This window comes from Carassius carassius, chromosome 20, assembly GCF_963082965.1.
Source record: "Carassius carassius chromosome 20, fCarCar2.1, whole genome shotgun sequence".
In the NCBI taxonomy this organism is placed as follows: domain Eukaryota; kingdom Metazoa; phylum Chordata; class Actinopteri; order Cypriniformes; family Cyprinidae; genus Carassius; species Carassius carassius.
The window spans coordinates 13,425,937-13,570,115 of record NC_081774.1 but is presented as its reverse complement, the minus strand read 5'-3'; the positions used below and the strand labels follow the sequence as shown (position 1 = coordinate 13,570,115).

At 36.7% G+C, this 144,179-nt stretch overlaps 9 protein-coding genes across 11 annotated transcripts in view; 6 read left to right on the top strand and 3 right to left on the bottom strand.

Moving 5' to 3' along the window:
* LOC132096400 (reticulophagy regulator 1-like) overlaps nt 1–7,188 on the bottom strand; it is a 13,003-nt gene extending 5,815 nt beyond the window's left edge. The window contains exons 1-5 of the mRNA XM_059501723.1: nt 6,888–7,188; nt 6,013–6,119; nt 5,871–5,901; nt 502–628; nt 1–66 (exon numbers count right to left, since the gene is read on the bottom strand). The exon at nt 1–66 is cut by the window's left edge and continues 19 nt beyond it. Coding sequence (XP_059357706.1) covers nt 1–66; nt 502–628; nt 5,871–5,901; nt 6,013–6,119; nt 6,888–7,129 — 573 coding nt within the window. The 5' untranslated portion in view covers nt 7,130–7,188. The remainder of the gene's footprint in view (nt 67–501; nt 629–5,870; nt 5,902–6,012; nt 6,120–6,887) is intronic.
* Nucleotides 7,189–9,319: 2,131 nt separating this feature from the next.
* LOC132095788 (E3 ubiquitin-protein ligase RNF182-like) lies at nt 9,320–11,251 on the top strand. The gene has a single exon (XM_059500879.1). The coding sequence runs from the start codon at nt 9,661–9,663 to the stop codon at nt 10,405–10,407; it is 747 nt and encodes a 248-aa protein (XP_059356862.1). The 5' UTR covers nt 9,320–9,660; the 3' UTR covers nt 10,408–11,251.
* A 396-nt stretch (nt 11,252–11,647) lies between these two features.
* Nucleotides 11,648–28,395, top strand: LOC132096399 (ran-binding protein 9-like). Its single transcript, XM_059501722.1, has 14 exons — nt 11,648–12,309; nt 14,821–14,932; nt 15,681–15,733; nt 15,984–16,151; nt 16,376–16,398; nt 19,246–19,430; nt 19,549–19,661; nt 19,888–19,996; nt 20,089–20,243; nt 20,785–20,923; nt 24,255–24,376; nt 24,572–24,723; nt 25,934–26,045; nt 27,189–28,395. Exons 1-14 carry the CDS (start codon nt 12,093–12,095, stop codon nt 27,317–27,319), a joined length of 1,791 nt encoding a protein of 596 aa, XP_059357705.1. The 5' UTR covers nt 11,648–12,092; the 3' UTR covers nt 27,320–28,395.
* Nucleotides 28,396–31,404: 3,009 nt separating this feature from the next.
* epdr1 (ependymin related 1) lies at nt 31,405–33,430 on the top strand. The gene is made up of 3 exons (XM_059500878.1): nt 31,405–31,792; nt 32,502–32,710; nt 32,794–33,430. The coding sequence occupies exons 1-3, from the start codon at nt 31,551–31,553 to the stop codon at nt 32,982–32,984; spliced, it is 642 nt and encodes a 213-aa protein (XP_059356861.1). The 5' UTR covers nt 31,405–31,550; the 3' UTR covers nt 32,985–33,430.
* Nucleotides 33,431–34,390: 960 nt separating this feature from the next.
* Nucleotides 34,391–44,545, top strand: LOC132095785 (STARD3 N-terminal-like protein). 2 transcript variants are annotated; one of them, XM_059500877.1, is made up of 9 exons: nt 34,391–34,518; nt 36,401–36,676; nt 36,841–36,918; nt 38,363–38,440; nt 38,662–38,715; nt 38,800–38,917; nt 39,085–39,183; nt 44,208–44,263; nt 44,364–44,545. In XM_059500877.1, the coding sequence occupies exons 2-8, from the start codon at nt 36,473–36,475 to the stop codon at nt 44,258–44,260; spliced, it is 684 nt and encodes a 227-aa protein (XP_059356860.1). In that variant the 5' UTR covers nt 34,391–34,518; nt 36,401–36,472; the 3' UTR covers nt 44,261–44,263; nt 44,364–44,545. The 2 variants fall into 2 exon arrangements, with proteins under 2 accessions (XP_059356860.1, XP_059356859.1); XM_059500876.1 differs by having other exon boundaries at nt 38,800–38,941.
* Nucleotides 44,546–46,224: 1,679 nt separating this feature from the next.
* Nucleotides 46,225–61,781, bottom strand: LOC132097005 (immunoglobulin lambda-1 light chain-like). Its single transcript, XM_059502669.1, has 6 exons — nt 61,715–61,781; nt 61,032–61,351; nt 48,406–48,442; nt 47,489–47,800; nt 47,144–47,248; nt 46,225–46,391 (listed from the first exon to the last, which is right to left on the bottom strand). The coding sequence occupies exons 1-6, from the start codon at nt 61,761–61,763 to the stop codon at nt 46,225–46,227; spliced, it is 990 nt and encodes a 329-aa protein (XP_059358652.1). The 5' UTR covers nt 61,764–61,781.
* An 8,674-nt stretch (nt 61,782–70,455) lies between these two features.
* Nucleotides 70,456–108,326, bottom strand: LOC132096397 (amphiphysin-like). Its single transcript, XM_059501721.1, has 25 exons — nt 108,188–108,326; nt 102,610–102,690; nt 97,657–97,711; nt 97,479–97,573; nt 96,132–96,227; nt 95,848–95,955; nt 95,624–95,709; nt 92,345–92,420; nt 91,155–91,237; nt 84,367–84,505; nt 84,084–84,206; nt 83,888–83,989; nt 83,700–83,723; nt 83,409–83,435; nt 82,892–83,068; nt 80,431–80,472; nt 79,890–80,048; nt 79,415–79,468; nt 78,793–78,840; nt 78,502–78,552; nt 78,158–78,199; nt 76,007–76,270; nt 75,476–75,649; nt 71,793–71,894; nt 70,456–71,706 (listed from the first exon to the last, which is right to left on the bottom strand). Exons 1-25 carry the CDS (start codon nt 108,254–108,256, stop codon nt 71,602–71,604), a joined length of 2,382 nt encoding a protein of 793 aa, XP_059357704.1. The 5' UTR covers nt 108,257–108,326; the 3' UTR covers nt 70,456–71,601.
* A 2,608-nt stretch (nt 108,327–110,934) lies between these two features.
* On the top strand, nt 110,935–115,934 carry LOC132096396 (ubiquitin thioesterase otulin-like). 2 transcript variants are annotated; one of them, XM_059501720.1, is made up of 10 exons: nt 110,935–111,110; nt 111,706–111,782; nt 112,027–112,185; nt 112,313–112,519; nt 113,754–113,824; nt 113,929–114,035; nt 114,118–114,258; nt 114,414–114,530; nt 114,853–115,122; nt 115,306–115,934. In XM_059501720.1, exons 3-10 carry the CDS (start codon nt 112,064–112,066, stop codon nt 115,561–115,563), a joined length of 1,293 nt encoding a protein of 430 aa, XP_059357703.1. In that variant the 5' UTR covers nt 110,935–111,110; nt 111,706–111,782; nt 112,027–112,063; the 3' UTR covers nt 115,564–115,934. The 2 variants fall into 2 exon arrangements, with proteins under 2 accessions (XP_059357703.1, XP_059357702.1); XM_059501719.1 differs by lacking the exon at nt 110,935–111,110 and having other exon boundaries at nt 111,651–111,782.
* Nucleotides 115,935–117,499: 1,565 nt separating this feature from the next.
* LOC132096395 (progressive ankylosis protein homolog B) lies at nt 117,500–131,260 on the top strand. Its single transcript, XM_059501718.1, has 12 exons — nt 117,500–118,168; nt 120,456–120,672; nt 122,576–122,694; nt 123,604–123,687; nt 123,976–124,146; nt 124,358–124,492; nt 125,459–125,551; nt 126,589–126,684; nt 128,124–128,253; nt 129,093–129,216; nt 129,351–129,450; nt 130,729–131,260. Exons 1-12 carry the CDS (start codon nt 118,073–118,075, stop codon nt 130,867–130,869), a joined length of 1,506 nt encoding a protein of 501 aa, XP_059357701.1. The 5' UTR covers nt 117,500–118,072; the 3' UTR covers nt 130,870–131,260.
* Nucleotides 131,261–144,179: the final 12,919 nt, after the last annotated feature.

Here is a 144,179-nt window from a genome sequence, read left to right as displayed (position 1 = left end):
AACCCCTGGAATGTAACGTCCAAGTATTGCCAGAAAAGAACACATACTGCACACCAGCAGACAGAACTGCAATGAGACAGTCATTTAAAATAGAACAGTTGACATAAAATACTTTTGAAGAGTCAATAAACTGCAGGTTGGCATGGTATACTCTAAATCTAGTTTAAATATAATTTTGTTAATTATTTTATAATTATTATACATGCAGCTTTTATGAGCTATATGTATATATACACTGTATATTTTTTATACATAATAAAACACAAAAAAATGAAAATATTACAAATATGCTTTTAACATGCATCACTATTTGATGCACCTGGAAACATCATCAGTGGTGATATAAATTAATATTAAGACCATGAAAAATTAACAAGAGAAGGCAAAATGGTGGTTTAAATGGGGAAAATGTAGAAGTAATTAAGACTTGATATGATCAAAATACAAATTTTTACCTAGCACAACCTACACAGTAATGAAAAAAACTAAATCTGTCCATACCTTGCCTGGATTCTGCTGCTTAAAAGAGGAAGTCTCCTCAATGAAGAGCTTGAGGCTCGTCCAGAAGTCTGTGAAAGGAGATCCTGATCCAGACTTGCCCTCCTGGACAGAATCAATGACCTCCCAGCTACAATTAAAAGACCAGTAAAATAAATGATCATTAAAGTTGAACCAGAAGTAAAGACCCTTTCTGCAAAAGCACATATTAATTCATTCATTCAATTAAACAATGTAAACTTTATTTAGCATTGCATATCTTTTGAACATATATGCTGCTATATATTTGTAGTCTCAACCTCTGGAACTGTGATATGACACAACATGCCTATAAACTATACAGGACATGTAAATTCATGTTATGGAGGATGGAAAGAATTAAACAGAAATATAGACCTTAGTCCATTATAATAAACGGATGTCAGTGTCTATAACATTAGACAGTGTGTATGCCTTTGAAGGCAGATTCTAGCACTATCAGAGCAGACACTGCATTTGTGAAATACTTCACAGTCTGAGTGATGACTGCAGAAATGAACAAGAGGATTCTTATAATATCTAAAATGGGTTCATGAGATAACTGAAAAGGAGGCACCCTGAGAATACCTGGTTTATAAATGAGGGAATCACTGCCCATTGAAAAATTTGGCTTCACTTATTTGAAGGTTTACTCAGGATTGTTTTAAAATATGATTACATATCAATCTTTTTAGATCCTTGACTGACAGCGTACATCGTAAAACATATTTTTAATTACATGAATCACTATTCCTTGAGCCTGCTGGGACTCTTTGCTGAGTTTAAATCACATTTGATGTTATGTGGAAAGTTCACTTTCATTGAAAGTATAATGTAAGATAGCTTTAATATTAATATTGGGCAGCTAATAATAACATCAGGTAAAAAGTCAAGTAAATATTTCTTTGGTCAAACATTTGGCTGTGAATGAATTAGCATGACTTTCAGAACGGGGGAATTTCTTGGCATCTATTAACAGGCGGCTTGTTAATGCCCTTTATCTGTGGTAATGCGCCCTACTCCCATCCCCTCACAGCTGTCGCCCAATGTTTCCCATCTCCAAAACAAACTGAACAATGCCACCTATAAGTCGAAAACGTTTCAAACACAAAATCCTTCAAACAAACAAGCTACACATAACCCATGCAATTAGGAACTCTCCTACAGATCCGTTTCCTCCAAAAGGTCGTAAACCACCTCCAACTTTACAGAGAAATGTTTCCCCGGAGGTTTCCTATTAAACAGAGCGCATGGGGGGCATGTGACTATGAGGCAACAGAGCTCACATTAGCATTTCACCATCTAAGCGAAAGTGCCAGAGAAAGTGAGGGCAGGCTCGCCCAACCCAGACCAGAGCTGATGACTGGAGATCAATGAGGTGTAATGCTCACAACACAAGTGTTAAGAGATTTCATCAGATGAGATCTTTTGTTACATCTTTTGGGAAATCTGCGTGTTGACTAACACTACTTGTTGTTTGATAGTTAACGCTATTTGAAATCATACCACATCACATGCTTGCTACTGCTTAATGCTTTTCACATTATCATGTGAAAACCAAATAAAGTTTGCTGCCTCAAGAAAGTCCAAAATCTTTTTAAACCAAAGAACATGTGTAGAAAAGCCTCTAATGTCTCCGCAAATGCCAACAACAGGTGACTCTGGATTCTTAGAACCAAACCACTCGACTAACTTTAGCTGACTTCCAAGCTAAAACAACAAAGAAAGCTACTTATCTGACACTCAAACAGACCCAGTGACAGAGCACTAAAATAGCTCAAAACAAACAGCTGGGGAATGCCACTGAAAATCAATAGTGTCTCTTAATATTTTAAAATAAATGTAAAAGGACCTTTGGCTTTGGCAAACGCAGACTTTTACAATGTTTTTAGCATTGGGACCGTTCAAGTACACTTTGTCATACATGACTGACAGGTTCCATGGCTGTGTGGTATACATGCATGTATCAATACTTATAAAGTACTTTTGACAATCGACATGATCTTCCTCCTAGCAAATGTTCCAAAACAAGGGTCACTATGGAGACAGCCCCAGATGCATGATGACTGATATTTGTAATAATTTGGAACGAGCTCTTATATGAAACCTGACAAACCTAACTAATGCAAGTAAGATAAATTGCTTGATTCAAATAACGTTTTCCAAAAAATTTTTAAAAAATAAGGAAATAAGACACAAAATAAATATCCAAGTCATATAAACAAAACTAGACACTTAAGTCACGGTATAACTCACATACCACTGATTCCTAGTAAGTTAACAACCACTCTTTGTACCAATTTTTTTCAAGTGTTTATATATATATATATATATATATATTTTTTTTTTTTTTACCTCAGTGCTGATCCATGGTCTTCAGCAGTCATCTCAAAATCTCTGGGTTTCAACATGAAAGGCGTTCAGGTAAGTCAGAAGGTGAGTGTGTGAGTGTGATAAGTTCCAGAGTTCAGACAAGAGTCACAAATGAAGTGTTGCATGAAGCCACACTAGCTAGTGTTTATGTTGACCAAGGCCTGAGCTTCACTATTTCAACCGGTCAGGTCTAAAAATACCAGAGTCACATAGCATTCCTCAAGCAGGCATCAGACAGACAGTGTTGGGGCATGAACACACACACGTACAAACACTCCACATAATACCCCCTTAATACCCCTCTTTACAGAATGAGACCCTCTCAGAAGAGTATTTAATTACACAATTTTTTCTCAGTGCAAGTACGTGTGTAACAAAGAATCTCCCTGACATCACAATAATTTTCCACCATTTCATCTCTCTGTTTAATCTCACAAATTTATAATAAATTACTGTTTCATTGTGAATTTTAAAATCTCATTATATTTCAAGATATTTTACATTTATTTATATGTTAAATTATATTTTAAATATAGAACCTCTTTTGCGCAACATATTAATATTATAGTTAATATTAATATTAAGTTAATATTATACAATATAAATAACACCAAGCAACTGAATAATAAAACTACACTAGCAAACATTCAGACAAGAGTCAGCTATAACATGAAAGCAGAATTTATTAATATTCTCAGGACAGGTTGTCACGTTTTTATTGTTTTATTATTATTTTCATGCATTTAAAATATGTATAAATTAAAAATTTTCATTTGAGACATTTTCGTTTTATTTTATACAATTACACAATTTATTTTATTTTTATTTCAAAAACATCCATTTGGGGCAGATTGGCACTTTTTATTATTATTATTATTATTATTGTTATTTAGCTGTGCTTAACAATTAAATATTTAATTTTCACAAATGGTATGAAATAATTTTCATATTTATTTATGTTTTAAATGGTCAAATAGGTCAATAAATTTGGTCAATAGTTTGCTATTTTTTTATATTTGATATTTTTGCTGTTTTATGTTTTCATGATTGTTTTATTGTTCACATATTGCTTACCCCAGAATTGTTTGCTTAAACATCTAGCATGTAACAACATAAACTAAACCATTTTACCTAGTTAATAACTTTCAAAAACTGTTTTCTATGCAAGAATTCAGAGTATATATACATAAACTGACTTTCAAAAAATGACATTCCCAGAAAATGAGAGTAAAAAGTGTAAAAACTTGCCTAGTCTCCCCTGTATAAACAGATAACTGTTGTCTTTATTATTTATATGACCTCTTTATTTGTATCATTCTAGCTGTTATGATGATTTGGTCACTTGACTGTGATGAAAGGACCATGACTTGTCAATTGGTCAGCGAACAAATAATACCAGTCATCTAAACCTCACTCATCCTTCCTCCAATGGGCCACTGAGTGTCCAGACACACCCTTTGTTAGTTAATATCCTGTGATGTGATTGGCTTCTCTGTTGGCACCCTCCAAAATCCTCCCAATAAGAATGGTGAGGAAATGCACAAATGGCTGTGTCATTTTACTCGCCATGGCACCCAGTCTGAAACATAAACTCAAGTTTCACAACACGACATGCTTCCACAAGACAAAGACAACCCACTCCAGTGCATATGTCACAATCTACAAATAAACATCACTACAGATTAAACATATTAGTACATTTGTACTGCAAATATATTGTGAAACATTTGTAGAAAAGAAATAGTAACTAAATTTGTATTACCATATAACTTCTGTTTCATAAAAACACAAAAGCTCTTAATGTGAAACTTTCATCATCATCACACTTTAAATCTAAATTAACTTCTATGAAATAAACAAAACACAAAAAGTAGGGCACAACTGAAAGCTATGGGAGGGACAGGGGGCAAAGGTGTCAGAGTGAAGATCCGGGTGAAGACAACTGGTGGAACAAGACTCACATCAACAGCAGCCGGCAGAAATTAACAAACTGAGGCAATCCTGCAGCTGTTGGTCAAGTCCCCAAGGTTTTAATGAGACCCGTCTCAAATGAACACCACACTGAAGATTACTACATTGGCATCTCACCCACTGGAGCACAATGGTGCCATTGCTTTTGTTTTTACCATAAGCATGTAAACAATGACAGGGAAACTTCGGTCAGAGTACAGCACGTCGCAAGCCAGATTAAAATAATGGAAAGCCGAAGGCCATTGATAAGCAGTATTGGATAAATTCATCAAGCCTCCCACTAATCCAATACTTTAATAAACTTAGGCCGACTTTTGAATGTTCTCATAACCAAGGATTTGTTGATTATATAATCTTGGTTCACTTGGACACACTGTTCAAACTGCTGCATTAGAAAGGTTACCAGTGTTGTACATTTCTAAGTTTCAAGAAGGTCAGGAGTGCTTTGTTAGATTTCTCAGTTAGTCTTGTTCTCACAACAGCTCATTCACAGAAGCACTGGATTTCACTGACATTTCTAAACTCACATGACAGGCTTTATGCTGTTTGTCATCACTAATGCCAATCAGAGGTATAGGACGCTCTCTAGTGGCTACAGACTGGACTGAAGCTTATGATTGGAAAAAGTACATTTATAAATACATTCAAATGTGTGCCCTAATCACATTTTTGAGTCAAGTACATTTTGAGTGCAACTATCAAAAGGTATACCTATTTGTATATTTGTTGAAGGTAGATTTGCTTTAAATTAAAATTCTGTCATGTTGTTTCAAACTCATATGAATCCAAAATGAATTATTAATGAAAATAAAAGCAGCTTTTTCTCAAAATGAAAAAAAGTTATATATATATATATATATATATATATATAATTCAGCATTTCCATCACAGAAAAAAAACTACATTTTATAATATATTAAAATAGAATTTTTTTTTACTTTGAACAATATTTTAAAATTTTTGAACAAGTAAACATAGCCTTTGAACAGGTGTGCGAGCTCTAAATTTACCTGCTTGTCATACTCCTCCATAGAGCAGCTCCTGTAAGTAGAAAATAAACATCCATGGGATCTACACTGGTGGTGGGCAAATGTGTTTCTATTCTTACAGTAACAACAGTCACACATGTTAGGGTATGAAACAAACCCACACCTCTGGATCTGGAAAGAGCCACATCTCCCATCAACTGTATCATCACTAAGAGAGCCACACATATGGAGAGGAGGCTGAACACCCGACAGGGACTAAGAGACACAAACCTGCATGAAAAAAAAAACAACAACAACATTCAGGTTTCCCATCTTTTATCACGTGCACAGTTACAGTAAACAGACATCTATCTCTCGATCACTTTCATATGTATAGTGCTTGTTTTTTGTTGTTTTTTTTGTTTGTTTTTTAAGATAAAAGCTGTAAAATGATCTAAGATATGTCATAATGCTTTTAAAAACAATAAAACTAAATGCTCAAGTGTGGTTATTATTATTTCTATTTATTACAAGTTATGTAAAATCATGTGGTTTGAGGGTGAAACTAATTCCTAATCGCACTCCAAATAATGCCATGTTAACCCAAATACAGTATCTGTCCACATGCCACAACAAGATTTATTTAAAACAAACAAATATCATAAACATATTGACAGCTTGTGTGCCTGCAGGGAAATGCATATGCAATTTTAAAGTTTGTCTTCAAAAATGTATCATGCAATGCAAAAGAAACGATTGTCACTAGCACAAAAGGTCCTCCACAGTACAAACAACTGTAAAGTCCAATGGAACCACAGATAGCCTACAGAGAAAATGGTCAAAGGAAAATGCCTTAGGGGCCAGACTACAAAAAAAAAACAGTTAGGCCTGCTGATTTAATTAGGCAGAGAAATGTAGAGCATTGGAATGCGATAAAGACTGACCCATTGACGCAATATTTTATTTATACTCCAACATCACTATGTCTTAAAAGAAAATGTGATATCTGCATTCATGCATAATGCATGTAATAAAAATATGCTGCGTCATGTGTCTCACCAAAACGCTATATTTGTAGTTGCGAAGAAAGAGGAAGTCCATAAGGGTTTTTTCCAGTTAATCAGCTTTGATATACGGCACAGAGGATCAGTGTCTGCAGGGTGTCGGACTCTCGAAGGCTGCTCTTCCTCTTTCTCCGCCATCTCTCCTCCTCCACCTGAGCTGAGTGATCTGGAGGAAGTCTTTCCCACCGGCTCCACCTCTGAAGCATCCAGACTGTCGCATCCACCCTGATAAGCCATTGCAAGCCCCGCTCCTCACGCGCGCTACCAGCTGATGTTAATTTTGTTGTTGTTTAGTAGCTGACGTCACTCAGAGGCAGCCCCGGGTTGCTGTTGGGAACTCTTACGTCATCGTTCAGTCAGCTGTGCTCTGGGTGATTTAGGATACCTCTGCATGCAGTTTAAATGCTCAAGATTAGAGCCAAATCAACGTTTTGTTTGAATTCATTCATACTGCAAGAAAAGGATGCGTTTTTTTCTATTCGTCTTTTACTTCTTCTTTTAGTTCATCATTAGACATCATTTTGGCTTTGAAAATATTTCTTCTTTAGCCTATACATTCCTCTTTTACAGTCATATGTAGACAATCTGATACTTTATTTATTTTGAAGACAAAATCTGAAATTAACTTGATACGCTCTTTAACCACTAGGGAGCAGTCTACATTACTGTAAAGTGCTTGTAAACAGCCACTTGCAGTGGGAAAATAAATAAATAAATAGAATAATATAAAAGTATAAAATCTCTATGTAAAATATTATTGAAGTATAATTATTTTTTACATATCGTTGCCCTACGTTCTTCTGCTGTTTAATGTCGTGAAGTTGTGACATATGTATCACAAAGTATGTGACCCTGGACCACAAAACCAGTCATAAGTAGCACGGGTGTATTTGTAGCAATAGCATTGTATGGGTCAAAATTATCGATTTTTATTTTATGCCAATAATAATTAGGATATTAGGTTTAAGAATATGTTCCATGAAGGTATTTTGTAAATTTCCTAGCATAAATGTATCAAAACTTTTTTTTTTTATTAGTAATAGTTTATGCATTGCTAAGAATTCCGTTTGGACAACTTTAAAGCCGATTTCTCAATATTTAGATTTTTTTTGTACTCTCAGATTGCAGATTTTCAAATAGTTGTATCTCAGCCAAATATTGTCCCATCCTAACAAACCATACATCAATGGAAAGCTTGTTCAGCTTTCAGGTGATGTATAAAATTTCAGTTTCAAAAAATTGACCCTTATGACTGGTTTAGTGGTCCTGTGGTCACATATAACTAATCCTTAGATCATTGGCTAAAAAAACATGATTGAAGTTTAATCTTGGCTGTAAGGTCAGAGCCAGTAGTGACACTATTAAATGTTTGACTGAAGGGTCTTGTTATGAACACGTTATAAACATTACTGCACTACAAATAAATTAAGCAGATGATGACTGTTCTTGACATGTCAGCAGATCAATATATCTTAGTAAAAATGATTTTTAACACATATAATTTCAGACAACCTACTACCATATTAAGGCAAACAAACTACATTAATATGTAATAAAACATTTATACTGTATTTAATTATATTATTTAATCATTAAGTTAATATAATTATGGTATCAAGTGTTACAATTGCCCTCATCTCTTTTAATGCCAATGTTGTGGAACTCCAAAGCAATACCCTTTTTTCATTTGAAAAATAAAAAAGAGCTTGCTGAGACATACAAACATATACAAAGTTTTGTATATATTACACTTAGTTGATTGATTACATTAAAAAACGAAAACATTTGAATGTTTATGCAAATGTGACATGTAACATTATTTAATTAAATATGCACTAGTTTGCATAATTTTCTAAATCAGAAACCTGAATATTTGATAATGTCAGTTTCAAAATTCTTGTTTCATTTTGCTGACATATTGCAGTCAAAGGTTTTTACAGAGGGGATTCTGGATATTTATTTTTATCACTCTAAACAGCCAGAAAAAAAAACAAAAAAAACATTTTTACAGATTTTGGGGTAAAATTTTATATGAACTCAGATAATGTATAAACAAATCTTTCCAAATATAGATTGTTTGAAATAAAATGGTAAAGTCTGGTGCATTTAAATGCAAATTAAGTTATTAAGTTATTAATTATGTTTGGAAATAAATACCAATTCTCATTTTACATGGTAAGATCTCAGTCATACCTGCCTTTGAGTGACAGGCTCAGTGAACAGCATTGACCTAATTTTTGATGTTACATTGTGAACTGGCTGGTTTTCAAAATTACTGCTTCAAACAAGTTTTAAATAAATGTAAAATATTTCCTATTATTGTAAAATTCCGAACTTAACATGATTTCAGACAAACGTCTATTTCTGTTTGGAATAATCTTGCATTAAGTAAGCAAAAGCAGCACTGTGTACCAGAAAGAAGTGTGAACCACTAATTGGACTGAAATTCAGTGGCAACAAAAGCCTTGGCTAGAAAATTCCAGCCCTGGTTTTACAGGGTCTGCTTTGTTGCAGCAGTGTTTGTTCTCTACTGCTGTGTTAACAGTTATCTTTTCGGTGGTGGCCTCTCCCCACCCTTCCACACAGTGCATGAAATGTTCCTCAGCACAAACCCGTCCAGAGACACTGTGGCACAGTACAGGTGATGCTCCGTTCTGCACAGGACACCATCCAGACACCAGGAGTGGCCCACCAGCTGCCTCGCAACCATGTTCCCACACAGCTTTGACTACAACCAGCCGATGAGAAAGCGTTGAGAAGAAGGAGACATGATGGGACAGTTCCCGGAGGATGTGGTGGGTGGCTTCACCACAGAGGAACTGGAATGCAAGATCTGCTACTGTGCTTACAGCCTGTCAAGTCAACGGCCCAAGGTCCTCGAGTGCTGCCATTGTCTTTGTGCCAAGTGCCTTGCAAAAATCCTTGATTTAGGTGAATCCTCTCCAAACGCAGTGGTCTGTCCGTTCTGCCGCTACATCACAGAACTTCCTGGAGAAGATGTGGACAGTCTACCAGATGAGTATAACTTGGTGCTGGCACTGCTGTCCATCCAGACACAGAAGCATCAGAACCTTAGTGACAACCAAGGTGAGATTCTCCTCAGTCCCAGACGCCTCAACTCTCTGGTGGGACACTCTGCCTCAGCTTCTCCCACTTCGAATCGTTCCAATTACGTGGTAATCACCATTATGGAGCCTCGGCAGGAGTCTGTTATTCCAGCTCGGGATAGGGATTACCGGTCTTCCAGCCAGGACTCCATAGCCTCGGTTACTCAGAGATGGACAGTGTGGAACTGTCCAGCCCTGCTGTGCCAGACTTCAGCTCGTGTCCTGGTCTGGCTGCTGGGGCTGCTGTACTTCAGCTCACTGCCTCTAGGGGTCTATCTGCTCATCATGCAGAATACCACGATGGGAGTGTTGATGGTCAGTCTGGTACCTGTCAGTCTTCTCATCGTCATGGTGTACGGCCTTTGCCAATGCCTGTGCCGTGAGTTTTGGGACTGTGTACTACCATAATGACCAAAGCAAAAAGTGTTACTGTTATGTGTGGATATACGATGATTGGATGGTCCTGCCAGTTTGTGGAAACTCATGATTTTTTTGGTTTATTGGGTAAACAATGTACACTTAATTGAAAAACAAACAATAAACTTGCACAGATTTAATTTAGTAGGCTATCATACAAATCAATGTCGTGTTAGAATACCCAAAAATAGTATCCACCTCATCAAAATTATCCACTATATATATCTTTTTATAACCGTCTGATTGTTGAATGTGTCTTTTCCTGGAGTGGCTCTAATGGACAGATCAATAATCATGTCCTCTCTAGGATTGCTGATGTACTTTTCTCTGTCTGAATGATTAACATACAATAACTTTTACAATAAGGTCCCATTAATTAAAGTTGGTTAATGCATTTACTAACATCAACTAACAATGAACATTATATACAGTATGTTACATATAGTGTTTACTAATCCTTGTTAATGCTAGTTGATAAAAATACAACTGTTAGCTCATGTTCATGTGCATTAAATAATATTAACAGACACACTTTTGATTCATTGAGTAAATGTGGTATTTAATCAGATTAATTAAGTAATATTAATTAACTACGATTGCATAACAAAGATTAATAACGAATGCGGTTAACAACAAATGGAACCTCATTGTAAAGTGTTACAGATGAAGGCCCTTAACCTACAACATCTAATACCGAATCATGGGTAGGACACATATTTTAATATTTTAATCATGTTTATTAGTTCGACTTTTCCATGTTTTTCTTGCAACACAAATACAGTACATGTGAAGAATGAACATGTCTGAACATGTTTTAAAGAAACTAATCTACATATGTTTTTACACTTTTTGTGTAAACAAACACAAGTTTTGTACGGAAAACACCACTATTTACATTTTTATATAAAGAAATTGTATATATTGCGTTTCATAAAACTTTTGATGCTATTAAAACGAGATTAAATGCACTGACACTGGCTCTTCAAGTTTTAGGCATAGAAAACTCTCAAAGGAGTTCACTGAAAAGACCCCAAGTGTAAAGGGACCCTAATCTGCACCCTAACTGTACAGTCCCATAATATATCAAAATTATGAAATAAATTAACGAAACATTATCATATTTAAGTGTGCATATATTCTCACTGTCACAGCCATCTCAACCAGATAACAACCCAAGTGAGAAGGAGGACATGTTATTGGTAGTCTGTGTGTCTAGTCATGTACCAAGTGCTCGAGGAAGTGTGACTGGACCTTCAGAGAGCCAATCAGATCGCTGGATCTCAGACTAACAACAAACAAAAGATCGGGGTTCCCTCTGCTGCTGTCTTTCTGCTCATTTTACGCTATTTAGTCTGTCCGATCAGTTGGATGTCGTCTTAAATAACAAGGATCAACTTTCTGGATGTCTGTTATGTTTTTATACGCTGCCGTTTCTCTGTGTTGTGATTAATTCTCTTTAGCGTCTTGCTAACTCTATCAGACAGACTGTTTGCGAGCTAATCGCAGTTAGCTGGCTGGCTAGCCGTCCGCTTCGAATAAAACAAGCCCGAAATCTCAGCAGCTCTTCTCCTGTGGTGTCTGACAGTGGTCGCTTTAGCCACTGGACACTGATAGAAAGCTGTCCAGCTAAAGATAGCTGGCAAGCCGTTGATATCGGCGGCAGGAATCGGATCGCGATGTCAGGACCGTCATCGGGCTGTGGGTTTCTGATGTCGGTTGTCGTTCACGGAGACTTGGCTCTCAACGAGCAGGAAAAAGAGCTCAACCAGCGGCTTAGACGCCTTTACCCGGCCGTAAACGAGCAGGAGACCCCGCTCCCCAGATCCTGGAGCCCCAAAGACAAATTCAGCTACATCGGCCTGTCTCAAAACAACCTCCGGGTGCATTATAAAGGTAACCGAGGCTAGCCGCAGCAGATGAACACAAACACCAAGTTGTTTACCAGCTAACGTTAAATGTTGAAGGCATAGGCCAGGTTAGCTCGTGTCAAATTGCCACTCTGATTAATGATATAAAAATACACTTCTGTTAGCTTCTGCGTACTCGTATTGTCTGAATCGAACCTATTTTTAGTCACACAAACTGCTAAAATCGTTACGAAACGAATGATTGAGTGTGATAATCGAGCACATTAGCCGATATAGTAAACGAAATGTTAACTAGAAACTTTAATTACTAATAACTCACTGCTTAGACGACGTTTGAATAAAAATAGCCCCCCTTTAGCATTATTTAGCACCATTCCTAGCAGTCAGCACTGTCTAGATTATGTTCTGTACTGCTTTAATATGTTTTATTCAGAACGGTGTTTGTGTGTGTGCGTGTATTACATGTAGTCTTTGAGAATAAATGATAAAGGTATTAAGTTTGAAAGTATAAAGTTCGTGTACTGTAGCAGCGAGCTATAAAGATGCTTCTTCAGTCATTTCCGGAAGCACCTACTGTATGGAGTTTCACAGTTGAAATGCACTCATTGTCAGCTCTCATTCTCAACGATCTGTGTGCAAAGGCTATGTTTTAATACACACATGCTGTTGTAGGTGGAGATCGAGCCTGACGCAGAAGCTCTAGGAAAGGCCTGTGTGGGTTTATCTGCACAGGCAGGTTTTCTGCCATTGCGTGTATGTAAGACTGTTACTAGGAATTCAGCAGATAAAGAACAGCTGTAATATATCTATAATTTGATTAAAATATTTAGTTATTAAACAAGCCTCTGTAATCCAGTGAGGTGTCTGCCATTTCCCTCAGCTGAGTCATAAAGGTAGGCCACAGAGGTAATTAGGGCAGTCAGTGCTGACGACAGGTAGGTTTCAGGTAGACTGCCTTAAATTACCAGTAGGCCATTATATCCTAATTAATGTACGAGCTACATTTAAGCTTATGAATTTACTTCAGATATAAGGTTCACAATTAAAATGTTACAAAAATTGACAAAGATGCATCACATATTTCACTCTGTATAGCCTCTGTATATATGTTTTTAATTAAATTGTTAATTGGATATATTTTAAATAGTCTCTATATGTTTTATGTTTTGTTGTATATTTGAGACATTAGGCATTTTGACTTATATAGTATGAAAAAGTGAGACTATGGAGCTTCAACACAAGGGAAACAACACCTTAGTTTTATGTAGAGGCCCAAACTGAGCAAAAATTAGTCGTTTGGTGGAGCAGTTGTTGTTATTTAGCTATATGATCAAAAAGTGTGATTGTAAATTATTCTATTGTAAATCAGTGAGATCTTTTAAACAGTATAGCAGAATAGCATAAATATCACTTATCACTATGAGTCCCAGTAATACGTCTTTGTAAGATGATATTTAAATGCTTACTTTTGTGATAATTGCTATGTAGTTATAATTTTTGGGGGAAACACATAATGCAATGCAGTGCAGTACAATGATGTTTGAGAGATGTACAAATAAACATTCCAAAAAATTGTTACTGAATTATTTACAAAATATTATTACAAAAAATTATATTACTGAAGTTGCTTCAGTCCAGTCTTGTGATATTAGTAATGATATAAAAGTTATTATTATTTTTACTTTATGAAATCATTATATCAAGATTATATATCAAGATTTCACAAACAAAAAGTATTTTTAGAATTTTATTGAGAACCTTTTTTGTAAAAAAAAGAAAAAAAAAAAAAAAAAATGGAACATTCTGAGGGCAGAAAGCATAAAGAGTATTGAGTAAAACAGGATTTGATTATGTTTGTCAGGTAGAGGGCATAGAAATTTATGAGTCGAATATGATGCAATAGGCTTAATAATGTGTGGGGAAAATTCTGTTGATGTTACGTTTTTTAGTTTTCTATTTCATGCCTGTCTAGTTATGTGTTAATGAGTAAATAATGGGTTTAATGCCTCTACAGACACTATAGTGACCTATAGCTTTAGATATACTGTATGCATTTACGGTCTCGGAGGTGACATATTTGTTCAGAAAATTAGATTTTTTTTTTTTAAAGTAATAATAGTTTTAACTTGTAGTATTTGACTTAAATGAGGTGGCATGCCTTTTAATAAATAAATAAATAAAACGTTGGCTGTTAATAATAATAAATAATATTTTAATCAAATTTCTGACATTGTTTTGTTGCTTATTGCTAATTAAAATGACAATAAATAGGAATCCCCAAATTTAGAGCATATTCGCATGAAACAAACTGCCATTTTTAAATATCAAGGCGGATGTGCAGTGTCTTCGCTGTTGCCAGGCAAAATATCATCAGCCTAAAGTGTACAGCTCTCACAGCAAAAACATTGATTATTTTGCTAAGTGTTTTTTGCCATGGCGACGTCTGGCGATGTTATAACATTACAAATGTTCTGGTGCTCCTTGTGAGTGACACAAGCCATTAGCAGTTGTAAATGATTGTGTTTATGTCATCCAGGTCATGGAAAGACCCCAAAAGATGCGGCATCTGTCCGTGCAACACACCCTATTCCAGCTGCCTGTGGGGTCTATTACTTTGAGGTGAAAATTATCAGTAAAGGACGAGATGGGTATGTGAAGGATTCAGTATTTTCTTAAATGATTTTAAGAAAGTGAGCATTCCCTTTTAAGGGAACATTTAAAGGTGCACTCATTTATTGTTAGTTTATGTGGCTGTGTATAACAGTTATCTTGAACTTCACCTAGTGGCTTGGATGTAGCATTATGCAAAACTCTTCAATTACTAATGTCTTTGTAGAAATTCTCTATTAGAAGTTGGCCATAATTAATTTATTCTTAGAGTAAAAATGTTTGATAATAACAGGTTTACAGAAATTATTAGCATAGGTCATGTGATCTCAACATGGCTGCTCCCATGAGGTGACCTGTTCCATGAAAAATGAACAATTCAGTCCAGAGTTAACATAGTAAACTAAAACTATATAACTCATAAAATAAATGTTAAATGAAATGAAACAAAATATTTTATCTGGTTACTAACATCTAATTTTCATATAGTTAAACAGGATGTACTAAACTAAAACTAAATATAAAAAATTTACAAAATGTTTGAATAAAATTTATATGTAAATGTAAAATATACAAATATAAAATGAGTTATTAGTGATACTAAAATGACTCAGTCTCATGTAGGTATACGTGATTTAAAAAAAAAAAATCAGTTATTAATTTCTATAGGGATAACCTTTTCATAATCAGGAAAAAGTTACTGTGTGTACCTTTAATATTTAGGCTGAGCAGTTTTAACCTCCTCTGCTCCAGAACATTTGATCAAATAAACGCTGTTTTTGTGAGCAGGTACATGGGGATTGGCCTGTCAGCTCAAGGTGTCAACATGAACAGACTTCCAGGTAAAACGTCATGTTTTCATGTTGTTTATCTAAAATGTCTATGATCACTATAGATGTATGTTAACAGAGTCTATATAACTATTTTGTAGTTTAGATGCAGCTAGTGGGCATGTTAAGTTGATGTGTTCCTCTGTGAGACTGCAGCTTGTCAGGGAGATAAAAGTTTAGAGAGCTTAGTGTTTCCTTTTGTGTTTTTGTGGTTTATTGTTTCCAAAAAATCAGCAGAATGTGTACAATGTTCTGCCCTTAGGTTGGGACAAACACTCATATGGATATCATGGAGATGACGGCCACTCCTTCTGCTCATCTGGCACTGGGCAACCCTATGGTCCCACATTCACAACAGGCGATGTGATCGGCTGCTGTGTGAACCTCATCAACAATACCTGTTTCTACACAAAAAATGGTCACAGTCTAGGTAATAAACATTTGAATTGCACATCAAGATCAAATGCTTAACTGTGGATATTTGTTCTTTATTACTGGTCATCAATTCAGAGAGCACTTTAGTGTTATGTACACGTCAAGAATATTTTTCATTTAAGATGATTTAGTAATTTAGCTATTAACACATTTTCTATTCCCACCATTTCTTGATTTAAATCTTGAATATACTTTAATAATAGTCAATTTTTTTTTCAGGGATAGCTTTTACAGATTTACCGGTAAGTCTTTATCTTTCTTAAACACCTCTAAGCTTGAAATTAATTTTTTGCTGCATTATTATTTTATACACTACCATTCAAATGTCTGGGGTCGATTTGATAATTAATTTGATCAAAATATAGCAAAAGCAGAAATATTTTGCATTTTACAGTTGCATTTTAAAACAAGCTGTCTATATATTTCCAATGCAATTTATTCCTATGATGGTAAAACTGAATTTTCAGCCACCAGTCTTCAGTGTCACATGATCTTTTGGAACCATTTGGAAACCATTGTGTTGTTCAACATTTTTGTGGAAACGGTGACACTTTATCAGGATTCCTTAATGAATAGAAAGTTCAAAAGAACAGCACTTATTTGAAAATATACATTTTTATAACCTTTTAAATTTCTTTACCATAATTCTTTATCAATTCAGTGGATCCTTACTGCATAAAAGAAATTAAGAATTTAAAAAATATATTTTTTCTTTTCGAACGGTGGTGTATATTAAGTCATTAAAGATTTGTTGTGGTTTGTAGTATGTAGTCTATCTTCCAATAGTTAACTCAGATAAATCTAAGGCTGTTTACATTCTGATTACATGCACATGTGTTTTGTGAAAAAGTTACATTTTGTATTGTTGTTGTCTAAATATTGAACTTGTAGTGACACATCATTTGTAGCTTTATAGATATGTTTTTGTGTTTCACTGCCTGGAGGTCATGGGGTGATTGATCATTTGTATATTTTTCATTCTATTGTAATATTTTTCGATATTGCTGAGGAAGCTGTTTGCTATTGTTATGTCTTTCCTTTTTTCTTCATCATTCAAGATGTTGGACTGACAGCCCCTAAGCATTGCTCTTGTTAGATGAACAGAGGGCCTGTTTGGGGCTAAAACAATAATCCATTCAGCTCAAAACTGTTGGCTGGGGACCAGCATTCATGCTACTCTGAGTACTTCTGTGAAGTATGTCAGTTTAGCAGTTCTGAGCTTTCTTTCTAGTGGACTGTGAGCACAAACCCTCCCAGAATTATTCTACAGAAAGCATCAGAAAATGACTAATATGGGTCTGCCCCTGACCTGACCGATAATTATGTAATCTTGGTTTGAAATCTGATTAAAATCTGCTGTTTTTCTGAACGCCCATGCTAGACATAAACAAGGCTGGACTGGTGGTAATGGGGCATACCGATCATTTTCCTGGTGTAGAACGCACTTAAGGGGCCGACAGAATTCTTATTTATTTTGCCAAGGACTATCACGCACAGACAGCCAACAGCCAGTGGCCCATTGGTTTGTCTCCTGTACTGACAGCGTAAACCATCCAATCCCAATGCGCTATTAGCGGAGCAATGAAGTATTTTGCTTAGAGATTTTGCACCAGAGATTAGAAGATTGCTTCACCCCAGTTTAAATTATTATAATTATTATAGTTATCAATAATTAAAACAGTTCAGTGCATTTTTCTTTCAGGATTCTTTGATGAATAGAAAGATCCAAAGATCAAATTTATCTGAAATAAAAAGCTTTCATAACATTATACCATTTAAAAGCTTCAAGTAAGTAGTTTTTTTTTGTGGTTGTGGGGGATGAAGAAATTATAGAAATTAACACTTTTAGCGAGAATGCTTTAAATTGATAAAAATGATTATATAGACATTTATAATGTTATACATGTTAAAAATATATATTTATATTTCATATAAATGCTGTTCTTCTAAACTTTCTATCCAACAAAGAAACCTGAAAAAATTCTACTCAGCTGTTTTCAACATAATAATAGTAGTAATAATAATAATAATAAATGTTTTTTGAGCAGCAAATCAGCATATTAGAATGATTTCTGAAGGATCACATGACACTGAAGACTGGAGTAATGATGCTAAAATTTCAGCTTTGAAATCACAGAATTTAATTAGATTTAAAAATATATTCAAATAGAAACCAGTTCTTTTAAATAGTAAAATATTTCACAGTATTTCTGCTTTTGCTATATTTTGAATTAAATAAATGTGGGTTTGGTGAGCAGAAGAAACTTCTTTAAAAAACATTACAGATCTTAATATGAAGAAACAGAACAAACTGAGACAGACTCAATCCAGAAGAACTTTTGGCAATATCTCCAAGACCCTTTAAGAAACCTACCTGCAAAGCTACCTGAAAAACAATGCGCAAGTGCACCTTGGACAAAAGCTTTTTTTTTTTTACGCATAGTGTGGTCACACCAAATGTTGATTGCATTTAGTTACGTTAATAGAAGTTAATTCATAAAATCTATTTATGGCATTATTTTTGACGGCATCCTCACTTTTCAGCATTTTTACACAAATGCCTAAACTTTGCACAGTACTGTAGCTTTGCATGTTTCTTGAAGAGTTTTGGAGACATTGCCACAGTTCTTCTGGACTGAGTCTGTCTCAGTTTGTTCTGTTTCTTCACGTTATTCCAGACAGGCTGATGATGGTGAGATCAGATCTCCGTGTGGAGCACTGGTTGCTGTCAAACTCCAAAAATCTCACTGGATTATTATATTTAATGGCAAAAATAATGTTTGGAAATGTAAACTGATATTTCCTACTGACACACTACAACATAATATAGAAATAACTGACTTAAAACCATTTTTGTTGGTGAAAATACTAGTGGCCTAAGACTTTTGCACAATACTGTGATGGTGGGCCGCCTGGACCAAAAAATGCCAGGGCCCATTTTTTTTGTCCCGGTCCAGTCCTGGACATAAACCAAGGCAGATTTTGCATCATCTTTTTAAAGCTCTCATCATTTAATAATAAATAAAACTGGTAAATTAGCTAGTAACTATAGTCTACATTTATTAAAATGTGCTTATTTTGGGTTTTAGCCCAACCTGTATCCCACAGTGGGTCTACAGACCCCAGGGGAGGTTGTGGACGCCAATTTTGGGCAGCATCCGTTTGTCTTTGATATTGAGGACTACATGCGTGAATGGAGAACCAAAATCCAAGCCCAGATTGACCGTTTCCCCATTGGGGAGAGAGAAGGAGAATGGCAGGCCATGATTCAGAAGTGAGTACTTTTGATTTGGAATATTTTTATAAGGTTTATATTTTCAAAACCTTTCCAGAGGTAATGAATGGATATGCTGTTTTGTCTTTTTTTTTACCTGTTCGCTCTCTCTCATTAGAATGGTGGCCTCGTATCTGGTTCACCACAGCTACTGTGCCACCGCTGAGGCCTTTGCCAAATCAACTGACCAGGCTGTTCATGAGGAACTTGCTTCAATCAAAAATAGACAGAGTGAGTCTTCACAGGCAAAACAAATATAGTATCCTTCAGACGTATATGGGTCTTATTTTGGTTTTGTATGATTGTTAAATTCAACATGAAATCAAATTGGCATAGTTTCTGGTCCAATGATTGAATTCAATCAATCTGAATGATTTATCACTGCATGTCAGCATGCTTTCTGAGTTGAACATTCCCAACTCAGTGCCGAGTAATGATTTCACATTTGTGACTGCAGAGATCCAGAAGCTGGTCCTATCTGGCAGAATGGGAGAGGCTATAGAGACCACTCAACAACTTTACCCAAGCCTGTTAGAGAGAAACCAAGACCTCCTGTTTATGTTGAAGTAAGTGTAATGTATGCCATATTTTAGGAATTAGCTAACATCTTCAGTAAAGAAACCAAATGCATAATGTATCTATATCTCTCTTTTTCCAGAGTGAGGCAGTTTATTGAGATGGTGAATGGCACTGACAGTGAGGTCAGGTGTCTCGGTGGGAGGAGCCCTAAGTCACAGGATTGTTACTCAGGCTCCCCCCGTCTCTTCAACAGCCCTGTTAACAAAGCCAGCAGCTCCCAGACCTACCAGACAGGTACGTATTATATCCACTAATTTTATTTCTGACAGCATGGGTGAAAAAAAATATCTTACCAAAATGATCTTTCAATTATAGGAGCTTTTCACCAGAGAAACATTTTAAGTTCCTATAAGTACCCTCATTTTGACGTTTCCGCACCACAGGAACTGGGAATGGTTTTAATTGAAGGAATGCTTTTTGGGGGGACTAAATTGGCTCCTACTTCAGAGTAGGGACTAACTCAGCACAATGGGAACTACCAGAGGCATAAGTGTATGTTGATTGACCAATGCATGCCATACAAACTATAATTTAAATTGTTTAAATTGAGTTATATTTGCATAATTAAAAAAATGCTGACAAACACCTAAAATAAAGATGTACATCATTAAACTGACAGCATAACAGATGTACCAGAGGTATGTTGGCTTAGATAGGTGGACAGAAAGGGGCTTCAGAGTCAAAAAGGTTGAGAACTGCTAATTAGGTCATCTTTAAATCAAAGCTAGTCCCAAGCCAGAATTCACTGATCATTTGCACTTCCCTCTTTCTCCAGGTTTTGATAGTAATTACTGTAATGGAGTTTCAAGTAAAGGCCACACCTCTGCCCATAGTCACAAGTCATGTCACCCTACCATGCCAAGCCCTGAGCTCGGCGTCCTGAACGGCAGTCGGGGTCAGCAGACCAGCGTTAGGTACGTCTTTGCTCCATAGCACATTATAATATCCTTAAAGTTTACATGAAATGAAAATTCACCTTGTGTTTTGAATATGCATATTGAAATTAGACATGTGCCGGTGTTCTGTAATGCGTTATATCACGGTAGTGAATATGCACTGTATTGTTATCGTGGGCACTTCTAAATACCGTGACTGATTATATATTACAAATTATTCCGAATTTGGAATGCATTTTAAGAATAGTATTCCTATCAGCTGGTCAAAATGCACAATGCTGCTTGAAAGACCCATGTGCGCTCTGATGTAAACAAGCACTGCATGAGAAGCACATAGGGGAACACGTGAGAGACGCGCTGAATGTAAGCACATTCACTCTCTGAAAACAGATGGCGCTAAACTGCAGAAAATGCAGCCGCTACCCTGGAAACCCCATAAATAAACCAGCCGCACCACTTTCTAAAACTTGCTTAAATAATTTTTAATAGCCATTTAGATTTGTGGATTCACTATGAAGTTCATCAGAGTGCCAAATACTTAAGCATTCCAACTTATTAGGCTATTTATTTAAAAACATTTTTTTTTTCATTTTAATCTGGACTACAACATGCCCTAGATATTGCTTGAAAGTGTTTTGATTCTTTATTTTTTTATTCAAAATTTACATTAGGGCTTCATTAGTTAACATTAGTCAATTCATTAGTAAACATAAACTGCCAATGAAAAATTCTTCTGAACATTCATTAATCAATAAAGTTTCATTGTAAAGTGATACCTATTGGTCTTTATAGTTCTTTTGCACTTTAATCTATGCAAACGTTATATATTTTTCAGTATTGCTTTGTTTTTAAATGTTCAGTTATTTTTGTTATAAGAAAAAAGTTATTTAACATGTTATACTGTATAAGTTATTTTAAACTAAATTTCAATACCGTGATAATAGCATGAGCAATTAATCGCAACAGGAAAATTTGATACCGGCATATCCCTAGTTGAATGAACAGTTCGTATGGGTATACATTATGTGTACTTTTTTTTTATTTTTTATTTTATTTTTATTAATAATGTATATTTAAATATTTAAATTTTCCCCTCCACAAGCTCACATTAATTTATGAGTGTAGCACCCACATCTCAAAATCCATAGAGCCCTGATTTTTTCCCCAATAATCTGTTTAGCGATGTGCAACAATGATCGTGTACTCTGCTGTGACCGTGACGATTGATCATGAAAACGATGATCACGAAAAAAAAAAATAATAATAATTCTGATTTAACAATGCTGCCACAGCATTCAGTCCAAATAATAGATGTGAGAAGAGAGACACATGGCCACATACATATCTGATTTATCTAATATAAGATGCCTCGGGATATTAACATTTATTAACTTGCTAAATGTGCTGTATATTACCTGTGTTTAGTTTCATGCTTACATGCAATGCCCGATATTGAGTTAATTGAGATGGTCTTGTTGCTTTTAGATGTTTATTTTTTAAATACTGATGTTATAATAATGCAGCATTGCTTTTTTAAAATCTTTCAATCATATTTATGCCTAACAGTAGGCATACTTCAATTAAAACTTCATACACGTAGGTGATTTCAAGCATCACTTGATAATATAGATGAAAATATAGCACAAATCTGCCATAAACATGACTTTATAATGAGAACTTTATCGAATGTGAAATTTGTAGTAAATTCTGTCTGCTTTCCTTGTCCGTGTTTCAGCGCGCTGTTAATACTGCGGGAGCTCTCTGTCTCTCTACAGCGCATAAATTCAAAAATTCACTGGCATTTGCAATCCTTTTGTGCAGATACAAGTTGTAATGTTATGTCTATGTTATGTATCTAAGTTAACTGATAAATATCATAGGATGTGTCAGTTTATTGTCATAAACTCCTCAAAAGTTATTGTCATTTCACCTCAGGTAGCTATTCCTTTTTAGATGCTTCTTTTTTTGAACATTGCTACATCATAATCATAATAACAGTGTTCTAATCATGTTCAATTCAATTCAAGTTTATTTGTATAGCGCTTTTTACAATACAAATCGCTACAAAGCAACTTTACAGAAAATTATGTTTCTACAATATTTAGTAGTAGCTAGTAATTTGTGCACGTTTGACAGGATTTTAGAAAAATAAATAAATAAATAATAATAATACAAGACGTAGTCAGCTAGACGATGAACTATCAATATTATTAATTAATAGTAATTATATGATGCAGTCACACATGTAGCAATAATTGTTAGTTCTGTTTGTTGATTCAAGGTTAGCATCATCTGGGGTCCTCTGAGGGTCAGCATCATCTCTTCTCAGGTGTTCTGGATCCAGACTGGAGCTTGTGTAAATCCTAGTTACCACGGGATGTAAATCCCGTGGCAAAACATAGAAACAAAATAGAGACATCATTAGCATAGCTGCTGATCCAACAAAGTAAAATTAGTTTAACCCAAGCTAAAGAATAAAAATGCACATTTGATCAGATGCAACTACACTCACAATTTAAAAGATACATTATTCGTATGCTTGGCGAAAGAGATGTGTTTTTAATCTAGATTTAAACAGAGAGAGTGTGTCTGAACCCCGAACATTATCAGGAAGGCTATTCCAGAGTTTGGGAGCCAAATGTGAGAAAGCTCTACCTCCTTTAGTGGACTTTGCTATCCTAGGAACTACCAAAAGTCCAGCGTTTTGTGACCTTAGGGTGCGTGATGGGTTGTAGCGTGGTAGAAGGCTAGTTAGGTACGCAGGAGCTAAACCATTTAGGGCCTTATAGGTAAGTAATGATAATTTGTAACTGATACGGAACTTAATAGGTAGCCAGTGCAGAGACTGTAAAATTGGGGTAATATGATCATATTTTCTTGACCTCGTAAGGACTCTAGCTGCTGCATTTTGGACTACCTGTAGCTTGTTTATTGACGAAGCAGGACAACCACCTAGAAGTGCATTGCAATAGTCCAGTCTAGAGGTAATCATGTTTTCTTAGACATGTTTTCATGTCAAATGTTTATTGTTAACATTCATTTTCATAACAGTCTTCAGTTATTTTCATCATCTCCATTATGGCCATGCCCCACCCACTTCACATGCTCCACCCCCCGAGTACTCAATTAGTCGTTTTTGTAACCTATTGATGATCGAAATGAGAAATTGCCCAAAATGCCCATGCCTAAATCTGTTCACTCAGATGCATGTACATCATAATACAGAAGAAACGTTGTCGTTACCTCAGTTTCATTGCAACTTTAATTCTGACGGGCAAATTATATAGGAACAAAGTAACTGTACAGCACAAAACAAACCTGTTGAGTAAATGTTGACTCTTCCTCGCAGTGCTGAGGTGGAGATGGAGGTTGATCACTTCTCAAACGGATTGTCTGAATCCTCTTCAAATGGATTTCTGAATGGCAGCTCTACTCACGGGATAGACTTGGAGGAATGTGATGGAGATATGGGTGAGAACATTAATTGGGCTCAGTCTTCTGATGATTTCCTGTGTGTCTGCAATGAAGTTTTTTTTGTGAGTCAAAGGGTTTTTCCTATGTGATCTGTTTATTATATCTGATGTTGTGCCTGTGACTTTAGTCAGTTATGTTTCGCAAATGAATCTTGTGTTCCATTTTTAAAAGGATTAAATGTTCTTTACACAGAAGTGGATAGTGCTCAGTCTAAGAGGCAGTTGTGCGGAGGGAGCCAGGCAGCCATTGAGAGGATGATTCAGTTCGGCCGAGAGCTACAGAGCATGAGTGAACACTTGCGCCGTGAAAGGGGAAAAAACTCAGCCAATAAGAAGATGCTCAAGGTACTGCCTTTAATATACACAAGTGGCGAGCTGTGACTTTTTTAACCGGGTATGCTGCTTGATAAGATTAAGACAATAAGAAGATAAAAGAAACACAGTGGCAGGTGTCGATTTAAAAGTATGCACATTTCCTACCTTATTTGTAAATGAAATTCATCTTTAAATCCTTCTTCTACCGTTTCAGGTTTATCCATAGTTATTCGAATGCTAGAAAAAAAATAGCTGGTTTTCCAAGTAAAAACCACCAAATAATGTTTACATGTAGTTACATAATGATACGTAATATTCAGAGGGTGGGGAAAGGTCTATGTGTCTCTGCATCTACTGAATGATTTTTTTATTCCCAGTGAATAGGAGCCAAACTCCCACAGAGGTGACACTAGGCTACTCTAATATGCAAATTACCCAAATTAATATTACCAAGTTGCAACGTTGCAAACAACAATAAAATCAGAGAAGGACTTTAGCTGCAAGCGACATGAGCATACAGAAAACAAAGGGAACAATAACATCTTAAAGTTCAGAAAAATGTTCAGAAAATTTTTCAAAAATATGTTTTCAGTGGACTTTTAAAATTTACTTTGCTTGAGAAAACAAAAATATAGTTACATTGTTTTTTTCCTTTGATTCTGGTGAGTTGGTTTTGCATCAAACACAATGTGATTTTCGGCAATTGAGATCTGACAGCAACAGCTAATTTTTCCATTTGGGCGAGCGCTTCGCGGACAGCTTACCTCACACAAGAAATCAGCCACAGGTTAGCAAACCAATGAGAACACACTACAGTCCTGACGAGTCATAGTGACAGAGCGGAGGCGACAAGTCATCTGGAAGCTTCCGTAACTGACGTAGATTCACATAAAAATACTGCCGCTTGGAAAATAAATCATATTACTTACTCCTAACTCTTTAAGCTTTAAGTTACATTTTAAATGACAAGGGATCAACTTATAATCATGTTTATATTAATAACCCCATTAACTTATTCTCTCAAATGGCCTGGGTATGTGGAGCATTCGCAGCTTATATATACACTTGTTTTGAAAGTTGGATGTATGGGTGTTTGTACTTATAATCACATATATGATTTAAAATGGTCTTTAGGAAAACATAGTATAAAGTGTATTTTGGTTATGATGGTAATGGTCAGTAAGCATAGAGATGTATATATGTTTTATTCTAAAACCTCTTACTGTCTCCGTTCTTGAAGGATGCATTCAGTTTGCTGGCATATTCAGATCCATGGAGCAGCCCTGTGGGCTACCAGTTAGACTCCATCCAGAGAGAGCCTGTCTGCTCAACACTCAACAGTGCAATATTAGGTAGGCACCACTAGTTTTTTTATATTGGAACATTTGTTCTCAATCTTTACAGGCCAAGTACCACCTTTGATCAAATCAGAACAACTTAGTCACCACAGTGATCCCTTTGTTGCTTTCAGAATTAAGAAAAGTGAGCAAAAAAGCCTAAGTGAGCAACATTATGCTGTATTTTGATTAAAAAAAAAACATTAATGTTTAGATAAATCAGGTGCTGCTGATCCCTCACCAGCCCTTTTGTATTGTAGGTCTATTGAAAGGATTCTGTCACATAATACATGCACAGACTGTTTTAATATTTTGCAAATATTACAACGTAATTGCACATTCATATTCAGAATTTACAATCCAAACACATTATTATAAATAATTTTTATAAATAAATTGTTTGAATTTTCTCTTCTCATTTGTTTTTTCTCATCTCTCCCTGTCAAGTCTTCATTTAATGTTGACAACATGCTCAAAACTGCATCCAGTGTATTTGAGCCAAAAAATGCCTCTTTTCCTGAAACTAAGCTAGGTGCTTATTGTAGAGAACAATAGGATAATATCTTTTTGTGGTTGTTGTTCGATCACTCATGTTTTTTACTGGTCGATGCAGCTTACGAACAGTATACACTGTCCACACTATGATGTCATTTGTGTATTAGATTATGTTTATATGGCATTAACCCTAGCATTCAAAACGGTAATATTGTGAAAATAACCATTTCATATTGCAGTATATTTCAAAATGTAATTTATTCCTATGGAAAGCTGAATTTTCAGCATCATTACTCCAGTTTTCATTGTCACATGATGCTTCAGGAATCATTCTAACATGCTGATTTGGTTTTCAAGAAACATTGCTTATATTTATCAATGTTGAAAACAGTTGTGGTGGTTTATATCTTTGAGTACTTTTTTGCAGGATACTTTAATGAATAGAAAGTTCAAGTGAACTGTGTATTTAAAATAGGATGGTTTTGTAACATTATGAAAGTCTTAACTGTACCTTTTAATCAATTTAATGTGTCTTTGGTAAATAAAAGCATACATTTATTTAAAAATATACTTGAATGGTGGTGTGTATTGCAGCTTATTCTTGAATCTTAACAATTCAACATTGGCATTTAGCATTTAATGTAACTTTTTTCTCTCATGCAGAGACTCATAACCTGCCAAAGCAGCCTCCGTTGGCGCTCTCTGTCGGCCAGGCAGCTCAGTGTCTGTCCCTCATGGCTCGCACAGGCAGCGGATCCTGCGCCTTCGCATCAGTGGATGATTACCTGCACTAACCCCTGGAGAATTATCCCTTTAAATGACCACGTGAAAGAGGCCCACGTCATCCCAGTCCATCCCAGACTACCCCCCAAAAGCTGGGGCCAGCTTTGAAACCATGGCCTGATGAACTGAGCCTCCATATGGCCAGACCCATCCTGGCTCTCTGACGAGACTGGATCCTCTTCACCCGGACCTAAACTGGCCTAAAGACACATTAGGAAGAGGGGTTCTTAAAAGTCAGATAAAATCCCCTGATCATTATGGTCTTTATTTTTTTTTTCCTTTTGTCTTTTTTTATTTTGGGGGAGGGGAGGAAGTTTTGGGTGGGGGTGGGGGGAGGGCAGCAGGCTCTGATTGTTGTTTCCTAATTTACAAGGCATGAGGAAAGTTATTATGACATAATTATTGTTATTATCAGTAAACTTGCATATAAGATATATTTGTTCTAGGTTGAAAGCTGGCAGAGTGAGCGAGACCGAATAACTACGCTCCCACCTCGGCAACACCCTGCTATTTTCAGGTCTCAGCTTGTGTACTTTACCATTTATAAAAGAAAAAAAAAAAGAAAAAATATTGCAATTATATTAACATGAGGAGTGGAACATTTAGTTATCTTAACGTAAAAAAAATCCAACCCAGAAAACCTAACACTGCTGGAGTCCTCCTTAGTGGTGGTATTTAGTGTAGAGCGTTAGTGTGAGCTGTCTTGAGTTATGCCCTTTTTTGTGCAAGCGCACCTTCCCTCTGCCAACTGCACAGCAGGATTGATGCAATGTTCAGACACTTTGATTTGTAATTGTATTGATGTCTATGGTCTTTTCATCCACCCAATCTCTTACTCCATCTTTTAAAAGTCCATATTCAGGCATTCTGTCATCATCGTTGCCTGAACTGTGTTTTTGTGCAGTTTGGATGTGCGCCGGGAACACAGTGAAACTAAGGTCATATGCCTGCTCGATTGTTTTTTCTCCTCTTGTTTACCGGTCAATCCCTCAGATCATCAGTACTTTTAAAACAAGGAGAATGGTACAGTATTGTCATCAACACTGTCTTATCATTTTCAGTAATAAAAGGTAAATACCCAGTTGAACGAGATATACCCGTCTGTTTTGACACATTTCAGCGAGTGTTTTAACGTTACACAAGAGCATTAAAAAAGCCAAGTTTGATTGTCTCGTCACACATTTAAAGAAAAAGTTCACCCAAAAGTGAAAATGGTGTAAATTCTCATTTACTAAAACTTGTGAGACTTTGGTCACTCTTTCATCACATTAATGAAGATATTTTTGTTGAAGCCTGAGAGGTTTGATCTCTCCACTTCCAGTTAACCAACACTTTAGAGATCCAAAAACGTGAGAAGCACATTGTGAAACGATTCATATGAATTAAACAGTTAATGATAGTTTTGTGAAGAGATGGAATAATTTTATAGGATAACCAGATTTAATTTAGGCTTTTATTTACATATAAATGATTCAAACACATATAGCGAATCACATATGGTAAACATGAAAGCTTGTTTGTCTGTATATTTGTGAATTAAAGCCTGAATTAAATATATCTCTTTACAAGACTTGATTTGTATTAAATCGTTTTATGATGCCTTAATAATCTTTCTGAATCTTATAAGTTGTGGTTACCTAGAATTTAAATGGAGGGACAGAAACCTCTCCGGTTTTATTTAAAATATCTTAATGTGTGTTTTGAAGATTAAGCAAAGCTATATGGGTTGTAAACCCAACACGAGTAAATGACAGAATTTTTATTTTTGGGTAAACTTTCCTTTTAGCTTCCTTGTAAAATGCTATAACCAAAACTTGGCCATTTAGTCATTTAGTTTAATAAAATTAATATTATGTACAAAGTAACCGACAAATGAACTGTTAATCTTTAGATCAGGTTTACATTTATTGAAGTGTAGAGTAAATTTGCACACTTCAATTTACATTCGGCTTCTTCCACTATTAAAAATGTTCCGGTTTCAGTTTAATTTGTACACTAGATATAAGGGGAGTCATTTCTTTTTAAATGACTTTATCTTATTAAATAATAAGGTTTATAAAGGTTTTTTTTAACTATATGAGGTTTAAAGAAAAATGCTTGAAATAATTAAAGGCGTCCTTTCGAAAAAATATGATCCACATGGTCAAAAACAGCAGGATGACTGAAGCCACCTTTTCATGCGGTGAACTCATAATTCAGCAGTTCTTTCTTCTGTTTTTGTCTCATAAAGGAATCCGTTTCTGTTGGCGTATAAACCGTTTGTTGGACCTTGCAATCCTGGCTTTTTGGGAAGCACCTATAAATGAATAAAGACAGCTCAGCCTTTTGCTTTACAAAACATGTTGAGGACACAGTGTACTAGCTAAACATGAAAATATCACTACTCACCCAAGAATGGAGCAGCTGTGGCCTAATGGTTAGAGAGCCGGACTAGTTACCAGAAGGTCGCCGGTTTGAGTCTCGGTGCTGGCAGGAGTTGTAGGTGGGAGGGAGTGAATGAACAGCAATCTCTTCCACCCAGTTGCTCCCCGGAGGCTGGATCTAGAGCTGCCCACTGGTCCGGGTGTGTGTTTGACGGTGTGTTCACTGCTGTGTGTGTGTGTGCACTTGGATGGGTTAAATGCAGAGCACCAATTCCGACTATGGGTAACCATACTTGGCAAATGTCACGACTTCACTTTCACGTTATTTGTTCTTAAACCCCACAGCTGCACCTTGGCTCGTTTCTTTTTGAGGGACAGAAGCTCTGCACAAATTAAGAAATGACAATCTATGAAGTTTTCAAAATGATTAAAGGAATCAAATGGTTTCCATTTAGCTGGAGATCTTACTTTTGGGGTTCTTTATCAAATTCCTCCAAGAGCCCTTGAGGAAGACGTTTTTTCTTCTCTAAAACAACAGACATAACGTTTCGTGATATTTTGACGTTAAATACACAATTTACTGTGAACTACGTTAAGAGTGTATAAGCTTTTCTTGGAAATAATAATGTAGTAGACATCCTGAGGACCTTTTGTTCTTGAAATAGCTGTTTTCGCTTCTCCTTCAGTAGGATCTTTCCTCTGAAAACAAAGTGAGAAAACGAGCATGTTTACCCTGAGGACGCTCATGTGCTTTGTCTGGAGCCAGTGGACTCACTCACGGACCTTTCGGCTGCTTCCAGTTCATCTTTAACTCTCTTCAGAGCAGCACTCTTTTGACGCATCAAATGCTACCTCCTCTGGGAGATCATCACCACTGGGTTCAATCTGTGAGTCTCTGACTATCAGACATTCTGTCAGTCTCTTTAACCAGATTTTAGTACACACAAGACGGGACTCGCCATATTAAAACGACAACAACACTAAACCATAGACAGTAAAAGAAACACTAAACACACATTAAAGACAGGCAGACTAAAGTCAAAAGGAATCGGCACCAAAAGATGCTGCCACCTGGTGGTCTGGATGTGTCAGTAATATCGGCTCGTAAACAAACTGGTGCAAATGGCGGCGTTTATAATAACCTATGATAATAACAGAACATACTCCTGATACTGACTATGTGGTCAGATTTGTAGGTAACACATTATTTCAATGTACAGAGATAAATTGTTATTGTTCGTAATTTTCTAGATTAAGAACAAAAAAGTAAACACTAAATAACATATGTTGTTGTTGGTGCTGTAGTTACCACCATATGAACTGTTATTTATACTAACCGTTCAAATTGTGTGGCATTATAATGATAAAATCTTATGGTTCGAACAACAAAAATGTAAATAACGCATGAAATTTGCAAATACTAATACTATACATTAATAATAGCATATTAATAATACATTTATCATTATAAGGATTATTTAAAAAGCTCAGTATTATTATGGTGAAAATATTTTTTTCTTCAGAAACAATTACATTTTAAAATAATACGTTTTAATATTTTAATTATTAATAAATTATACAATAATATTATTAATAAAAAGTAATAATATTACTTATATAGTTGAATATATTATTATATATAATTTTTTCAGGCTAGTGAAAAATAATGAAATAGGTTTGTCATGCGACTGGATATATCTGACCAATCAGTGTTTCCGACGTGTTTGTGACATGGATGCTGGTGCGGTGAGTTATTTTGGATTAGGCACCGGCGCACTGGCGTAGACACTTTCTGGAAAACCCTCTCCTTCACTCACAGGCCTTGAATATTTATGGGAACATTTAAATCTTTTGTAATTATATCTTCACAGCGAAAGACATGTCAGGCTTTGTAGTTTTTGCGCTAGTACTCTCATTATCCTCGATGGTGCCTTGTGCGATCTTTCCTCGGTCAGCAGCGGCGGCGCCGCAGCCCTGTCTCGCGCCGTTACAGTGGGAGGGTCGCACCGTCGAGTATGATCACGGGACGGGACGAAACACACGGGCAGCGGTCTCCTATGATGCACAGAATCAGCGAATTAGGGTCCTGGAGCAGAAGACAGGACACACACCATGCAAGAAGTACGAATTCATCAAATGCTATGAAATAGATTTTAATATGCGTTCTCATCACTTCAGCAATGTTTTTGTCTTGTTTTCTATCTAAAACGTCGATACAAATGTATCTGATAAGTAAAACAACAATGTAGAACGTCTTATTGCAGAAAAATATATCAAGATTAACTATTATCATCATAATCATTAAAACAAAAATTATTTATAATTGTAATATTGGTCATTCAGCAACACCACCAAATCTAGGTAATAATTTAGGTTAAAAATATCAAGGTAATAATTTTGGAGTATACTATATATATATATATATATATATATATATATATATATATATATATATATATATATATATATATATACTGTACACACATTTAAGAAAACGGACGTAAGGTATATAAAGTCTTGTTTTCTCAAAAGATTGATTGACAAAAAAATATATTTTGTCTTGTTTTTAAGCATAAAATCATTCAGATTTAATTCTGAAAACAAGACAAGTTAGTAATTTATTATTATTTATTATTATTAGTAGTAGTAGTAGTAGTAAATTCTATTTTGGTCCGTGCAAAATAAGATTGCTTCAACTGTTGTTTACCATTATGTTATTGTCAAAATTAGAATGACCACACACAGCTGAATCAATATTTTATATATTTTTTTAAATAAAGATAAAATGTGCTTGTATTAAAAGTATTTGGATTGTGCAATTGTCTTTGAGGTTCTTTGAGTACATCTACTTGTTCAAGAGTGGAGTGCTTTTCCAAATAGAGGAAATTACTAAGCAGTGTGCAAAGATCGCTCTGACGGAGGCCTGGGACCCTTATGATATTCCCCTGAACTCCACATACGAGGACCAGTACTTCATCGGAGGACCTGGAGACATGATCGAGGTCCAAGAATGGTCTGATCGGAAACCAGCTCGCAAAGGTATGTTTATTATAAGTATGTTTATACCATTATATCCTGATTTGCATGGTCTGAACTTTGCCCATTTTTTCTGTCTTTCACAGACGAAGCTTGGGTTGGTGTGTATACTCTGAAGGACTGCTATCCCGTGCAGGAGACATACACCAAAAACAGTAGCGTGACCACGTCCACGCGCTTCTTTGACCTTCAGCTGGGCATTAGTGACCCTGGGGTGTTCGACCCACCCAGCACTTGCCAGTCCACTCTGACTGAGAAGATGACATCTGACTGTTGAATACCTCGCTCTGCTTTACATGCTCAATATACATTAACCACAATACAGTAGGCTTTAATAAACAGATTCTAAATGAATGAAATTAGACTGTCAAAGAGCACACAAAATGATTGCAGGTACTGTTAAATATATTCAGCTTTGAAATGAACAAAAATATCAGTTTTAGGTTCAATAGTTCTTGTTGATTTACAGTGAGAACTGTGCCTCATATTATTGAAGTCTCATTTTTAATATCCCAAATTTGGGGCAAATTACAACTATGTGTTGTTCTGATCTAGGATGGACTAATGTGGCACTTAATATTTTGTTTGACAGTTAATATTCTGTTTGTCTACTTATTGTTTTATTTAGCCTTTAAAATGATGTACAATGTGTTTGTTTACAGTTTATTTTCAAATGTTATTAAAGAAATGTATTTGATTTAAATAAAATTGTTTATCTCATTACTACCGCAAATTAATTTAACAATATATACCTTTTATAAGACAATGTTTTGCATAGACAAATATTAAAGCATGGGTGTTTTGCTCAAGTCTCTAGAGCTGTGAAATAAATAATAATCTCAATAATTAACATTATAAATGACATGAGCTAACATTATGTTATCAAATAATGTATGATAGCATTTTGAAGAGATGAATACGAGAATACAGTGACTCTAAAACTAAAAATGTCTATTTTGCATTAAAGACATCACATCTAATCTAATATCTTATCATTTCGTAAAAAGAGTAATGAAATTATCATCAGAATCAGAATGAGCTTTATTGCCAGGTATGTTTACACATATAAAGAATTTGTTTTCAAGACAGAAACTCCCACAGTGGAACAGAATGACAGAACAAAAACACAGGTAAAAAATAAATAAAACATTTAACAAGTAAATAAAGAATAACAATATATAAAAATGTACAATTGTATGTGCAGGTATATTACAATGTACAGTTTTGAATGTACAGGTAAATTGTGTGCTAATTTTAAGTGCAGACTAAATGAGTTTGTTGATAAATAAGTTAGATAATGTAGGCTATATTGTTCAAAATGAAGTTAAAATAAATTATTTGGACACTCATTTTTCCACAATTAATGTGATAAACTACAACTTCCAGTTGATTAAAAGTCAAAAGTTCATTCTGAGAAAAGCTGCAGCATTTGTCTGTAGATGCTACCTGTCTTTCTAATTCAAAGGAATTTAAACATTTAAATTTTTGACTTTTAGGGCAAAATAGTATAATTTTAACGTATATATTATAATAATTCTAACAGCTATGTTATTGTTTGTTATATATTTAGTAGGTGGTGTAGAGCTGCATATAATTAATGAATTACAGTGGAGCAGTGGGTAGGTCTGACTCACTTCCTACTTGTACTACATATCCCAGAATTCCCTTTCCAAAACAACACACGCTATTTCCTGTATGACCGAAACGCGTGTCATCAGATGATGCGGAATTTTTAGCGACACAGGTACATCTTCACTGCTTTTTCGTTTGACTGTAATACAAGGCGTACTTTTATAGGATCGCACAGCAAGGTAAGCGACATGATCGATATCTCGCATCTATTTTGATAAACCAATGCTAATATGACAAGAAATGAACCTTTGATGTTCTCTAAATTGAGTCGATGTAACCGGAGAGATTGTTTTTATGAGAGATTGCGAGTGTGTGTTTATTTCGCTTGTTACAGTCTTAGTTATCATGACACACATTTGTGATGTGTAATTATGACATAGTGTTTCATATTTTGAGAAACTCGCGCTGCTTTTCCTTATATATTACTGTATTATCATGTTAGGCCATAGCATGCAAATTGCTTTGGCAGATCTCTGAAATAATCACTTCAGAACATAAACAAAACTAACATAATTAGTGTGAGTTATGTCCGTTGTATTCTTCAGCTTTTCTTATTATGAAAGGAACCAGGCCCAGTTTATATCAGCTGGAGCCAGCATTGAAAGCAAATTATATTGTCAGTAAGGGTAATCCAAAGTTATATAAAGTACAGCATGAAGTTACTGTAGATAACTTCCCACGTATAAGTCTTTTTAGGGGAAGCACATGTCCTGCCTTGTGTAGTTATGTCTGTCTTACAGGCAGTGTCTCCTCAAGGCATGAGAATTCCTGTGCTCTGGTTTTTGGTAAATTACATCAGTAAGGGGAACTTGTCCAAATAACCAACAGTTACTGTTCTCTTAAACTTTTGCCTTTTTATATATTTGTTTTTAGAGTACTTCCTCATGATTTTCCTGATAAGACTGGACTACATGTTCGTGCCTAGTTGCTATTCACTTACCACAGCAGACCTTGCAATTGAATTATAACAAGGTTTGTTGATTTTAACAGGATTAGTCCTGGCTTAGTTTTGGTTGATAGTTTTGTAATTCTTAGTGGCATGATGTAGAGCAAGGTGGAACATTGTTGTCTTTTCATCATAATTTTACATTGTCCTGTTTATTACACAGTTACTTACAATAATAAATACTATATATATATAGACACAAAATATTAGAATGAGTTAAAATTATTATTCAAAGTATAACGGAAAACCAGGGTGGTTAGTTATACATTGTTGTCATTGGCAGCATGTTCTTATTCTACATATTTTACAGCTGAATGCTTCATTTGCCAATCAGAATCGAGTAACCCAAAAAAGCATGTGATGGAGGGCAACAGTGCCCACCTACGTTTCCAGCAGCCCTGTTTCTGAAGTATTTTCCAATTCATTTTCTCCAAATAGGTCACTGTTAAATCGTTGCATGTTATGAACCAACCAACTATGAGAAGTACATTACAAACAACAACATTGTCTGCTTAACAGCTTTAATGAAGATAAGAACTACAATCCCAAGAATGAATTGCAAATGACAATGAAATGAAAACAACAGATGAATATAAAAATATTGATTTAACGATGTTAATTGTGTATATAGAAACAACATTTAACAATTATTTCCAAAGAAAGTGTTCTGTTTTGGTGCAATTTGCTTGTTTTGGTTTTCTGATTGATGGAGAATCATGGGTAATGTAGTTTTTCACAAGGAATTCTACTTTTAAACAAACTTGAAATAATGCAGACTGGTGGTTTCAGCAAAAGCATATATTGCAACTCTGTATGTGTGTCCTTAAAAAGTTATTAACATTATTAATTTTATTTTTAAAAATCCATTCCACTTTGCATAAAATGAATGTGATTTTTATATCTGGAACCCATGCTGCACTCTATAATTGGTGTTAATATTTCATCACTTTCTTTGTGTGTGTTCTTTGGGTGTGTGTTTTATAAATCTAACCACTGAGTTGCTATGTTTAATGGGTCTGTTGATTTAAAGACGTCACAGTCCTGATCAAATGACAGTAATAACTATAAACCTTTGATCGCTGTGTACAATGCCTCCACTTTGTGTGTAATTTCAGAACTAGGCATGAGCACAGAGTCTCACTCTCCAGAAGAGTGAGTGTGAATGGAGTGACACGAGTGGATGAGTCATGGACAGCCAATGCAGCAGCAGTGTGGGTTCACGGGCCACTTTAGGGGGTGTGGGCAACATTAACTCAACACCAATTTCGGCCCGTATCGAGTCCTATGAAGGAGGAGAGAAGAAGTGCATCTCTGATGTCCGAAGAACCTTTTGCTTGTTTGTGACCTTTGACCTTTTGTTCGTCACCTTGCTGTGGATCATTGAGCTCAATGTATGTTGTAGTAATAGATTTCCACTAGATAATATTATTAATGTGAAGTTCTTCGCATCTTTTAAATATATATGTGAATTTGAATACTTATTTAGTTGCACTGCATTTAGTCTGATACATGCATGAGGGTTTGATTTTTTTTTTTTTTTTTTTTATTCATCCAGGTCAATGGAGGTATAGAAGAGCAGCTGAAAAAAGAGGTGGTGGACTATGATTACCACAAATCTTTTTTTGACATATTTGTAAGTACTGGCTTATATAATACCTTCTATTTCTGAAATACTAGTTTATTATTATTTAAGATGTGTCTTAAATTAAATATTTTAGGTCAGATGGGTTTGGTTTGAAAAAAAGTTTGGGAACCCCTAACTTAATACAGTGCAAATACATGTGTGCACAAGTAAACAGGACCAGCTCTGTAAAATACATTACATTTTTGATGCTTTAGCAGGGAAATCACCAGCATTTAAAGGTGTGAATTCTGATGAAACTGATTTTGGTAAAATTTTAGGGCCAGTCCATCCCACAGTTCCTGTTTCAAAGATGACTCTTCTCACTTAACATATGACCTCACTTATGCTCTTTCAAACCACATAGTTTCTGTCAAGGAAAACAGAAGTCCAGTTTCACAGACAAGGCTTAGATTAAGCCAGGATAAGCCCTGTGTTTAATTTGGTGGGGGGTTTTTTTGTTTGTTTTTTTCATTTGTTTTTTAAATGTGCCTTAGGAAAAGCTATCTTGATATAAATCAATGTCACTAACATATTTTAAAGGGATAGTTCTCCCACAATTGAAAATTCTGTCATTAAATACTCGTTTTAAACTCGTAAGACCTTTGTTCATCTTCAAAACACAAATTAAGATATTTTTGATGAAATCTAAGAGCTTTCTGACCCTTCATAGACAGTAACACAACTGACACGTTCAAGGCCCAGAAAGGTAGTAAGGACATCAGTAAAATTGTCCATGTGACATCAGTGGTTTAACTGTAATTTTATGAAGCTAAGAGAATACTTTTTGTGTGCAAAGAAAACAAAACAACTTTATTCAACAGTTTAAACCAAAAAGGAAAACCTTACAGGTTTGGAACAACATGAGGGTGAGGACATGATGATCTAATTGAGCTATTTAACCCTTTTATCTAGGGGTCACATGCTTATAAAGTGGTTTGTTTCCTTGATATACACATCCAGTGGTTCTGAAATGAGTGTTTAAAACTTTATTTTGAATTGTTTAAATGTGAGAGTTCCTGCTTTAGTGTGATACTGGATAAAAAAAATACATTAAAAAAAACGTTGTTTTTGTTTGTTTCTTTTTTTTTCAGGACAAATTCGTATTTGGGAAATAAGCCTGTAGACTTTGCCCTGAAAGCTTCTGTGTGGCCTAGTGTTTTGTTTATACAGTGGTACCGTTTTTAAAATGCTACCTGCATTGTTTAAACTTAAGAACTAAAGTTTTATTGTAACAAATCATTTATGAAATGTTGATAAACCAGTCCTGGAAGATTGATACATGTTAGTGTTGCACTACAATATAAAGTTTGCAGTCTTTAATGGTCTCCAAGGCTGCAAAAACACAGAAATATTGTAAAATAATATTACAGTTTAAAATTTTTCTTTTTTATATATTTATTTAAAATGTTATTTCTAAAATCTAATGGTATCGTATGAACGTTTCCCTCCTCAGCTCTTGGCTGTGTTCCGCTTTGCAGCCCTGATTCTGGCGTATGCAGTGTGTAAGCTGCGCCATTGGTGGGCCATTGCTGTAAGCAGCTTTCTACTTTATGTTCCTCCGTCCTCCACCAGAGGGCGCTGTTCCTTTACACATTAATAACTTGCTGTATTTTTTTCCTCGTTTAGCACTTAACATGAGTTGCTTGCTCAAAACAATTCGACTGAGCTTCGCTTAAACTTATATTTATATGGTTTTATCAGATGTATAGATTAATGTAATGATCATCACATTTCCACATTTCTTTATTACAGATAACTACAGCAATCACCACTGGTTTCTTAATAGTGAAAGTGGTTTTATCAAAGGTATGAGAGGTTTATCATTCAACCTTTTTAAATGGAGATTTATTCACTTTTCACATTAACCACAAATGTCCTTGTGTTGTCCAGCTTCTGTCACAGGGAGCGTTTGGGTATTTGTTACCCATAGTCTCCTTCATTCTGGCATGGATAGAGACGTGGCTGCTGGACTTCAAAGTCCTGCCCCAGGAGGCCGGTGATGAAATCAGTGAGAAGCTAATATATAATCACAGTGAGACGAGCAAACAGGAATAATCTGATCTATTGTTATGTAAACATCATAGATCAGTAAAGGCTAATGGATATTGTTATAACTTATGCTGATTGTGATTTGCTCATACAGTATGCAGCTAACATGTGCGTCCTGTGTGGTAGGGTATCTTTCAGTGCAGAATGCGCTAGATCAAGAGCCTCTTTTACACCCAGGACCCGTCCCAGACGGCCAGTTCTACTCTCCTCCTGAGTCCATGGCAGGTAATAACTCACTAACTACTCAGTACTAGCTGGACAAGCATGGAGATGGTTATCTGGGCCACATATAAATCATACAGTCATGTTGTAATAACTTGTTTTTCTGGCTCTGTCACTTGATAGCTTCAAAGATCAGTGACATCCGCTTTGCAACATTTTCTTTATATTTATGGATTTTGTATTTATAGATTTTTGTAAGTTTGTAAAATATTTTGTAGTGAGTTTATATACCATGTGTCACGGTTACATACTAGAGATATAGTACAAACCCGCTACCTTTATACAACATTAACAGACACGTATTTTCCTGGAAATGCCACTGTCAGAGCTCAGGTGCACTGCGGTGAGCAGTAGAGATATTCAAGGAAAATGGCATTTAGAGATGTTGCAGCTGTATTAAAGTGCCTTGGGAAAATATACCATTTCCTATTGACAAATTGTAGATGTTGCTCCACTATGATTTTATATGTAACACACTAAAATTGGTTATTTGGATGGTAAAAATCATATATTAAGCTTGGTGTGATTTAACATATTTATAATAAAACCCATCATATTTAATTGTTACTACTGTAAAGCTACATTAAATAATTATGGGATCCCCTTCAGTACTTTTGGGATCTTTGCTTTTTAAAATAGTTTTGATTCTTGTATTGTGTCAATGAACATTTTAATAATAGTATATTTATTGAACAAAAACAATTTATTTATCACAATAAATAGAAAATAATACGAACTTTGCTATGATTGTTTAATAATTGATTTGAACAACTATTAACTTTTGATACTATTCTAAACATTTGACTTTAGCTAAAGTATTTGTATAAATACTTTGCACCTTTTGCCTAATGCTGGTGATTTTTAGTTACTACCCCCTGTGGCCCACCTTGCCTCGATATTTCTAAGATGTTTCACTTTTATGATTTATATTCACACAAAATCTGTTGCTCCATCAATGTTCAATAAATTGTAATAATATAAATATATATATATATATATATTTTTTTTTTTTAAATCTGCAATTACTATGGGAGCAGTGAAAAGCACAAAGGTTTTCCTGTATCCCTTTATTACATTTATATTTACATTTAAACATTTAGCAGAAGAAGCAATTATTATAAAGGTACAACAGGGCTACAGGCAAATATTTGTGCCATTTATCTACACACACACACACACACACACACACACACACACACACACACACACGTTAGCCACATACGTTCAAAAGTTTCAAAAGTCAGTAAATCTTTTGTTTTGTTCTTTTTTTTTTTCACTGCATATGCCGGAAACAAAGCTGAGCCAAGAGCCGAGGAGAAAAACAATCATATATACACATACATACATACTAATGTTCACAGTTAGGGATACATTTATAATCTTACAAAAAAATTAAATAAGAATCCTTAATCCTAGATTTGCTCAGTTGTTTTTAGTTTGACTGTTTAGTTTAGTTTAATTTGCTTTAGTTTTGTTTTGTTTTGTTGGTAACGCTTTAGTTTCGGGATCAGTGATCACTATTAACTATATGTTACATGGGGTAACATGCATATTACTGGTTTATTGGCTGTTTATTAGTACTTATAAAGCACATTTTCTGCTTGGCCATATTACACATCCTTAATCTTACCAATACCCAGAGGTGGGTAGTAACGAGTTACATGTACTTCGTTACATTTACTTGAGTAATATTTTGGGGTAACTAATACTTTTCGGAGTATATTTAAAGATGGGTACTTTATACTCTTACTCGAGTAAATTTTTGGGGAAAAATCTGTACTTTTACTTCGTTACTGTAGGCCACGCTCCTCTCGTTACTTTATCTTAATGCAATAAATGTTATAAATGCTTCAGTTTATTCCAAACGCGCCGTCTACTTTTCTCTGGGCAATGAGCGATGCCCATTCGCAAATGATTCATTCTTTTGAGTCAATTCTGTTCAAAGGCTTGATCAAATCAGTTGGCAAATGAGTGAATTGGTTCATGAATCAGTTTGAATGAGTCGTTCAGTTCCCTGCCGCACGCGCTGAGCGTCTGAAGTGGTTCACTCAGAGTTGTAACGTTTAACATCAGCAGCGTTGAAAACGTGGCTGGAACTGCACTGAATTGAAAGCAAATCTGCAAAGGCTATTATTTGCTAGCGATGGAGATCCTTATTAGATGAACACCGCGTGTGCTGTCTACTGTTTAACAGGTAATAACTTGGGCTACATTCGATTACAGTACACGATACCACTGTGACATTACTTTGTTGTAACGTTACGTGTGTGGCTTATAACAGAGGGGAGTCAAGTTGAATGCAGCTTCCAAAAGACAAAAAATAGCCGATTAAGATTTTATAAATTTTAATACAATCACACCGTTGCGAGTACGTTCAGCAAGTCATATCATCAGCTCTAAATTCAGATCTGTGATCGCTTGCTGGCGCTGAGCCAGAGATAGATGCGTTTATACAGCGCTGCGCATTATAACAAATCACACATGATTCTTTTGAGCTTATTAAAGCATTGGCCAATCAGAGGTGTTCAGATGAGTCATCGCTAAAATCCCGGTGCTCCTTCACTCGCTCACTGACTGAATACCTCTTTCTGGCAAATTCTCTCTTCAGAAACAACAAAGTGCAGATGTGTGAACGAATCTTTAATTAAGATATTGATTTCACTGTGTTAACAGTTTCAGTGATTTTAATGGGAGTTTCTGAGAGTGATTGAAATCTAGACTGTCAGTGAAAATTATCTTTAATAATGTAAATGTTATTTGCTCTCTTTCTGAACAATGAAAGATTAGTAGCAATATTTATATCACATTAACTTTCAATGTTAAATTCACATTTAATATAAAGTCAGTCGTATTAAAAATATGTTATGGCATGACACCTATATCTGTTACTTAAGTAAACAGACAGGGTTTTATAATAAATTACATAAATTGGAGGCTGATGAAATATATACATTTATACACGCACACATACATTACATACATTTTATCTATTTATCTAAATAAAAATAGGCTCAGTATATATGACCCAAAGTAACTAGTAACTAACTACTTGAGTAGATTTTTTATCTGATACTCTTTTACTCTTACTCAAGTAACTATTCAAGACTAGTACTTTTACTTTTACTTGAGTAAATATTTCTAGAAGTACTTTTACTTTTACTTGAGTACAGTTTTTGGGTACTCTACCCACCTCTGCCAATACCTAAACTTAACAACTACCTTACTAACTATTAATAAGCGGTTTATTGAGGCAGAAGTCATAGTTAATAGTTAGTTAAAGGTGAGAACTGAACCTTAAACTAAAGTGTGACCATTTATTTTTGTTTAGTTTTGTTTTCATTCTTTGCACTTCTTAATAATTGAATCAGAAGTGTCCATTCCATTGTGGGTAACTAAACTCTTTTTGACATTGATGCAGTAAGTGTCCCTTTCATATTTTATGCATTTTAAATGACCGCACATGTCTTTGCATTACCCTGTGCCTTCATGTGCTTTAGATTCACAGCCTAGACAAGATCCATTTTCTGTGCTGATTTTATTCAGATGGATGTTGTTCATCTTATTAAACAGAACTTATATATATTAATATTAATATATATATATATATTAATTATTCACTGATACTTCAGAAAGAAACACGATACATTAAGAGCTGGGGGTGAAAAGGAACAGGATGAAGAAGTCCAAATTTTCCTTATTTTGATTAAATATATATATTTTTTCATTTAGTACTGCCCTTTGAAGGCAAGAGAAAATACTTGCATGTTTTCTGGAAGACAAGTACAATTTACCTTGATCTTCAAATTCAAAAAGTTTTCACCCCCAGCTCTTAATGTATCGTGTTTCTTTCTGGAGCATCAGTGAATGTTTGAACCTTTTTTAATAGTTGTGTTTGAGTGCCTCAGTTGTCCTCAGTGTGAAAAAATGGATTTCAAAATCATACAGTCACTGCTGGAAAGGGTTCAAATATGCAAATGATGCTGGAAAACTGAAGAATCTGCAGGACATGGAGGATTTTTCTGAAGAACGCTGCTCAGTTTAACTGTTCAGTACAAACAAGGGACTCGAGAACAACCATCACAAAACAGTCATACTGTAGATCATACAGCTTACCACTCACAGAATTAAGAACCAATGGTTCCCAAACTTTTGAAGGGGGTTATTTAATTCATTTCGGGGGGGTTTTTCTTGTGGACTAAATGTAAACATATTTTATTAAAATATCTGACTCGAGACAGTACTAAATAGAACATAACATGCAATTTGTATGACCTCTCTTATTTTGTTACAATTATTCACATTTTCACAGATTCTGCAAAAGTTATATTTTTTTTATTACTTCCTATTTCCATTTTTCAATATTGTTTAAGTTTTCAGTTGTTGCTTAGAAAAACATCACGGGCAACAAAATTGTGTTTGTGACGAGTGGGGCGGGGCCGAGGGACGTGGGAGCGAGGCCGGTGGAGTGATTGGAGATGAGCTACACCTGTTCGACCCACCGGTCTCGAGGCCCACGGAGGAGATGGAAGGATATAAAACTGGAGCGACGACAGTGAAGGACGAGAGAGGACCAGGCGGGAACCGGCGGACAATCAAAATGACATTTTAATAATTACAAAATAAACACAAAACAGCGCACCAGCCCCTCACGGACGACTGGTGCGCTCAAATAAAAACCAAAACACAACTAAAAGCCCAGGCCTGGTCCTCTCTCGTCCTTCACTGTCGTCGCTCCAGTTTTATATCCTTCCATCTCCTCCGTGGGCCTCGAGACCGGTGGGTCGAACAGGTGTAGCTCATCTCCAATCACTCCACCGGCCTCGCTCCCACGTCCCTCGGCCCCGCCCCACTCGTCACAGTGTTCTTTATTAACAAGAGAAAATCGGAAGTGTGAATATTTTTATGAATCTAACATACCTTGTGCATTTATAATAACATCCCCACTGGTGTTTTTAGGCTTGTTTGTTGTGTGCAAACAACAGCCATGTTCTGTTAATCACACTAAATCTGATCCTTTGTTTCTGTAGACTCTGATGAAGACTTTGATGATAAATACGATCTTGAGAAGCCCATCGTCTAGCAGGTATCAATATTAAGTTAGTTTATAAAAAAAGATTTATTCTTCAGTTGATCTCATCTAAGTAATCATAATAATACGTTGTTATTTTGCTTTTTTTTATTAGGAGCTCAGAATAAACACTGATTTTCAGAGTACAACTTCCTCGACCTCGGGCCATGTGTCTTACTATGGGTTTTTGTACATTGGTGACCAGAACTAGACAGTCACTCTGCCTTAAACCAACGCCATGATCAGTAGTTTGTTTGTTTATTTGTCTCTTTATGCCCACTTAGTGCAATCGACTTTTTTGTTGTGTGACTTAATTTTTATGCAGTACTTGAATTGAAAAAATGAAGGATTTTAATGTGTAGTTTGAACTTAATCATCAAATTATATCAGTGTTGAACATGACATTTATGACACTCTTCAGATGCTTCAGTGTAACAAAACAACTGCCGTCTCAGCTCTTAACTCTTAGCTCCATATGTGTATTAATATTTCCATTCCTCTGATCTCACATACATCACCGAAGTTGACCTAAATGTGAAAAGCAGTATAGTCTCAGGTCTGCACTGACACTCATCATTGTGAAGATTTTCACTGTCTGTTTACTTTTTTTAATGCTTTTTCTACCAGACTGTCAGTTTTTGGAATGAACAGAGAGATGATAGAGGCTTTATTTACTTGCAAAATAAAGGACTTGCCTAGTTTTGCATGAAACGCATTTGAATGAAGAAATATATGATCTGTAATGATGCATGGAAATGTAATACATTTTAATGTTTCTTTTGGCTCCTCTTCAGTAAGCATTCTTAAAACATCTTAAGTAAAAGAAATCTACCTCCGGTTGAGGTTGCTTTTATCCTTGCTTACTGAATAAGGGCTTATGTACCTGGTGCAGGTCTGGGACCTCCGGTTTTCTTTAATTTATTTTAAGAATCTCTACAATATGCACCTATCACAAAGCCTCAAATATGCAGGATGATGGCAGATTGTATTCTTCTTTTGTTGTGCATTAAAACAATTACTTTTTTTTTTATTAAATGTGAGTCTTTATGCATGAGTTTTTACCGCCTGAAGGCGTGGGGAGCGGAAACCCCAGCTGAGAGTCAGTTTGTGCTCTCACGGTTAGTGCAACCTCCTCACCCACAAATAACAGCTTCGATCAACAAAGACAAACATCCTGCAGCCGCTAATAAATTATCAGCCAATCATGCTGTGGTTAAACTGCTGCATGTTGTCTTTCCAGTAAGCACCTCCGCCTGCGGTGTGTACATACCCAACCACATTTTCCTACCGCAGCAGTTTCAATCAGCATCTTGATGTTTTCACATTCAAGTATGTTTTCACATTTGTGTATTAAACTTAATTAATGCATCAAAACTGATAAGGGAAATTAACTATATAGTAAACTATATGGAGATGTAAGGTGTAATTGTTGTTTTAAGTAATAAATTATCTGTAGTAAAATAGTACATTTTAGCCAGTAATTTAGCAGACATAATAGACCATTTAATATTATTATAATATTATTTTTATTGTATTTATATGAAATACTGGCATCTAATTAAATATTTATCTGATGCATGCTGTATTTTATTGGTATTTTGATTTGTTGATGATGCCTGGGATAATATAATAATGTTGTTATATAATAATTTCATTTTATTTTTAAGATCTCTTACAGTCATGATTTTATAAAAGAGTATTCATAATTGAAAAAGTGCATTTGTAGAAAATTCATTTTACTACACATGTAAAGATAACATTTATTTAATGAGCAGATTTTATTCGACAAAATCGGAGAATGCAACAAAAGCATTACAATGGGAGAACAAAACATTTTAAATTTGGGTACATTATAATTTTTTTTTTAATCAAAATATTTCATTTTAAAGATGCAAAAATAAATTGTGCAAAGCAGATCTACAACAAATTTAAAAGCCATACATTTGCGCAGAGATAATATTGCTGAGGATATGCATCTATTCTTTATTTAGCGAAAGAGTCTCTGAGCTTTTTTTGTCTTTCTTTCCAGCATTTCTCTGTAATAGAAATATAGACACAATGCAAAAAAATAAACCGTTCTTCATGAGCATGACTCCATATGCATAGACAAACAGGGACATGCTTGGAATTTGCTCTGAATCTCCTGTAATAGAGAAAAAATAAATCAGTTGTTAATGATGTATGTTAATTTTATTCATACTGTATACAGGTAGCAAGCGTAACACATTACATTACATTTTTGATAAAACACAGGTAACAGTTTATGTGAATTAAATGTTTTGGCATGAAGCTTTTTCTTTTCTATTTGGTCCCTTAAGGTACAGTGTCAATAAAAGGTAACACTTTACAATAAGGTTCATTAGTTAACTAGTTTACATGAACTAAGATTGAACAATACTTCTGCAGCATTTATTAATCTTAGTTTTGTTTGTTTTTTTAATTTCAGTGTTTACTAATGCATTATTAAAAAAACCAAGTTGTGCTTGTTAACATTAGTTAATGCACTATAAATTAACAATGAACGACTATTTTTATTTACCAACATTAACAAAGATGAGTAAATACTGTAATAAACATATTTCTCATTGTTTGTTTATGTTAGTTAATACATTAACTAAAGTGAACAAATGACATCTTAATTGTAAAGTGTTACCCAATAAAACTGTAAAATAGGATCAATCAGATCATAATGGTTCAGTGACTCTATAATAATAACAGTCGGCATAAAAAACATGCACAAATGATTATACTCTTAATTTAACTGATCCAGGCAAAAAAGTATTTATTTAAAAGTTGGCTTGGAGATTTTGAAATACAATAATTGTTACAAGTCCTTCCAATTGTATTTTTATCCAAATGTATATACATTAATCAATAATTTTTTTATTTATTCACCTGATATTTGCATTATTTTGGGCTCCTTGGTGCTGTATATAGGACATCCTGGTATCTGAACATCAGCTTTATCAGGTTTAGATTCCTCTGCTGGCTTACTGTTTTCTAAAATATAACAATACATTGACAATAATTAAATAAATAAATATATATATATATTCTTATATATATTTCATCCATATGTTAACTGTAATGTTTAATTCAGATAAATATAAAACATTTTATACATAATAGGGAATCTTTTTTTATAAGGAAACCTGAAAATTTTATGTTTTTATAATTAAAATGTATTTCCACATAATTTAACCCATATGACTGTAGTAAATCAAAGTTTCTTCAAATTACCTATCTTCATTTCAAGATCCTGAGATTTTCCTTCATGGATAACAGTGCATTTGTAGTCGTCGTTTTTGACCTTCTCTTTATCCATAATCAACATACTTGTCACAGAGACCTCTGAACCTTCATTATTTTGCTCCACAGTGTTTCCCCCTGGATCATTCCATTGTCCTCCATCTTTTTTTTTCCACTCAAATTTCACCAAGTTAGGAAACATGCCTCTAGCCTTGCATAACATTGTCTGTTTGCCATGTTTGTCTTTTTTTGATGGTAGGTATCCAGACAACTTTGGTGGCTTGATTTGGTCATTTCCTTTTTCTTAAGAGAAACACATATTGAACATAGCTTCAGTGATTAATTAGGAAAAAAGCAAAAAGAGAAAGACTGACAAAGTTTTGACTTCGAAATTATACAACTTTATGTGTTTGAAGAAATTCTGACACTCTTTCCTACCTGTTACAATCAGCCGTGTTTCAGATCCAAATCTTTTGATCCAGCTCACCCAGATTAAGTCTATTACAAATACTTCTGAATAATGCTAAATCTATAATTGATTTAGACCACTGTTCCTGATGGTCTGCATTATTTTAAAGGGACAGTTCACACAAAAATGAAAATTCTATCATCGCCCTCATGACGTTCAAAATCTATATGAGTTTATTCTTCTTTATACTTCTACAGGTTTAGAATGATATGAGTGTCAGTAAATGATGGCAGATTTTTCATTTTGGGTGAACTATGACTATGACATATTTTCTCCTTCATTATGCAAACAAGCAGACTAATGAAGCAGCCTGGAACTGCTATTCTAGCTATTCTTCTCTCTGTCTCCAGCTCAATTACACAGGTAATTAGTGTGAAATTAAGTTTACAATGTTTGAAAATCGGCTTAGAGGACCTTAATTATATAAAATGTTTCTTACCAGTCACATAAAGTCTTGTACCCGTACCGAACTCTTTCTTGTTCCCACAGTCATTTGTTCTTGAACAAAAAGGTATACAGCTTGTGTTGTTGCTTCATGTTGTAGAATATCCCTGTAGACTCTTTATATTGACTAAGAAAGAAAAAAAACGAATAATAATCTTGATTTTGGTCACTGAAGTGCTTAACACTTTTAATTAACTTCTTCATTGAACAAATCCAGCAATAACATTCTGTGCAGTGTCATATAACTCTATTACCAGTAGGGCTACAATAGTTTATTTACAGGTCTTCTGACACTCACTCAGGGCTAGTACCACTGTCAGTGTTCTGTGTGGTCAGTGGCCAAGGGGACCCTCTAAACTTTTCGTAAAAATGTTAATTAATTTTAAAATGAATTCAAGTGAATGCCTTGTGTCTGCTTATATTAGTAGCTAAATTCTGTACATTTCTTGAATGCTACAGCTTACGGTTTTTCAACACCACATTTGTCCTTCATCAGTCACTATATCAACCCTAACCCATTTTAAACCTTGTGCTTCTTTTCCCAAGTACTCAGGATCGGCAAACACTCTTTACTATTAATGAAATTCATTTTTTCAATGTTTATGTTTTTATACATAAAACTAGTGGCTTGTGGTTTCAGAATTAAGCAGGAAGCCTGCTGAGTTTTTGCACAAGATGATAATGTTTATAACCATCTGAGACCCAGCAGGCACAGTAATACACTGCCCATTCCTCATCTTTCAGTTCAGATATTTTCAGAGCCAAATTTGACGGTTTCCTTACTATTGTAAATGATTCAGGACCATCATCATTGTCTGTGGTTCTACTTGAAATTCCTCCTTCTTAAGGTTTGTCCCTCTTTTAATCGATACCAGTAAATGTAGTCCCTGCAGTCTGAAGGATAATTACAGTCTGTAACAACTGTCTTATCCACAGATTTAGTTGATGACATTTCCTGTTGCAGCTTCACATCTCCATCCACTGCAACAAAATAAAAGTCTTGTCATAAAAGCAGTTGTTGCCCTACAGTATATGTAAGATATTGTCACAGTGTCTGGGTTGTGTTCCCTGGGTTTCCACTAAGTGTCCTCAGTTCCCACGGTGTTTATTCATGCCCGTCAGTTCGTGCCCTTGCCTTGTCTTCTTGTTTAGTTTAGTTTATGTTTTGTTTGGATATTCTGGTTTTGACCCTGCCTGGACTGTTTACCCCTGTGGATTACCCTTTAATAAATGACTTACCTGCAAATTGGTTCCCTCTCCTGTGTTATCTGTAACACCGAACGTGACAGATATAGTATAGATGTAATAATGTTGAAAAGACTCACCTTAACATAAAAGGTAAATAAGAAACAAAAAACATAACTGCATTTGAAGACTCATGATGGTTGAGAGTGTCTGGAGAGCTTCTGTCTTCATTCTGGCATGAGGGGAGGTCATATGAGAGGTTTATGATATTAAGTTTCCGGCCTTCATGCTAACCTGAGTTTGTTTTGTGGTTCATGATTCATGAGATGTGACAGATTCTACAACTTCTTATAAAATTAGCATAATGTGGTTTTGATGTTTTAGGAAGAAGTCTCTTATGCTCAACAAGGCTGCACTTGAGCAAAAAAGCAGTAAAATTAGTAATTTTGAGATATTCATACTATTTAGAATAATTGTTTTGTATTTGAATATTTATTTTTTTCCTTTTTTCCCCTGTGATGGCAAAGCCGAATTTTCAGCAAATCAACACATTAGAATGATTTCTGACAGTTCTGACAATTCCACAGTTTTGCCATTAAAGATTAAAATAGAAAATAGTTATTTTTAATTGTATATAAATGCATAAATGCATTCTTGGTGAACATGATAGACTTCTTTCAGGAACATTACAAATGTTAATTATTACAACCACCAGTGTACGTAAATACGTAAAATCTTTCTTTATATGTGCAAAATGTTATTTCACCAACAAGAGTTTGCTTCTGAGTTTGTATTGAGGTTCATGATTAGGATGACAGCTCAGGCTCAGAGCCCCTTATTCAAAAACAGTAAATTGAATCTGGTCAAATTGTTTATTTCTCTGCATTCAGTAACAACTTCTGCATTCAAGATATATATTTTGTAGTTTCATGTATTCCCTGAATTAAACCCATTGCCTTGGTGTTATTAGCACCATGCTCTACTGTTTGAACTACAGTAGTACATTAATGTTTATATAAAGATCAGAGAAAGGGCTGTGGTTTCTGATCAAGACAGGAACCCTTCAGTTTTTGTGCAAAGCTTCAGTCTTTATATTTACTGTGCTGATTGAGTTGTAATCCCAGCATGCACAGTAATACATCGCTGAATGCTCTTTTTTCAGCTTGGTGATTTTTAAAGCAAAATGATCTGCTGCTTTCTTTTCTGATTTGAACTCATCACCAGCATCATTCCCTTTTGTGGATCCATCATTAATGTCAGCATACAGAATTCTCTTGAGTGTTTCTCCATCTTTCTGCTGATACCAGTGGATGTAGTCCCAGCAGCTTACATGTAATTGACAATCTATAATGGCTAACTTTTCCACTGCTTTGGTCAGTGAGATTTTCTGTTGCAGCTTCACGGCTCCATCCACTATACCTTAAATATATTTGTGCAAGGTAATTATAAAAGTATATTAACACTAACATTTTCTGGGTAAAAAGCATTTAATGGGTAACAGAGTGAAGATATGAAGATAAAATGGCCAAACATCAAAACACATACCTTTACATATAAGGAGAATAAACAGCAAAAAGCTTAGTTGTAGCTGAAGTCTCATAATGGCAGACTGGTATGCTTCTGACTTGCTGGGATGGCAGTGGAATTAATTTCTATGAGCAGCAAACAGGAAGTTGTTTTGTTATTGAGTTCCTGTCCTTCTGTTATTCTGAGTTTGTGTTGATACAGCTCCACACTATGTTTGAGTCTTTTTCTTTTTTGGTTCAAGGCAGTTTTTTAATATTACATTGTGACAAAAGGTACAGTTGGTACTGCTCAAATGGAGCAAGCCTACGAAAACTTTTTCATTTAGATGAAAAAAAAAAAACATTTTAACTTGAAAATGTTTAAATGCAACAAACACGAAGATTAAATTTCTTGTGTTTTGAAATGCATTTTTAAAAGTATTTTCCCATCATTTCATCACTCAGATATCCTTATTTGTGCAATGACCTGCAGATAATCGCTTATTTCAGAACTACAGCGATATGTTTCATATAACAGATATTAGAATATATGTAAGAAGTAGAAGAGGCATTGCACAAAATAATGTCAAAAATCTGACATTAAAATGTGACAATATAATAATAATAATAATTCATTCTGCGAAGTTTCATTCTGTGAAAGCTTTAAAAAAAACTGGTTAATCTTCCAGGGCAATATGCATTATTGATTGTTCTGTAAATCTGTGTAGTGAAAAAAATAAAATAAAAAATTGCAACAAATATTTTAGAACTAAAGTGCTCTAAAATTGCAAGGAGCCACTTGGAATTGCTCTGTTTATTTTATCATGAGTTTTTGTGTGGGGCTTCAGTTTTTAGACTCACTGTGCTGCCTGAGAACCAGCATGCACAGTAATACATCGCTGAATGCTCCTTTTTCAGCTTGGTGATTTTCAAAGCAAAATGATCTGCTGCTTTCTTTTCTGATTTTATGGATTCAAAACCAACATCATTTTTTGCAGATCCATCATTAATGTCAGCATACAGAATTCTCTTGAGTGTTTCTCCATCTTTCTGCTGATACCAGTGGATGTAGTACCGGCAGCTTACATGTAATTGACAATCTATAATGGCTAACTTTTCCTCTGCTTTGGTCAGTGAGATTTTCTGTTGCAGCTTCACAGCTCCATCCACTGCAGATAACAAGTCACAAATCAGATTTTCTTTTCATAGAGCCTATAGACTATTAGGTTAGATGCATACTAACAGTTATTTAAAACACTAGTTGTATAACACAAATCAGGCTACACGATAAAATACTCACCTTTGCATATGAACTGAATAAACAGGAATAATGAAAGCATCAGAGGAGCATTCATAGCATTCATGGTGGCAAAGAAAAGTCTTCTTCTGTGTTTCCTCTGTAATGAAGGTGGATTTAATTTCAGTCAGCAACAAACAGGAAGTTGCAATGCTATTGCGTTTTCTACCCTCATGCTAATTGAGTTATAGATGTGACGTGATCTTAACCTCTAAATTTACCTTAAGTTTATTCTTTTCCATCAAGGATTTATGCATTTAAATGATGAATTTTATAATTTCTACTACTTTTGAATCAGCCTGTTAGTTTGCAATGAGTGTGATTTCAAATGTTGTTTAGACTGCCTCAGCACCGAAGAAACAAGTAGCTATATAAACATAATTTAAATATACATATAAATATATTTGGATGTGTGGTTAAATTTATTTGTGATAAATCTGTGATACACAAAGTGAAATTAAAGACATAACCAAACATTTCTGGCTATTGGTGGTCTAGATACACTTTTCAAGTCTCAGAAGTGTTGCATAATCCATAAGACCATTTAACACTCCTCAGCTTGAAGAAACTTTTGTACTCGTTGTATTTATTTGTTTGCTGTTCATGAATTCCCTTTTGCTTGTTGAAGGGAACAGAAAAGGCCTGCATGTTTTCACTACATTTCATAAATATCATTCTACCCTGTATTTTTGGTTTTGTTATCTGCAATCACATTTGCTACCCTAAACAGTAATATATTGTGGTTCTTCTCAGAGAGTACCTGTGAGACAGTCAATGGTTATGTAAGATTATATATGGTTCATAAAGTTTCCTGTACACTTCTTAACAATATTTAGCAGAAATATTTCAGTTACACCTTGATGTTGTCATTTCCTGAGGTGGAGCTCTAATAAATGTCAATGTGCTTTTGAAGTGATGCAATTTGCAAGGCACGTTGGATGAAGTATTAAAAAAAATAAAATGATACTTTTCTATTATACTTGACTGATTTTGATATCTCATCTGAATTCTCTTCAATTTATTATTAGTCATTAAGTAATTTAGTACAATAGCACCATCCACTGTTAGAGAGCTGCATGTTAAGCAGCTGTTCAAATATCATAAACATAGCAAATTATTTGCAAGTTCTTCAAGAAAAAGTCACTCCCAAAACAGCTGCTTTGAGTAAACTATTTTTTTTCAATACTATTACGGATAAATCTGTAACCATCAGCTACATTGTTCTCTACTATAGAAGAGGAAGAATTGTGCAATTCCGATTCCAAAAAAGTTAGGACACTGTACAAGTTGTGAGTAAAAAAGGAATGGAATAATTTACAAATCTCATAAACTTATATTTTATTCACAATAGAATATAAATAACATATCAAATGTTGAAAGTGAGACAATTTGAAATGTCATGCCAAATATTGGCTCATTTTGGATTTCATGAGAGCTACACATTCCAAAAAAGTTGGGACAGGTAGCAATAAGAGGCCGGAAAAGTTAAATGTACATACAAGGAACAGCTGGAGGACCAATTTGAACTTATTAGGTTAATCGGCAACATGATTGGGTATAAAAAGAGCCTCTCAGAGTGGCAGTGTCTCTCAGAAGTTAAGATGGGCAGATGATCACCAATTCCCCCAAAGCTGAAAGGAGTTTCTCAGAGAAAAATTGCAAAGAATTTGGAGTTATCATCATCTACAGAGCATAATATAATCCAAACCATACTGGATGCCTGTGATCTTCGGGCCCTTAGACGGCACTGCATCACATACAGGAATGTTACTGTAATGGAAATCAGAACATGGGCTCAGCAATACTTCCAGAAAACATTGTCGGTGAACAGAATCCACCGGGCCATTCACCGTTCCCGGATAAAACTCTATAGGTAAAAAAAAGACATATCTAACCATGATTCAGAAGCGCAGGCATTTTCTCTGGGCCAAGGCTCATTTAAAATGGGCCATGGCAAAGTGGAAAACTGTTCTGTGATCAGACAAAGCAAAATTTGAAGTTCTTTTTGGTAAACTGGGTGGCCATGTCATCCAGACTAAAGAGGACAAAGACAACCCAAGCTGTTATCAGCGCTCAGTTCAGAAGTCTGCATCTCTGATGGTATGGGGTTGCATGAGTGCGTGTGGCATGGGCAGCTTACACATCTGGAAAGCCACCATCAATGCTGAAAGGTATATCCAAGTTCTAGGACAACATATGCTCCCATCCAGACGTCGTCTCTTTCAGGGAAGACCTTGCATTTTCCAACATGACAATGTCAGACCACATACTGCATCAATTACAGCATCTTCTGCGTAGAAGAAGGATCCGGGTACTGAAATGGCCAGCCTGCAGTCCAGATCTTTCTTCCATAGAAAACATTTGGCACATCATAAAGAGGAAGATGCAAAAAAGACCTAAGACAGTTGAGCAACTAGAAGCCTGTATTAGACAAGAATGGGACAACATTCCTATTCCTAAACTTGAGCAACTTGTCTCCTCAGTCCCCAGACGTTTGCAGACTGTTATAAAAAGAAGAGGGGATGCCACACAGTGGTAAACATGGCCTTGTCCCAACTTTTTGAGATGTGCTGATGCCATGAAATTTAAAATTAACTTATTTTTCCCTTAAAATTATACATTTTCTCAGTTTAAACCTTTGATATTTCATCTATGTTGTATTCTGAATAAAATAAATTTGAAACTTCCACCTCATTGCATTCTGTTTTTATTCACAAGTTGTACAGTTCTTTGGAATCAGGTTTGTATAAACTTGTTAAATCATCTAAACCATCATGTATGTTAGACCCTATTCCGTTGACGCTCCTAAAAGGTGCTTCCAAAAGTCATAGATCCTCTTCTGACTATCATTAATTCATCATTGTCATTAGGATATATCCCCAAAACCTTCAAACTTGAAAAAAGCTGTTAAAGCTGTCTTAAGTGATTTAGGTAAATAGCGTGTTTATTAGAGTTCACAAAGTCTAGAAACATTTAATAGGCTATTTAAAATGTTTTCATTAAATAATGAGCACAAACATCAACATCACAATTAAAAGATGTCGAATGTCTCCCCTGCTGCTGTTGTTGTTAACAGCTTTGATGATGAAAGCAGGTTTTTGCCACGATTTCCTCTCAGAGTTAGCACTGTGTTGTCTTCACTCCATTGCACGCAGTAATATGAGCCTGCATCACTGAACTCCAGTGCTGAGATAGTCAGTGTCACTAAATCAGCGTTCACCGATCCAGAATATCTACTGGGGACACCCAGATCACTTTTGCTTGTTTTCGATCCAGCTTCGAAATACATTAATCTTTGGAAAGCTTGATCTTTGAGTCTGTACCAGTGGAGAGCATTGGACTGAAGCTTCGATGAACCCACGTCGCATTGGATTCGAGCAGTTCTACCCCTTACCTTAATCATCGAAGCTGTTAGATATCTAGGTTCTCCATTTGAGCAATCTAAAACTATAAGAGAAACCATTAAAATGCAATAATTGTGTTCACACAATGATCAGGCAAAGACTGTATAGCCTTCTATGTACAACGGCTTTTCAAATGTTTAATTAAATAAGAGTTAGCATTAAACAGAAGCCTACAAATGGCCCTGCCATCTTAGCAGTAACCTTAGCAACATTAGCTAACATACACCGCTGGAGCGTTTTCTGTTAGCCTACAACACATAGTGAATTGAGGCAAATTACAGTAGGCCTACTGTAATTGTTTATGACTTTATAACATACTATGTATTACAAGTAGACCAATAAATGCTGTTTTGCTTCAGAAGTTTGAAAGATCTGGATATGCCAGTTATGCGAGATGAACCTCAAGAGGAAAAAAAAAAAATATATATATATATATAAAAAAATCACTGAATAATTGTTAACTGAAATATGTTCATAATTATAACAGAAATCTCACCTATTAAAACTACTATCAACCCAAATGGTATCATTCCAGACAGTGCCATGTCTACATCTGTCGTCTAGGAGTCTGAAGAATTATGAAGTGCATCTGCCAATCAGAAGCTAATGATAATGGCCTTGTGGTTTCCTCTTTGCACTTATATCTCGTCGTCATCACTAACACAAGAAGGTTTTTCAAACAAACTAAAACAAAGCTGTATAAATTATGGATGATGGGAATCAACACTCATTTAACACTTGTAATTTTAAAGCACAATTTAACCCTGCTAAAAACCTTCTGAGCAGATGCAAACAGCTCTTCTTCAGCGGCGCTATATGCATTCAAATAATGGTAAACAGGTGAAGAATTTTGAGTGAAATATTGTTCAAAAACATTCAATAATATTATGATATAATAATTAGGAATATATTGTGTGCTTCACAGTGTGTCTGTGTATTTAGTGTTACTGCTAAATTGGTCACAGAGATAAAATCAAGAGTCAAAGTCATCCTTTATTTTGTAATATAAATTGTAAAATCTACTTATATGATTCTTTATTCATGCATTTGTTCAAATGCCATCATCCAGCCATCCTGTACATACACAGCCTAAATTGTATTAAAATGACAATTTACAGTAAGTACAGTTTATAGTTCATGTATAGGATGTGAGTAAATCTGCTCACTGTGGCTGCTTGAGTCCCAGTAGGTGCAGAAGTAAACAGCAGAATGAATCTTCTGAGTGTCACCCAGTTTTAGATCATAAGGCTTTGTTTTGTCCACGGAGAAATCATTTGCTTGAGGGTTATTGTTATTACGGGTGACATCACCTCTTTGACTGATATAGAGTAGCCTCGATGGGGCTACACCATCTTTCATTTGGTACCAATGGATATAGCTCCGACCCGTCACATTGCAGGGCAGATACACAGTTTTCCCCTCTGCCTTAAGCAAAGCCTTTTGACCTCGACCGAAACTCACTCCCAGAACTGCTGCTTTTATTAAACAAAACTCGTTACATTATAAAATCAATACATTTAAATATTTTTAGAGTCTACATTTTTAATAAATGCCACTTACCTGGCATCTCTAAGAGAATAACAATATAAATGTATAAAAACATCATTAATATAGTGATTTCTTTTCTGCTTAGTGAAATGCTTTCTATCAGGTTACACACTGCTTTTGTATGAACTGCAAAAATGGGGTGCTGATGTCATTTCCTGAAATGGAGTTACCTTAGAAGCAATTTAGCATGAGCCTTTTACACTAATTGAGTTTAAAATTACTTTATAAAGTATAGCAAGAAGTACTTTATAAAGTATAGCAATATAAAATATGGAGTTTCCTATATTATCCCCATATATAAGATATATGTTTATTATTAGAAAGATGCATCTTTTTCTGTAAATATCATTATGTGAATGATACCAATGCTTAAGGTTATTTTAATTAATGTACATTTTTAGTGAGATAAAAAAACTGATATGTACTGTATTTTGTCCAGTATTAACCATGATAGTAATGTTTAGCATCCAGTATGTATCCTTTTTTAGTTTAGTTTTGTTTTTCTATAATAGTTATTTTATAATATGTTTTCTGTAAAATGTGAGAATTGCAAGTGTCCAATTGCTTTTAGTGCCACTATATTGAATTTTCCAGGATCTGATTTATGCTTTATTAATTAATATCAACCTATTTTATTTTACCTATTTCATCGCCTTCAAGCTTTTAATCTTATTTAATTTCATCATGGATCATTATGAGAAAAACTATTTTATCAACATCGTTCACTCAGATATGTAAGACATGAATATTGTTCATAAAGTTTCCTGTACACTTCTTAACAATATTTTGTAGATCCCACTGCAGAAAATTGTTCAGTACCCTGATGTCATTTCCTGAGGTGGAGCTCTGATAAATGTCAATGCTCTTTTAATATGTGGTTTGATTTGTTCAACAATCAGAACAAATTATTTAAAAAAAACTTTTTGGTAAAATGCAACTTATTAGAATTAATTAAATTTTTAATTTAACTTGGATAGAGCTTTAATACTTAAAAAAATATGATCTTTTCCAGCTCAATAGCACCATCCATTGTTGGAGATCTGCATGTTAAAAAAGCAACTGTTCAAATATTGGAGATATTTAAAAATTTAATGCAGAAAAAATAAAGCATCCCTGTTGCATTGCTCTTCAAGATGCATGTTGGACGAATAATAGTGGAGGTGGAAATTAGGTTTATACCCATGAAAAGTCACATTATGTCACATTTATATTTAGAAGAGTAAAATCTAATGAATGCTCTCAATATCCTTAAGTTAATGTACAGTATGTGTGTGGATGTTTTCACTGTGGTTGTTTGAGTCCCAGTAGGCACAGAAGTAAACGGCAGCATGAATCAGTTTTGTGTTGCTCAGTTTTAGGTTATAAAGCTGTGTTCGGTCCACGGTGAAGTCATTTGCTTGGGGATTGTTGGTATCATGAATAAAGCTGCCAACTGCACTGATATACAGGAGTCTTGATGGGGCTTCTCCTTCTCTCTTCTGGTATCAATGGATATTATTCCAAGGTTGCAAACCGGTCACATTGCAGGGCAGATATGAAGTTTTGCCCACTGCTTTGACCAAAATCTGTTGACCTTGTTCCAAAATCACTCCAACAACAGCTGCTACAATTAAATATAACAGTTTTTTTTTTTATGAAAATTTCAAAGGCTTAATTTCAAATGGTACCTACCTGAAATCTCTGAGAGGAGGAAAATATACATGTATGCAAACATCATTCATCTAGCTGAGAAAGATGTTTGGAGTAATGCTCTGTTTTACTGTTGTACACAGCTGAGCCGTGTAGACATTCAAATACAGTTTGCTGATGTCATTTCCTGAGATGGAGGTTTCAGCGCATAATATGTCTTTCCTATTGCTCTGTTTTAATCATAACATTTTAAAAATAATGCCCTTTCATAGATCTAAAATAATTGAGTAACTGATTTGTTCCATCATCTGTTTTCACACTCTTTTTACACAGTATTTTTCAAAACATATCCTGTACCTTAAAATGCTGTAATACTTTTAATATTAGCAGTGTAGAATGTTTTCAGAAGTTTTAAATGATGGAAGGTATTTAGGCTTAAACAATCATTTACCGTTGGAAAAAAAACAGGCATGAAGGAAAGGCCTCCAACATAGTAGGTTGTGTCATGTTTTGTAAAAATCATTATCATTTTCACAGCAATATCATTTCCATTACTTTTTACACTGTACAAAATTGCCAGGAATTTACAGGATTAAAGAGTTTTACAATAAATTATTGTAGTCAGTAATTTACTGTGAAATCAATACATGGTGGCCCATTTTCTTACAAATTACAGTGAATGAATGGCAGAATTATGCTAACATCACAGTAATTTACTGCTCTTGTTTTACTGTGAATTCACATTATAAAGTTTTCTGTGACTGTTAGAAATGTAATTGTTTTCTGTAATTATTTTGAAGTCACCATAATGGTGATCAGTTATTATTAATTGTTTGGGATCTGGGACCTTGTATATTCATGTTCAGATTTCTTATTTAGCCATGTCAGAAGTGTAACAAATAAAAATATTTGTCAAAATGATGACATAGAATATAAAATAAGCTAATTGCCTGACTAAGTTTGTCAGATTGTTCTTAACACAGACATGAGGATTTTATTTCAGCATTATTTAAGCATGAATATTAATCAGTAACTTATTTTATATTCATAACTGTTGGTGGATGGATCTTTCGTAATAGTGAAGCAACTGCTGAGATACGTCTTTGAAATATGTGATATCAATACTCAACATAATTAAACACAACAATTGTAACTCAACAAAAACAACATTTACAGCATAAACCACATTACAGAAATACACAACGGAAATGGCTAAAAGTGAACCAAAAACAAGTTCAATAGCACAAATAAAATAATCAAGAACTAAAAAGAAATCTCTACAGCATTGTCTATTCATGCTGCATTGCATGCTGGGTGCCTTCATAGCATGCACTGTAGAAACACAGTATGCTGTTTATTACTTTGAAAGAAATGCAATTATTAACCTGCAGTATACTTTAGCTTCGCACAAAATATTTTACCAGTGTTTGATAACATTCTAAGGTGATATTTTTATTTATTTATTTGTAACCAAGTCCATAAGGTTTTCCATAAAACTTTATTATTGTCAAAAATGTTGATTATGGAGGAAGTGATGCCAAAACTGTAATCTGAATGTACATAAGTAAATAAAACGAAACACAAATTCGTCGTCATATTTTCTAATTAAGATTAACAGTTTTGTAACGAATGGAAAATGGAAATGTAATTCTTGTCCCCATAAATTTCACTAATTAAGATTGAGATCTGGAACTGTGACAAGTAAAAATTAAAACAAAATCTATCAATTCAATGCATTTTAGAAAAGTTAGAATACTGCATAACGTAATTATTGTAATTTTGTTCCATATAAAAAAAAATGTAAAATAACTTTTGATAGCCAAAGAGACCGTTTTAGCCTTTTGTCAACAGTGTATCTAAAAATAGTGTTTAGGGTTCTTTCTTCTGAGACGCTTTTGGAACATTTAACATCATTTCTTAATAAAATATTTATAACCAAAAGCAACATCACAATTATATTATGTCTAATGTCTCCTCCTTGCTGCTGTTCCATATAAATGCCCTTTGGTGATGAAAGCAGGTTTTTGTAATGATTTCCTCTCATAGTTAGCACTGTGTTGTCTCCACTCCAGTACACGCAGTAATATGAGCCAGAATCACTGGGATCCAGTTTTGAGATTGTGAGAGTCAGTGTCACCTTCTCCGCAACGTTCACCGATCCACTTATTTTACGGAGGTCATCGTCTTTTTTGAATGTTTTCGATCCAGCTTCGACATACATTAATCTTTGGACAGCTTGATCCTTGAGGCTGTACCAGTGGATAGCGTTGGACGTAAACGTTGCTAAATTCGTTTGGCATTTGATTAGAGCAGCTTTACTCTTGGCCTTAATCATCACAGGTTCAGGATACGTTATTTGTCCATTTAGACAATCTAAAACCATAAAAGAAACCATTAAAATTCGCTGAGTGTCAATACATACAATGAAGCATTAAAGAGCCCAAAAGCTCACGAACAGCAGTTGCTCCCTCCTGAGTAAAGCAGTTGTATGCTGCTCGAGTGTTTTCTCTTAAGACTTGTTAACTATATTTACGCTTAGTACAAGTAGGTCTATGCAACAACAACAAAACGTTTTTGTTTAAAACGTTTTCAAGATAGCTTGTGCGAGACGAACCTCGAGAGAAAAACTGAACATACCACGAAATAGCTAAGTGGAAATGCCTTTTAAAAATCTGTGAATAATATTGAGCAATTGTGATTGTATTGTATTAATAATTATAACAGAAAAAGTCTCACCTATTAAAACTACTATCAACCCAAATGTTATCATTCCAAACAGTGCCATGTCTACATCTGTCGTCTTGGAGTCTGAAGAATTATGAAGTGCATCTGCCAATCAGAAGCTAATGATAATGGTCTTGTGGTTTCCTCTTTGCGCATATCTCGTCGTTTTTACATAGGCTGAATAAATCTATGTAAATGATGGATGATGGGCAAAAGACATTTAAAACGTGTAATTTTAAAGCGCAATTAAACCCTGATTAAAATCTTCTCCAGACCAGTAATCAATCAAAACTGCTCTTCCTCAGCAGTGCTATGGATTCAAATAATGGTAAACAGCTGAAGATGTTTTGAGTAAAATTCTGATCAACATTCAACAATAGCACTATGATATATTTAATAAGTGCTATTGCTAAACTGGTCGAAACGATAAATAGACTAATTTTTTTTTGTGCTTTATTTTGTAACATATGCCTAAATTGTAAAATCTATTTATATGGTACTATACAGTGGGGCTCGAAAGTTTGGGCACCCCTTGCAGAATCTGTGAAAATGTGAGTAATTTTCAAAAAATAAGAGAGATCATACTAAATGCATGTTATTTTTTATTTAGTACTGTCCTGAGTAAGATATTGTACATAAAAGATGTTAACATTTAGTCCAAAAGACAAAAAAAATGCTGAAATTATTAAAATAACTCCACTCAAAAGTTTGGGAACCCTTGGTTCTCAATACTGTGTGCTGTTACCTGATGATCCACGACTGTCTTTCTGTTTTGTGATGGTTGTGCATGAGTCCCTTGTTTGTTCTGAACAGTTAAACTGAGCAGATTCTTCAGTTTTCCAGCATCTTTGCATATTTGAACCCTTTCCAGCAGTGACTTTATGATTTTGAGATACATCTTTTCACACTAAGGACAATTGAGGCACTCAAACACTGCTATTAAAAAAGATTCAAACATTCACTGATGCTCCAGAAGGAAACAAGATGCATTAAGATTTGGGAGTGAAAACTTTTGAACATGATGAAGATGGCCAAATTTGTCTTATTTTGTTGAATATTTTTTTCCCATTTAGTTCTGCCCTTCGTAAGCAACAGAATATACTTGTACTTTTCCCGGTACACAAATTAAGTACAATTTACCTTGATCTTCAAATTCCAAAAGTTTTCACCCCCAGCTCTTAATGTATCGTGTTTCCTTCTGGAGCATCAGTGAATGTTTGAATCTTTTTAAATAGTTGTGTTTGAGTGCCTCAAATGTCCTCAGTGTGAAAATATGTATCTCAAAATCATACAGTCACTGCTGGAAAGGGTTCAAATATGCAAAGATGCTGGAAAACTGAAGAATCTGCACGACCTTAAAGATTTTTCTGAAGAACGCTGCTCAGTTTAACGGTTCAGTACAAACAAGGGACTCATGCACAACCATCACAAAACAGAAAGACAGTCGTGGATCATCAGGTAACAGCACACAGTATTGAGAACCAAGGGTTCCCAAACTTTTGAGTGGGGTTATTTTAATAATTTCAGCAATTTTTTTGTCTTGTGGACTAAATGTTAACATCTTTTATGTACAATATCTTACTCAGGACAGTACTAAATAAAAAATAACATGCATTTAGTATGATCTCTCTTATTTTTTGAAAATTACTCACATTTTCACAGATTCTGCAAGGGGTGCCCAAACTTTCGAGCCCCACTGTACATTTGGTTCATAGGTTCAAGACTTGTTGAATAATTCATATGTTTGTGATATGTCGGTCATGTCTCTGGAACTTATGCAGAGCTTAATTTTCATACATTTTCATTCTTAATTGATACAGAACTTAAGTGAAAGTCAGGACACTGCTTTTGCCACAATTTATTTTCACCACAGAAGGACAACTGATATTTCAAGCAAGCTCTTCATCAAATTTGAAGAAATTACAAAACCATAATCCCAATATAAATGACAAATATTTCATGTACAGTATGTCTCAACATCTGTTGAGATACACATAACAAATATGTTATACATTTGACACATTTGGAGTTACCTTGGAAGCCATCTTTAAACAAATTTTAAGAGATCCACCTTTTTCTTTTAATATATGTGAAATATAGCAAAGCTTAAGGTTTGGTCTTTTATAGTGAGGTTGATATTAATGTATGGGGAAAACAAAACATCTGGAAAAAACAACAACAAACAAAATAGGAAATACACCCATAAAACATACAGGCCAGATATATATTTGTTTTAATTTTTATTTTTATTTTCAGGCTGGTATTAGCCTATTAATCATGAATATGATGCAATGTTTATTTTACAGCGAGTATCCTTTTTTATTTAGCTTTGGTTTTGCTAATAGCTATAAATTATTTTATCAAATGTTTTCTGTAAAATAATGAGAATTTCAAGTGTCCAATTACTTTTAGGTGCCATTATATTAGGATTATTAAGGTCTGATTTGATTATAAAGGTATTAACCTATTTTAAACTTTAAACCTCCATTATGAGAACAACAGTGCACAAGTTAATGAGTGTCATTGATTTGGTTATGCAAGATGATAAAGTTGATAAAATCCTTACAGTTACACACATAAGTTTGATGATGTCATTTCCTGATGTGGTGCTCTGATAAATGTCTGTGCTCTTTTTCTTAATGTGAAACAGCTGCATTTCTACCACACCTGACTGATATGTATGATATCTCATCTTAAATATATATGCTTTTCATCTTAAAGCTGAAAATCCTATTTTACGGTTCAGTGGCACCATCCTCTGTTGGAGATCTGCATGTTAAACAAACTTTAACTTCAAATGTCACAAATATGCTCTTCAGAATGCATGTTGGACTCATTGGAAAATCTTCTTGCATTACTTTCAAATTCTCTTTTTTTTCACACATAAAAAATCAGCTCTAAGAATATCACATTTATAGGAGAGTGAAACCTAATGAATGTTGTATAATGACAATATCCTTAAGTTAATGTACAGTAGGCTACAGGTGCATCTCAATAAATTAGAATGTCGTGGAAAAGTTAATTTATTTCAGCAATTCAACTCAATTTCAAATTGTGAAACTCATGTATTAAATAAATTCAACACACATAGATTGAAGTAGTTTAAGTCTTTGTTTTTTTTTTTTGGTTGTGATGATTTTGGATCACATTTAACAAAATTCCACCAATTCATGATCTCAACAAATTAGAATACTTTATAATACCAATAATAATAATAATAATAATAATAATAATAAAACATTTTAAGTGAATTGTTGGCCTTCTGGAAAGTATGTTAATTTACTGTACATGTACTCAATACTTGGTAGGGGCTCCTTTTGCTTTAATAACTGCCTCAATTTGATGTGGTATGAAGGTGATCAGTTTGTGGCACTGCTGAGGTGGTATGGAAGCCCAGGTTTCTTTGACAGTGGCCTTCAGCTCATCTGCATTTTTTGGTCTCTTGTTTCTCATTTTCCTCTTGACTATACCCCATAGATTCTCTCTGGGGTTCAGGTCTGGTGAGTTTGCTGGCCAGGCATACCATGGTCATTTAACCAACTTATGGTGCTTTTGGCAGTGTGGGCAGGTGCCAAATCCTGCTAGAAAATTAAATCAGCATCTTCAAAAAGCTGGTCAGCATTTCTTGGTAAACGGGTGCAGTGACTGTGGTTTTCAAAAAAACACAATGGACCAACACCAGCAGATGACATTGCATCCCAAATCATCACAGACTGTGGAAACTTAACACTGGACAACAACTTGGGCTATGAGCTTCTCCACCCTTCCTCCAGACTCTAGGACCTTTCCAAATTAAATACAAAACTTGCTATCCTCTGAAAAGAGGACTTTGGACCACTGGGCAACAGTCCAGTTCTTCTTCTACTTAGCCCGGGTAAGACGCCTCTGACGTTGTCGGTTCAGGAGCTGCTTAACAAGAGGAATACAACAACTGTAGCCAAATTGTTGACACGTCTGTATGCCTTGACCCCAGCCTCAGTCCATTCCCTGTGAAGTTCACTCAAACTCTTGAATCAATTTTGCTTGACAATCCTCATAAGGCTGCTGTTCTCACTGTTGGTTGTGCATCTTTTTCTTCCACACTTTTTCCTTCCACTCAGCTTTGTTAAAATGCTTGGATACAGCACTCTGTGAACAGCCAGCTTCTTTGGCAATGAATGTTTGTGGCTTACCCTTCTTGTGAAGGGTGTCATTGATTGTCTTCTGGACAACTGTCAGATCAGCAGTCTTCCCCATGACTGTGTAGCCTAGTGAACCAAACTGAGAGACCATTTTGAAGCCTCAGGAAACCTTTTGAATGCGTTTTGAGTTGATTAGCTGAAGAACCAAAGACTTAAACTACTTCAGTCTGTGTGCATTTAATTTATTTAATTGAGGAATTTCAAAATATGAGTTGAATTACTGAAATAAATGAACTTTTCCATGACATTGTAATTTATTGAGATGCACCTGTGTGTGAATGTTTTCACTGTGGTTGTTTGAGTCCCAGTATAGGCACAGAAGAAAACGGCAGCATGAATCAGTTTTGTGTTGCTCAGTTTTAGGTTATAAAGCTGTGTTCTGTCCACAAAGAAGCAATTTGCTAGGGGATTGTTGGTATCATGAATAAAGCTGCCGACTGCACTGATATACAGTATAGTAGCCTTGCCAGGGATGCACCTCTCACTATACAGTATATCCATAATTGGATTGAAAGAACATTAAGGAAAGGCCTCTAACAAATTTCATCGATATGTCATTTCTTTCTTTCTTTCTTTCTTTCTTTCTTTCTTTCTTTCTTTCTTTCTTTCTTTCTTTCTTTTTTTAAATAAAATAAAATGTCTGACCCATTTGTCTTGCTAAGTGGATTAGCTAGCTATTTTTTTTACTGTACAATATTACCATACAATATAATATACATAATAAATATAAACAATATTTTCACACTTTTTGGAGACTTAATAAAGCTTAATAAAAATATTCTGTTCCATCAATTGTTTAAGTGCTTTTTTCTTCACACATCACATCTCATATTTTTCTTCTTTGCCTTTGTCTTTTTTGTAACCATGTCCATAAATATTTAATAGAGCTTTATTATGGGCAAACATGTTGATTGTGAAAGCAGTTAGCCACAGCTTTTTATACTATATAAAATAAAATGAAATAATTGTCAATATAGTTATTATGATTAAGATTTAAACAAATGTAAAATGATTAAGATGAAATGATTGAAAAATAAGATTGAGTTGTGAAACTGTGACACGTTCAATAAAAGGAAAACCTATTCAAAAAGACATTTTAGAAAAATTTTAATTTTAATGTAAGACATATAACAATAAAGTAATAACTTGTGTTGAAACAAAATCACATTTTAATTAGCATAATATTATTTATTATTGTTAATAGTCAATATGGTACAGTGGCCTGTCTAGCAAACATTGTACACTTTGGTTCTTTCTTCTGAGACAATAGTCCTACACTTTTGGAACATTTAACCTATTTCTTTAATTAAATCTTGACAACAAAAAGCAAAATCACAGTTAAATTATGTCTAATGTCTCCTCCTTGCTGCTGTTCCATATAAATGCCCTTTGGTGATGAAAGCAGGTTTTTGTAATGATTTCCTCTCATAGTTAGCACTGTGTTATCTCCACTCCAGCGCGCGCAGTAATAATATCCCTCATCATCGCGCTCCACTTTTGAGATAGTCAGTGCCACTACATCACCGCTCACCGTTCCAGAAAATTTACGGGAGATATCGGTGTCTCTTGTGGCCTTTGACGAACCAGCTTCGAAATACATTAATCGTTTGAGAGCTCCGTTTAGTGGAGCTCTGTACCAGTGGACAACGTTGGACTGAAGGGTCGATGTATCCACTTTGCATTGGATTCGAGCTGCTCTACCAATTGCCTTCATTATCACAGGATCAAGGTGCGTAATTTGTCCATTTATACAATCTAAAACCATAAGAAACCATTAAAATGCGTTGAGTCTATAGCCTACATGCAATAAAACACTTATATTAGCCTACATTAAACACAAGAACCCACTAAATAAAAGCTCAAGAACCGCAGTTGCTGCTTAAGCGTTTTCTGTTAGCTGTAGCTCTACTTGTAGACATAGCTATACAACAAAAACCTTTGCGTTTAAAATGTTTTCAATATAACTGTATAAATATAAAATATATAAAAGTCACTGAAAATACCACGAAATAATTGGAAATGCCTTTTTAAAATGAAACAACAACTGAATAATAGCAAGTTATTGTGATTGAGAAATGTTTATAATTATAAGAGAATAGGCTACTAAATTCTCACCGATTAAGACTAGACACAACCCAAATGTTATCATTACAGACAGTGCCATGTCTACATCTGTCGTCCAGGAGTCTGAAGAATTATGAAGTGCATCAATGATGATGGCCTTGTGGTTTCCTCTTTGCACATATCTCGTTGTCATTACTACCACAAGAAACAATCTAAAACAATATGTACAATGATGGGTGATGGTAAGCGACTTTCATTTAACATGTGCAATTTAAAAGAACAATAGGCTAAGCTTTGGGTTATAAAGCTATCTCTTTCTCAATAGCACCCTTCTTTTTTCTTTGCTAAAATGTATGGATTCAAATGTTAAGAGGTTTTGAATAAAACTATTAAAATAATATTAATAATAATAATGATAATACTGATATTATTTGTAAGAAACTGATACACTAAAATCTATTTTAAATGATACTATTCATGCAGTTAGACTGTTTATTTAGTAATCCAGCTTTTGTAACTTGTGCAATGCTTTTCAAATTATTTGACAGCTCAAGTGAGACGCTTAAAGTCTGCAAACTGCTGCTACCAGAATTTATTTTCACCACACAAGGACCAGTGCTATATTAGTATCACTAAGATTTTTATGTACTTTCTTAATTTTGTTGTTATTCTGTCAGTTTTATTCATTTTTGTTTGTCTTTATATGCTTTTATTCATATTTATTTCAGCTTTAGTTTGAGATATTTTATTACACAAAATTAAACTAAATTAAAAATTACCAAAGTTGCCTTGGCTGAAATAAAGTAAGCGTGTTTTAAATTGAATTTTATTTTAGTGTTGTTGTTTTTTCAAGTATTTTAAGGAACAAAAAATTAGAAATATTTTATAATTTAAGTGTATAGTTAACTATAATAACCCTGACAATTGATATTTCAAGCAAGTGCTTCATCAAACTGAACATTACAAACACTTAAATACCCATAATCTCTAGACAAGTAACAATGACATGTTTCATCTTTTAAAAAAATGTTGACACATGTTACAGATTAGATACTCTTGCAATATTCCAAAATCACAAATCTAAATATAGTGTGTACAAAAAAAACAAAACAAAACAAAACAAAAACCTATTAGAAACATGTATAATGTGTCCATTAACACTAGGGCAATTGTAATTAAACAGATCAAAATAAGATCATCCACCTAGCCTGTGCATACAGCTCAAGTCAAATTGAGAAGTTAAACAGACCAGGCCATGTCATCTGGCGCAGCACCCCATCACTCTCCTTCTTGGTCAAATAGCCCTTGATGCCTTCAGTGTGACTCTACAATTTTCATAGTCATGAAAATAAAGAAAACTCTTTGAATGAGAAGGTGTGTCCAAACTTTTGGTCTGTACTGTATATATATGTACATACATACATACACACATACACACACACACACACACACACACACACACACACACACACACACACACATATATATATATATATATATATATATATATATATATATATATATATATGCATGTATGTATCTGTGATTATGATGATATTAATAAATGAAGAAAAAATTAAAATTAAAAAAACTGACAGCCAGATGTTTTGTACACTAGTATAGTACAGTAACGATAGACATGATACAAAATTTCAATATTTCGAACATACAGAAAGTGTCTGAGTGTCAAAAATTGGTTCTGTCTTAATTTTTAAAAGTGTCTCTTGTAGCAAAGTTATTTTGTAAAATGTTTTCTGAAAACATAATTGCTTAATTTTTTATTTAATTAAAAACTTTTTTAAGACTAACAATCAGACATTTTGTCTAACTATTGATCTGTGGTGTATTTTATTGACAGGGTATTTGAGGGTATAGTAGTCTAGGATTACTAAGATTCTTAAAATATAACAATGTGTGGTTACATTTAATTTGATACCAGATTTTGCTGAAACTTTACATTAGGGTCTCAGCTGTTAACATTAATTCATACAGTGAGCATATATATTTTGCATTTATTAATGTTTTAAGGTTAAATTATAAAAAAAATACAATTATTAATTGATGTTCATGTTACTTCAAAGTAATAGACTAATAGTTTACAAAAAAGTAAATTAAATTAACAAGAACTAAGATTAATACATGATGTAAAAGTATTGTTCATACTATAAGTGTCTTTGTTCAGACAGCTTCACATTGATAGCGCAAAATTTCATTGGAAAAGGAGAAATGTACCTAAAGATAGATAAATGTCTCCCCCTTGCGTTAATTGGATGTCTTTACAAAACATAATAAATATATATATATTTTACATATATATATATATATATATATATATATATATATATATATATATATATATATATATACCAACCTAACTACACTGTTTTCAAATGCACTACCCTAATTCTAAATCAAGATATAATTAATTTGCGTGCCTATACCAGCATGTAAATATGATATTTATACTGTTTGATGCTGTTTCCATTCGTGAAAATGAACCACAATTCATATGAACTATTCTTTATTCAATTTACAGATAAATTAGCACAGATATGTACATCACAGGAATGCTCTACAGTGAGCCTTACAATACGAACACAGGAGTGATGCTGTTTTTCTGTTTCAGAACCAAACAATGAAGACAATGATTACTCTATCAACCAATTACATATATTGCATATTTTTTTTTAGATATCCCACCCCAAACTTTCCCGTTCATCATTGGCTTAAAAAATATAAACTTGAATAAATACAATTTCTCCAAACATAAAACATCATTCACAAATTAATATTTCCACGTCCATATTCAAGGATAAATTCTGCATTTATGTCTTTGTGAATAAAATACACATAATGTCTGTAATTATAGGGAGCTACATGTTGTGGTTTGCAAAGCTGTATTAGCCAGGTGCAAAATTTCAGATTTCTTCTCACAACATTTCTCATGCTGTAAACTCAACACATATCCATATTCATCAAGAGGACTTTGATTAATTTGGCATAAACACTGAAAGTCTCGGCCATAAACTATGTCAATATCAAACATATGCCAAATACCACCACCACAGCTGCGCACGGCCAGCCGTGAAACTACAGAGAACACTAACGATGATGCAATGTCACATTTATATCTGAGATATCTCAAAGAAAACACCTAAGTTTTGTGTAACACTTAGAATGGTTAAATAGATCATATCACTACAAATTCTGATAAAATTAGCTGCAGAGCAACAAAGTCAATACAATACACTTGGTGCAGAGAGGAGAGGGTTACTTTTTTGTCTTTGGAGGGGAAACTCTCACTTTATTTCTTCTTTAGACAGACAGGGATTACATGTGGAGGTCACCAGAGTTCCAACAAAGCACACATCAATTCGTTGCTGCTCACAGGTAAACAAACAAAAACAGGGATTTTATCTTGGTTTGCGAGAAAAGGTTGCTCATACTATTACGTCATGCTTGGTTATTTTCTTTATGCTCTGAGTAGGTATCTGTGTCTCCTTTTGCTTCGTTTAGTCGGTTGTCTTATTTCCTCTTATGTGGTATTTGCCTAGTCTGACTGACAGCTGTCATCAGTACTTTAGACTTCACGGTGAGTGGCTCTGTCTGCAAATGTCCAGATCCATGCGCCTTCTGAAGACACGCTCAACCCATTTACTCCAGACGCTGTGTAAAGTTTTCAGGAAACAGTCCTTGTTGAGCCGAGCAGCCATGCTGTAGCCAGTCGCTCTCTCTGATGCCAGTGAGCCAGCCGGCATCCTGACGAATGATCAAAATGAGCATCAAAATCAGGTTATGATTATCATAAGAAAAGAGAATAATTCAAGACAAATCATATAGCCTACCTGATCTTCAGTAAGCTCTGTGGGTAGTACCAAAACAATGTCTCCTTTCTTCAGCTCCAGTTCGTCTGTGTTTGCTGCTTCAAAATCATGCATCGTTTCAACCTATAAGACAGCATAAGAATATGAAACGTAATGGACATTAAAGCTCTTTGTTCATTTTCACAACACGGCTCTCTAGAATACATTATTCTGGTGTGTCAATAGCGCCATCTGGCGGTCACGTGTTTCCATTGATCAAGTACTCCTCGCTGCAGACTGTAGCACGGTGACGTCACGTATGTACGTGATGTGTGTTTACCACGCATGCGCAATAACGTATATGTATTTACCAGGGGGGCAGGGTTTCATATTTTTTTGAAGCACCCCTGGGCGCCGGCATTGGCTAGCGGACCCCCACCTGCTGTTAGCATTCCATTGACTCCCATTCATTTTGGCGTCACTTTGATAGCGAATAACTTTACATCTGAGGCGTTTAAAGACTCCATGTATAAAAGGCTCCATTACCTTGTATCTTACGTTATGGCCCCGTAGAAGCAGTTTTTGTAAAAAATAGGCTAACGATTGCGTCATAAGCAGCGACTCTCTGTCGCACAGTAGAGAAATTACCGTATGGACAGGAGGAGAAGCTCGGAGGCAATCTTTTACTGTCTATGAGGCTATCGGGGGGACGCGGAGGCATAAAGTCGAGGGAGATAATTAATCAGAATACTTACCAAAGTTTGCTCCTGTTCACACTCGCCTTCTCTGGAAGATTCGGTGGGTGATTCAGATTTCTCTTGGCACAGCGATTAGAAGACTTACAAGTTGCTCACGTGACATCTACGTCATCAAGCTCAGTTTGAGTCTGCGCAGTACGCCCGACCCCCAGGAAGTGTGTGCTACTATTTGACTTCACTTGTCTCCGTTGAATCCAATGGGGTCGCTGTGTCCATTTCTTTTACTGTCTATGGTATTTACCGTAAGTACGATTATGCACCGTACTGACTGTCATTAATGCGCATATCCAGGTTCATTCACTTCCGGATGTTCGTAAGGTATGGTGAATATGAGATATTACTTTTGTTTTCTTGAAAATTTGCGTTTAAATTGCTTCTAATTGTAAGAATGCTTTGGTCATAATCATAGAGAGTGTCATTGCAAATGTGTGCGATTTCAAACATTTATGACGTGTTTTATGATATAGTATTCGAATGCTGGTCTTTCAAAGTCTTATTTCGCCTAAAATTAACCATTAAAGATGTCTTAAAATAAAGCAGAAAGACTTTATCATTGTAAGTAATGCCATTGATGGTTGCATGCATTGCAAAAAAAAAAAATCATATTTGTAATCTTTTTCATTAACATTATCAAAGATTAATAGATACTGTAACACATGTATTGTTCATTGTTAGTTCATGTTAATGAATACATTAACTAGTGTTTACCAATGACACCTTGTTGTCTTAATATGACTTTTTGGGGACATTGTCAATGAGAAGAAATTCAGAGAAGAGACCCACTTCATTTGGCTAGAGTACTGTAGTTATCTGTTTTTCTTTCTCTGACAGACTGTATAGCCCTCAACTGTAAAATAAAATTGTATAAAAACTGTATAAATTAAATCTCTTAGGTAGTTTACAGACAAAGCAAATAACACTTTTTCTAACACCATGCTATAATATATTTAAAAATACATTTAAAATGTTGTCCTTGTATGGCTCTTCTGCCTTTCTTCAAAATGATTTAATCTTGCTTTAGTATTGTTTGTTCTTTTATGTAATTAGGTGTCGTGAACTGGAGTGCATTGTCTGAACAATACAACCTGAGTGTCCAGGCGTCATGTTCTCTGACCCAGTGCCTCCGGTGGAGTGAGATATTTAAAGACTGTCCACCTGGCTGTGTGAGGAATCGCAGGAGGAGAGTCCTGTGTGGGTTTTATCCATTCAAAGAATTTGAAGGCTACTGCTTGACTTATTGTTTTATCAGTGATGGAGGTGAATTTCAGTTTTTTTTTTCTTGTGTCATGTCTATAGTCTTAATCTATATATAATTATATTTTCTGTTTTGTTCTTTGAAATAAATAAAAAAAGATCTCTGTCATCAGTTTGGTTTTTTTGGAGGCACCTTGCATAAAATGGGATGCAGACACTGAAAATATACTGTATGTAGTCAACTGAACTTAAAACTACTTTATTGGCTTAAATGTTTCACATGTAGAATTGCCAAAGCAAAAGAAAAATGTCCAAATTTATAGTTAAAAAATAGATAAACAAGAACCATAGCAAAAGAAAGATTAAAATAGGAAAGGCAGCGGCTATTTACACTTAGTGCAAATGGCTATAGATTCTATTTATAGTATGTTAAAATAGCAGGGTTTTCTGCTATTTATATTACTTATTGCAAATAGAGGCAATTATTTGAACCTCAGTATTGTAGTACATTATAAAACAGTATGCAAGAATTACTGAGCGTAAATTATAATTTTAATTCAAATTATTAAATGGATGCCACCATATTAGGACAATAAAGCCCTCTCTCACAACTTTTTGATTATTTCCTTCGTTTTTATTTAAAATAAATGCTTTTCTGATGTGATTTGAATTTTGAAAAGGTCGAAAAAACTGTCAAAAGGCAGATTCGGACCCGGATCGATTGCATCAAATTGTGAACAACACACGTTTTACCATCTGCACTATTAGAGCCGACGACTGTACTTTATCTGTTGTAATTTTGACTAGCTCAATAAGAAATATAACGTGCCATTAAAGTGTAATATTACAATATACACAGTGAAGCAAAGTGCAACAGAATGTTAATATATTGTAAGTAAGATACTACACAGATATTACAGAATAAACTTTAATTTTGTATAATTTTACCTCAGATGAAACATGGCTAAACATGGTTGTTTTTTTACACCTTAATGTTCTTTAATACTTGAACATTTTATTAGAGTTTTCTGTTAAGTATGCGCATCGTTTTAATGCACGCACGACGCGAAAACAACTAACGTCATCACGCAATGCAAATTACAAGCGCATGCGCGGTAAACACATACGTGACGTACATACGTGACGTCACCGCGCTACAGTCTGCTGCGAGGGGTGTCTCCGTTTGATTGGTGCCACTTTTTTTCAGTCTCTCTCTTTTCATAAATATAGGGCCATCTTGTGTCTCAGTAATCGATTCGATTGTAGTTGATTGAAGACTACAGCAGGCTATAGGTTAATTCTGCAGTGTTCTTCTTGTTGGTAGGCCGACTGTTTTTGTAGAGTGTTATGAGCAATTTTTCTCTTAGAGAAAGCTTTAAAGTTACTGTATAGCCACATTATTTTTAAACTAAGTTGAATGTGCAAGGCTTCCGGTTTCAGCCGCTTAGTTACTGTAGCTCTACAAAACAGTTTATTTTGCTGCTTGATATTGCAAATTGGTATTTGTTATCATAGTATGCTAATTTATAATCATAATCAGAGACAAATTATTTTTTTACTGTTTACTGTATTTTGTATTCTGTAAGTATAGTTACTAATCAATTGGAAGTCTTGCATATTAGAATATGGAACATGGATTTTATGACCACGTTTATTAATTTGGCGATTAGCCGCGTAATTAGCTGAATAATGTACAGTCAGCAGGTGATTGTTGGAAAATAAATGTACGACTGCACTTTATCCTTTAATTAATGGTGTTTGCTTTTTATCCACCTTGAAAAGGTATCCAAGAGGCATTCCAGAGGAGATGTCTTTGGTTGTCTGGCATTCTGTGATCACCCCATTGCCACTGGTTGCAATTGGAGATGTGATATCACCATCACGGTCATCATCACCTTCATTACTAGAGGCAGGCTCAATAACAACAGAAGGGATAGGCATCTTTTCCTGAGGTGAGGCAAAAAAGCAACAGCATTACTCAACGTGCAACTCAAATGACAAACCTAAAGGTAAGGTTTGCAAGTACATTTATGTCAAGTAGCTTGGCACAACTAAATAATACACATGAAACAGACTACACATACATAATAAATACTTAAATGTAATAAATTAAAATCAACCGAATAAAAGAAAAATGGATAACACTTTACAATAAGGTTTTGATTCAACATTTTGATTCAAATCTAAGTATCAGAGAGTTTTAAAGTACGGTCCAGAATGGTTCCATTAAGAAACCAGGGTCTTGAATAAAGGCCAAGGCCAAGGCCTGCATACCAAAGTGCAGAATCACAGGTGAATATATACCTCCTCTTTCCCATTGTTTGCAGCACCCTCCTTACTGGTTTCATCCCCTGGTTGGGGCTCAACATTATCAGGAGCATCTCCTGGTTTGGGCTCAGTATTATCAGGAGCATCTCCTGGTTTGGGCTCAATGTTATCAGGAACTTCTCCTGGTTGGCTGTCAACCTTATCAGGTTCATCTGTTGGTATGGCCTCAACATTATCTGGTTCATCTCCTGGTTTGGCTTCTAGTGAACTGGCCCCTTCCTCTGATTTGGCATCTATAGTCTGGAAGAGGTGCTCAGGAGTGAGAGCCAGTGTTTGAACACTCAACACAAGCCACTCATGTGGATGGATCGGTTTATAACACCATGAAGGGGAGCACTCAGAGTGTCACAACGAGGGGTGCAGGGACCAGTTTAACTCCTGAGGTTAAAACTGTCCCTAATGTGGAATGGCAAGTCAGTTCTCAAAAAAAAAAAAACTTGAGTTGACTTGAGTTTCACCAAAAGTCAAGAACCGTACTTTGGTTAGGGGAAATGTTCAACAGATGGCATGAAGGAACAGGGTCGCGATTCATAGTGGATTGACCACTGTCTACTGGATGAAGAGGTATGGGTGAACATTCCTCAGATCATAGTGACTGTATGATCTCAATATACATGTGAAGAATTCATCAAAAATTTCAACTACGAACCAAAAATAAATTTAAAATGGAACCAATTTTTGACCTGTCAGCAAGTCTAAAAATTCCAAAACTGCCAGATTCAGATTCAGCTTTCAGCATTCAGCAGATTCAAGCATAGATGCATAGATAATATTTACACCTGAAGAAAATGTGACCAGGGACCACAAAACCAGTCTTATAAATCTCAAAATTGTTATTTAAACATCATCTGAAACTGAATAAATAAGCTTTCCATTGATGTATGGTTTATTAGGATCGGACATTATTTGGCCCAGACACTATTTGAAAATCTAGAATCTGAGGGTACAAAAATTTTTATTAAAAAACTGAGAAAATGGCCTTTGAATTTGTCCAAATAAATTCTTAGCAATGCATATTACTAATCAGAAATTAATTTTTGATATATTTACGGTAGGACATTTACAAATTGTCTTCACGGAACATGATCTTTAATTAATATTCTAATGATTTTTGGCATAAAATAAAAAATTTGACCCGTACAATGTTTTTTTTTTAGCTATTGCTAAAGACTGGTTTTGTGGTCCAGGGTCACATATTTACTTCTTTTGCTTAGCCACTTAATGAGCTTAGAAAGAGAGAATGTAAAATTACTGTCCCTAAGAATGAAGTCACCATGGAAACCAAAAATAGTGATTGAGGGGTAATAATAGTCATCAGTTAAGTCCCTATTTAAAGGTTCAGTAAGCAAGGGAATTGTCGAGTTATGACATCATCTCTGTTTAATGGGCTTTAGTGTGTGCAACTTTATGTGGATCAAAACTATTGTAACAGAAGAAAAGACCAGGGAAGAAAACATGAAATGAAACTTAATTGAAGGTACAATCAGAAATGGCAGAAACAGTGGCAGTGTTAGTCTTCTAATTATCTCTTATGTCAGAGCTGGATAGTGTTTGTTGTTGTGCTGCCAGGTGTTGCAACTGCTCATTGTACCCTCAAAAATGTAAAATAATACATACACATAAACAAAAAGATGGGTTACAGGTATTGATTAATGCCACAGCGCATGTTAGAAGTCTCCATCCATCAACACGTACTGTTAAAAAAGCATTCTGCAAGGCTAAATGACAACATGTGTGACTACCATCCTGTCCCAGTGGATCAGTTTGGTAACCACACCAAATTTTACATGAAGCCAGATGATGATTTAATATCAGACTGAGACTCTATATAATATCTAAATAATTCTATGATACAAGGTATTCTACAGCACTCACCAAGAATGGAAACTGAAAAGGAATCCAAGTTAGTAAGGAAATATCTAACAATATCAGTGTTTAAATAAACTTTTTCTTTTAAATGAATGTATTTTCATATGGCTTCATGATACAAAACAATTAGCAAAAATAAATAAATATACATATGTACGCATACATGGATAAATAAAAATACAGTAATTATTTAGACAGCAATGTTGAAATAATAGAATGATACCAAAATATATACTCTATTAAGACTTAAATAGTTACCGGAGTCTCTTCAATGGGAGACTCTTTATCCTCAATAGTGCCCTACACACAAAGAAATGTGGTTGTCAGCATTATTACACATTCATTTATTCAAATTAATAATGACACATGCTGCAATGATTAGTCAACAAATCTGTCTCTGGTCATGTCAGTGTCTGGCTTCCCTTCATAACCGTTACTACTCATCTGTATCAGAGCCTGGATGCGTATAAACATTTCTGTGAACTGCTGTTCAACCTTAAAACGTTTTAAAGCTAAAAAGTGAAGCTAATAATAAAAAAGCAGTACTCATAATTTCATAATTGGAAGGCAGTGAAATTATAAAATTATTGAAGTTAAATTACCAGAGACGCCTCTGTAGGTGACTCCTGTGTTTCTTGGACGGAAGCAGATTCCTACATGCAAATACAAAAACATGCATGCTATCTCCAATTTCTGTTATCCTTCCAAATAACACCACCTGTTTTCCTATCATATCTTGCATCTTATACATAATTCATTTGGACACATTGCAGGCTATTTCTACAGAGAACAAGGATTTGTTACATACAGTAACTAACCAAGTACATATGTGACAGTTCTGCATATGACTTGAGTTTCTCTTATGCAATTCATTAGTCATAAGTTATAGTTACCGGGGCTTCTTCACTGGGCTGCTCCTTTTCTATGTCCTCAACTGGAAGCTAAAGAATGGTTGAAACTTTTTTATAAACAATAAAATCTCAGGCTCAACCAAAGTCTTTGAAAAAACTGTTATTTTAAGATCCACTACATAACTGTGCTTCTGACATTTTTCTTTTCATAATGCAAAGTATAAACTAATACTTAAAACTGATCCCAAAGCATCTGTAAATTAAAATGAAAGCAATAAAAGAAATAATATTTAGTATGGCATTTTACACAAATTAACACATTCAAAATGTACCTCCATAATAAAAAACTTATATAAAAATAATTTATGTAACTGGCTATTAAAAAAAAAAAGATGCAATTTCGTGTTATGGGAAAAAAATCTACACATGTAAAAATCTACATGCAATTTAAAAAACAACTATATGTACAGGTATGTACACTTATGTCAGTAATCTCAAAATAATGTTAAGGCATTTGTTAAATCAACATTAAAACAAATCAAATATGTTTTAAATAACAGAACTTGTGGGTTCCAAAACAAATTGGTTTTAAAAATACAAAAGGCAAAATGGCCAACACGTAGGCACTGTGTTTTGAATTATTTTTCTGAGGTACTGTACATACCTCAGCCTGCTCAGCTGCCTCAGTCTCAGCAGACACTGGAGACTCCACAGTCGTCTTTATAAACAAGAGTACACAGATATGATCAATGGCTACAGATCATTTATGATCAGTTTGATGTGAGTGAATACATGTATATGTAGCCAAAAAGATAACACGGTGATCATATCATGACAGCAAGGGCAAAAATCATGTTTTATGCACTGATGGAGAATGATAATGATGATGAAATTTTTTAAAAACAAGGATATTGATGAAAATTATAAAAAATAGTATCAACAGATTGATGTTAATTAAGATGAGGATTATGACAACTTTGATGAGAATGAAGATGTTGCGATGATTGTTATCACAATAATGATGGAAAGCTTTGATGTAAAAACGTTGAGAATGGTGTTGATGATGATGATGATGATGATGATGATGATGGTGATGACTATTTCTGATGACGTTTAGAGTTGAACTCTTTGTCACTCACTGTGGCCTTCTCTGCAGGGGGGCTTGAAGCCGTGATCTCTGCTGGTTGTGTGTCTGTAGGAGGAGTGGTGACAGGACTCTCCCCACCCTCAAGTACAGAGGCTGGGGCTGCTTCACCTTCTCGTTCAGCTACATCACCCTCTGGGGCCTCAGCCTCAGACTTTATATACATTTATAAGAGAACAATCAGAAGGACTGTCCAATGACACCTTTACTGCTTGACCAGTATAAAACCCTTAAGTTTAAAACCACTTTGAAAGATCTAAACTTTGCAACAGTAGTTGTACAGTCAGTACAGTGGGAATTTTAGGCACAATGATCATGGGAGAGCATGGCAACAAGATTATATGAAAACAAGAGGAAAAACTAACTAAAATATATATATATATATATATATATATATATATATATATATTACAAAGAAGCATTCATGGAAATATATAAATGGCCATTGACACTCATTAAGTAAGAGTTTTTTTAAGGGATAGTACAGACCATTACAATCCAAATCTTTCCTTACTATCAAATGACTGTCAACTCACCGTCTTATCAAAGTCAGCCACAAATGATGGGACTGTTGCATCCTAAAACATAACAGAAAATAAAAAGTAGAGTTAAGCGAATCAAATTTACTTGTGAAATCTGAAACAATCAGCTACAGTAGGTTAGACTGGAAATATATTTTTTTAATAATTCCTGTGAGAAATGGTTTAATGGATCTTTTAGGGAAAAGGAATTAGTAGGGATCATTACAGCATTCGATATAAATTGCATTAGGTATATTAAAGCAGTGCCACAGTTATTTTTAACACCGGGTTCTGCATATTAATTGTAAAATTAGGGTAATCATTTACAAAAAAAAAATTATTTGTTACTTGTAAGAATAAAAAAACATATCAGGAATAATTTAGAAACTCCCTCGGGTAAATTTAGTTGCAAATGGTGAGATCCATCATTTTATTCTTAACTTTTTTAAAGATATTCTTAAATTATTTTAAATTCATTTGTTTTAAACAAAACCACCAATTCCATACATTGCTAAAATGCTATCATGCTGGCTGTTGTGTTTGGCCACATTGACGGTAATTCATAATGTCATTAAGAATTCTCTTTTAATCTATTGAAAAGTTAGATTAACTTTCTAAGCTCCTATTTACCTTAGAAAATCCGTTAAAAGCCTTGTTGGACACCTAAACCGAATTAAATAAGTAATTAGCATGTGAACCCTTAAATACATGTATTTTAATTGCACAGACTTGGAGGACTGTAAATTCTACTTGAATTTAGCAAAACCAACAAACTATGAAAGCAAGCAAAGGAGAGAGGGGAGAAGAGGTCTTGGGGCTGTTGTCTGTGGGAGGGGTTCCAGGGTCCAAAGGGTTTTGTAGCAGGAAAATAGTAATTCATCTGCAGGCAGGAAAGGAGGGGAATATTCTTGCTGTAGTCTACTCTGCACTAAGCTAAACAGAGTGGCAGGAAGTCAGGTACCTCTTCCAGCTCTGTATCTATTTCTTGGTATAACTTTCCATATCTCCGGTTTGCAACTTCATCTTCTGACAGGTCTGAGTTCTCTGGCTCTTTATGACAGGCCCGTTCCTCTGCAATCGTACTTTTAGGATTAGAGGTGTCTTGTTGACCAGGAAAGGACATAAAGGGGTCTTGTGATGGAACAGCCTCACTTGGCCAGCCTGCTGTAAAGTTTCCTTGGCCATCAGAAGAGAAGAAGCCACTGCTATCACTCACCTCCTGCCAGGAGCCTTTACTGGAGTTCTCAGAGTCTGCAGCTGGTGCAGGAAAAGCTGCCCACTGGGCAAACTTATTGGCATGTCCAGTTTTGTCATCAATGACATCAAAGTCTTTTTCTTCTCCCCCAATCTCCTTTGTCCCAGTGGTTTCCCAACCCCCTGCCCACCCCTGGTTGATCTCACTGGTAAATGGGTCCCCAACGCTTTCATTGGAAAAAGGATCAGATGTGACATCATTAGCAAATGGATCCTGATTGCCACCAGTAGCAAAAGGGTCTGATGTGAATTCAATGGCAAATGGGTCCGTTGCCCACTGTCCTTCGCCTCCTGGCTGGGTCTCTGCAAATGGATCGGAATGAAACCCACTTTTTGGACTCTCTGTTGATAACCCTTCAGTACCAAAAATATTGCTTCCTGGATCACTTCCAGGAAAGCCACTGGGATCTTGGTCCGAGTTTGCAAATGGATCATTCCAATTCCCAAATGGGTCATCCCCTGTTGCTGCAAAAAGATCATCCCCTGTACTAAATAGATTATTACCTTCAGTGTCAAATGGGTCTGACCTCGGAGTAGATTCAAGAACATTTTGAGGCGTATTTGCTCCTGCTTTGGCTGTGTCTGAATTTGGGCCATCCAAGCTTTCATTTTTAAGCTCTGAGACACACAGTGTTGCTTCAGGCTGATCCCAGTTGGCTGCAAATGCATCACCACCAAACCCAGAGTCAGCAGGGGTAATCTGCTCAGGGACACCATCAACCGTGCCCCAGTCTGCAAAGCACACTTGGGCTACAGTGCTTTGTTCTGGTGCAACAACTGGATTCTCATTCTCGGCACATTCAAGCTCATCATCTGCACTGACCCACCCACCGTTTTGTCCCGGCACATCACCCCATTCTTCAGCAGTCTCGTACTCTGACCCAGATCCGTCTAAATCAACCTGGCTAGACAGGCCCCATCTGGAACTATCTCCCCCTATGCCCGCCATGGTATCCTGAATCTCCTGACCAAACTCATCAGTGAATATGATTCCAGGCATTGGTTGCAAGCCCACTGTCTCCTCTTTATCTCTCTCCTCTGACCTGCAACCTGCCTTTTCTTCTGCCCATTCCACTTGATTTTTAGCCCAATCTGTCTGACCTTCCACTACTCTCTCTTTCCCCTGTCCTGGATGCTGTTGCTTGACCTTGTCACCCCCCACAGCACAGGGATCACAGTCTGGGTTTGGCTCAGGATAGTTTTCCGGATTCCAGGCTCTAACCTCATCTGTGGCTGCCTCTTCTTGAGGCTGTGATGCTGCCTCTGTAGGCCAGGCTTCGGCAGGTGGCCATCCCTGCACATCCACTGCAGGTTGAGCATTTCCAGATTCCTCTGTACCCGTGGTGGCAGAAGAGCCAAAGTCAGCTGCCCAGTTGGCAGTGAAGCAAGCATCTGCTGCCTGATCAAGGAAAGAAAAATAACAAGTAGTTACTGTCCAGATAAGTTTCCCCCATGATGGGGGCCAACAGAGGAGGCACGGGGCCAAAAGAAGTCCGATTTAAGGAGGAATATTTTGATTGAGAACCACTGTACATGAATATGCGTAAACCGCAATACAGTGTCACACTGGTAAAATGGGGGACAGATTTCTAATTTGTAACATTAATCAATAAATTAACATTTAAAAAGTTGTATGCCATATTTCCTAAGTGTTGAGAGCTGGAGGTCAAATCTGCCATGAACTTTAATCACATTTGGAATTGCTTTCTACTAAGACACTCTCGTCAGTCATTACTTACGGGCTGTGCAGGCTGTGCAGCATTTCCCTAGAAATGAAAAGAGATATCAGAGGTATTTGCTGTCAAATTAATGCTTGACAGGAATGCCTATAAGCTTGTAATGAAATTACAGCAATATCTCCACACTTCATATCAGTGCAAATGTATTGTTTTACGAGACCATAAAGCACACGTTTTTGACATCAGGACAGAACACAGGATTCTGTGATCAAGTTACTAATAGCACCAAGATTGTTTTCCTTTACATTAGCTCATATAGATCAAATAGTACAGGCAAAAAAAGCAGATTACCGTCCAAAGATCCCAAGGTAGTGTCTGTAAGAAAATAATATGCAAGAATGTAAGCTATTTCCTAATTTATTAATTCATGTTATTACAGTATATAAATAAAAGTAGAATGATTGCTAATCCATACAAATTTTATTTGACCTGTCACTGTCTATAATTTTCAATACAATAAGCAGAGTGTAAAGAAGGACCTGAGATATGGGTGATTGGGTCTGCCCAATAGGTGTACTGGCATCAGGCTTGAACGGATCAAAATCCAAGTCCAGGAGAGATTCTCCGGGTTTCTCATTTGGCTAAAGTAAGGGCATACAAATAAAATGAAGGTCAAATTCTGTACAAGTAAACTATTTTCTATACTACCAGTAAAACAAGTGAATGCTCACTCACCTGTGGAGATATAACACTGATCTCTGGAAAACCTCCATCAAACAGGTCAATTATCTGCTCTTGTTGGAGCTCCTTGGTTGGAGTAACTTTTGGAGGAGGTGGTTTTGGAGGTCCCATCTTGAGCTGATATAAAGAGATACCATGTGTGCATTTGAACCTCACAAATCAAAACCTCAAAAATACTGGTCAAGGAGAGCATTGTATTAACTTTAGTGCTGCACATCATGAATAAACTGCATCTTCATCCTGAATGCTGCTGTACTTGGAGGGGTTTCAGTCCTACCTGTGAAGGTGATTTGGGTCGAGGTGGGCCAGGAGATGTAGGCCTTAGTGTGTGGTTGGGGCTGGCAGCTGGGCTGCTGTCAGGGCTCTCATCATCAGGTGGGGTGGGAGTCCTGGCTAATCGCAGGGGACCTGAGTCACTGTCAATAAAAAATGACACACAAATTAACAGCTTGACGACTCATTATAGCTTCTTTTATTCTGAATATATTATTTTCACTAGATCAGAGCTCCTGGTGGAGATTTCTAAGGACAGCTTGCAACCAACATGTCCGGGTATCTATTTAAGAGATGGTCTCACTTCATCATCGTTTCCATTATGTCCATGTTCAGTTAAAATTATCACAATGAGCTCTGCTTATCACCTTCATTTCACTTTGAAGCTATATTTGGATGTAATGATGTACATTCAGTGTAGGACAAGTTTAAAAATCACTAAAAATAATAGTTAAATAACAATGGGTTATTTTGTAAATTACAAGCAAGAGAGAAACATTTTTAAAGCATAATTATCCATCACCTACCAGAACAACAAAACTAAACACTATCATCATCCGCCTCAAGCACAGTGCTGTTGAACTATGGGGTCCACTGCACTACAAACCAATTTTTTGCACAGGACATTTACTTATTAAAGGTGTTCTTTCACAAAGAAAACAGTGGGTTTTTTTTCTTTCTAAACTAAGAACAGTAAACCTCCAGTGTGTATACACACAATAATAGTCCATGCTATCCCACTTACCGTTTCACTCTGTGACAGGAAGAACAAGAACAGAGCCAAATCATATAAATGTATGATTAAAATTTTTTTTAATCATTTTTCATTATAACATGTAAGGATGTAACGATTAACCCTGAGCCGGTTGAAAATCGGTTAAAATATGTGACTATTCAAATCAGCTGATATGCTAAAAAAATCGCAATTCAATTAGGAGTAGGAGTTTATAATGTATGTGTTAGGGGAACTTACTGTCTTTAGAAAAGTTTAGGTGGTATTTTTTTCTTTTCATCATGCTTCTTTATAATGCATATTAAAGTTCATTAAGTGCAGCGCTGTTTTGTTTACAGCAGAAACCAAGTAAATGCTTCAAGTGCCACCTGCTGGCAGAGAGTGAATATGCGTCTCATTCAGCTTGTCTGCTGGTTTGGTTTCATGCAGATATTTTTTTATGTATAGTTTCACAAAACTAAAGTCAACCCATTTTTCCTTCAAATTTCGAAATTATACAATCTAATTTAGATTAAAAACAGCTCATGTTGAATTTATACGGAATCTTTGTTTGGATCATGATTAAAATGCAGTTGTTGCCTCTAATTTTAAATGGAAAGAGCACAAACACACCTTATTTTTTTATATGAAGAGATTTATTTTATTTCTGTTACTTATTTGATTTAGGTCTTGTTTTAAAAATTTAATTTAGATTTGTTATTTAAATTCACATTATATTTACATTTTGTCATTTAGCAGACACTTTTATCCAATGAGACTTACAAATGCGGACAATGAAAGCAAGCAAAACCAACAAAAGAACAATAATATGCAAGTTAGTATATTAGTATATTATTATAGTGTTATATTTCAATTCACAAAGAAACGTGCAGCATTTTGTCCAAGCAATAATAAAAGGGACCCATTTAATTTATAATTTGACTTAAATTTTATTTTGTAAAAAAAAAAAATGTGAATTGAATCATGAAATCAAAATCATGAACCGAATCGTGAGTTGAGTGAATTGTTACATCCCTAATATCATGACAATTGTCTTCTTTTTATGTAACCATCAGTGCAATCAGCGAATAAAAACATTCTGTGCAGGTGTCACGGAGCGCTCCGTGCTGCCTCCCTCTGGAATCATCAGATCACTATCTCCCGAATTCTAGGAACTGCACTTCCCATCATTCCAGTCACCTTATCATCTCTCATTACCATCACCTGGACATCTTCAGCTCACCTATATCTGGACTGTTCTTCCCATTGTTTAGTTGCGAAGTCTTGTTTTGCCAGTGTTATTCCTGCAGACAGTTCCGAGCATTATTTCTAGATAAGATTCCCGTTTCCCTGGTTTTGACTTTAGCCTGTTTTCCTGGACATTTACGAACGTTACTCTGCCTGCCCTGACATCTGCTCACTTCTGACTACGAGTTTGGATTGCCCTTTGGTTTTGTCTGCTTGTGTTGCATGTCAGCTCTAAAGTGTCTTCTGGTGTGTTACAATAAAGCTTTGCACATGGATCCAATTGCCTCAGCCTCTCGTTCACAACAGCCCTTGGCCCCTGAGACCCGAGCACAACAGAAGACTTCGCCACCCCCGGATCCAGCAGCTTTACATCATCTCTCTACGGAGTTCTCGAGTCAAGCCTCAGTTATCACCGTACATCAACAACAACTGGTAAAACTAACCTCCATTACTGACGAGTTAGTGAAAACCATGCAAGCCCTTAAAACTCAAGCGACAGCCACTAATCAAGCTCAAAATGCCAGTCCACCTGTTCCACCATCACCCAGCGTGAGTACCGGAAATTCCACGGCGGCAGATTATACTCTCTCATTTCGCACCCTCGCGGCTCAGACGGGCTGGACCGACGATCCACTTAAACTCCTCTATCGAAAGGGCCTGCACGCGGATCTTCAGGGAGAATTAGCCTGCCGCGACGACGACAAAACTTTGAGTCAACTCATGGAGCTCGCTGTTCGTCTGGATAACCTCTCGCGAGCCCGCCGCACCTCACTCAGAACACACTTCAACGATTTTCCCTCCGCCAGCTCAGGGCCCGAACCCATGCAAATCGGCTTCACGCGCCTTTCCACAGAGGAGCGCGAGAGGAGGCGGAGAAACAATCTCTGTTTATACTGCGCTCAAACTGGCCATTTGAGGGCGTCCTGTCCTGTGAGACCCATTCACAGCGATTTTTCTGCGGTGAGTCCCAATACTCGTTATTCTAACTCTCTCAATTTGGAGGTTTCTATGTGTACTACTAATGAATCTCTAAAAGTACAGCTTTAATTGACTCTGGCGCAGCTGGAAACTTCATTGATCTGGCCTTTGCTAAAGCTCATAATTTATCTCTAATTCCATGTGGATCCCGTGTGGCTGTGGCAGCGCTAGACGGGCGCCCCCTGGGGTCGGGTCAGGTCCAGTACACCACTAAACAGCTCACCCTTAACATTGGAACTAAACATACTGAATTAATTCATCTGTTCACTATCCACTCTCCTCTTAATCCGTTTATCCTAGGTTTTCCCTGGCTGGAGAAGCACAATCCTCATATTTCGTGGTCTGAAAGGAGGATTACTCAGTGGTCCCCTCACTGTATTTCCCACTGTCAACCCGCTGTCCATGGTCCTGAAGCAGCCCAGAATTGTATCAAAAATCCAGATTTCCAAGGTGTTCCAGCTGTTTATCACGACCTCGCCCAGGCTTTCAGTGAGCAGGAGGCTTCTCGGCTACCACCCCATCGTGCAGGAGACTGCGCAATCGAACTGTTGCCTGGAGCGTTACCTCCCCGCGGGAGAGTATATCCATTATCCCAACCTGAGACTGACGCAATGAAGGCTTACATAGATGAACAACTCGCTAAGGGCTTCATTACACCCTCTACTTCTCCTGTTTCAGCTGGGTTCTTTTTTGTGAAAAAAAAAGGATGGAGGCCTTCATCCTTGTATCGACTATCGTAGTCTGAACGAAGTTACTGTGAAATATCGCTACCCTCTGCCTCTGGTTCCTGCAGCCCTGGAGATGCTTCGCACCGCTATGTTTTTTACAAAGCTGGACTTACGGAATGCCTATAATCTTATTCAGATTCGGAGGGGTGATGAGTGGAAGACGGCTTTCTCGACGACCACGGGGCACTATGAATACCGGGTAATGCCGTTTGGCCTTTCGAACTGTCCCTCTGTGTTCCAAGCTTTTGTAAACGAAGTATTCCGCGACATGCTGAGCCAGAGAGTCATAGTTTATATTGATGACATCCTTATTTATTCAAATTCCTTTAAAGACCACGTACGGGATGTGCGAGCTGTCCTCCAACGCCTCATCGACAACCAGCTGTATGCAAAGGTTCAGAAGTGTGAATTTCATCAAACCCGCATATCCTTCCTTGGCTATGTCATCAGCGCAGAGGGTGTTACCATGGATGACAGCAAGGTTACAGCCGTTGTGAACTGGCCTCAACCCACCACTGTGAAGGAGCTTCAACGTTTCCTGGGGTTTGCGAATTTCTATCGAAGGTTTATCTGAAACTTCAGCATCTCTGTGGCCCTGCTAACATCCCTCCTTCAGGGGGGGGGGGGGGCATTTCAAGTGGTCGTCTGAGTGCACTTTTGCGTTCAATCTTCTAAAGGAAAAGTTCACCTCAGCTCCCATTCTTCACCATCCGGATCCCGAACGGGAATTCATTGTGGAGGTGGACGCCTCTAACACCGGCATCGGCGCTATTCTGTCCCAACGCCACGGTAACCCGGCTAAGATGTTTCCCTGTGCCTTTTATTCACGCAAGCTCAATCCTGCAGAACGGAATTACGAAGTGGGAGACAGAGAACTTTTGGCTATGAAAGCCGCCTTCGAGGAGTGGAGACATTGGCTTGAGGGATCTCGCCATCCATTCACCGTTCTCACTGACCATCGCAACCTGGAGTACATTGGATCAGCCAAACGTTTGAATGCCCGACAGGCCAGATGGTCTCTGTTCTTCTCCAGATTTAATTTTAAAGTTACCTATCGTCCAGGATCTAAGAATGGAAAGGCTGATGCGCTCTCTCGCCAGTTCGATGGTTCCAGTGAACAGTTTGAACCCACATCAATTCTGCCATCCACACTCATTGTTTCGCCAGTTCAATGGGATATCATCTCGGAGATTACGGAAACCTTGAGGAACCATCCTGTCCCTTCCGAGTGTCCCCCTGATCGACTCTTCGTGCCTCCTGAACTCCGCTCTCGAGTTCTCCAGTGGGTTCATTGCACCCCCAGTGCAGGTCACCCCGGGATTTCTGCTACCCAGCATCTTGTCACTAATCGTTTCTGGTGGTCCTCGTTAAAAGCTGACGTCATCAAGTTCATCCACCAATGCACCGTCTGCAATACTGTCAAATCCTCACATTTGAAACCAGCCGGACTCCTTCAGCCCCTACCAGTTCCTCGACGCCCATGGTCCCACATAGCTGTGGATTTTGTCTCTGATCTTCCTTCCTCCCATGGATACACTGCTGTCCTTTCCGTGGTCGATCGATTCTCCAAGGCCTGTCGTTTCATCCCCCTGGCTGGTCTGCCCAACGCCCTACAGACGGCGGAGGTACTCATGCATCAAGTATTCCGTCTTTATGGTCTTCCGGAGGACATTGTCTCGGACCGTGGTTCTCAATTCACTTCTCGAGTCTGGAGAGAGCTCTGTTCCAAGTTAAATATAAATGTAAGCCTAACTTCGGGGTACCACCCTCAGGCCAACGGACAGGTCGAGCGTCTCAATCAGGACCTCACACGCTACCTCCGTACCTACTGTCATCAGAACCAACAGGACTGGAGCCGATACCTGGTTTCGGCGGAGTATGCCCAGAATTCCCTCCGTAAGCCTGCCACCGGACTAACTCCATTCCAGTGTGTGCTAGGGTTCCAACCCCCGCTGTTCCCATGGGCCGGCCAATCTCCCGGCTGTTGATTCTTGGCTTCAACGTAGCGAGGAAACATGGAACTCTGCGCATGTCCATCTCCAACGAGCCGTCCGCCAGTTCCAACACCAGGCTGACCGAAGGAGGCGCGGGGGTCCCCGTTACCGCCCGGGACAGTGGGTGTGGTTATCCATCCGGGACTTCCGTTTAAAACTCCCATGCAAAAAGCTATCTCCCCGATTCATTGGTCCCTTCCAGATCCTCCGTCAGATCACACCTGTGTCTTATCGTCTTGCACTTCCCTCTACTTATCGTATCTCACCCACTTTCCATGTGTCTCTCCTCAGGCCCGCAGCAGCTCCCTGGAGAGAGGAGGTCCAGGAGGAGGTCGCTCCAGTGCAGGCTCCCCCCATTGATGTCAGCGGCGAGCAGGCGTACCGGGTGCAAGAGGTCTTGGATTCCCGGCGTCGCGGCGGGGTTCTCCAGTACCTCATCGACTGGGAGGGGTACAGCCCGGAGGAACGCTCCTGGGTCAGGTCCCAAGACATTCTGGATCCCTCTTTGGTGGCTTCCTTCCATCAAGAACACCCGGATCGTCCAGCCCCGAGGCCCCGCGGGAGACCCCGCCGTCGTCCAGGTCCTCGCTTCCGGAGCCGCTCGCAGGATGGGGGCTCTGTCACGGAGCGCTCCGTGCTGCCTCCCTCTGGAATCATCAGATCACTATCTCCCGAATTCTAGGAACTGCACTTCCCATCATTCCAGTCACCTTATCATCTCTCATTACCATCACCTGGACATCTGCAGCTCACCTATATCTGGACTGTTCTTCCCATTGTTTAGTTGCGAAGTCTTGTTTTGCCAGTGTTATTCCTGCAGACAGTTCCGAGCATTATTTCTAGATAAGATTCCCGTTTCCCTGGTTTTGACTTTAGCCTGTTTTCCTGGACATTTACGAACGTTACTCTGCCTGCCCTGACATCTGCTCACTTCTGACTACGAGTTTGGATTGCCCTTTGGTTTTGTCTGCTTGTGTTGCATGTCAGCTCTAAAGTGTCTTCTGGTGTGTTACAATAAAGCTTTGCACATGGATCCAATTGCCTCAGCCTCTCGTTCACAACAGCCCTCGGCCCCTGAGACCCGAGCACAACAGCAGGGAGGTTACTAAAAAAGTTAAAGACTGTTCCTTACCTGGGAGCTCCCTGAATCGTGAACATTTTGTCCGAGTGCTGTTCAGCGAGTTTATTCATCACTTCATACAGCTTATGACAGAGCTGGATCCAAAACAAAGAGAAATGTGAAAAAACATTTATAAAAAAAATACTCAAGCACAATTAGTTGCCTTAGGCAACCTTAGTGAAATAAATGTTGTCATTAAGGTACTGTGGTACTACTGAATATGCTGTTGTGCCTACTAAAATTTTAATTTTCATTCCTTTTTATTGGCATAAACTTGTACTTGATCACACAATCATTAATAAAACAATAGTATGTAAAACATAATACATTCATAATAGTCATTCATTATCATCTTCATGAACAATGAATCCTCAAATGACTTTTCTTAATGTGAAATAAAGTAAAACAAATGGTTTTCATTCCTACAATAAAAGTACAATTAATGCATGTGTCAATAGCAATGTACTGATGGCCACATAATGTGTCTAATAATAAACATAATCTAACAATGCAGAATTCCTATCCAAAACATGGTAGCCTTCTGTGCAGACCCAAAATGACAGATAATGACAGATGTGGAGGAAAAAAATATCACTGATTAATGTCTCTAACACTAGAAAAACAAAGGCTAGAAAATAAGATAAAGAGCAATAAAATAGTATTTAGTTATCTATTGGTTTAATGTAGATCAGGCAGTGCATTTAAAAAAGAGTTGCTTTCCCACACTGCATTGTTAAATAGTTAAATAGCCCTATAAATATCACTCAATCGTTCATCAGTGTCTCTTCTGTGATTTAGAAAACAGACACACACACACACACACACACATTTTATGTCTTTCATGAGTAATAGCAGCAGCACAACTTGCAACTTGAATAGAAAATTTCAGACAAAGCATAAGAGCTTTTCTCTGAATAAGCTCCTAATCTTACTATGTAAAACTGTGAATTGTCATAAACCACTCTTGAAAACACTGTAGCCTGTGACTGCTCTATAAACCCTCTTATAGCAGGAACTATTCCTAGGATGTCAGTCTCATTGTGTTGATGTTACTTACTCACTACGTGTCTAGAAACAAGTATCACTCACAAGGAGGAACGTGCTTTGTGGGGTTTTTTTTGCACCCCTTTCATTGTTTGTGACATTTAGGAGGAACATCATGTTTAACAGCTTTAAGAGCTTTAGAAAATAAACCAACTCACAAAAGAGATCTCCCTGTGGAATCGGGCTTCCAGGCTTGAGACGTTCTGGAATGTGCTCACATAGAACCCCACCCGACTGCAAAGAGCACAGAAGAAGAAGAACCATTAGGCTCCAGCCTCCAACAAGTGTGCAATATGTTGAAGAGGCATCTGGACAATGTTCAAAGAGAAAAACAGATGGATGCCCATGATGTCATGAAGAGTTTAGGAATTCAAGAACTTAGGAATTTAGGAACTTTGTACCACATAACTGAAAATTACTAATGATGTGATGCACTAACACAAACCTCTGCACCTCAAACATTACTGTACATCAGCAAGATATTAAAACCTTTTAATCCTTTTTAAACAAAGAATGGGAAATCATATTTGCAAGTTGCTGTTATTAGCTAAAATGCCTCTGCTCATGCTTGTGCAGCGGTAAGAATCATAAAATCATAAACAATACAAATCTAAAGTGAAACGGCCATTTTTTATGTCTGCAACAGTTGTGATTGTATCTACATGTAAGTAATTTTCTCTGTGGTCTGAGCTGAATTGAGCATGGCTGCAGGGCCTGGTGCAGAGAGGAAGCTGCTGATTGGATAGATTATGTAACTAGGCTGTTGCTCCAGTGAGCAGACAGACCCTATCAGCAAAAAACATAATGCTTACCAAAGCATATTCACCACAACATACAACTGACCATAATGTACATACACCTTACTTGTATTCCCATTAAAACACTGTCTACAACAACACTCAAAATTCTAAGTCGTTAAAGGTATAGTTGACCCATCATTTACTCAGTCGTGTTGTTTCAAACCTCATCTGTTTTTGTCCAAATAATAAAAAGTCCTTGGGGTCCAAAACAACATTAGACCAAATTGACTTTCACTGTATGAAAAACATTATCTTTCCATGGTTGAAAAAAAAGACTTTCATTATATGGACAAACACAGAAGGAAAGAAAGTCTGGAATGACATGAAGGTTACTAAACAATGACAGAATTTTCTTTTTTGGTTGAACTGTGTCTTTAATAATACATATGTAGAGTAAATCCGTTATATCAATATAGTTGCATGAAAAATCATTGTAAGTGCTCTAAATAAACTGGTGAATAATTCTAGACACTTACATTCTGATCTTTGTGACAAAGCAGATGACTCTTGTTGTGTAAACCAGCTATTTATTGCATGCAACCATATCTGCCATATCAGTCCTGCTATTATCATCAATGCATTCAGTCAACAATGCAGAAATACACTACCCTTCAACCAACACATCAGACCACTAGCTTAATACCACAGAGTTCCTTTAAATATTAACTCCCACCAGACAAACATGAAAAGCAAGGATGTTGCCACAATTTCTTCTTAGATCACTGCAGCATATTCCTTTTTCTTTTAAAGTCTTGATAAAACAACATCTTACCTCCTTTAATGTTTGTAACCGTAGCAGTGTTCACAGCCAGCATGCTGTGCAACTAATGGATAAATGCTGAATGCTGGGATGTAAATGTACATTCCAGGAAGTCCTTTGGTCAAATGAAATCAATATTATCGGCCAAAGTCTTGTAGTGTCAGGGCACCAGGCTGTAACTATTACTGCCACCCCTCTGAGAGTACAATAATTATACTGATATGGCAAGGCTTTTATTATATAAGAGATTGATGGCTAATTATTGAGCTAGTCTTGCATATAATGTTGTTCACCAGTTAGTGTTGAATGTGAACAAAGTGTCGCAAAACATGACCCACCGAAATGTCCAACTAGAACAATGCAAACAACGAGGCAATGTTAACTCTTTTGGTCTTTTTCGCACCATATAGACATCTATAATGAATCCATACAATATATAATCTGGTGGTCTCATCATATCAAATGTTTCTTAGCAGAATTTAAATAATGAACCAGCTACTATAGAAAGACATCAGGATAAAAAAATTAATATATTTAAAATAAATTTATTTCATAGTAAGTATAGTTCAAATCTATTAGCGTATTTCCTGACATATCACTTGAGACTTACTGATATATAAAATATAATTAAACTTTATTTGGAGTACTGCTTGTGCACAATGCACTTATCTCAATATTGAGCCTAATATGTGTTTTAATGTTTTAATGAGGATTGTATGGTCTTTGAATAGTATCGATCTTAAAATGCAAGTCTACCTAAAGTATACTTGCGATAGTTCCACTTTAGCAAAATCAAATATACTTAAGTATGCTTTATTTGGACTATTTCCCCACAGTTAAAGTGCATTAAGTACAAAATTAGTTGTTCCAATTTAGCAGACTTTAAGTACATCAGTTTAGTCTACCAAAAGTACATTTGCAGGGTATTTTTATTAAGCACATAAATATATAAATGTATTTGTAGTATACTCAGCATGAAATACATGTATTTTAAATACATTTTAGTGCATTTATTTTTCTCTAGGGTAACCAAACCAGAATGCTTTTCATGTAAAACACAGATTTCAGTAGCACTTAATCATTAGATTAGGGGTTAATCATTAGGGTCATTAGATGCCCATTTTCCATAAGTTAATATTATTCTTAAGGGTCTTAATGAAAAGTTAATAACATACTTTGTTTAAAATTTCACAATGGTATAGTGTAAAAAAACACCTTTTTTACCCTGTCAAAATGAGCTCACTTCTTAGCAAGCCATTCCAGTCCATGTTGCGTTAAATGCTAATGAGCTCTGCTGACCCCGCCCCTCTCTTCTGTGGGGTGAAAAGCAGAACTGTTTAATTTAGCCACAAAACTAGCTTATTAGCGCATATTAGGAAAGGCGATTTGCAAAGATTCATAAAAAACCCTTGTACTCATTTCTTCTTTTGATGAAGCTGGATCACGATTGATTCGTGCGACCATAGACGCCTTTAGGTCAATCATTCCCTTCAAAACGAAAGTAAAGTTAATCCTCTGCATCTTCAGTGGCTCAGATGTCAGGAGTAAATGACAACTGCTATGTTCATTATTACATCCAACAACAAAACAAAAATGTTCTTGTCTTCACCTGCACCAGAGTTGACACAATGGTTCTAAGATAAGCCTTGTCAATCAACTGTCGTGGGAGGGGCCTGTGCAGAACTACATCATTCTGACAGGAATCTCAGAACAGCCTGATTTGAGAAAGGATATTTTAAAATAGGGATAAAAAAAAAAAAACACTGGGTGGATTTTTATCATAGGACGGATGTTTACACATACTTCCAACACACATTTATGTTCAAACAACAGCAAAAGTGAATTTTGCATCTGATGACCGCTTTAAAATGTCTCACCTATCCCAGAGTGTGGGCAGCTCATCCTGAAGGCCAACGTTGAGATCATCAAAAACCTTTTGGGCCTTTTTCAAGTCTTCCTCTGCCTATATGCACAAAGATATGGCACATATGTTCAAGCCAAAGCTCAGATGACTGTATCAGCAATTCTATGGTTTCAGCAATTGTATTCATAACATTTTAAAGAACAATTTGTGATGCACAAACAGAAAAGACTTGTATACTTTTGCTATCTTCTTATCATTCCTCATGGTTGAAGTCTGCAAGGTCTCAAGATGGTGCCTTGCACTGTCATAGTCAATTAACTTCCTGCTTCTCTTTGCAACACGTATCTGGAGGGAGGGAAAACACTTGTGGTTACTATGGTTACCTTTCGGCTGAAATGTTCTGCATTTATTCTCAGCGCTGTGCTGGCACATGCATCATCTTAAACAATATGGATGATGACAGGGATCTGAATGATTCATCCCTTAAAACCAACTCAGCATGAGTAAAATGACATTGGAACCTTGAGATCGGGGAACTGAGTCAAATATGTTTCCAGTGTGTCAATGGTAGAGTCTACCAGCTTCTGATGGAAGTCCTCCCACAGAGCATCACAGTTCTGCAGAGGAGACAGGACAGCCATCAGCCAGATTATCCGAGAGCATTTAACAAGCATGAGAGATTTAACAGAGAGGCAGAAGAGAGAATCTACTGTATAACCCCCTTTGAATATTATTCTGCGGCTCCTGCAACATAAACAGATGAGTTTAAGTGCTGGATTTATGATTCAGCAGCAGGGAAATTAAAATCTAATTAGGCTGTTACTCATTCACACAGAATGCAAATCAGATTCAGGAAGCTGAATTCATCGCTCCCCCCCAGTGCAGTGTGAGTAAACAAAAATGAGTGTCCTTGGGTAAATGAAATTGAAAGGACAGTGTTGAGTCACAGCCTCACTCATATACTAAAAATGACATATTTCATTATCCACTATTAATAACTCCCTCCCTCAAACAACAGCATCTGTATGCCTGTGTGCAGAAGGACACTTTTTCATCAGTTTGACACATGAACTTTCTTTCCTGCTTGTGTAAAAAGAGCTGCATCTTCTGTAATTTATTGTCAATAGCAAAAAGGCCATGACACCTATTTCTTTCCTCTAAATAATAGTTATATGCATACCTATATGCTATAGTTTCAGCTATTAAATTTGCTGTATGGGAATTTAAACAGCCAGAGAATTAACATGACCAATTGCCCTTTCTGAATCTATCTCATAAATTGTGTGTGAAATGCATGTGCATGGGCTGCATAATAGACCTTAATGGCTCAGTGACTTGACCCCATTTTCCCTAAAAGGCACAGCATTTAAGTATTGGCTCTGGTACCGAGTACAAATCCCTCAGCTGTGTCATGTGAGAGACAGCCAAAACCTCTTGCCTGTTCTTAAACCCCAGATCTCACCAAAACAGATAAGAATGTTCTATAGTTGGTGAGAATGAATGCCATTTTTATCCTCAAATGAACAAAATTCTCAGGTTATCAGAGGTCAGGTATTTAATTTTCACCCACTTTCACAACAGTTTTTGAGCATATAAAGCTGTGAAGAGAAATCAACAACACCTATCCTTGATCTTTAGCAGCTATTTTGACTCTGTGTTACATATGCAATTACTCAGCATTTCCCTCAAGCCATCTGTATGATGGATCTCATCAACTTGTCACCACTAATATTTCTTATTTATTTTCTCTATAAAAGCAGTAGTATATTTTATGATCCTTCGAAAATATTCTTCGCTGTAAATTTCAACATCAGTATTTTAAATGCTAGTACTAACACATGGACTATCACAACTATAATTGTGGCTACCTTTCCAATGGTCATGACGTCATCTTTGCCGTGCCAGTCAGGCTCATATACTTCATGTAGGGACTCTGTCAGGTTCCTAGAAGCTTGCTGCATCCCTGTAATCATGATAAAAGAGAAACCAGGTCAGTATAGAGTAAACGTGTATGTACTCGCATGTGTGTATTTTGCAATGGTTCACCTTTCACAGCTGCTATGTAGGCCTTCATCTCCCTCTGTAGCCTAGAGCCCTCAAACTATGGATCAGAACACAAAAGAGGAGATTTATTGTCATTTTTATGGTTCATCACATTAGGCATTAAACCACACAGGCTAATATTGATATCCAAATAAGTTTTTAGGGGGGGGGGGGGTCAGATTTTTTTCACATCTGTAAATAGTTTTCTAGAGAAAAAGGCAGTAGTTTTATATATATATATATATATATGAAGAGTTCAGATGCAAAAGCCTCTAAGTGCCATCTGAAATTTTCATCTAAAATTAGGATTTTTATCAGGCTCCTGTATTTATGTTCAGTTATTTCACTTTAATAGCCTGGAAAAGGACCTGCAGATTGCCATTAAAGTAAAACGACTCAACCTAAGCATAGGAGCTTGATAAAAATCCTAATTTTAGATGAAAGTTTAAGATTTAGAGGCATTTAGAGGCTTTTGCATCTGAACTCTTCATATATATATATATATATATATACAGTACAGACCAAAAGTTTGGAAACATTACTATTTTTAATGTTTTTGAAAGAAGTTTCTTCTGCTCATCAAGCCTGCGTTTCTTTGATCAAAAATACAGAAAAAACAGTAATATTGTGAAATATTATTACAACTTAAAATAATAGTTTTCTATTTGAATATACTTAAAAAAAAAAAATTTATTCCTGTTATGTTAAGCTGAATTTTCATGCATCAGTGTCACATGTAACATCCAGTCTATCACATGATCATTTAGAAATCATTCTAATATTCTGATTTATTATGAGTGTTGGAAACAGTTCTGCTGTCTAATATATTTGATGAATAAAAGGTTAAAAATAACTGCATTTATTCAAAATAAAAAAAAAATCTAATAATATATATTTTAATAATATATTTTCTTTACTATCACTTTTTATCAATTTAACACATCCTTGCTGAATAAAAGTATTGATTTTATTTAAAAAAAAGAAAGAAAAATTACTGACCCCAAATTACTGACCAGTAGTGTATATTGTTATTACAAAATATTTATATTTTAAAAACATAGCTTCTTTTTTTTTTTTTTTACTTTTTTTTTCATCAAAGTATCCTAAAAAAGTATCACGTTCTGAAAAAATATTAAGCAGCAGAACTGTTTCCAACTTTGATAATGAATCATCATATGATAATGATCACATGTGATAATGATCCTAAAAATTCAGCTTTGCATCACAGAAATAAATGATAATTTAAAGTATAATAAATTTTAAAACAATTATTTTAAATTGTAATAATATATCACAATATTACATTTTTTTCTGTATTTTTGATCAAATAAACGCAGGCTTAATGAGCAGAAGAAACTTCTTTCAAAAACATAAAAAAAAGTAATGTTTCCAAACTTTTGGTCTGTACTGTATATATATATATATATATATATAACTGTACTGTATATATATAACTACTGTAAAACTAATGTAAACCTACATTAATTCTGAGCAGTCAAAATCATGAAGTGAATCGAATCACAGTAAAATTCTCTTCATGCTGCAGACTATAATAACCAGACTTTCAAGTGATGGAGAATAATTGCTGTCCGTGGTGCTGAAATCACGGCATCACACTGAAAATCACAGGCAGTCATACAAAAGATGTGCTCACAATGAGCTCTTCAGTGAATGCAGCAGATGGAAGTCATTTCATTCTCTGCAATCTTAACAAGACCCAGCAATCATGAGACAGCAAAAGGCCACAAGGAGATTTGAAATGAAAAGCCCAAATGGCCTCTATCAGCTCTGATGATCGTTCTCTACACAATATGGTTGAATAATGCAGATGCAGAAGTCTGAAATATGTCAGCATAAAATTAGCATTTTTAATGAGTGTCTCCTCACTTTGATAAAAACACACACAAACATTTCAGCAAAAGTGCTAGTGTTAAAAGACAAATTAATTAGTGGTATCTTGTGGCCACTAGATGCCAATATGTAATTTTGTGTGAAATATTATAATGGTTATGTTAGCTTGACTAAAGAATGGGATTTGCTTGTTTAACATTTACAGGGTCTGGTGTCTTTTACAGTCACACATACGGTGGCTAAGAAAACACATGCAAATTGAAAAAACATCAGCAAATGAAGAAAACATCTTCCTCAGTTTGACAACACAAGTGTTGCAAATCATCACAACACATGCATATAACGAAACGCACTGCAAATCATCACAACACATGCATATAACGAAACGCGCTGCAAATCCTTCACAACACATGCATATAACGAAACGCGCTGCAAATCATCACAACACATGCATATAACGAAATGCGCTGCAAATCATTACAACACATACATATAACGAAACGCGCTGCAAATCCTTCACAACACATGCATATAACGAAACACGCTGCAAATCCTTCACAACACATGCATATAACGAAACGCACTGCAAATCATCACAACACATGCATATAACGAAATGCGCTACAAATAGCACTGACCACAATGGAAATGTTTCAAGGAGACCTCAAAAAGTGTCGGACCCGACTTGGATTTGTTTATCGTGCAGTGGCTACTGGTCAGTGGAGTTGTTGGTGAACTGAAAAGTGAGTTTTTTTTTTCTTGGTGTTTTTTAAACACTATGATTCCTTTATCTTTGGATATTATCAGCCTAAATAAGCTGAATAATTACATGATTAATTGAAAAATGTTACTTAAGATGGCTAACTTTAATATTCTCAACTAAATATAATTTCAAGGTTAATGAAAATAAATTTGGAATGCTTCATTAATTGTTTCTTAATGTGTATGTGCTGTGAGGATTTGCAGCGTTTCTTAATTTATGTGTTGTGAGGTATTTGCGGCGCGTTTCGTTATATACATGTGTTGTGAGGATTTGCAGCGCGTTTCGTTATATGCATGTGTTGTGAAGTATTTGCAGCGCGTTTGGTTGTATGCAAGTGTTGTGAGGATTTGTAGCGCATTTCGTTATATGCATGTGTTGTGAAGTATTTGTAGCGCATTTCGTTATATGCAGGTGTTGTGAAGTATTTGCAGCGCGTTTTGTTATGCAGGTGTTGTGATGATTTGTAGCGCGTTTCGTTATATGCAGGTGTTGTGATGATTTGCAGAGCGTTTCGTTATATGCAGGTGTTGTGATGATTTGTAGTGCGTTTCGTTATATGCATGTGTTGTGATGTTTTCTTCACTTGCTGATGTTTTTTCAATTTGCATGTGTTTTCTTAAGTTGCAGCATGTTGAGCTGTCTCGGCCACCGTACACACCAGTTACAATTAGCCAGTATCAGATTGACAGTATATTTCAAGGCTCTGATGCAGAGAATTGACGTGTACGATATCTCAGTGCAGTTGATGGCTCCGTGTATCAGCTTCAACAAGCGTTTTATGAGCCAGACTGGCAGCATATGGTGTGTGGGTTCGGTTTTGGCTGTGATTGGTATCTTCCAGCTGCAGTGATTGACTCTGACTCAGCTAATTTAATTTGAAACAATTTATTTTGCAATGTACTCCACTTTGCACAAAGCAATTTATCAACATGGTGGAGTACAGATCAAAGAGTCCTTGATGTACCCCAAAAGAACGGGAGGTGTATGTGTGTGTGTGGGGGGGGGGGGGGGGGGGGTAAATAATTGTAGAAGTTTGGAGGTGAGCAGAGGAGAGAAGAGTGTTTCTGGAAGCACTGGCACACTGGAGCATAAAGCAGTCTAATCAGGATTAGTGAGGACAGGTGGAGAGGGTGGGATTAGGCTGCTGCTTTTTCTTCTGCAAACACACACTTCTTCTGGAACTACACTTTCCAAACCCATCTGCCCTCACAGACACTTCACTATAACTCTACATTTAATTTTAATTTGCTTTTCATAATTAATCAAATTATTTGAGAGAATTAATTATTTTTAAATATAGATCTATTAAAATAATTCCAGTTAAATAGTGTGCAGTAACTAGGCCAATATAATTTATCCTGCTGTAAATACAGTATTAACTACAGTATTTTCAGTTGTGGTGATATAAAATTAAGCATCTTTATGAATATCATGATGCCCATTACCCAAAGATGCCCAAAGATTTGTTTCGAGATGTCTTGTGACTCACTAGCAAGAAAAGCATTAAGGAAGAAATGTTGCAACAGCATCTTTGATTTAAACTTTAATATTAAAAGTTGAATGCAAAGTTGAATGTTTTAATGCATCAATTCAAAATTCTGACTTGATACACATTGTGTCACACAAACATGTTAACGTGGGGTGATCATTTTTATATTATTACATTATTATATGATAAGAATATACCAGAAGTAAATGTAAGTAGAATATTTAAAATAAATATTAAATTAAATAATTCATTTTTGTGATTTACTTTTCTTCATTTAGTAACCATTTATTAAGGCTTTTAAATTGTTTTTACTTGTATTCTGAATGTAATTGGCTAATTTGTTTTAAATAAGAGTTCCTTTAATAATAATAATAAAAAAACATTCCTTTAGATGCTGAGACATATAATAGCCAAAGGAAAAATATTGAGATACTGTGTACTGCATTAGCCCAAAGATTTCTAAAGAAACAGAGAACAGAGAGAATCGTATCTGTGCCGAGCATCCTGTCAGTGCCTTTGTAGTACTTTGGCATTGAAGTGTTGTAGTGACAGTAGTAATGAGAATCATTAAAATACTTTTCAGACAAAAGAGAAAATGTGTCTACACCCTCAAATTTCTTTATCTTATTAGTATACAGGAACTCTTATAAGATAAAGATTGTCAACGGTTATTTTTTCACTAATAAAAGTGACATATTAACACAGAATGAGAGACAATAGAAATGAATGCTAGTTAAGTACAACATGGCTTTCTGCTGCTAGTGAGATAATCAATCCACCATAACAATCACACAGAGAGCCATTATACCGCAAAAAAAAATCATTATTGCCCTATAGATCAGACTCATCTTACCTCCTGTCTTTTGAAGTTCTGCACACACTGCTCAAACTGTTCATCTTTTGTCTCATCTGCCTTTCCCAACTTCTGCAGAACCTGAAAACAGAGTCAGAAACACAAGGAGTAAAAATAAAACATCACACATAATTCCCAAACTTTTTTTGTAGTCTATATAAAAGTTGCATGTCTAAGGATCATAAAATGAGTGATAAAGGCCAGCGTGAACATTGAAAAGGATGATGTAGCAACCAGTTCCCACAGATTTCTCATTGATTCAGCCGAGCCATGACTGAATTCCCATGAGGGAATCCTCTAACAGTGAATGAACACCCTGTGGACAGTATGACATGCACACAAAGAAAGGGCTGAGCAGGAGCCGTGGAGGAAGAATGGGCATAAATTACACTTCCTAGTCTGTCAGGTCTTTCTGCCAAAAGAGGACTTCTGTCACATGACCACCTCACTGCCTACCCATAGTGACTAACACATGAAAATGGCTGTCATCTGTTACACAAACAATTAATTTGCTAAGCACAAGAGGGATGCCTGTTTCCATTATTTGTAACTAGTATTCAAAATCTGCTCAGTTTTTCGCTATATCCTTTTTATGAAACTTGAAATGCTTATATTTACACAGTTTGACTCTTTTATTCAGTACTCAACATGAATTATGTACAACATACATACAATGACAACAGGAAGTCAGTTGACATAATGTAAGCAGGTCATATGCAAACAATAGAAGTCTTTATGGTCTGTTACAAAGGCAATGGATGTTTTGCTTTGGCAAACACACACACAGTGCTTAACCAACAACCTTCAGTTTTTTTAAACTAGTACAACTAAACCAGATAGTGGCATGTTCTTCTATAGATCAGCTATCCTGTACAAATGGTTTATCGGGCAACCTAAAACCTGTGCTTCATGTGGTGTAAAATTAACTTTGCAAACCAGATTCCAAAAAAGTTGGGACACTACAAATTGTGAATAAAAACAGAATGCAATTATTCAAATTTCAATATTTAGGATTAGGTTTAGGAATAGGAATGTTGTCCCATTCTTGTCTAATACAGGCTTCTAGTTGCTCAACTGTCTTAGGTCTTCTTTGTCGCATCTTCCTCTTTATGATGCATCAAATGTTTTTTTATGGGGGAAATATCTGGACTGCAGGCTGGACATTTCAGTACCCGGATCCTTCTTCTACGCAGAAGATGCTGTAATTGATGCAGTATGTGGTCTGACATTGTCATGTTGGAAAATGCAAGGTCTTCCCTGAAAGAGACGACGTCTGGATGGGAGCATATGTTGTTCTAGAACTTGGATATACCTTTCAGCATTGATGGTGGCTTTCCAGATGTGTAAGCTGCCCATGCCACACACACTCATGCAACCCCATACCATCAGAGATGCAGACTTCTGAACTGAGCGCTGATAACAGCTTGGGTTGTCCTTGTCCTCTTTAGTCTGGATGACATGACGTCCCAGTTTACCAAAAAGAACTTCAAATTTTGATTCGTCTGACCACAGAACAGTTTTCCACTTTGCCACAGTCCATTTTAAATTAGCCTTGGCCCAGAGAAAACGCCTGCGCTTCTGAATCATGTTTAGATATGGCGTCTCTTTTGACCTATAGAGTTTAAGCTGGCAGCGACGAATGGCACAGTGGATTGTGTTCACCGACAATGTTTTCTGGAAGTATTGCTGAGGGTGGATTGTGTTCACCAACAATGTTTTGCTGAGCCCATGTTGTGATTTCCATTACAGTAACATTCCTGTATGTGATGCAGTGCCGTCTAAGGGCCCGAAGATCACAGGCATCGAGTATGGTTTTCCGGCCTTGACCCTTATGACCCTTATGGAGATTGTTACAGATTCTCTGAATCTTTGGATGATATTATGCACTGTAGATGATGATAACTTCAAACTCTTTGCAATTTTTCTCTGAGAAACTCCTTTCAGCTTTGGGGGAATTGGTGAACATCTGCCCATCTTGACTTCTGAGAGACACTGCCACTCTGAGAGGCTCTTTTTATACCCAATCATGTTGCCAATTAACCTAATAAGTTGCAAAATGGTCCCCCAGCTGTTCCTTATATGTACATTTAACTTTTCCGGCCTCTTATTGCTACCTGTCCCAACTTTTTTGGAATGTGTAGCTCTCATGAAATCCAAAATGAGCCAATATTTGGCATGACATTACAAAATGTCTCACTTTCAACATTTGATATGTTATCTATATTCTATATTCTTAGGGACTATGTCTCCCGGCTGTGTTATGTTTAAGTAATGTTTACAATAACATGTTTTGATGTGTTTAATATGTACAGTAAACTGTACACAGTACAGTATGGTACAGACAATAGCCGTGAGGCTGTTACCTGCCACCACACTTGAAAGTGAGAGTATAGGCCTACAGCACAGGTCTCGATCAGTAAACCACAGGGACGGCCCCCAGGAACATAAATAATGTCATACAAAAGCTCTGCATCACTCCTGGTTGTGAAGAACGTGCAATCTGGATGTTTTCTTTGTAAGACACCCACACGTTAGAAAAGGCTTTGATATGGATCAATAGATAACATCTCATCATACATATATAATGACATCAGGAAATTATCTACATTACAAAGACGCAATGCTTTATAATCAGAAACAATACTCAGAAGGCACAAAAATATTGATAAAACTCACAAATAGAAAATAGAAAGGGTTCAGAATGTTTTTTTAGGCTGGGAACAGTAATAAATAAACCAAATAACTCCCTTTGTTTTTAGATATTGCAAACTCTATCTAAATATATAACTATTTAAAAGTGCAACGTAGTTAAAATATAGCACTGTATCACTATAAAAGGCAAAGAGCAAATTCTGTATGTCTGTATGTTTCAGTTCTTAACAAATTTCCTAAACTTCACATCTAGAGCCAGAGAATCAACACTGAACTCTCCAGAAGGCAAAAGACACTCATCTAAGACACAAAGCCCGGCCAGGAAACCCTATACAACAGTAGCAGCCAGCCTATGAAATATTAACCCAACTTAGGCCTTAAAAACACACTCCCCTCTCTGTCTCATCCAAACAGGCCAGTGATGTCCTCTAGAATATACTTCATAAAGTGTTTTATAATGTTAAAAAATAATCTTATAGTCTTTCTAAGTAATGTGGAAAAGCAAATGTTTTATAGCAAATTGAACAGTGCCACAAAAACAGTTTAATTATATATCATTTCCCAATATTTGGATGCTAATATCTATCCAGCAATACAAAAGAGCACAAGGCAAATCAATTTACATGCTTTTTGTCGTAATCCTGCTTAGCAAAGGCATTAAAATGTTTGTAAAAGTCCAGCGCTTAGTACAATGCTGCATCCGGTTCACAATTACATTGTCACGATGCATCAATCTTCCTGTGACAGCAAGCAAAAGGATTATAAATGATTTCAGTTGATTGTGAGGTATTTCATCCCCACCAGGACTCCGATTAAAGGATCCCTTACACCCCTTATCATGTTATCTGCCCTGGTCACGATCTTCTTTTCCAGAGGCATTAAATTGTACCTTTTCCTTAATGTGGTCTTAACCCAATCATGTTACACTAGACATTGTGAAGACAATGTATATGTAGATATTTGTCTGCATTGCTTCAGTACTGCATCATCAATTGTGAAATTATAAATTGTATGATTTAGACAAATTAGAAATGATACCAGAATATGACAAACATTTAAGATTAATAAATCTTAAATGAGGGGAATATTACTCTGTGTTGGCAACAGACCAAAGCTATGGTTTTAATTATTATAATCAAGCATGAGTCATCTTTTAAAAGGTAAGTTTCATGATTGATTGCTTTTTAAATATTGTGAGGCTATCCAATGTAACAGTCATTAATAACTGGTAAAAGGGGCTTATTATTAAAATAAATTATCTTAATGATCTCAGCATAAAATTCTACACAGATAGTCAACATGTTTCTTCAAAATAAACCTCCATATAGAATATAAACTTGTACTGCGGTTAGAAATAAATCACACACAAGCAAGGGAGAGAGAGAAAGAGAAAAAACATTATTAAGTTGCTCCGCTTTATCTTAATTTATTTATTTAAGGATTTTGGGCAGTTCATGACAGACAGCAATTAAACTGACAGACCTCCATCAAGCTGGTTAATCAAGTCTTGCAACAGTAACACACCAGCTAAACCAAAAAATGTTACAAAAGCCACCTTGACCATTTTAAACATGAAACATTACGTTATAGCAGAAGATATATGGACCTAATTAAAATGGCAAATACACAGTTTTATTACTTTTCAGAGAAGTTGCAGTGACGTTCTTAAATTGCAGCACACACGAGATAAACCTAACATGAACATACAGTAATATAAACACTATCTCACTTTTTGCTGATGATCTTTCCCAATTTACCACAATTCTGATCTATTTACAGTGTTTTGGCATCGCAAAATCCCAAAAGGCAGAGTATATAAAGCTTTCATCAAGCATCCACCAGGAATCCACCAGAAATTGACCCACTTTTCCACAGTTCAACCTAAAAAGCACCTCCACCACAATGTGCCACCCATAGTTCATATGAAAACACGAAACATATCTCAAGGGAATCTTCACTTTCGCCTTCAGGCTGTGAGTGAACCATGTGTATTAAAAGAAAAACAATCCTCTTACTGCAGCTCGGCTCGTACTCGGGGAAACCACTACTGCTGTGCTGTGTCCCAGACGCCTTCACTTTACTAACTGACAGACATTTCATATTCAACTGCTAAGTATTGCGCAGGCTGTCTAAGCAAAACCACGAAAACCAAACCCATTGTACAACTAAATACCAGTTTACTGTCAATAAAAAATAAAATAAATCATCAAGCAAAAGCGACATGCACCTAGCAGTCTATTTATGTCTCGTTTTAAACAGAGGAAGACTGTTGCGTGTCTCTGTGCAACCAGATTAAGCGGCCTTCACGATCTCGTGGACACTCGGAGATCTCCTCCTGCTAGTATTCATACCGCATAGAGGAGGGCATCCCCCACCTCCCCTTCTCCTGACCTTGCAGAGGAAAAATCCAATATCTTGAATGGATTACATCGCCAGAAATGCATTGAAAACCGATACATGCCAAATTCAGACAGGAAAGGTATAGCGAGATAAACACTGCATCAGTTACACATTATAATCTACTAGCCATCCATTGCTTACAAACTCAGATGAATCGATAAACTCAAGACCTCAAAGTATCATAAGTCCTCTCGGGTTTAAGTGGGATTTCTGTCACGGAGCAGCTCCTCGGTCGCTTTTAAATGGCAGTGCTGGCTAAGATTGCAGTCTGCGCATTTTTGACTATGTTTCAGGTCTGATGCAGTGAAAATGTAAACTATGCATGTGAGAAAGGAGAAAAGAAAATAAATTTTTATGTACGCTAAGATATCCAGGTTAAATCGCCCAGCTGAATCTCCTTCCCCTGCCCGGAGCATCTGCTGGACAGCTCCACGAACACAAAATGCTGCCTTTGGCTTTGGCTTTATCAAACGTCCTCTAACAATTCATTGTTGATCTATCACAAATAAGAAAATTAAATCCATACCTTTTCCTGCGCCCGACTGAGCCTCTTTTGTACGTTTTTGGCAAATATGCCCGTCTTTATTTCAGCCATGGCTGCTAGTGCTCTGAGAGGAGAAAGTCGACGCTTCAGCACCAGGAGAGCGGAGGAGCGCGGAGGGGGAGGAGCGCCATTTAAAGAGACAGTACGCGCCACAGCGAGCCCAGACCTACTAAAGTCATACAGGCCATGGGTTATTATTTTTTTATTATTTCTTGTTTTGTCGGGATAACGACTTAATTATCTCGTGATCTAGACATAATAAGTTATTTTCTCTTGATCACGACATAACAAAAGTGGTTTCTCGTTATCACGACTTAATTGTCATGATCTCGACATAACAAAAGTTGTTCTCTAAGTTACACTACTGCGCCAACAGATGGCACCATAGACCTGAAACTGATGGGGTGCAATTTTAGGCTACTGAAAGTACGCATTTGGGACAGAATAATGACCTTCCTCGTGATCTTTATAATTTGTGAAGTATTGTTCATTACTGACATTTAGTTAATTAATAAATGTAAAATGCTTTGAATCAATATGAGTATTTTGTCTATCGTTAAATCCTTGCTAGATGCGTAACTCTTCACAGTTTCACCACCGCATTATGTTTGCACCAGTTTCTTTATTCGTGCATCTTTGAAGTTGGCCTGCGTGATTGTTAGTTAATAAGCAGCACAAGTATATGTAATGTGCTTATCTTCCTTATTTGTAAATATATATTGATAATAAATTTGATTTATATATGCAAACTGTAGCTTATAGGCTAATTTAATTAAAAGATGTTCTACAGTGTTGTAATCTTTTGTATTTTCTACATGTATTTGTGTAAAACACAGACACGCATAAACACTCTTTTCAAACAGCATGCCAAGCTTAACGCACGTAATATCAGTCACAGCATATCCTACATGACTACTAAAAATTAAAAATTATATATATTGTAATTTCAAATAAAAGGGAAATAAAGTGAGTTGAATCCCAGCAGCTCTAAAATATTTCTGCGTCCTTCTGAAGGCACTCCGCCTGTTTCTGGGGTGTTGCTTTATATTAATTAATTAAATGTAATGATCAAAAGTGCACAAATTATAGCGATCACGAAGAAGGTCCTTATCCCGTCCCAAACGTGTACAGTAAAGTGGATAAACGCCTCATTCATACCTGTCAACCCTCCCGTTTTTCCCGTGATTCCCGGAAAATACTTGATTTCCCGTATTTTATCATTCTATCCCGCTATCGTCCTGTTTAAATATTTCCCCCTATTTTTCCCCTGTAGTTTTAATCTTTCTATATAAAAAATCCCACCGGATGTGGGATTTATATGTTCCAATTTGCGCTTGATAAGTTTGAGTAATTTTGAGTATAAATAATGGTTACCTCTTGGGCTAGTTTAGAACATACAACCACAATTATTACTGACTGGACAGTTGTCCAGAAAACAATCATCAACACCCTCCACAAGGAGGGTAGCCACTGAAGGTCATTGCTGAAAGGGATGGCTGTTCACAGAGTGCTGTATCAAAATATATTGATAGAAAGTTGACTGGAAGGAAAAAGTGTGGTAGGAAAAGGTGCACAAGCAACAGGGATGACCACAGCATCTGGAAGATTGTCAGGAAAAGCTGATTCAAGAACTTTAGAGAGCTTCACAAGGTGTGGACGGAAGCTGGAGTCAGTGCATCAAGAGTCACCACACTCAGACGTTTTCAGGAAAAGAGCTACCAAGCCACTTCTGAAACAGAAAACGCTAAGGAGAAAAAGAACTGGACTGTTGCTCGGTGGGCCAAAGTCCTCTTTTCAGATTAAAGTAAATTTACCATTTCATTTGGAAATAAAGGTCTGGACTCTGGAGGAAGACTAGAGAGGCACATAATCCAAGCTGCTTAAAGTGTCCAGTGTGAAGTTTCTGAATGATTTGGGTGCTATGGCATCTCCTGGTGTTGCTCCATTGTGTTTTATCAAGTCCAAGGTCAATGCAGCCACTGCAGGAGATTTTGGAGCACTTTATGCCTCCATCTGCTGACAAGCTTTATGGAGATGCTGATTTCATTTTGCTGCAGGACTTTAGTACCTACCCACAATGTCAAAACCAAGTGGTTTGCTGACCATGATATTACTGTGCTTGCTTGGCCAGCCAACTCCCCCGACCTGAACCTCACAGAGAATCTATGGGGTATTGTGAAGGGAAAGACATCTGACTAACAATACAGAGGAGCTAAAGGCTGCTATCAAAGCAACCTGGGCTTCAATAATGCCTCAGCAGTGCCCCAGGATGATCGCCTCCACGCCACGCTGCAATGAAGCAGTAATTCATGCAAAAGGAGCCCCAATTACGGAGCCCCGCACATGACATGCAAGAAAAAATAAATAAATTGTGCGCACAATTTACTAATTCGTTCCCTCAATGTACTAAAACGTGCACACGATTACTATTGCGTTCCCTCGATTTACTATTGGGTTCCCTCGATTTGCTAAATCGTGCGCACGATTTAGCAAATCAAGGGAACGAAACTAGTAAATCGTGCACACAATTTAGAAATCGAGTGAACGCAGTAGTAAATCGAGGGAATGCAATAGTACTCGTGTGCATGATTTAGTACATTGAGGGAACGAATTAGTAAATCGTGCACACAATTTATTTATTTTTTTTTGCATGTCATGTCGAATTTTTTGCATGTCATGTCGAATTTTTTTATTCGACACCATGTGTCTCCATGGTGGTGATGGGGAATTGCTGTATGTCCACCCCATCAGTCAACACTGAAAAAATAGAATTTAAGGAGGATCGGAAATTGACGATTGTAACCAGTGCAGGCAACAATTTAGGACTTAGTAAAAAGGACACAAACAGGACTCAGTACTGCACAAGGGTGTCTCACCTTTATCGCAAGGAATCTGATAATGAAGGGTAAGTTTATGTTTCTTTAAACTGGATTTTTTCTTTTAACAATTCACAAAGACACTGAACAATAACAGTTTACAAGACCTGCGCCATTGTTGCCAGATCTCGCTAGAAAAACGGATACAAAACAAGCAAAAAGCAAACTGTGCGTTTTAGTGTTTCTGGATAGAGTTTTAAAAGATTTCTGATTTATTTTGTCGTACTATTTATTGTTATAAAATCGCATAAAACACAAAGGATAAATAAATTGGCTATTATTGAATTATAATGAATATCAATTATTTTTTAATAATTATATACATTATTTATAATATATTAGATTAAATTTATGCTAATATCATAAGCTTTTAAGTGACAAAAATAAATGTATGATGTATGACTATTCTATTATTATGCTATGGAGACTAAATGCTAACAAGCCCAAATAGGCGACTGTGTAGCACCAAGAATGCCCAAAAACTTGAAATGAAGGAAAACAATTTTTATGAACAATGAACTTATGAATATGAAAAAACAAGAGTCGATTAAAATAAGAGGACATGGCAACAGTAACTAGCAGCGCGCCGGGAAAACTACAATTCCCAGAATCCTCTATTCACAGGAAGTAATGTATTCGAAGGCTTTCGTCTCGTAATCTGCATATTTTGTAGTCCCTCTTTGGCAAGACAGTAATAGCAGGTAAGTTTAATAATAGCACCTTCAACTGTTTTGTCTGAGAATGATTAGTAAACTGATGCGGTTCTATCACTGATGAGATTGAGGAGTCTGAGTGAAAGCGGAAGTGTTCTAACGTTACTTGTTTTCGTTTGTTAGTCGCATTAACTTGTTTCCATTGTGATGTGCAGAAGTGCAAGAGCAATGTTGTCACCTTCAAGCTGCACATTTTATATTTAGTTAAATGTATACTTTCCCTCTGCATCAGCCCACTATGTCGAGATGCAGGTTGGACGTCTCTGCCCATGTGTTGTTATGATTCAGGTGCGAAGGATGTGCAAAATCACCGAGTCCAAACCATGAATAAAACAGCAAAGTCTACTTGTGATTCTGACCGACAGAGTAAAAAAGTCAAAACGAGTCATGGGTATGCCATAGCACTGATTTCCTTAACGCAAAATATAAGTTGAGATGTTATAAATGTAGTCAATTTTAACATCTTATATCTAAGCATATATCATTTCATGTTGAATATAACTGATCCTTCTCTTTAGATCGACCCAGGGCACTCAAGGTCAGAAAGCAGATGTGAAGGGCTGTGCAGCTGGAAAAGATGCTTGTTCTCCTGGACCTGAGAGAAGCTCGGAGTCTTCCCACACTATGCAAAAACGTTCTCAAAAGGAGGCCAAATCTACTCGTAGTGACAGTCCTTCATCCCAGCAGCATCTGATGAAGACGTCGTCTGCTGAAGATGAAAAAAGGTATCCTTCCTGTCAATTCATCTCTTTCTGCGCATGCACTATGGCTTTAGATTGTCATACAGTAGGTGCTTTTGGGTTGTGCCACTTTTCACCTAAGTGTTCAAGGCGAAAAAAAAAAAACAGTAAATAAAATCAATACTTGTTGTTATAATTCTGGATGTCTGCTATTATGTGAAACTGAGGCTAAACTAAGAGCATCATGTCAAGGGTCAAGACAAGTAATTTTGGAATACATTTCATTTGCATTTTATTTGCATCTCAAATTTTCCTTTTGGATTTCGCAATCACTTTTAGTGATATGCTTCACTCCGCACCAACCATTTTGGGAACATGGTACTTTTAATTGCTTCTCTTTATTACATTTCAGTCAGTTTTAATGAACTAGTTTTACACTGGCAATTCACTATATTGATACCCATTTACATTTTTCCCAAATTATATTTTTCTGGATTCAATTATAATGGTTAAATTGGTAAAAAAAAAAAAAAAAAAATTTATATATATTATTCTGTTTTCGTTTTAATATTTCTGCACTCCAAATTGTAATAGCCAAAAAGCATGTCTAATCAGCTGAATTCATACATAAATGTTCTTTTTATTATTTTTTTCTTAACAATAATATGACCCTGTGACAGGTTTTATTTTTTTAGAAATGCAAACACTGGAATGAGTGTCACAGCCTTGGGTTTGTATTAAAGGAAACGGCACCATTTAATCACACAGAGGCACTCGGTACATGCAGACGTCATATTCAAATAGCACTCTTTGTGTGCTTCACACTGGTCCACACTCTAGCAGACGCTAGTCCATATCACATTTTGATTAATTGTACAGCCCTACTTTTGATTTATTCATCCAAAATTGGCCAAATTCCATGACATTCCGTGTTAAATTTCATTTTTATGACTGGATTCCATGATTCTGTCTGCATGTCCTGCATCACAAAAATCATAGATCCCTATGTATGATATACATATTTCAACCAAGTGTAGAATGCTTTGATATAAATAAATTTGAGTTGCTATGGAGAAAATGTCACTTGACAAGCAACAACAGTGTTAAGCATTAAAAAACAAAAAACCACTTTTCTCATGTGCATCTCTTAATCACAGGCAGCTTTATGTGATGGGCCCTTCTTAAATATATGGTTACGTGACAAATATTATGCACTAGATTAAGGAAGTGACACAACTTACTTTGCACCATTTTGCAATGAGTATTTGTTGTTTCATAGTGATGTGGACCTGTACAGAGACGAAGACGAAATTCAAAAAGAGCTGCAAGACAAGCAGCAGTCAGAGTCAGGTAGCGCTCAGTTTTTGAAGAATGTTCAGTGTGTATTGAAATGTTGTAAGAGATTTCCATGAGGTTGTTTTTGCCTGAGCTAGGGGTGTCTTTCTTCCCATCAGCGGCTGTTGGTGAGACCCAGAGCAGCGTGTCCGCTGCAGAGGATCTTCAGACCTACAGTCAGAGAGAATGGAAAGGCAACACCACAAAAAGTCTGCTAATTCGAAAGGTGAGCCTGCCTCTTTCACACTTTACTGTTTCTTTAGTGTTTCCTTTTCAAAGGGCATTGCTCACACATGCTTCTTTTTTAGGGGTATGAAACAATAGCCAGTGAGTTCAAGCTACGCAGAGTAAGAGGTGATAACTATTGTGCATTAAGAGCAACGCTCTTCCAGGTGCTCAGCCAGTCAAAACAGCTTCCTGCCTGGCTACATGACTCTGACATTAGCGAGGTAATTTAGCCTTATTGTGCTTCGATGTTCGAGGCATCCACACTGATTCTGTACTTGCACAAAGCAGCATAACTCGAATATTATATTTTACATATCAATATAGAATGTTATTATGTGTTAAATTAATTTAATGCATTGTAAATGTCCCATTATAGTGGCCAAAAGAAACTCAGTCTGATCAGGATTTTATTAAGGAGTGGCAGTTTCCATTTGAAACTAGTAAGAGCAAAGTGCAGCATCTTGAACAATGTCTGGAGCTACTGAAGCAAAGGGTAACATATATTTTATTTTTTCTTAATTGTTTATGTATGAATATCTATATACATCACTGTTCAAAAGGTTTGTGGGAAAATGTTTTAAATGTTTTTAAAGGGATCTCTAATGCTCACCAGTGCTGCATTTATTTGATCAGAAATGCAATATTGAGAAATTTTATTACTGTTTAAAATATACTTAAAATATTTTGTCCTTACTGTCACTATTGATCAATTTAATGCATCCTTTCATAATAAAGGTATTAGTTTCTTTAAGAAAAGTTTATTTACTGCATACTTAACTGTACTTGCTGGCAATATTTTATTGTGTTATCTATAGTGGGAAGAGAGTGTCCAGTGCAGAAGTCTTGAGGAGAGGGAGCGTATGTTCCAGGAGGTGTTCAGAGGTCACGATGAGGAGTATGAGCTTCTGGAAGCGCTGAAGTTCTTGATGCTGAGGACTGCCATTCATTTGCACTCAGATATGGAGAAGGGCTCTGATGTACCAGAGTTCTGCTGGCTCCTCTATGCTCGTGACTCATCCAAATGCCCTAAGATGTTCTTCACCAACCACCTCAGACATGTAGGCTTCAGTGGTGGGCTGGAACAGGTAAGTGCAGTTAAAAATAAAAATGTTTACAAAAAATCTTTAGCTTTGTTTATTTATGGACCAATCATGTACATATATTTAACTTCTTGCTTATAATATCTACTGTTGATTCATTTGATTGCAGTGTTTCAGTGGTTGAATATTATATGAAGGAACCTCTCCTGATGATATAATGTTGTTTAGGTGGAGATGTGCCTCCTGGGTTATTCCCTTCAGCAGACGATGCAGGTTGTTCGGCTGTACAAGTGTGAAACTGAAGAGTTTATTACATACTACCCAAATGACCACAAGAAGGACTGGCCTACTCTATGCTTGCTTACAGAAGATGACAGACACTACAATGTACTCGTCCCCAAAAAATCCTCCAAATTTGATGCATATGGTAGGCCAAAGTGGAATCCACCTTCAGATGGACAACCAAGCAAAACGACACATCTTTAAAGAGTAAATGGCAATCACACTCAATCTACCAAACTCAGGAGTTACAATCCTTCATGTTTTCCACATAACTGTTCTTGAGTTTATGTTTTGGGATGTTTTTTTCTTTCAGGTTATAATTCTTATAAATTTAAAGATTTGCTTATCCTTATTCTACTACCTATGTAATTTTAGAATAGAAGGATCAAATTGTATGCATTTCTAAATAAATTATGTGCAATAGTTTTATGAGACACAGCTGTAACTCCAGCTAGGACGGAGGATAATATTTTTTTGATTAGTTGATTATGAAATGATTAGTTGATTATGAAATGATTAGTTTACAAGGTTAATTATTTCTTTGCTTATTGCAATAAATTTAAACTTTAAATCTAGACATGCTCTTCTAATTTTCTAGATTTTGTAGGTGTTAATTTAGCTAGTTTTTGTGCCATTCAGGATAAGGTCTTGGTGTCCTTTCACTGGTTTCAGTATCTTCTTGTATTGTCTTTTTCAGATGTCGTCATTTTAATAGTCTGTAATTTATTACTTTGCTGAGCAGTTTACACAGCCTGGGTAGGAAATGAGAAACCGGCACAGCTCAATAATTCATACAGCATCTGATGAAGCATGCAGCACTACACCAAACCTCCTACATCTCAGATTAACTGTTCTCTGAAACTTTTTAATTAAATTTTATAACGAAGGAGTAAAGAAATGCCAGAAGAGATGTTTCAGAAGTTTACAAATGCATGAATTGGTAAAGGTTTAGTTTTGGTAGGTGTAATAGCCAAACCAACTTCAATTAATCTTGTATGGTTTACATTGCATTGTGACCCAAAAAAAAAAAAAATCAGCATTAGAAGATCTAAAAAAAAATATCTATTTTGGTACATATTTTATTAGCACCTTTATATGCTTCTGACTGACCAAGTTGTTCTGTGCTTTAAAAAATGAATAGCTTTAAAATCAGTCCTGTTATTAATGGGTAACCAATTCAAATGTATTTTGTTCTCTGCAGTTGCAGCATTTTGTACCAAATGTAGTTTATCAATGCAGTTCTTATAGGCAATCCAGTTTAAAATTACAAAAATTAAAGCAAGAGATAAAGGCATGAATCAATATTTTTGCATCAACCTGTGAAATAAAAATCTGAACCAAGCAATATTTCTAAGATAGATAAAGTGGGACTCTGTAAAAATGTGAAATTGAAATTAATGTGAAAAGTGACATTTAAAACTAATTATCTATATAAAAATAGCAATTAAAAATGACAGTCCCTAGTCCAGTAGATATTTTCAGTAATATCATCTTCTCATGATTTGTACTAACAAATTTTTATTCATTATGCTATGTGACTTCTATTTGACTTTTCAACAAAGTTGCAAATTATCAAACAAACCAAGTGTGTTAATGTTTAATTAACCATGATTTGTTATATGATTCCAGATATTTTAAAAACAGTTTGTTCTTCAATAATACAAAATACAAAAATCAATAGTTATTAAAATATTTTATTATTATAATTTAAATAATAATAATTTTATTATTTATAATTTGAAGCCATCCTGTGCCCCTTTTCTGAGTTTTCTGACACCCTGATGGACCCTGGGCCCCCTGGTTGAAAGCTGTTTATTATATATCTATTTAATACACATGGCGCACAAAAAGAGCTGTCAGTCAAAGTGACATCCTCTGTCACGCAAAATCCTGTAAGATTTTTGTGACCGGTCCCTTTAATTGATAGTCCGTCTCACGAGACTTGTGGTCTCTGCAGCCCCACCTGCTGGCCGACAAATAAGATGTTGTTCGGTTTTCACTGACTTTCACGAAAGCCACTTAAATTTCGTCTAACGTTTAAGTCCCATTTCGATATTTTATTTATAGAATTTGTTATAGAATATATTTTGTTAACATTCATAACAAATGAACTTGTAAGCTTATACGCAGGTATGATAAGGACGGAGACGGCTATTTGATCTCCCTGTCCCGTGCTCATCCCTCTCTAAGCAAGCTTTTCTCTGAGAATGATCTGTATTTTAGACATCTGTGTGTTGTTCAGCACTGTGTTTCTGTGTTTCTCTGCACGCAGTAGGTGACGTTTAGAAGAGGAGGGGCTTTTACGCGCCGACCGTCCCCCATGTGTTAAGGAAGGATGATGATTTAAGAACAGTTAACCGAGTGGTCATCTACAGCAGAATAGCGCCAGGCCCAGCGACTCCACGCATACGGCTTTATACATGTGCCGCTCTTAATTGCCGCGGCTGATTATATGTATTTATTTATTTTCCTCCCCACTGATGGGTGAACAATGGAGAAGCCGTCCGCGGAAATTTCTGGTGACCCTCCTATTTTCCCATGCACCAGATCATTGTTTATGATGCTGTTGTTGTGTAGGAGGGCAGGGACGGACCTGATCTCGGTGAATTTCTGCTAGAAAACACTCAGAACTCGACGGGCTGTGACCGGCCTCGCATACTTCCAGATCCGAGCAGCTGATGTTGGCGGTGCTGCCGCTCTCCTCCCGGCGATCATGGTGAAAATCCCGGCGCTCACGCACTACTGGCCTCTCATCCGATTTCTGGTGCCTCTGGCCATAACCAACATAGCCATCGACCTCGGCGAACAGGCAAGTGTGAATGTGTTTTAAATACAGCGCATCATGACGGTTGTGATTTGTGATTGGTTGTGTATCTTTGGAGCTGGACACTGCAGCAGTGGCATCCCTCATCCATCCGTGCTCCTCGCTATAAGAGCTCTGTGGCTTGCGAACTTATGTTGGGTTTTATTTCTTAAGGAATCGGTGAAACGGCGGCCGTTGGTAAACAAGGCATCATCACAAACAACGTGAACCGATCAGCTGTGTGTGTTTGTCAAATGTCAACAGCTGGCCATCCAGCGCATCCAGTAACATGTGTCACACTGAACAATGCGAAAGCAATCTGAGATGAATGTGCACTTTTGGATGGGCTGATTTTGTTGTCACCTCTGCGTGAACTGGCCTTGTTTTTGTCAATCATTAACGAATGTTTTGCTCTTACAGTAGTTTTTATAACAGTCATTGCATGTCTGAAATGGATTAGCTACAAAGACAAATTTTTTTTGTTTTGTTGAACTCATAGTTGTGATTTATTAAAAAAAATAACATTCAGAGAAAGACTGTAATCTTTTTGAGCAAGCAATGTTTTCCGATATTCACCTTTTTCAGTTAAATCGGTTATCGGTTTCTTCGATATTAAGTGGACAAATAAATGAATACCCTCATATAATAATGTATTGTTAGGATAAATATAAAACTTTTAAAATAATTTATTCTTCACCATGAAATGTGTAACTCAATTACATAATAATAATCCAAATATTAATATTGTTTTATTTTTGTGGTATTATAATAAGATATATTTTGTTGTCAAAAGCAAAAACAAAACTTGGTTTTAAATATTGGTTATTAAAAACTTAAAACATAAATATCGGTCGCACTTTATTTTAAGGTCAAATTCTCGCTATTAACAGACCATTAACTATGACGTTATAAGCTGCTAATTTGCTGTTTATTAAGAAACAGAAACCGAGAAACAAATAGAGACACAATTAGCATAGCGGCTGTTCCAACAAAGCAAAAATGAGTTGTTCCACCCAAGCTAAGGAATAATAATGTACATTTGATCAGATATAACTGCAGTACAAGATTATGAGATGCATTATTTGAATGCTTGGCCAAAGAGAAAATTTGGATATTTCAAAATTAGAATGGATTTGATGGACACAACTCACTATACTGAAGAATTCATTGAAGAAAACATTGCCATTCGATTTTTGTTAGATACAAATTCATTTTTCAGAATCACTAATGGCATACAGAAGAAATGTGATCAGGAACCCTAAGAGCCCGTCTGCCCACAGTAACAGACAATCATTATCTCACTACACATTGTTCTTAGGCGTTGGAGATGAAGTGGCAGACAAAGAGTCAGAGTCAGAAGAAGGCAGCAGATAAGGAGAAGAACCCTCCATTCACACATCCTTTTGACTTTATCTGTTATTGTGCACGTCTTGCTCCTCCTATCAATTCTGTGACTGACTATCTACTGTTTTATCATTCAAATGAAATCTTAATTTAAACATAATCATTATTCTCCTGCAACAAGTATTACATATTGGTGCCACCACATTAGAGTCAAGGACAGGGCAGAAAAGTTTATTCATTAGTGCAATAACACCCACAGCTGTAGAGCGAGTAGAACTTATGCACATCTCAGCATTTTCTAACAGGTTTGACATCTGACACATTGCCACATCACCTTGTGTTGATGGGGATATATTCTGACATGTGACAATAAAGCTGTAAAATTGTTCATAATACAGTTAGTCATCATTGAGATGATTTGTAGTTACTGTAGCTCCACATTATTCAAGATTACAAGGGCTGTGTCTGATTACAGTTCACAGGTGTTTCTCTCAAGAAAGGTCCATGAATGAATGTCTTCCTCTTTCTGCTTGACACTGTTGCTTAGTCATGTTTAGACATCTGACACACGGTGCACTATGACACTGTGAAGTTTATATTTTCACACACGTGTGGCTTTAAAGACAAACACTTTTAAGAGTAGATTCTGGGTTAGTGGTCCAACATAGCAAGCTGGATCTTTTTCTAGGGGCCTTGCCATGAAAAGCATTTAGTCAGTTGATACAGGGGTAGTGTTGTATATCTTTGTGTAGAGGAATGTTTCATCCCTAAACATCAGAAATTAGATTGTTTTAGATAAAACCTTAATCTAGATTTAGTGTGGATTCATTTTCTAGATTCATTTAGATTTAGAAGAAGGTTTGTCTGCATTTAATCACTCTACTAAACCCGTCTTGTACAATGCTAAAAAAAAAAAAAGCATTTTTATAACTTCTCTCTTCCTCTACAGGCTTTGAATAGGGGTATTGCGACTGTTAAAGAGGATGCTGTAGAAATGCTGGCCAGCTATGGTCTGGCCTACTCTCTCATGAAGTTCTTCACTGGCCCTATGAGCGATTTCAAGAACGTAGGGCTGGTGTTTGTCAACAGCAAACGGGACAGAACCAAGGCAGTCCTCTGTATGGTCGCCGCAGGAACCGTGGCTATCATTTTCCACATTCTTATTGGTCAGTCTGCCAGTTTATTATTTCCTCACATATGCCTCTGGTCTTGCATGACAAGTTTGTACTAAAAGTACAGGGAACACCACTTTGTTTTTCACTTTTCCAAACAAACGTGTCATGATAGTGGACTTCGTAAGCAATGTTATGACTGGAGAAGGACCTCCTTTTAGCTCAAGTGTTCTGAATCACTCAAAGCCCACTTATCTTTTCAGATGTAGCCATTCTCTGGGGAAAAAAACCTCATTACACAAAAGAACATTTGATGCCAAGCACGGTCTCATCCGCTGTGTTGACGGAAGGGCTTTTTTGCCAGGTTTCTACATGCCTGTTCTATGTACTCTGTGAATGGAGAGGCGTCTCTCAAACAAACTCTATTCAACCTCACAGCGGTAGCTCGCCATTTATTTCTGGAATTGTGTTCACTCTCTATTATTATATTGTCATTAAACAAATTGTGCAAAATGCTGCACTCCTACTCAGCAGGAAATAAGTTCTGCCACCCATATTTAGCAAATTACAAATACTTAAGTTTGTGGGATGTGGTTAAAAAGGGTTTAGTCATCATGAAACCGTGTATTTATAGAATCTAATCCAAAAATTAGTTTGAAGAATAAAGGATAGTTACCTTGAATATGTCAGTTTCTCTAGCTCAAATACATTTGCATTTACACAAATAGCCATTTACATATGAAGCAAGAAATCAGAGCCATTTCCAGCCACTCAGCAGTACCCATATGGCAGTTACTGCTATGAGTACATGGAGAAAAAATGTGACCTTGAGGGATATAGGATACAAGCCAGCACCATCTTGGAAGAAGGCATGGATTTTTTAACTACTAAGCCACCACCTGTCCGCCATACGTAATGATGTGCTTTTAAATGAAGGAGTTATGGTGTGTTAGCATAACATGGACAATCTCCATCATCTTGAGTGTGGTTTCAGTCAGATTATGGTCGTTTGTGCAGTCAGAGAGTTTGGAAGAGCTGTGTCATCCATCTGTGGATCACGTCACCACACACATTCCTGAGAAAAGTGGGAAAAAACTGGAGAAATGCATTTATTTAGAATTGAGGAACAACATTTATTTAAAATGTATATATTTTTTTTTGTAACTTTTTTTTTTACTGTCACTTTTGATCAGTTTAATTCATCCTTGCTGAATAAGAGTATTACTCTTTTTTTTTACATTTTTTTTTTATGAAATGCAGATTCTAAATGATTCTCAAAACTTATCCTGAAGAAGAAATGAACTACTTTCTTGACATCTGCTGTTTGTGTTGGGATACACCAGACCTTCTTTATTATATTATTATATTATATTATATTATATTATATTATATTATATTATATTATATTATATTATATTATATTATATTATATTATATTATATTATATTATATTATATTAAACTATACTATATTTAGTGCTGTCAAATGATTAATCGCGATTAACCGCATCCAAAATAAATGTTTTTGTTTACATAGTACGTGTGTGTAATGTGTATATTTATTATATGTACTGTAAATACACACACATGCATGTATTTATTTAACAAAAATATGTTATGTTTATATAATACATATATTTATATTTAATATAAATTATATGAATATAAATATATACATGTAAATATTTTTAAAATGTATACTGTGTGTATTTATATATGCATAATAAATATACACATTACACACACTTATACCATGTAAACAAAAACTTTGGGTTTTTTGGATGCGGTTAATCGCGATTAATCATTTGACAGCACTAATTATTTATTATATTATATTTCTCTGTCCTTGCATGTTATTTGTGCCAGTTTTTGGAGCAAAGCCATCATGTTGAATATTAAGTTTATTATATTATTGACTATAATGCATATTAATCTTGTTCTTACTTTTTCATGTTTAGCCTACACAAATCTGGGCTATTACATCATTAACAAACTGCATCATGTGGATGAGTCTGTGGGGAGTAAGACCCGGAAGGCGTTTCTCTATCTGGGTGCTTTTCCTTTACTTGACGCCATGGTGAGTGTATCGTGACGTCTCAACCCTGGATATTTAGCTGTAATGTCATAATGTGCTCTCGCTCTGGCCGTCAGATCTGGCTGCCTGCCTGGCACAGATGGCAGAGAGTGTGTGTGTGTAAGCGTGGGTGGTAAAGCCAGGCATCAGAGCCTTTTCAGATCTGGAACCCATCAAGCTCCTTAGGGTGAATAACAGCCCACGCAAACATCCTGTGCCTGTGAATGGAGCTTCAGCTGCAGCAGTGTTTTGTTTGAAGTGTTAAGTCTCGAGAGAGCGGACCCAGTTAACAGGGTGTCCATGACCCCTAGGGGATGAAATGTGGCACTGCAGGGGGCTTACCAATTATTGCTTGTTTTTTATTTTTATGTATTATCTTTTATATATGAGCAGCATATTGGAATGATTTCTGAAGGATCATGTGACACTGAAGACTGAGTAATGACTGCTAAAGATTCTGCTTTTCAATCACAGGAATAAATTACATTTTATACCTTTTTTTTTACATGCTGTTGTTACTGAATTTTTTATCAAATTAATGCAATAAAAAATCCAAACCAAGACATTTGAACATTGATGTATACTGTAATATAAAACTCATGAATAATGCTTTAATGGCTTTGCAAGGTTACTATCAATGTAGTACCAAATAGTAAGGGGTAAGGCGGTAAGGTTTAGGATGATTCCAAGGGCCCGATGTGGGAGGGGGTCCCCGGAATGTGAAGGTGGTCAAAATGCTGTTCAGGGGGCCCAGAAACTTTAGCAGCGCCCTTGTATAGGACTAAAATACACACATAATTTAATATAATATTAAATGAATATTAATGTTCCATCTTTCTCTATCCATTAACTGGATTAGCATATTGTATTGTGTAAGTTAGTGTGGCAGTTAGCTCATATCTGTGGTTTCAGGCCTGGACTCATGCTGGAATCCTTCTGAAGCACAAGCACAGTTTCCTGGTGGGATGTGCGTCTATTTCTGATGTTGTTGCACAGGTATGTTTCAGATGTTTCATGTCATTGCTTGATTTATAATGTCCTCTTACACTCTTTTTCTGTATTGATGTGTTCATAAGAATGTGAATGTGGTTGTGTATTGAAGGCGAAGATAATGGGTTATGTGTCTGTGTTTATCATAGTTGTGGTGTAATTTGTTTTTATTAATGATGTTTTTGGGTGTGAAATAATAAGAGTCTGCATGTGCCACAAGAACGGCTATATTTATCACTGTCATTGTAATCAGGTTACACGGTTGTGTCTCTCTCTCTCTCTCTCTCTCTTTAGATTGTGTTTGTCGCTATTTTGCTCCACAGTCACCTGGAGTGTGTGGAGCCCTTGTTGATCCCAATCCTCTCTCTGTATATGGGCGCTTTGGTACGCTTCACTATTGTTGGTTTGGGTTACTACAGGAAAATTCATGACAACATCCCAGAATCCAGTGGGCCTGAGGTTGGGGTATGTCCATTGACTCTGTTTACACCAGTTCAATTAAGGGGTATTTTACTATGCAAATCTGTCACTGTTGACCTGCTAAGTTCAGTATCACAGCTACACTGCTCAGTTTATTGGTTTTCTGTATTAATTTCTCCTTGCTCTAACCCATCAAACCTGTGAGAATCCTAAAACTGTGCTACATGTATATACTGAAACCCGTTCTTTGCAATAGGGTGATGCCACTATTAAAAAGATGCTAAGCTTTTGGTGGCCGTTGGCTCTCATCCTGGCTACGCAGCGGATTAGCAGACCCATCGTCAACCTGTTTGTGTCACGGGATCTGAAAGGAAGCATAGCTGCCACAGAGGTTAGTGTGTCCCATGGCAAGAACACGCATGCCTTTACAGTATTTACATATCAAATCATAATCACTATCATTATTTTCAGTCATTTAGATACAGTCTATGTGTGAATATTTTTCTAATATTTAAATTTAGCAATACATTCACAGCTTCTCTTGCTATGAAAATATACTGAAATGGATGGGGGAACATTTTCTTTTATTTCTTCTATGTTGGCATCTATTTTGTTTTAAGCAAAGCAGTGTCATCAGGTATGAGCAGCAGAGCAGCACTATAATAAGATTTTTGACAATTATGATTTTAGTTGAGACTACAGAAATGCAAAATGCATGTATAATGTATGTACTTAATTATGCATCTAGTGAATAAAAATAGTTGTTATTGTAAACGAAAAATTTTAACTATAAAATTTATAAAATAAAATATCAACCTGATAACGATGAAAAACATTGCCTTAGCAACTATCTGAAATAAAATGAAGTACTAAAATTACTAAAAATAACATAAAAACAATTAAAGCTAATTAGAAATGTTTTGTAAAAGCTAAATCGAATAAATCATCTATTTAAATGACAAAAAAGCTAATTTGAAATAATAATAAAAAAACTATATTACTTTAAAAAAAATTATACATAAGTAAATCATTTTATAATAAGTTGTTAACAAGTTGTTAACGTGGCATAATTTAATCTCATCTGCATCCTGTGCTTTATGGGCCATCTTTACCACTTAAGGCTAAAATTTTTGTACTCAACCCCCACCCCCACCCCCTCAAACCTACCTTAATATACTTTTAAACTAGGTTTATAACTATAATGACAAAACAAGCATTTAATGTCAGTTTAGTTGTTTGGTGCCTAGATGTCAGAAATAGTTTACGTCATTCAGCTCCTCTACAATAGAAACATTCATTAGAAACAGATGAAATTGTGGGTGTTTAATGTTCCCATCATCTCACCATTGTTTTCCAGGCTGTGGCAGTTCTCACAGCAACATATCCAGTGGGTCATATGCCATATGGATGGCTCACTGAACTCAGAGCTGTTTACCCTGCATTTGACAAGGTAGATGTTGTTGTTTTACCTTAAACTAACACTTTTTAATCCTTAATCATAGTTCTCTGAATGCTTAATACTAATCATCCCCCGCATGTATACTTAAGTAAAAATGACAGCTTTCCATCTTCTCCTCCCAGTGCCTGAACATCAGGAAAAGGAGTCAGTGTGGTTTATTTTCTTTTTATTTATACCACACTGTCTAATTTTGTCTCTTACCATTAAGGTATGACATAATTAGTTTATATCTTCCACCTTTTCTGTGTGCTAATAGTGCAGTGTCTATTATCTTGTTCTACTTCATGACAAAGCAATTCTTTTTTGGGTAAATAGAGTGGGTTCGTGGAGACAGAGCTGCAGTCCCAGAGACTGTAATTAAAAAAGGTGCACAGTAGAGCGTGGTTATTTATGAATGTTTCAGCGGGATACACATTTAGGAAGTCCTCAGGAAGTGAGGGGACATTCTCTAGCCACAGGTGTCTGGCCAGCTGTAGTAAATCATTTTATGGATGAAGATGATGTATATTACCGTTCAAAAGTTTGGGGTTTGTAATATATTTTTAATGCTTTAGAAAGAAGTGTCATATACTCACCAAGGCTGCATTTATTTGATCAAAAATATAGTGAATGCTGTAATATGTAACATTTCTATTTTAAAAATTTAAGAATTTATTCCGGTGATGCTAAAAGCCCCCATTACTCTAGTCTTCAGTGTCACATGATCCTCAGAAATCATTGTAATATGCTGATTTGGTGCTCAAGAAAGATTTATAATTATTATTATTATCAATGTTGAAAAGTTGCGCTGCATTTATTTAGAATTGAGGAACAACATTTATTTAAAATATATATTTTTTTTGTAACATTTTTTTTACTGTCACTTTTGATCAGTTTAATTCATCGTTGCTGAATAAGAGTATTACTTTTTTTTTTTAAACATTTTTTTTTATGAAATGCAGATTCTAAATGATTCTCAAAACTTATCCTGAAGAAGAAATGAACTACTTTCTTGACATCTGCTGTTTGTGTTTGTTCTTCTTTTCCAGAATAACCCAAGCAACAAGCTGGCCAACAGTGGTACAGTCGTGACAAAGTCCCACATCAAGCGCTTCACTTTTGTTTGTTTGGCTCTTTCTATAACGGTAAGTTCATCCACATTCTCCTCTGTCTCCATCTGGCTTCAATCACACTTCTTTCATATTTTGCTAACAGCATTTACTGAAGTTCAGTGAGTTCAAAGGTGCTGTAGGAGTTTATTGTGACCGTGGGATGTGGTTATATTCTTTGTTTAGCCAGTCAGGAGGAGGAGATATCTATCTACATTTAAATTGACATTTATGCATTTGGCAGACGCGTTTATCCAAAGCAACTTACAGTTAAGGGAACATAACAGGTGATTTGAGTCATAGCAGCCCATATATGAAAAGCAAGAAGATGGAAACATGCTGTACTACTTTTGGTTTGAATCTTAATTTGTGACCATTAACAACATATGTTCCATACATTATATTAATATGGGTAGTATGAGTGCTGTTGCCTAAGTCCAACTTCTTAGGTACAACTTCTTCCTTAGGTCTACATGTATAGAATTGAAACCCACACTAGCTTAATCTGTACACACTTATATTACCCTATAATTCAGTTTTTAACTTTTCCACCTGTCCCCTGAATTTAAAATTTAATATACGTAAATCCAAAGGCTCTTATTCAGCTACTAAACACGTTGTTGTAAAGCCATAAGGAGCACATTAGGATAGTGTGTCTTGTAATTGCGAGTGCTTTTAGAGTCAGGCTAAATGATTAATTGATGCGCTCTGCCTCAGTAACAGGGTCAGACCTTCCCTTCCTGACCTAGATTAAATCCTTCATGGTATTACACTACAGCTATCATTTTTATGCCATAATTTCACCTCTCTGTCAGCGATATGGAGGAAGAATTATGATTGTATAAAAATATACAAACACTATATAGTTTTGCCCAGATGTTCTCCTCTTCAATAAAATGTTGCATGAATGCATTGCTCTGGATGAATACTGTGGTCTCTTTGCTTTTAATGAGTCACTCAAAGGCATAGAGATTCTGTGTTAACATTTTGCTTTGGAAAAGCTAGAAACACTTAAAACTTGATTGTAAATGATGTATCATTGATGGTTGGTTTGTGTTATTGATGTTAAGAGGTTGCAGCAAGTGTTGAGTTCTTGTCTGGTCATGTGTATCTTTTCACACACTTCTCATTCCAGTGCTGTTAGCCATATTTAAAAGGCGTTTCTCCACTCAGTCACTGTAGATATAAACAGTTATAAGTGTAAATGATAGTGTTTTGCTAGCTCTGTGAACAGGGTGAATATAATATGCTTGCTTACATGTGATCTGACCCTGAAATCAACACGTATACTATGATATTATATTCTACTAGGTAACCAGAAAAACCAACGTTCCATTTCATAGAAAAAAAAACAGAATAGCCTATTTTTCATTTACCTCGTTTCTTGTTACCTGCGTTATATTTAACTATGATTTATTTGATTTGTCTTTTACTGTATTTGGATGGCTCCATTCAGTGTGTCTGTCTCTGTGCAGCTCTGCTCTGTGGTGTTCTGGGCACCACACATTTCTGAGAGGATCCTGGTGGACATCATTGGCGTAGATCATGCCTTTGCGGAGCTGTGTGTCGTCCCATTACGAATTTTCTCCTTCTTTCCCATTCCAGGTATTGCACTTTAAGTCAATTTGCATAAAAACAAACATTCTTTATTATTTGGGGGGGGCATATGTACTGTATACTTATTTTAGCATCCAGTATAAAGTACATAGAAAGTACAGTTTTAACAAAAAAATATATATATTACAACACTTTTAATGGATTTAGAAAAGTAAAAATACAGTAATGTTTATTTAAAATATATAGATTTTTTATTTTAATATTTTGAAATGTAATTTATTGCTGTGCTGGCAAAGCTGAGTGTTCAGAATTATTACTCCAGTTTTCAGTGTCACATAATCTTTCAGAAATCATTATAATATGCTGATTTGCTGTTCAAGAGTCATTTCTTCTTAATAATATTATTCTATGAATTTTTTTTTTAAATATACATTTTTGTAGCATTTTACATGTACATTTTGAACAGTAGTCTAAATTGAACTTTGTGAATGTCTCATGTTCACATTCTGTGGAAATCTGTGGACCTTTCTGCAAAGTTCTGTAGCTGCACATTCTCTGAGGGCTTCTCATGACAAACAAAACAGATGATTCAAGGTCTTATGTGCAGTGCATTATCAAATGGACAGATGGTCTTAGGATGACTGGTTGCTCTTTGAAAATGCTTTTTGAAAAGGCAAAGGTCAAGATGGTCATGCTTCAGTTATAATGCCTCAAGCCTAGAGAAACTGAGAGAGAAAGAACCACAATGAAGCTCAAAGTACCATCCAATCTAATTGCACTTCACTTTTATGATATAACCGTACTGATAGCAATAATGAGTGACATGTAGAATATGTTTTCACATGATTGCTTGAGACCAGTTTTGCATGCACGGTTTTCATCCTCAGTGACGATTCGCTCTCACCTGACTGGTTGGCTCATGACCCTGAAGAAGACCTTTGTCCTGGCGCCCAGCTCTGTCCTCCGCATCATTGTCCTCATTAGCAGTCTCATAGTGCTGCCTTACATGGGGTAAGTGTGTTGTGCTTGACTGTACTCACATAAAAAACATATAGGACACTAGTCGTTGTACTTCAGTGGATCACACTGTATAATAAAATCTGTTAGACTGAATTTAAAAGCTCTCTGCGCGTCAATTTGTGCAGGGTACATGGAGCCACACTTGGTGTTGGATCCCTGCTGGCTGGTTTCCTCGGGGAGTCTACTATGGTTGCAATCGCAGCATGCTATGTCTACCGAAAACAGGTGCAATAACAGAAGCCTGAAGGTTTTTTCTTATGATAAAACTGCTTTGTGTTTGATGTGAATACAACAAAAGGGCATTAACAATTCAATCAAGCACCTTTTAACAATACATCAGTGTGATGCTGTGAATCTACAAACATGTTCATTTTTTAGGCATACGCACATACAGGAGAGTGAGGGTAGTTATTTCAATTAAATAAATTCAGTTAAATTTCAGTTACATAAAGGTGCTTTCTCTAGCAGGGTTTTTTTTATATCGGTTTCAAAGTTCAGTATTTCAGTCTTCCAAACTTAACGTTTTTTTTTAAACACAATAAAACAGACTGATATGTAAGGCAAGGGTCAACTATATCATGAAGGTAGATTTTTATTAACCTAAATGTTGAACTGTGTACTAAGAACAAAGGTTTTTTACCTCCATATATTTCAGTTTCAGACAAATTTGTCTTATTTTTGTGGGGATTGTCATATAATTTAATTGCTGTAATATTATACAATTCATTAAATAGTGTAGCTGTCTGTCTGTTAAAGTAATGGTTTTATGTTTTTATACACTACTGTCCAAAAATGTGGGGTTAGTATGATTTTTTTTTTAAAGAAATTGATAGATTTATTCAGCAAAGATTAATTTGATAATACATAACAGTGAGGTGATGTTACAAAATATTTATATTTCAAGAAATTATGTCCTTTTGAAGATTATATTCATGAAAAAATCCTGGAAAAATGTTTCACATTTTCTAATTTTCAACATTGATAATAAGAAATGTTTCTTGAGCGCCAAATCAGCATGTGAACACTAAATATTTTGCCATCACATGAATACATTCCATTTTAAATATATTAAAATAGAAACCAATTATTTTAAATTTAAACAATATTTTACAATCTTACTAAATATCTTATTAAATAAATACAGCCCTGGTGAACAAAAGAGATAAAAAAAAGTAAATAAATATTTGAACTTTTAAACAGCAGTGCATGTTACACTTTACATTTAACTTATTTCATGAAATTTAACTGAAATCCCATTACATTATATGATTTCAAAAATCCATACAATGACAACACGCCCCACTTTTGATTTAAAAAAATTTAAATTACAATTTTACAAACTCCACCACACGTATTTCATTAAAAAACCTTTGTAAATCATTCTTAAACTATCCCACTTCAGTATAACAAATTATGTAATAATGGCTTTCATGAATTATTTAAATCAATTTTTTTGGTCTTCTGTGGGAAAGATGATTAGCATTTTTCTTTCTGCTCACACAGAAGAAAAAGAAAGACTCTGATGAAGACATGACCATCGACGGGGAGGACTCTGCCCCCATGAATGAGGTCAGGGCCGGGGGCCGCATGGACGACTTTGTGGAATTGAGAGAAGAGGATGAGGAAGAGCTGGAGGAAGGCTGAGCAGGATGCGTCGTGGGAATCGGGGCCTTCTTGCTTTCTCGGGCAGTCTTTTTTATTGCTTACTGTCCCCTGCTGCCGCCTTTCCCTCCTGCTGAAGCGAGATCCCAGCTCAGCTTTTCAGTGTGCACACAGTTCAAATAACCACAGAGGGAGATTTAGATATCAGTCGTCAAGACTACAGTCGTCTGCTGCAGCATATCTGTGTTACAGTACACACTCTGACATACGAATGCGTACACGCGTCTTCCAGCTGCCGTCGGGAGATTTTATTATCTGATGCAGGACAGTGAAGATATTGATCTGTACCAAAGCAATGTTGTGCATTAACTGCTATTTTTTCTGTATGCTGATCTTTAATGTGCTGCCGTCCTACACATTTTGAATCTTCAAAGGAAAGACTACACTAAATGCAGTTCATCACCCGCTTGGAATGTATTTTCTGTTTCTTCTTCTTCTTCTTTTTTACTTCTAATGTTTAAAAGACAGGACAGACTTGATAAGATTTGTGAAGTCCAGAGGCGGTGACCTGTGTTACTGCACAGTTTCAACATGTTTTTTTTTTTGGCTTTATCATTACAAGAAATGTCAACAGAGGATATATATATATATATATATATATATATATATATATATATATTAGAGATCTTTATTGGAATTGAGAATGAATTTGATGGACTTCTTAGAAAACAACAGTTTCAGAGTGACACATGGTTGAAGTTTATGGGTCATCTCTAGAGGACCTATTTTTTTAAATATACATACTATATGTAGTAGGTGTATAAAATATGATTCATTATGTATGGGTGATGTTGTGAACTCTGTATATTGTAGGAAAAGAAAGGATTGGACTGTGTTTTCATAATTGGGTCTTTTGAAAATATTTTTTGTTTTATCTTAATTTATTTTGGGCATTCGTTTTGTATCTCAGGATGTTCATGATGGGAAATATGAAAGTAATATAAAGTCTGAATAATGTTCTCTAATGACCTTTTTTTCTCAAGTTTCTCCATTTGACAAAGATACACAAAGCTTCTAAGGATGTTTTAAGCCGGTGTTTGTTTCATTTAGATTATTAAGTCTGGCTGAGCTTGTTCTGTATTTGAGATTTCCTGGACAATGCAAAGTCATGATAGAAAGATTTATTATAGTTTCAGAAGTCTTCAGTCCTCTAATTAAACAGTGAAAATTTGGTTTAAAGTGGTCTGTGGTGAGGTTCTTGTGTTCTGTCTAATATTAAAATGAAGGTAAGTGTGTGTTTGTCACATTTACTGCAGCTGGTGAGAAGTCTGCAACATAGAACACAGAAAATTATCCTCTAGATGTCACATATGGAGGCTGACTAATAGGGAACTAAATTGGGTCAAATTTACCTCATTTGCAATGTAATTAAAATGAGAGCGAATTGATTTCATAGCAGTGAAATGACGCCCTCTATCGTGTAACTTTGACGCTGTCATTAAATCCGAACACAGAGACCCTGGACATTAACATAAGTGCAGGATTAAAGCACGCGTATGGAAAGCCTTTGTAACATTTAATCTATAAGCTGTACTAGTATCTTTTTTCAAGTTACTAGTACTTATTTTTTAGATACTAGCATCTTTGCCATTAAGTACTAGTACTTATTCATTAACTACTAGTGGTTATTTTTTTAGGTAGTGCTTATTCTTTAGGTACTAGTGTATTTTGTAAAGTTACTAGTACTTATTCATTAGGTACTAGTATTTATTAATTAGGTACTAGTACTTATTGATTAAATACTAGTACTTATTATTAGATACTAGTACGTATTTATTAGATACTAGTGCTTATTTTTTAGGTACTAGTACTTATTAGATAGTAGTACTTAATTCAGTAGTGACTAGTAACTTTTATATTGTTACTATACTATTGACTTCTATGGGGATCCGTCATTGAGATATCAACTATTGAGTTTTGACTAGTATGTATTCCACTAGTGACTAGTACTTAAAGGGTTAGTTCACCCAGATAGCAAAATTATGTAATTAATAACTTACCCTCATGTTGTTTCAAACCCGTAAGACCTCTGTTCATCTTTGGAAAACAGATATTTTAAGATATTTTAGATTTAGTCCGAGAGCTCTCAGTCCCTCCATTGAAGCTGTGTGTACGGTATACTGCCCATGTCCAGAAAGGTAAGAAAAACATCATCAAAGTAGTCCATGTGACATCAGAGGGTCAGTTAAAATTTTTTGAAGCATCGAAAATACATTTTGGTCCAAAAATAGCAAAAACGACGACTTTATTCAGCATTGTCTTCTCTTCTGTATCTGTTGTGTGAGAGAGTTCAAAACAAAGCAGTCTGGATATCTGGTTCGCGAACGAATCATTCAGTTCACCAAATCGAACTGAACCGTTTTAAACAGTTCGCATCTCTTATACGCATTAATCCACAAATGACTTAAGCTGTTAACTTTTTTAATGTGGCTGACACTCCCTCTGAGTTCAAACAAACCAATATCCCGGAGTAATTCATGTACTCAAACAGTACACTGACTGAACTGCTGTGAAGAGAGAACTGAAGATGAACACTTTTACTTGTAATTGAGTATTTTTTCATCAATGTAACAGTACTTGTACTTAAGTACAAATTTTCAGTACTCTTTCCACCACCTATTGGAAGAATGTGGTTGATCATATTGATTGGAAAAAAAGTATGGACTCTGTTTTCGAAATACATAACTAAAAAGGTTAGAGAAATCTCATTCAAATTGTTACACAGATTTTACCCAGCTTAAGTGTTTTTGACAAGGTTTAAATCAGACATAGATACAAGCTGTTCTTTTTGTGGTGACCCTAATGAAACTGATGTGCATATCTTTTGGGACTGTCCTCATACACAGCTATTTTGGATTTAATTCTCTAATGTTTAATCAATCACAGTGTGCTACAGGGTTTCTCTCTGCTTTTTAAGGATGTACTTGGCTTCTTTAATATACAAAAAGATAAAATTTATGAATATTTAATCTTTTTATCTTTAATATCTTCCAAGAATCTTAAAGCTTTTAAAACAATTTATTTAATATTTTTAATTTATTTTGTTAAAGCTTTTGTTTTGTATTATTTATTTGCTGTTGCATATGTAGCCCTCTGTAGAGCTATGGCAATGCTAACTACGCCACCCATTTGACACAACCGGTAGGGCAAGGGGACTCTGTTACAAAAAAGAACACATGCACATGCTTGGTTTAGCAAAGTAGAAAGATACAATCTTTATTTAATCTTTAATTAAAATTTAGTCGCTTTTGATAGTCAATGAATAACATGTAAATACATAATTTGACATGGGGATAAGCCAAAGGAGTGTGGGCCCCCAGGTTACGAGTTGGACCAGACCTAGGTTTCAAAGCCACACGTGATATAAAATACACCACTTTTATGGTAGAACAAACACTACAAACTCAGCCTACATAACCAACCTTGCTCCTTGATGCACACATCCCAGCACTACACTGCACACATCGGTTCAAAATCGGTGACACACTAAGGAAACCAAGCTGGAAACTGATAAGCTTGTCTATCCTAGGGGCCCATTCCACCCCAAAGACTAGTACTAGGGAAGGGGAGGAAATTAAACACGAAAAAAAAGGAAAAAGAAAACGCTAGCCGGTGGTCACAATCAGTTCACTAACACAAATATTTTACAACCCGCCGGTTAGCGAAAAAAAGAAAAAGAAAAAAATAAATAAACAAATCAGAAACGTGTCGAACAAAAAAAAAACACAGCACCTGCACATTCATACACGTTTACACCTTTAAACACATTAAAGAGAACAGCAGCTGACAATCGGATTGCGGCAGCCTCTGAAAAACAAACAAAAAAAAACAATTTAGCGCTCTGCGCGCCTAAAATTCATCATCAGTCAGTCTATTACATATAGCTGCTAAACACAAGGCCCCACGCCGATAACATTACTGAGAGGAAAAAAAGTCCTCTACCATTACCCCTTTCAGGAAAGACCATAAAGCACATAACTGCATTACACTTTTACCAAACACATATAATCATAGCCATAACATACCTGCCTTCAATCTAGCGATAGGGTGAGTAGACTGTGTTGAAAGTGTAGACAGAGTATGATCACGTGTCGAGCATCACCATCATCCCCAGCTGTAGGGTCTTTGGGGGTCTCCTCTCCCGGAGCTGGACCAGGGAACCCACCTGGCACAAACCTCAATCCCGCAGGAATGGTACTCATCTCAGAACCATGCACCTGCACAGTGTATACTGCTCCTGCTCCAGAAGGGCAACGTACCACTCGATAGACCACAAAATTCCAGTAGACCTGGATTTTATTTCTCCCACATGGGCGGTTCCGCAGATAGATCAAATCCCCTTCTTGGAAACCAGCATCGTTCACCTGCTCATTATGGCTCTGATTCCGCCTGAGGGCCAGCTCTTCTGATCTCTGTCTGAGGTGTTCATGAGTCATACTGATGCTTTGCTGGTGCTTTTCAACCCATTCTTCTAGGCTGTTGGTGTCTGGGACAGCCTCCCTAGTACCAAGCAAAAAATCAACTGGCAGTCTTGGATGATGCCAAACATCAGATAATATGGGGTATGCCCTGTGGTCTGGTGGGGGGTTACATTATAGGCAAAGGTACGCTGAGGTAGATGATGTGGCCAATGACGCTTCTCTGTCTCGGGTAGGGTACGCAGCGAGTCGTGGAGTGTGCGGTTGAACCTCTCACACTGGGCATTCTCTTGGGAGTGGTACGGAGTGGTGCGGCTCTTTTGTATACCATACATCTGACACAGTTGCTGGATCAGGAGGCTCTCAAAGTTTCGTCCCCGGTCGGAATGTATACGAGCTGGGGGGACCAAACCTATGGAACCATTCTTGCACCAAAGCCCTGGCCACAGTGTGTGCTTTTTGGTCCTTAGTAGGGACAGCCTGCGAGTACTTCCCGAAAATATCTGTAAGGATCAGGACATTCTCTCATCCATCACTGGACGGCTCTAGCAGAGTAAAGTCAAGAGCCAAGATTTAATTTGGTCGAGTGGCCTGCATCGTGCTCCAATATGTACGAACCTTGGGCTGGACAGCCTTCCCCACAACACATTGCTGGCACTGCTGGCACCACTGTTCAGCATCTTTAGTCATACTAGTCCAAAAACATTGGCTCCAAAGTAGCTGGAGTGTTCTTTCCGTGCCTTGGTACCCTTGCTCGTCATGGACACTCCGTAGGACTTCTATTTGCAGGCACTGGGTCAGCAATAGTTGGAGAGTTTCCAGACCTCCCCCTGTTGCATAAATCAGACAATAAAGAACTCCTCCTTCGTCGACTAGGCGATCCCAGTGTTGGAGCAGGGCTCTGCTGGATCTGGGTAATGCTTCACGCTCCCTTGCACCTGGCCGTCGTCCTTCTTGATAGTACTTCTTCAAGGGTCCAATGACCGGGTCAGCTTCCTGAAGCAAGCTGAGATCCTGAGGTGAATGCCCTGGTAAGGCCACCACTTCCCCGCATTGGCCCTCTATAGCAGGCGTTGGACCAAGGCTGGTCAATGCACCCAATGCTGGGACCTCTGTCCCGAAGGTGGAGCATTCTAGATACTGACGAGAAAGGGCATCCGCATTCTGATTGCTCTTGCCTGGCCGATATCTAAGGGTAAAATTGAATGACGCCAGCTGGGAAGCCCACTGCTGCTCGTTTGCGCCCAGCTTTGCTGTAAGCAGATGGCTCAGGGGGTTTTTGTCAGTGAATATTGAGAAATGGTTCCCCAGCAAATATTCACGGAACTTCTCCATTACTGCCCACTTTACCTCAAGTAGTTCCAGCTTAATGGAGCTATAATTCTCCATATTTCTTTCAGTAGCTCTCAGTCTCTGACTGGCAAGTGCGACTGGACGAATTTTCCCTTCATGTTCTTGGGAGAGGACCGTACCAAGGCCTCCGTAACTGGCATCCACTTCCAAGATGAAAGGCTTCTCAAAGTTGGTATATGCCAGCACTGAACCAGAGGTAAGTTGCTCCTTCAGAGACAGGAATGCTCGCTCAGATCCTTCATCCCAGGCCGATGCCAGGGGAACTGGAAGGGTCTTTCCCTTTCTTCGAGGTCTGCTGAGTCTACCTACCAACTGATGAAGTGGGGCTGCCAACTTTGAAAATCCCTCCACGAAGAGGCGATAATAGATTGCGAACCTGAGAAAGGATCGCAATTTGGCCAGGTGTCCAGGGCATCTCCTCTCCTTGACCACCTCTATCTTGGCAGGATTCGTGGCAACTCCCTCAGCAGAGACAACATGCCCCAAGTAACTGACCTGGTGCTGGAAGAAATGGCGTTTTGACAGTTTTACTTTTAGTCCCTGTTTTTGCAGGCGGGAAAACATCTCTCTCAGCCTTTCCAGATTCTGCTGAAAAGTGGCGGAAAAGACGATCACATCATCCAGGTACAGTAGAACGGACTGGTATATCCAAACGCCGAACATACGCTCCAAGCTATGGAATGTTCCAGGGGCATTACACAGTCCAGATGCCATTATGTTGAACTCAAACAGGCCAAAAGGTGTACAGAAGGCAATCTTTGATTTATCAAGCTCCACCATTGGAACCTGATTATATCCACTTGCGAGGTCAAAGGTGGAGAACCATCTTGCTCCTAAAAGTGCATCCAATGATTCTTTTATACGGGGAAGGGGATATGCGTCACGGCGGGTTTTTGCGTTTAACTGCCTGTAATCTACACAGAGGCGCAAACTCCCATCCTTCTTGGTCACCAGGACTATCGGGGAAGAATATGGACTGCTACTTTCTCTAATGACTTTACTATCCAGGAGCTGTTGGATGTGTGCCTTTACTGTTTCATACTGGGAGGGTGGAATTCTACGATATGGCTGTTGAACAGGAACATTGTCCAACAGGGGAATCTCATGGCTGATTAAATCCGTGCATCCTAGGTCTCCCTCCCCTTGGGAAAAGATGTTACTATACTGGACAAGGAGGGCCCTGGCCTGAGCCGCTTGTTGCTGGGAAGTCTGGCTCCGTATACTCAGGGAAACTGCAGCACTCAACTACATCCTGTGTTGAGACATAAGCTTGACACTGTTCCCAAGAAGGGTTGACTGATATAGAGGCAGCTGTTCCCGTCACAGCCGCAGCCACAACTTGTAGGTTGTAGCCCTTTCTCACCAGCACCAGGGTGGGGGACACAAGTAGGCCTTCAGGCAACTGCTCCTTGTCAAAGCCCAAGGGCTCCAGCAAAAACGCTGCTGAGGGGCATGTAACCGGGACCATGATTAGGGCTCCTGCCTCAAGTCAGATGGCCCCTTTCCCATGGACTTTAAATGGCTTCGGTGCATTTACAATGGCCTGGATCTGTTCACAGTGTCTCAGTGCACATCGGGCTGCTGGTGCCGCAGATTTCACAGGAGGGGAGTGGAAGAGCTGTGAGCCATATTGTTCAAAAAGGACTTGATAGCATTCCCCAATTACATTCATTCCCAGTATCCCGGGTGTTATAAGCTTGCAGTCTTTAAGAGGGCCATTCTCTGGGTCTTTAACAATTAAAATTCCCCTCCTCGGAATGCATTGTCCTAATACCCCCACATCCAACTCTAGGTGATGGTGGTCACCATTGAACCAGTGTCAATTAAGCAGGGAACTATTACATCTCCCATAGAAACAGTCAATACAGGACAATTTTTGACTAAATTATCATAAGTTTGAGAATGCAATGAGCCATACACATCCCTTCCCAGCGTGTGGCTCTGCACACTAGGAATTGCTAGTTTCTGGACTGCCTAAGGGGATTGTCTGGGCCTGGTGCTAGGTTAGGGTGGATAGAAGAGTCCACCCACTATCTGCTCGTACCAATCTCTTGAGTTCTCTACGTAACATAGGATCAGAGAGATTTTCACAGAACTGGTCTCGCAGAACGATATCAGGGTTTCTGATGGCACCTTCATTTGACTGTTTTACTTTATCCAGCATTTCCATTAAAGCATGAGAGAACTCAAACTTTCATTTCACCTTTTGCTTTCTATTAAAGAAACGCTGTTTCCAGTAAACATATGATTTAGCACACCCATACAATTTTCTTAAGACTTCAATTATTGACTAAGTGATCAAACAAAAACAATGCCTTGTCAAAATTAGACATTTGCATTGCTCAAATACAACTTTTCGCTTCTTCAATCCATTCTTTGACAGACAAAGACCCTGCAGTTGCAGAGCCAGAAAACATTGGGCACCGCCGCTCTCAAGGTATAAAGAGCTCTTGCTCCCGTCGAACAGGCTGGGTATAGTAGCACTGCTACTAGCATTGCCTACTGTACCGCCCCCCAAAAGTCTCTTATTTTCAGCCTGGAGCTGCACCAAATGTTGTCGTAGCTGCTGTAACTCTCCTGCGGACTCTTCTCCGTCACTCATATTGTTGCCAGCCGCTGTTCTCTATACACGCTTATGTACTCACACACACCCACACAGGTGCTGCTTAAGTAGAGTAACCTAGCGACACAAATGCTACCTAGCCGACTGCGCCAAAATGTAGCCCACCGTAAAGCTATGGCAATGCTAGCTACACCACCCCTTGGATACAACCGGTAGGGCAAGGGGACTCTGTTACAAAAAGAACACATGCACAGGCTTGGTTTAGCAAAGTAGAAAGATACAATCTTTATTTAATCTTTAAAATTTAGTCACTTTTGATCGTCAATAAATAACACGTAAATACATGGGGATAAGCCATAGGAGGGCGGCCCCCCAGGTTACGAGCTGGACCAGGCCTAGGTTTCACAAGCTACACGTGAACTTAAGCACACTACTTTTATGGTAGAACAAACACTACAAACTCAGCCTACATAACCATGGCAACCATGCTCCTTGATGCACATATCCCAGCACTACACTGCACACATCGGTTCAAAATGGGTGACACACTAAGGGGGCTTTCACACTGGCACTTTAGTGTGGAACGGGGCACGGTTCGCATGAAAAATTGCTAATGTGAACGCTATCATTGGACCCTGGTGCGCACTGGGGTACCGAAACCGAGACTACCTGGAGAAGGTGGTCTGAGTTCGCTTGCTCCCGAGCTGTGGCGCGGTTCGCGTGAATGTGCAAGCAACACGGACTCGGGTCGTACTTGTTCAGGAAGTAAAGTATCCCGCGCATGTGTAACACTGTCGATATCATTGTTTCCTCAACACACGAGAGAGCCGAGGTTGATTCCACACACTCCTAAAAGACTAAATTAAATTAATTAAAATTAAGTAAAATTATTACAATTATTAGACTGTGCATAATACCACAAAAATAACAAAAAAATTACAACTATGCTCAGTTGCTTATGTTCTCCATGCGTTTTCCATGTGTGTTTGCGATGACGTAAGGTGACTGCAAACACACCTGGGTTCGATACAACTAGAGTGTGAAAGCAGACCAACGCTGTGTGCGGCGCCGGGAACAATTGCACTCGGGCTCGCACCGCAGCAAATGAGCCCAGTGTAAAAGCCCTCTAAGGAAACCAAGCTAGAACCTGATAAGCTTGCCTATCCTATGGGCCCATTCCACCCCGAAGACTATTACTAGGGAAGGGGAGGAAACAAACAACATGAAAAAAAAGTTACAAAAAAAACGCTAGCTGGTGGTCACAATCAGTTCGCTAACAAATCTTTTACAACCCACCACTTAGTGGGAAAAAAATAAAAATAAAAATAAATAAATAAACAAATCGGAAACGTGTCTAAGAAAAAAAACACAGCACCTGCACATTTATACACATTTACACCTTTAAACAAATTCAAGAGAACAGCAGCCGAAAATCAGATTGCGGCAGCCTCTGAAAAACAAACAAACAAAAAACCCAATTAAGTGCTCTGCGCACCTAAAATTCATCATCAGTCAGTCTATTACAAATAGCTGCTAAACACACGCCCCCACGCCGTTAACATTCACAATCTCACCAGGGTCACGGAAGCCTCCTCTGTGCTCATCAGTCTAGGCATTCGAAACGTGTTGTTTCGGAAGCATGCACACACATACAATAGCACCGTTGGCAAACTCTCTGCAACCCCTTAACCCATCAAGACAATAAGATCTCGCTCAGTGCACTGAACCCAAATAATAATTAGTCATACAACACGGATAGTTTGGAAATACCTTGCGCTACAAACAGCACCCCGGAACACTGCTGCACTCCGACACGTTAACAGCTAGCTACAGTTTATCGCTCCCGGCATGAGGACCCTGGGTGCCTATAAACCTGCATGCTCTCAATTTCTGACCACTCCCACCCACATTAGATAACGTAGCAACTAGGGCTGGGAATCGATTCCAAAAAGAATCGATTCCGAGGCGTTGGGAATCGAGAGTCAATTCCAATGGTTGGAATCGATTCCATCAAGGGGAATCGACTCCTAACTCAGAGTCTTATTTCAGTTTAACAAAACTAATCATTGGAAGTCTCTCAAACGGAAGACTACATCCGACAAAGGCTGCACACATTTAAATTCACGAAAATAAACAGAAAGAAGAATTTTAGGATGTAGCCTTCAGTTAGTTTCAGAAACAAAATTAACCAAAGCCATAATTACAACAATTGTGATATAAAAGATTATTTTCAGTTGACAGATAAACCATGAGCTCTATCAGTCATTAATGTTCTGGTTATTTTGTTTCAGTGTACAGTTTGTTAATATTGTGCAAAGTATACAAAGTAAACTTCATCATTAAGCTGAACTGTGCACATTTATTTCAGACACTTCATGTATTATTTAATTTATGCGATAAACGCATGTCCCTGCTGAACTGGGCTATGACTAATTTCATGGGCAAAGCTGACAAAATTTAAATTTTTGCATCGTCTAAAATATTATACGAATATTATAGGAAGGATACATTATACTACCTATTCTGCAGTCATCATTGTGAGAATAGGTTCCTTTAATAAAAAAAAAACAAGAATCGAAAACAACAGTGAGGAATCGATTCCCATCGATTCCAGGACCAGGAATTGGAAAAATTGTGGAATCGAACAGCCCTAGTAGCAACACTAGAGGGAGTGAAAACGATTTAAGCGGTGACAGAGGTAAAAGAGAGAGAGCAATATAGAATGCATCGAACACACAGACTACACATATGTCTATAAATGGTGCTTTGCATGTAATGTCATCTCTTTGCACGCAACGGTGATATTATCTGTATTAAGTATCTTTGGTACCTTGGCATTAAAAAAATTTACAAAACAAAAAAAAACTGGGGCTGGATTGGGAGGTTGAGAAGGCCGAGGCCCAACCTTCATCTAAGCTGGACGAGCGTTTTCTAACCAGTCGTACAGCTGTACAGCCCCGAAGGCCTTTGCCCTTTTTCCCGGACCTCCACCAGGAGGTTTCGAGGTCCTGGAAACAGCCGTACTCGGCACGTATTACCAACGCTGCAGCTGCGGATTTCACCACCATTTCGTATATGGCGAACCAGGGCTATGCGGCGATGCCTCCGGTGGAAGAGACTCTCGCCGAACACCTCGCACCTAATTTGGCCGCGGCATGGAAGTCTCGCCCCCTTCTTCCCTCTAAGGCGTGTCGAGTCACGTCCAGCCTCGTTAGGAAATCCTACATGACTGCTGGTCAAGCGGCCGCTTCGCTCCACTCTATGGCGGTCCTTCAGGCCTACCAAGCTGAGCTCTTAAAGGAGCTTGATGAAGGGGAGGGTATCACACCCGAGGCCGTGAAGGAATTACGGCGAGCAACGGATTTGGCGCTACGTGCTACCAAACATACTGCCCGTGCAGTGGGCCGTTCCATGGCTGGATTAGTTACGGTCGAGCGCCACCTCTGGCTTAATCTCACCGATATTAAAGAAAAGGACAAATCTTTTCTCATGGACGCCCCCGTTTCTAAGGATGGTTTATTCGGAGAGGCTGTTACTTCGGTGGTGGAGAAGTTTAGAGCAGCGAAGCAGCAATCAGCCGCTTTCTGCCAGCTGATTCCTCGCTGGCCCAGGGAGGCTGAACGCCGGCAGGCGCCCGCGCGTTCTCGCTCAACCTCATCTCACCGCCAACGAGTTGCCTCTCGGGAAGAGCCTTCACCTATGGCGCCCCCTCGTAAGGATTGGCCCTAAGGTTTTTCCTCCGGCTCACCAAAGACAGCGAAAAAGGTTGAACCTGAGCTCGACGGCTAATGCCTCTCGTTCTCGGGCCCCGAATAGCAGCTCCTGATGTTCTCGCTGCTTGCCAGGGACTGTGCCCTCCACTAGAGAGCGCTGTTGGACCGCTCTTGCGCATCCAACCCTCTCACTGCAGTCCCCATACTCAAACAATGTCTGTCTTGCCGCAAACAGCGCTTCAAGCAGCATTGGATCGAGTTGTTATACCAAACGATCCCTCAGTCAATCTGCGCAATCTAGCTTTCAGAATTCGAGGGACGGTTCAGGGGTCTGGCAAAAACGACCTGTTATGACGGCTCACACAGCCGCCGCTTTTTCGCTAGCGACAGAACCTGATGTTCATCCTGTTGGACTAATTCCTGCCGTGGACACGTTTCAGGATTATACACAACAAAACGCAACAACGTCTGCGCATGTACTCCCTCTGTGCACGAACGCCACGAGTTTTTCGTGCCCTGACATTTTAACGCATGTGATAGCGTTGCAAGATGTGGAAATCTTGAGACTGCTAATGTTGTTTCGGGCCACGTGGGAACGCTTGCCCGATATTTCTCAATGGGTGTTACGCACAATTTGTCACGGATACACCATTCAGTTTCGAAAAGGCCCGCCTCCTTTCCGCGGAACTCTTCCCACGGTCGTGAAACCGATGGAAATAGCGGTGCTGCGACAGTAAGTGTCAACTCTGCTGAGCAAAGGGGCTATAGAGGAAGTACACCCCTTTCAGATGGAGTCATGGTTTTACAGCCGCTATTTTGTGATACCGGGTTGCGGCCTATTTTAGATTTACGCCGTTTGAATCTTGCACTCAGGATGAGCAAAATCAAGATGTTAACAGTAAAGTCTATTTTGTCTCAGATTCAACCAAACGACTAGTTTGTCACGATCGATCTGAAGGATGCATATTTTCATATTCAGATCATCAAGAGACACAGGAAGTTCCTCAGATTCCCTTTGGAGGGCAAAGCGTATCAGTACCGCATTCTTCCCTTTGGCTTAGCTCTCGCTCCCCGTACTTTTTCAAAATGCATGGACGCAGCTCTGGCCCCGTTGCGGCTCCGGGGCGTTCGCGTTTTGAATTACCTAGATGATTGGCTGGTGTTAACACAATCGCAGACTCAAGCACACTCTCACTGGGACCTTGTGCTGAATCATTTACAAAGCCTGGGCTTGCGTATGAACTT

What these genes read in the sequence shown, in the direction of transcription:
- LOC132095785 (XM_059500876.1), top strand. Translation starts at nt 36,473, where the DNA reads ATGGACAGCCAATGCAGCAGCAGTGTGGGTTCACGGGCCACTTTAGGG. An exon ending in GCCATTGGTGGGCCATTGCT is followed by an intron (nt 38,441 to 38,661) that starts GTAAGCAGCTTT and finishes TCTTTATTACAG; the next exon opens with ATAACTACAGCAATCACCAC. An exon ending in GAAGCTAATATATAATCACA is followed by an intron (nt 38,942 to 39,084) that starts GTGAGACGAGCA and finishes CCTGTGTGGTAG; the next exon opens with GGTATCTTTCAGTGCAGAAT.
- epdr1 (XM_059500878.1), top strand. Translation starts at nt 31,551, where the DNA reads ATGTCAGGCTTTGTAGTTTTTGCGCTAGTACTCTCATTATCCTCGATG. An exon ending in GGACACACACCATGCAAGAA is followed by an intron (nt 31,793 to 32,501) that starts GTACGAATTCAT and finishes ATTGTCTTTGAG; the next exon opens with GTTCTTTGAGTACATCTACT. An exon ending in TCGGAAACCAGCTCGCAAAG is followed by an intron (nt 32,711 to 32,793) that starts GTATGTTTATTA and finishes TGTCTTTCACAG; the next exon opens with ACGAAGCTTGGGTTGGTGTG.
- LOC132096397 (XM_059501721.1), bottom strand. Translation starts at nt 108,256, where the DNA reads ATGGCTGAAATAAAGACGGGCATATTTGCCAAAAACGTACAAAAGAGG. An exon ending in CTGCCCACACTCTGGGATAG is followed by an intron (nt 92,421 to 95,623) that starts GTGAGACATTTT and finishes TGCTCTTTGCAG; the next exon opens with TCGGGTGGGGTTCTATGTGA. An exon ending in AGGCAGCTGAGCAGGCTGAG is followed by an intron (nt 78,841 to 79,414) that starts GTATGTACAGTA and finishes ACCATTCTTTAG; the next exon opens with CTTCCAGTTGAGGACATAGA.
- LOC132097005 (XM_059502669.1), bottom strand. Translation starts at nt 61,763, where the DNA reads ATGGCACTGTTTGGAATGATAACATTTGGGTTGATAGTAGTTTTAATA. An exon ending in ACTGGAGTGGAGACAACACA is followed by an intron (nt 48,443 to 61,031) that starts GTGCTAACTATG and finishes TGTGGGAACAAG; the next exon opens with AAAGAGTTCGGTACGGGTAC. An exon ending in CAAAATAATGCAAATATCAG is followed by an intron (nt 46,392 to 47,143) that starts GTGAATAAATAA and finishes TCTCTATTACAG; the next exon opens with GAGATTCAGAGCAAATTCCA.
- LOC132096396 (XM_059501720.1), top strand. Translation starts at nt 112,064, where the DNA reads ATGTGTTGTTATGATTCAGGTGCGAAGGATGTGCAAAATCACCGAGTC. An exon ending in TGGAGCTACTGAAGCAAAGG is followed by an intron (nt 114,531 to 114,852) that starts GTAACATATATT and finishes TGTTATCTATAG; the next exon opens with TGGGAAGAGAGTGTCCAGTG. An exon ending in TCAGTGGTGGGCTGGAACAG is followed by an intron (nt 115,123 to 115,305) that starts GTAAGTGCAGTT and finishes AATGTTGTTTAG; the next exon opens with GTGGAGATGTGCCTCCTGGG.
- LOC132095788 (XM_059500879.1), top strand. Translation starts at nt 9,661, where the DNA reads ATGATGGGACAGTTCCCGGAGGATGTGGTGGGTGGCTTCACCACAGAG.
- LOC132096399 (XM_059501722.1), top strand. Translation starts at nt 12,093, where the DNA reads ATGTCAGGACCGTCATCGGGCTGTGGGTTTCTGATGTCGGTTGTCGTT. An exon ending in TGGCAGGCCATGATTCAGAA is followed by an intron (nt 19,431 to 19,548) that starts GTGAGTACTTTT and finishes CTCTCTCATTAG; the next exon opens with AATGGTGGCCTCGTATCTGG. An exon ending in ACTCAACAGTGCAATATTAG is followed by an intron (nt 26,046 to 27,188) that starts GTAGGCACCACT and finishes TCTCTCATGCAG; the next exon opens with AGACTCATAACCTGCCAAAG.
- LOC132096395 (XM_059501718.1), top strand. Translation starts at nt 118,073, where the DNA reads ATGGTGAAAATCCCGGCGCTCACGCACTACTGGCCTCTCATCCGATTT. An exon ending in GAAGCATAGCTGCCACAGAG is followed by an intron (nt 124,493 to 125,458) that starts GTTAGTGTGTCC and finishes ATTGTTTTCCAG; the next exon opens with GCTGTGGCAGTTCTCACAGC. An exon ending in GCTATGTCTACCGAAAACAG is followed by an intron (nt 129,451 to 130,728) that starts GTGCAATAACAG and finishes CTGCTCACACAG; the next exon opens with AAGAAAAAGAAAGACTCTGA.